This window comes from Jaculus jaculus, chromosome 3 (assembly GCF_020740685.1).
Source record: "Jaculus jaculus isolate mJacJac1 chromosome 3, mJacJac1.mat.Y.cur, whole genome shotgun sequence".
Lineage (NCBI taxonomy): Eukaryota > Metazoa > Chordata > Mammalia > Rodentia > Dipodidae > Jaculus > Jaculus jaculus.
The window spans coordinates 66,217,258-66,337,434 of NC_059104.1; the positions used below are offsets into that span (position 1 = coordinate 66,217,258).

Consider the following 120,177-nt stretch of genomic DNA (forward strand, 5'->3'; position numbering starts at 1 on the left):
AATTAACTATTTTTATGTAAATAAGATTTTATTAGGTGCAAAATCTTAAATATTTTCAAAAATTGAATTAAAATTCTCCCTTTTCACCAAGAGTATCATATCTCAAGCTTATATCTCTAAGAAAATATATGCATGAGGGTCAATGACTAAAATGTGACAATACCCTTGAATCTTACTTTATCTTTTTATGACAACTTCTGTACATACAGACAATATATTATGATCATAATCCCCTCCCATTGCCCTCCCTTTTCCCTCTCCAAATCCTCCTCCCCTGAATCCCTCTTCTTTCCAACTACTTACTCTTCTGTTTTGATGTCATCATTCAATTAAGTGTTTCCTGCTGTTTTTTGGTTGTGCACTTTGCATAGATGGACACTGGGTGCTTGTTAACCAGAAGAGGGATGGATGCCTTTCTCTAAGTGAGGTACATGAACAAGTGGTCACACATTTTGACTCCAGTGGCTCAGTGGTTCCTGTGATCACTACAGAAGGTATTGTCAGGGGGTCTATACAGCAGAAGGTTCAGCCATAAAGACTTCTTACTCTGTTATAAACTCTAGACAATGGCATCATGGGAAGGGTAAGGATTCTTATCACCTCATCTCTCTTCATCAATCTTTCCTGTCTAAATCAATAGTGGACAAATGAGTGAAAAAATATATAAATAAATATGGAGACAAAGAGAGAGAAATACACTTATTATGTAGCCCAGGAAAGTCTTAAACTTGTGAAAGTCTTGTCTCAGACTCCCAAGTGTTGGGATTATAGACCATCATGCATTTCTCTTCAAAATGCATTTTTTTTTAAATTTAGAAAAGCACCAGAATGAAAGGAATATGGACATTCCCAACTGATTTTGGTGGATTTATTGAGCCTGTTGAACGTTCAAATTTTCCAGAATGCAGTGTTTCAGAGTAAGTGTGGTGACTCTGTCTCTCCATTTGCACTGTTAGTATTTTCACCATTAAGTCATTTCCCTGATCGCGGCATGAGACAATATTGGATACCTTCAGAGGGAAATCAGGTAGCTAAGCTGAATAATATGGGTACAGATTAAGTGTCGGGGGCTGCCATATCCTGGATAAGGTATTATTTGTCTAAAAGTAAGCAACAGAAAGAATACACACTTGTTCATAAGAAACCCAAAATCTGGAGCTTTATGTAAAATAACTATCTGATTTTTTTTTAAATATTGGCAAATATTTTTTAAATTAACTGTCATGTTGGTTCATCTGTAATTGATTCATCCAGAGGCCACTAATTTATATCTTCTGGCCTATAGAAACTTTGTTATGTTTGTACTAAAATCTGAAAGTCAGTGTGGTTTACAGGTAGTATCAACCTTAGATTGTACACTAAGTGCAAAAGATCTGAAAATGTTGAAAGAACCTAAAGGAAGAGGAATACAGTTATGGGAATGAAAAGAGAGAGCACTTAAAACCTAAGTGGTTGGAAGTCAATACACCAAGAAAACAGAAGCCAAGAACAAGCCAGCAGAGCTGTTCTTATATCTGACAAAGTATACTTCAAGCCCAAACTAGTCAGGAGAGATAAAGAAGGCCTTCACACATTATTCAAAGGAACAATCCATCAAGAAGACATAACAATTGTAAATATATAGCTTTTGTAAATTGGGACTCTCCATTTCATAAAACAAACACTAATGAATATGAGAGGATAAATGGGTCCTAATATTACATGAATGACTTTAATACCCAACTACCTTCCATAGCTAAGTTGCCCAGAAAAAAACTGACAAAGAAACTTCAGAGTGAAACTGCATCATAGATTAAATGGACTTAACAGACATCTATAGAACACTCCACCCAACAGATATATAATACATATTCTTCTCAGCAACCCATGGAACTTTCTCAATAAAAGACCATATTTCAGTTCATAAAGCAAGTCTTTTTTAAATTTTTTTTTGTTCATTTTTATTTATTTATTTGAGAGGGACATAGAGAGAAAGAGGCAGATAGAGATAGAGAGAGAGAGAGAATGGGCATGCCAGGGTTTCCAGCCACTGCAAACGAACTCCAGACGCATGTGCCCCCTTGTGTATCTGGCTAACGTGGGTCCTGGAGAATCGAACCTTAAACCAGGGTCCTTAGGCTTCACAGGCAAGCGCCTAACTGCTAAGCCATCTCTTTAGCTCGCAAGTCTTTTTTTAATCAAAATAAGTTATCATATCTTATCAGACCATACTCTAATAAAGTTAGAAGACAATAGCAAGAACACTACCAAAACTATTCAAATGCAAAGAGATTAAGCTAGTACACTCTTTTTAAAATTTTTTATTTTAAATTTTTATTTTTTTTATTGACAACTTCCAGAAGTATAAACAATATCTCATGGTAATTCCCTGTCTCCCCCCACTTTTCCCTTTGAAACTCTACTCTCCATCATATCCCCTCCACCTCTCAATCAGTCTCTCTTTTATTTGTTTGTTTTTGGTTTTTCAAGGTAGGGTTTCACTCTAGTCTAGGCTGACCTGGAATTCACTCTGTATTCTCAGGGTGGCCTCAAACTCACAGCGATCCTCCTACCTCTGCCTCCTGAGTGTTGGGATTAGAGGTGTGTGCCACACCCGATTCTCTCTTTTATTTTGATATCATGATCTTTTCTTCCTATTATGTTGGTCTTGTGTATCAGGCACTGTGAGGTCATGGATATCCAGGCCATTTTGTGTCTGGAAGAGCATGTTATAAGGAGTCCTACCCTTCCTTTGGCTCTTACATTCTTTCCACCACCTCTTCCCCAATGGACCATGAGCCATGGAAGGTGTGATTGAGATATTTCAGTGCTGAGGACTTCTCTGTCACTTCTTCTCAGCACCATGGTGCCTTCTGAGTCATCCCAAGGTCACTGCCATCTGATAAGAGAAGGTCCTCTATCAAAAGTGAGAGTAGCATTAATATATGGGTATGAACATTAAGAGAAGTGCTTACTGGGTAGTTTGGTAGCCAGAGAGCAGCAGATGTTACACTTTTCGGGCTTATGACTACCCCTGTTGTAGGTTTTCAGGATCAGGGATATATTTCCTCCCAAGAGGCAGGCCTCCAGTCAAATTAGAGGGCACTTGGTTTCCCCTATAACAGACATGCCACTATTGCACCTGTTGGCTCATTTAGCCTGGCTGGCCAAATATGTTGGGTATCTTCACTGGTGATTTCTCTCTCTCCCATTGAACTGCATGCAGCATGGCTTTTTCCAGCTTTCTGTCAGCTGGTCTACATGGAGGAGGTTTTAAGCTCAGCTCCAGCAGGGTTTCTCAGTGTCCTTGCAGCCAAAGTATGTGGAGTCTTCAGCAATAGAGTCTTACCATCTATTCCTGGTGGGAAACCAAGGGCCTCGGCAATGGCCTATAATGTTTGGGGGCATCAGGGACCACCCTCATCAACAACTTACTGGAAGGTATCCCATCCCTGGCACTGAAAATTTTCTAACAACGATCTATGGCTCCTGTGTTATATTGTTCAAAAAAATAGGTTTCCATATGATGTATTTATATCCTTTTAGATGTTGATTAGCCCTCCTTCCATCTTTCCTTACTCAATCTCTTCCCTTGACCTCACTGAGGCCTTTTCACCCCCATTAATCTGTTCTTCTACTTATATGTACAATACCATCCTATTAAGCCCCCCTCCCTTCCTTTATATCTCCTAGCAGTACACTCTTAAATGAACACTGGGGTAATTGAAGGAAAGAGGGAGGAAATTAAAGTTTCCTAGAGTCAGAAGTTGTGGAAATGGCTCAATGGTTAAAAGTTCTTACTTGCAAAGTCTGATAGCCTGGGTTTGTTTCACCCGTGCCCATGTAAGTCCAAATGCATAAAGTGGCGCATGTGTCTAGCTTGTTTACAGTGGCACTAGGCTCTGACATGCCAAGTCTCATTCTCTCTCTCTCCTTGCAAATAAATAAATATATACATTTTTAAGTTTTATTTACTTACTTATGAGAAAGAGAGAAAAAGAATGAATATTGGCATAGCAGGGCTTGTAGCTACTGTAAATGAACTCCAGACATATGTGCCACCATGTGCATCTGGCTTACGTGGGTACTAGGGAATAGAACATGGGTCCTTAGCCTTCACAAGCAAGCACACAAATTACTAAGCCATCTTTCCAGCCCATAAAAATATTTTTTAAAAAGTCTGATATGATAATCCTGGACATCAGGCAAGAGATCCAAATAAATAAAATGACAGCACAACCATGAGTGCTTATATTAGCAATCAGAGCAATTTCAAACAAAGAACCTCAATGTCTGAGAAGAGTAATAGCAGCCAGACACAAAAGCAGTAGCTGAAAGAAATAATGAAGATTGAACAGAAATTAATGAAATGGAGACTATAAAGAATCAATACAACAAAAATGTTGGTTCTTTGAAAAATAATAAACAACAAATCCTTAGCCAAACTAACCAAAAGAATACTCATTCAACAATTTTTAAGTACTTACTATGTCTCAGGTGCTATCAGAGGCAGTGAAGATATAACTGCATAAGTTAGACAGAAGCTCCTGATCTTAGAGAATCTACACTCCACTTAGGAGAGACAGATTACCCATCAGGTAACTAGTATATATTAGTGATATGCTTTTTGGAGAAAAAGAAATCAATCAGGGAAGGGAAATTTGCATGTATGTTATGTGTATGGTGTATGTGCATGGGTGCAGGGACAAAAGGTGATGTGGAATTGAAATTCTAAATAGAATTACCAGGCAAAGCCTTTCTGAGAAAGTAACATTGAGAAGGAACATAAGGGAAAAGAAGTCTGCTAGGAGGGAGAAGTAGAGCAAAGCTTGCTGCTATGGGGCCTATGTGAATTATAGACAAAGGCTCTGGGGGAAAAAAAAGAAGAGTGCCTTTCATTTTCAAGCCTGATGTGGCATAAGGAGTAGTAGTGGATGATTAAAGAGAGGCCCAGTCGAACAGGGTGTAGGTTCTTATAGTACAGGACATAGGAAGCTATGACAGGACTAAACAAAAGGAGAGGAGTGCCAGAAGCAGTGAGATTAATTAGATGGCTATTGCAATAATCTAGGTGAGAGATGATGATGGTCTGGACCAAAGTTTTAGAAGAGGGAAATAAGATGTCAACAGACATCTTGATAGTAGAGCTGGTAGTATTGGCTGGCAAATTCATTTTGGCATGTGAGAAAGTGAAGAGTCAGGTCTGGAGCCTGAGTCACTGGAAGGATAGAGTTGCTGGGAACTATTATGGAGAAGACTGACAGAGAGCAGGGCTGGGGAACAGAACAACCGGGACTCCATTTTAAACCTGCTGACTCTCTCAGGGTCCACTGAGGAAATGTTAAATAGGAAGTTGGAATAAGATGGCCACACTGTAGGTAAAATTTGAAGTCATCACATATAAATAACCACAAAGACACTGAGCAGGAGCTGCCAGAGGCAGAAGATAAATCAGGTCAGGTCTCAAGAAAGGGAGGGGGACCAGCCTCTGAAAAGCTGCTGACTGGTCAGATAAAGGAAGGCCAGGTCACCAACTGACCACTGGATACACAAACATGAAGGCTACTAGCAATCATATGACTGCAAGTCCTTCAAAAGGATTTCTCAAACAAAGGAGAAGAGAGAGATTAAAGACAGCAACTGTAAACACATTTTAGACTTATTGTAAGAGAATAAACAAAATGCTATAGAAGGTGGCTCAAGGGGGAAGTGGCCTCAAGACTGTTTTGGTTTGAAGGTAGAAGAGATATCAGTTTATTTACATAATTTCAGGGATTATAGGAGGGGAGGAAGGAAAGAGAAAAGAAGAGAGAGAGGAAATGATAGAGGAAGGAGAAGGGGGAAAGAATGATTTGATAGCCAAAAACAGAGGGACAATTTGCTGAAAGAATTTTCTTGAATAGACAAGAAATGAAGGAATATAGTTCGCAAGTAATATACTCAGTATGGTGTCCAGGAACAGCAATATAGGGACAGGAGAAGCAGAGTGACAGTCACAGAAGGTGGACCCATGGACATGCTTCTGGTCACCTCCACTTTCTCAGTCAATGACATCAGGAAAAGAGCTGGAGAGAAAGAAGAGAATGAAACAACTTGTCTCAGCATTTGTAACAATGATTGATTTTTGGGAATATGTTATAATTCCTGAGCAATGTTCAAGGCTAGTTATTTATAGATTAAAATATTTTTAAATTTTAGTTTTGAAATACTCTCAAAATGATAAAATGGTGTAAAAGAACCCCCATATAATCTTCACCTAGTTTCTCCAAACTTTAATATATTAGCATGAAACTGTTGTCAATATCAGGAAATTATCTTTGACCCACCATTAACCTCTGATTTTTCAACATCAGTGGGTTATCCTATTAACATTTTCCCCCCAGATAAGGATCCAAGTCAGAATCCCACACTACATTTGGCTGTGGTATTAATATTGATCTTTAATATGGGATAGTTCTTCAATCCTTCCTTCCTCACCTTGCCACTTTTGAAAAGCCTATCATAGAACATCCCGCATTTTGGTCTTATGTAGTCCCTTTGTTTAATTCATTATATATTTATCAGGACTACTACAAAGAGATAAGAGCATCACAACATGGGATATATGGTATCTTCAGAAGCCCCCAAATGTAAAGTTGTTATTTTTTCTCTACAATTAAGTAGGTGACCATGGATTTGTAATAAAGTTCCACATAGGGCTTCTCCTGCTCTGCTACAGTACAGAGTAGGTAGAGTAGACTTAATATTGGGGCATACCAAGTAAAGATGAAAGTTTCAGATTCATCTCAAAGGGGAGTTATGTCTCAATTCTCATTGGAGACCAAAAATTCAGTAATAGAATGGATGTTGGATAGATTTCAAATGACCTTAAAGGAGAAAAGCAGATATGATTTTAAAGTTTCATAGGATGTATTTGTACCCATCTTTAGTGGAAATGCTTCTGGGCACTTCTAAGAAATACTTCTTAGATCCATTTTAGTCACTGTGGACTTATGGACAAATTTACTTGAAAACAGCATTCTGAAGTTCAATCTGCTTATAAGGGGAATGATGTTCTAGATTTTCATTCACTAACCCAAAAAATATGTGGGACAAATATCTGTCCCCAAACTTGAACACCTGTTGTGTACTCCATGTGACAAAGAACAAAAAGGAGTGACAAGTATCTAACTAAGCTATCCCAAGAATTCTACAAAAGTAGAAATGATTAAATATTCTGAACTTTCTAACATAGATGTGTCTGATTCAACACATTTTTATTTCAATGTGATCTTAAACTGCTCTTCAGCTACATACTTTTTTGTATGCATGTGTAGTATGTGTAGTGCACTGTATGTATGTGCAGGGTATGGATGTGTGTAGGTGCAGATATGGAGGGCGGAGGAGAAGTAAGGTGTCCTCTCTATCACTCTTCCGGATGTCAGGCATTGTTTTCAGTCAGACTGGCTGAGCAGTGAGCCCCACCACAGGAGTGGGGTAATAGGCAGGGGTGAATACACCTTGCTTTTTATGTGGATGCTGGGGATCCAACTTGGGTGGTCTCAGGCTCCCATGCTCCCACAATAAGTGCCCTTACGCACTAAGCCACTTCCTCAGCCCCAGCTGTACACTTTTGTAAGAGAAAGAAGAACTGAGATGAGGTGGGAACTATAGTAGACCATGAGTGAAGAGGACGTGAATCTAAACTTGGCTAGGCTGCAATGTGCGTGGCCAAGGCAATCTGGTCTAGAAAGTGGCTAAGAATTCATTCTTTGGACCGACAGTTCCAAACTGGTGTCTAGGTTAATTTATAGTTTTAGTGACCTTGGAAAAGGGTCATTCTCCTCCTCCTCTAGTTTTGAGACAGGGTCTTCTATGCAACCCTAGCTTCCCTCAAATTCTGCAATCCTCCTGTCTCAGCCTCCTGAGTGCTAGGATTACAGGTGAATGCCACCATGTCTGCCTGGAACAGCTTCTTTAAGTCTTAGTTTCCTTATCTGCAAAAGAGGAAATGTATGTGGTGCTTACATCATAGCACAGATGTAAGACAAAAATGAGGAAACACAGGGAGAGTGCTCAGCATGTGATCTTGAAGTGCCAGTATCCGTCCTTAGGATTTATTATAACTCTTATTATAACCTTATTATTCCTCTTATTATAATTATATATAATTTGTAATAATTTCTTATTATTCATCATCCACTGTGCTTCATTTTCATAGGTCTAGTGGGAAGAGAATCAACTACATTAGAATTTCTCTAACATTAGTTAATATATAGAAACAATCATCTCAGACTTCCAGAGTTGTTCCCTACTTCTGCTACAAACACAAACATAAGCTTTTTTTTTAATTTGTGGTTTTTTTTATTTTTAAATTTTTATTAACATTTTCCATGATTATAAAAAAAATCTCATGGTAATTCCCTCCCTCCCCCCCCACTTTCCCCTTTGAAATTCCATTCTCCATCATATTACCTCCCCAACTCAATCATTTACTTACATATATACAATATCAACCTATTAAGTACCCTCCTCCCTTCCTTTCTCTTCCCTTTATATCTCCTTTTTAACTTACTGGCTTCTGCGATTGAGTTTTTTCCTTCTCACATAGAAGCCCAATCATCTGTAGCTAGGATCCATATATGAGGGAGAACATGTGGCGCTTGGCTTTCTGGGCCTGGGTTACCTCACTTAGTATAATCCTTTCCAGATCCATCCATTTTTCTGCAAATTTCATAACTTCATTTTTCTTTACCGCTGAGTAGAACTCCATTGTATAACAAACATAAGCATTGATATGACCTAATGCAGCTAAGTCGTAACTATATGTACAAAATAAGCTTAAACTTAAATTCAAAGGTAAACTATGCACACCCACTGAGGGGGAAAACTAGGTGTTTAATGAGGGTAGTGGTAAATTTTTGGAATTAAGTCAAACTGATGCATGAACCTGATGCTGACCTGAGGTCCAGTTTCTGTATCTCCCTTTTCTGTGCTACCTGCTCCCTACCCTCCAGCTACCTACTCTGCCATCTATGTTAGTTTTACTCTTCCTCGTTGCAGCCTTTGGACTATGACAACTTCCAGTGATGTCACTGGGCCTTCACTTTGCACCGTCATTGTTTAGGTAGAGCTGATTCTTTTCTCCCTAGCCCTTTACAGTTATGGATTTAACTTGGCCTCAAGTCCTGATTCATCTCAATACAGAGCACAGGGTCACCCTGCTTGCCAGTATCCGAATAGTCTAGCTATCCCTACCCAACCCCTTCCCCTGGTAAACTGGGATATCTGCTGAAAAACCTTTGGAATTTGTAGAGATTACGTTTGTGGCTGGTACTCATCCTTCTTGGTAAATACTCCATGTGTATTAAAGAAAATGTATGCTCTCTACTTGTGGACACAGATGCCAATGTATACCACTTAAATCAAGTTTAACTGAGTAATCAAAAACTATAGCCTTAGTAGTCTGCTGTACATGTGATCTTTTATCTTCCAAAATCATATGTAACAAAGCATTTTCTTTTAGAGATGGATTTATCAATCTCTCCTGTTAATTTTTTCAGGTTTTTGTACACTGAGAAGTTATGTTGTTAGATGCAGACAGTCTCATATAGGCATATCATCTCCATGAATCATGTTGTATCTTTTCTTAAAAACTTTTTAAAAATTTATTTATTTGAGAGTGACAGACAGAGAGAGAAAGACAGATAGAGGGAGAGAGAGAATGGGCGCACCAGGGCTTCCAGCCTCTGCAAACGAACTCCAGACGCGTGCGCCCCCTTGTGCATCTGGCTAACATGGGACCTGGGGAACCAAGCCTCGAACCGGGGTCCTTAGGCTTCACAGGCAAGCACTTAACCACTAAGCCATCTCTCCAGCCCTCATGTTGTATCTTTAAAGGGAGTCCCTGAATTAATTTTGTCTAGTGTTGGTATACTGTTTGCCTGGCCCTGTAGGCAGCTTCCTTTGCAATTTGCTGGCTAACGTGTGTATTCTCATCCTTGTTACAAAGAGAAGGCGTTCATTTCAAGGCTCTCAACATTATACAGGTATTTCCTTTGCAGTTTTTTACATGTTATAGACTACAGAGCTCATATTCACTTTCCATGGGAATGGAACAATCCAAGTACCACCTCCCAAATGCCTACATTCAAGTCAGACTACCCTGAGGACCACTACAACTCCAGCTCCAGCTCCTCTCATGCCACTGCCATCGAAATCTTTCTGTTTCCAACACTCAGGATTCTCTTTTCTGTTCATATCTGCTACCTTTTTGATCTCATTTATGCATGTTTGAGGCAGGCAGGAGGTCATCCACATCGGCACCAGTGTCCACATACACTGAAAGTCCTAGCATCAATTTATAAGTAAACAAATGACACATGATCAGATGTAATAACTTGATTGTTCAAAGGGGCACACATGCAATTTTCATGTGATTTTTAGAACACAGATGTAGTTAAATGGCCAGATGTTACTCTGGTTTCTAGAGGGAAGCAAGCCCAGTCCTCTGTTGCTAGGGGTTCTGAGGCCACCTGACTCCCTATCTGCCTCAATCCAGTGCTTCCATGGCTCCTAGCACATGGGTTGGATCACATAGCATGAAATTTTTCTCTCTCCTGAAAACTTACAAGAAAAGATACCTCACTTTGTTCCTCAGAACAGAAGCCTCTCCCTTTGTTTTTTGGGACCCTGTTGTGCTCTTTCATGATATATTAATACCTCATAAACATCTCCTCTGAAAGAAATCTGAGTACCTCTCTCTTGATCCTGAACAGAAAATCTCTTAAAATCTGACAAGGGGCTGGAGCAAGGGCCCAGAAGTAAGGGTGCTTCCTGTGCAAGCATGAGGATCTGAGGGGATCCCAGTAAACAGCTGGGCATGGCCATGCACACCTATGACCACAGTCCAGCAGACAGCAGAGACTGAAGAATCTCTGGAGCCCCACAAGCTTCAGAATCAGTAAAGAGACTCCTGCTCAAAACAAAACCTGGCAGAAGAGTAATGGAGGGGGCCACCCAGTGTTCAGCTCTCTTGTAGCTAGCACCATCTGCCCCATGAGAGAATATGGAGCACCACACTGTACACACAAGCATTAATAAAGAAAATATAACATGGTTTATCAAATATCAGCTATATAAAGTAATCATGATGTTAAAATATGGCACTTCTGGCCATGCATGGTGGTGCATGCCTTTAATCCCAGCACTTGGGGCAGATGTAGGAGGATCACTGTGAATTCAAGGCCTAGGACTACAAAGTGAATTCCATGTCAGCCTGGGCTAGATGAGACCTTACCCCGAAAAAAACTAAAAAAACCAAAAAAAAAAAAAAAAATACACACACACACACAGCACTTCCTTTTGAAAAACAAATGTGTGTGTGTGTGTGTGTGTGTGTGTATACACACATATATGTCATATACATATATATGGCACTTCGTTTTGAATTATTGAGAAAAAAATAATATTCAACATTTATTGAGTATTTTTAATGTTCCAGGCACTGTAATAATGTACTTTGAAGATGCATATTTAATTTTCACAAGTCTATATGGAGTAGTGCCATTAGTATACAAATTTTACATGTACAGAAGTTAAGGACTGCAACGTTCAGTAACTTTACCAAATCATATAATCAGGACACATATACATAACCATATTATATTTCATCTTAAATCACAGAGGAATTTTTTCAGGTAGGCAAATGGGCCAAGTTAGGTATTCATAATATATCTGTAAGGTACTTGGGAACACAATACATACTACAATGTAAAAAATGGGCAAGGCACTGAGACAAGCTGTTGACAACAGAACACATCCAGTCATGAGGGTACTGAAAATGTTCAAACACATAATGGTTAATTATAGTAAGATGCTTTGACAGTCTCCTCTGTGGAAAGGCTCACACAGGCTTTTCTCACACAGTGAGCACAAGTTCAAAAGCACTAAAAAGCATACATATGAAACAGGATGTTTCGATGTGGAACAACAGTTGTATCACACATTAAATTCTCACATGGAGTGGAAGAAAACATTGTCAGGCTTCTTACATTCTCCTTTATGCAAAAGCTCAAACAGTGTTATAAGCACTCAAGAAAGTGTGTTTATAAAACAGAATGTGGGGTTAGAGAGATGGCTTAGCAGTTAAGACACTTGGCTGCAAAGCCTAAGAATTCATGTTCAAATCTCCAGGTCCCATGTAGCCAGACACTGACACAAGTGTGGAGTGTTGCAATGTGCACAAGGGGGCACATGCATCTGTAATTTGTTTGCAGCAGGCTGAACGGCATGCCCATTCTCTCTCAAAAATAATAGAAAAATATTTTTAAGAAACAGAATGTGTTGATATTTGCCAGAGGATGAATAACAAACTTGTTCTCTTCTGGAGTGGAAGGAAAGAGAGTCAACCTCTTTAGTTCATATTGCTTTTTTAAAGGCTCTTGTAGGCTTCTTCTTATAAATACAATGTTAACAGGTACTAAAGGTTGTATGCTTATAGAACAGAGTGTGCTACCCTGTGAATGGAAGATTCATCACAGTTCTTTCTTGGAGTGGAAGGGGAAGACACATTCTCAGGCTTCTGAGTGTTTCTCTTCTTTATATCAGAGTAATGAATATTAAAATATTAGTAGTTTCCAGGATTACTTAGACTAAGGTGAAGTGAGCACAGCTAATGAGGGTAGAGGTCATTTGAGAAGTCCCTGGTGGTCACATAGTAGAAAGGGGGCAAAAAGGGCATCTCTTCCATTTCTGCTACAGCCCTTCTCTTAATGTGGCTCCTTATTGCTTTAGCCAAAGCCTGTCAACAAACCACTTAAAAACCAGCACCTCCAGCATCATAGGAAGCTCTTCAAGCTTTTACAAATTAGACAAGAATTGGAAACAATTCTTTTCTCTTGAAAACAGGTATGAAAAAGAGAACTATACTTTCTGAGAAACATGCTGAACCAAATCTAGTCCTTAGGTATGACTCTAAAAATCACTGCTGCTCCGATTCACTACAGCTCATGTTACAGTTCACAGTACAGGATTAGTAAAACCAGTCCTTCTTGTTCCTAACTAAATAATTTCTACTAGCAAGCAGTGCCAAACAGGATTTGTTCGATCACTGTTTCTATTTTCATCGCTGGTCTATAGCTTTAGCTCTTTTCAGAATGCCAGTATTAGTTCTATTAGTTCTCTTTTCTTTCTTTTTTTTTAACCTTCACTGAAGACATCAAAAATCTCACCAGCATGTACTGCAAGGTTGAGCAAGTGTGTAGGATGGGAGCCAATTTTTTCTTCACAGAAGGAACACCTGAGTAAAGTCATGCACCAAGTTATAAATCCTCTGTAAGCAATCCTTTAATGTGGTGAATCTGGGTAGGGAAATAGGGCCTAGATAAGAAGCAGGTCTCTTTGTTCCTATTGAGTGCAGTGGTCCCTTACAGGTGTCTCTTATGATCTGGTTCTAGCAGGGCTGAAAGGATGGTGTGTGTGGAGTTTCTGGGCACAGGGAGGTCAAAGTTTCCATGGCTCAGGTAAAAGAACTATCTAATGAGAAGCAGGGTCACAGACTAACTCTCAAGGTTGAAAACACTTGAAGCAATCTGGTTTGGTGGCTTGCGAGTAAATCTACTATAATCATAGGACATACTCTTCAAAGCATGTCTTTAACAGAGCCTGTTATGTTACATGTATAAAAGTGGAGAGCTATGCTCAGAATTGAGGGAAGATTAAAGCTGCCAAACTCTCTTTAAGGTTCTGGGTAGAGCTGAGTACTGTGTCTCTCTTCCTTTGCTGTTCATTGTTCCACCTGCAATGCTCAGCAGAGGAAAGGAAGGGGCTTCTCCATACTTGCCAGGCAGGGGACCATGTGGGGCGTGTGGGGACAGAGGTAGCGTCCAACAAGTTTCATTCATGTCAATCCTGATAAAAATATATGACATTAAACATTCCGAAGGTGGAAACGCAGCAGAGCTGTCAAAGCATTCTAAACTACGTGTAAGTGGACCACATGCCAGAACTCCAGTTCTCCAGCTGCGCTTGATGAAATGCAAGGTTGTGTGACAGCAACTACCATGCACTGTTGGAGGCCCCGCACCATCTCTGCTCATTGTCACCCCCATGCCCCTCACATCACCTGCAGTCTCATTGCACTTACATAGGAAACATACGCTGAGTTCAAACAGTGAGTGTAAAGCAGGAGGCCAGATCTGAAAAGCAGATTATCATGCCATTGAGGGCATGAATTGCTATTGGCATCATAATGAAGAATAAGTCATTACAAAGATTTCTAAATGCTAGAGGTGCTTGTTGAGGGGCTGAGCAGAGGTCAAGCAGCTCCAGCACCCAGGGGCATGCAGATTATCTATTTAAATTTTCACACGTCTCCCCAGTTTTACAAGTGAGAAGCCACATGTGCTTAGAGATGTCAGGGAGCAGCCCCAGAGCACAGAGCTAACAAGCAGGGGCAAGAGTTGAATCCAAAGAGCAGAGCTGTGCCATGCCACTTTCAAGTGAAATTTAATGGAGACATTAGAATTCTCAACCAATGAGAGCACTGTAGAGAGAAACAAAACATGAAGTTAGCATTGCAGTATCCTCCACACAGTAACAAATACTATTCATGCTGAAAGACACAACATTCCAGAGCACTGAGGACATTGTCACTTAGTCAACTAATATGAAGGAGAGAAATATTTACTAGCTCACTGTGTTGGTATGAGATGTCTAAGGTAAGCTAGTTGCAGAAATAGTCTACACTGAAATATGAACACTGCATCAAGAAACCACAAATGTTTCCTGAGTTTGGGGAACAGTATAAATAAATAACGCTACTCTATTCATGCAACATAATAAAAATATATGGAGAAAATCCTCAGGTGCTTACATATAAGTGAGGCTTCAGGAACAACTTAAACTTTAATTTTGATGTGTTTTTAAACATTATAAAGTCTCAAACTAATCATTAATTATTTTAATAAAGCTTAGTGCTTAGAAAAGTGACTTGTATATGATGTCCAGTATATCACCTTGAAATGGATGACTAAATTCATAATAACCTACTAAGTACAAGTAGACCTTCTCCCTTGTCCTTCCATTACGCTTGAAAGGTTCTTAAATTCCATAATGCAGATTGCATCACACTTGTTGGCAATGCTTTTTCATTTGGGTTCCCAAGATTTTTTAATTTTTTTTTGTTTATATTTATTTATTTGAGAGTGACAGACAGAGAGAGAAAGAGGGAGTGGGGGAGATCGAGAGAGAGAGAGAATGGGCATGCCAGGTCCTTTAGCCACTACAAATGAACTCCAGACGTGTGTGCCCCTTTGTGCATCTGGCTAATGATTCCTGGGGAATCAAGCCTCAAACCAGGGTCCTTAGGCTTCATAGGCAAGCACTTAACCACTAAGACATCTCTCCAGCTCAGTTCCCAGGATCTTTAATTCAAAGAAAAAATACTCTGATTTCTTTTCAAATTGTTTAAATCTTTCGCCTTTTAATTAAAAGAAAGGCAGAGGAAGCATCATTTTGATAGATAAAAAGAAGTAACTGTCTTACAGGCATGAAGATCAAAAGGGAAGCTTTGGTCTTGGCTGGAGACACAAGGGGTGAAAAGAATAACAACCTCTGTTAAATATATTAATATTTGAGAAAATATAAAATCCTTCTCTAAATAAAGCATAAATAAATGTATATGTCTAAATAAATGTATATGTTTAAGCCATAATGAGAGATAAAGATTAAAAATATTTGTGTGTGTGTATCTGTGTGTTTGTATGTGTAACTAATATACTCAGGTCAACTCAGACCAAGAAAAACACCTCCTTTTTTTTTTAAATATATATATTTTTAATTAATTAATTAATTTATTTGAGAGCGACAGACACAGAGAGAAAGACAGATAGAGGGAAAGAGAGAGAATGGGCACGCCAGGGCTTCCAGCCTCTGCAAACGAACTCTAGACGCATGCGCCCCCTTGTGCATCTGGCTAACGTGGGACCTGGGGAACCGAGCCTCGAACCAGGGTCCTTAGGCTTCCCAGGCAAGCGCTTAACCGCTAAGCCATCTCTCCAGCCCAAAACACCTCCTTTTTAAAAACATTTTCGTGTCCTGGGGATTGAATGCTGAGTCACTATGCAAAGAATATTTATTCTTTAAGGGAATTTTTAAAAATTTAAAGACTTAACATGAGCTACCAGGAGAAAGTGGCCAAAATCTGTCCAAGCAACTTAAAATCTAAGAGACTCAGAAGCAAATAACTTGATGTGATGCTCACACAAGTGCAATAGTGGCACACAGTCATTGTAAGTATTCAACTGCTCTTGGATTGGCTAACAGATCTGCTCAATGGAAAGGAAATCATATCTGAAACTGGGAAACAAGTCAGAATCATATTCAGATAATGATTCTGCTTTCCATTATCAAGCTCCCACTAATCTTGGGCTATATGAGTGCCTACACCCTTTAAATTCTCTCAAAATTAATAATGTTTATACCATTTAACCACTGCTGACTTTACTCTCCACTGGAGATTCTGTTTTTCTTTTTTTTTTTAATTAATTATTTATTTATTTGAGAGTGACAGATGCAGAGAGAAAGACAGGTAGAAGGAGAGAGAGAGAGAATGGGCGCGCCAGGGCTTCCAGCCTCTGCAAAGGAACCCCAGATGCGTGCGCCCCCTTGTGCATCTGGCTAACATGGGACCTGGGGAACCGAGCCTCGAACGGGGTCCTTAGGCTTCACAGGCAAGTGCTTAACCGCTAAGCCATCTCTCCAGCCCCTGTTTTTCTTTTTCAGATGGGAGCTGGACCTGAGGAGACAACCGACCCAGCACACTCCACCCTGGCCCCAGCTGAAACCACAGAGCAGTTAAAGAAATGAACAAGAGTGCTGCTTTCTTAGTGAATCTGATATCAGCATAAGGGTGAAGGAGACAGACACCGAGGACACTCAACACCTACTAATGCAGAGATCCAGAGGCCCCTAAGTGCCCACCACTGAAGTAGACTTAAAATGCTCCCAGCATGGTTCAGGGAATTTTGCAGAAGAGGTGGTAAAAAGAATGTTAGAGCCACAAGTTGTGACATTTTGCAGAGACGTTGCCTCCCCCCATAATGCATGACCCACAATCCCCATGGGATTGATGTGCATCCCCAACAAGGAAGACCTCTTCAGAAAAGGGGCAGGGAGGAGGGTAAGGATGGTACCAACATGTGTTGTTTACATACAAAATATGCCCATTTCTAATAAAAAAAATTGAACCTGAGTATGGGAACACAAATTGCTCCAATTATTTTCACATAAGAAAATGTTAGATTACATCTACACTGACCAAACTGTGTAGCAAACTGCTGCCCTATTTACAAGGAATATAAACAAACAAACAATAAATGGTCCATGCACCAAAATGATTTCTTGCACAAGGTCATGAACCACAGATTTGTCGTTTCAGCTACAGCAAATCTGAGGCTCCCTGACCATGCCCCATCCTTAGGGAAATCTATAGTATTACCTGTGGGGTGCTCAAGACTGCTTTTCACATAAGGCTTTCATCTCATTTTAGCAACATAAAAACACGATACAGGATGTCTATAGCCCTGCTGCTCACCATTAACTTAGCCACCTAATACAACCTGCTAACAGGAAAAGCACTGTGGTTCCTTCTGACAAGTGGTTCTGCCAAATTGCAAAGTGGCAGGACAAATAAATAGGCTGTTCATTCTGGATCAGTAAAGTGGACCCGTACCATCCAAGAGAGGGGCCTCCTCACTTCAAACAGATGAAATGGCATTTTAAAACAGGAGAAAGGAGAGAGAGTAGCACTTCCAATAATAACATAAATTAAAAAGTAGTAAAATAATGTGAATTGAGCGAACTGTGTGCTTTCAAATATCCAGTCTACATTTGCATATCATTGCATAGGAAAGGCATAGAAGATGTGTTAGAATAACTGATGTGCTCACACAGCACCTAACAAGCTGTGGATTTAATTTTCATAGAAATTCTCTCATCTCCCTGAGTGGCTGGTGCCAGGTGGTAGTAATAGTTGTAGAGAATAAATACTTGCACCTGAGGAAGTTACCCCACGGTTATGGTCTGAGTCTTGCTAGAACTCTGCAAAGAATGATAAAGCAGGTTTTTTTTTTTTTTTAAATCAAGATATGGATTGCCTTGATTTAGACTATGTAAAATAAAGCATGAATGTTTAAAGCCAAGCATAGATAAGGAAAACTGAACTCCAACTTTCAGAGTTAAAACCACTTTTAAGAATATAGAACTTGAAGCGGGGTGTTAGGAAGATTGCCGAGAGTTCGAGGCCACCCTGAGACTACATAGTGCATTCCAGGTCAGCCTAAACTAGCGTGAGACCCCACCTTGGAAGACCAAATACATATATATTTACAGATTGGCACACGCACATTTTATGCAAGAATAAAAAAATGTTTTTCCACATTTACAAAGTATGCCTAATGCACTTGAGACAAAACCCAACATCAGATCTTCAGATCTGCCTTTGGCTGGCTGTCTGCTTTCTTGCCTTTCTGACAAATTACTCAATGTATAATATTGGCAAAGGCAAAAGTGATTTAAATGCAAGGTTTAGGACAGCCACCCAATCGAGGACCAACCAATCTAAATAAGACACCACATGTTAATTCTCCAAAGGACACTTTTCAGGATATTAACCAGACTCTTATTATTTTCTCCACTTTTTAACATTTCAAAATATAGGCTTGCTCCTAAGTAGAAAAAGGAAGGCTTAGTTAGGAAATGAAGCTTGAAAATCCCCAGAGCTAGACAGGTATTTTTATGGGGACCTCTCTCATTTCCAGCATGCCACTAACATTCCTGCATCGGTACTTAAGACATGAAAAGCCAGACAAGGCGCGACGCCTGGAAGGAAGCGAAGCAGCACTTCTCTGAGTTTGCCCCTCTTTCTGAGAGTGCCAAGACAGCCCAGCGCACCTGGATGCGCAATGAACGCGCGACAACCCCTGAGCCAGAGCCAAGCAGACCGGACGGTGACAGGCGCGCCCCTCTAATACTAAGAGCAGGTCTTCAACCAGGGGCTTTAGGGACCAGAAAGACAACACGATTTGCAGCGAAAGAAAGAAAAGAAATCCGTGAGCTCTGGGGGGGCAGACACTGAAAACTGAGCAGTGGTACCCCATGCTGCCCGCCCTGGCCTGAGACATCCCAGTGGAGCGTCCGCCACAGAGTTAGGTAAGTATACAGCAGCGGTCATGTCACCAGCATAAGAAGAGTAACAGCAATTATCACCACAACCTTCCTCACAGCAGCTGCACGTGGAGCGGCTTCTCCTGCTCCACGCAGCGCCCAGCGCGTCAGGGGGCGGCGGCCTTGGGGCGGGCGGGCCGGGTGGGGCTCCGCGGGCGCTCGCTGCGCCCCGCCCCTCTCCCCCTCGCGCCCCGCCCCTCTCCTCCCCTGCGGGCCCCCTCCCGCCCCGGCCCCCTTCCTGCCCTCTTCTCCCCTCCAGCCCCTTCCCTCTCCTCCTCTCTTCCCTCCCCTCCGCCCCTTTCCTCCCTTCCACCCCTCTCTTCTTTCCCCCTCACGCCCCGCCCCTCTTCCCCTCACGGGGCCCCTCTCCTCCCGCCCTCCCCTCTCTTTCCCTCCAGCCAGCCCTACTTCTCCCCCTCCGGTCCTCTTCTCCCCTCCTGCCTCTCCTCGCCCCTTTCCTCCCTCCCCGCCCCTCTCTTCCTCTCCAGCCCCGCCCCGCCCCGCCCCCCTCTGCTCTGCGCGCGCCTGGCGGGCCTACCCGCCGGGTTTGGCGGGTGCTGGGGTCTGTTTTGGCCGTGGGCCCGCGCTGTGCCTGCGGGTCTGGATGACGCTTTCGGAGCAGCGTCCTGCGGGAAGACCTGCCTAGACTCAGGAGAGGAACTGGGGGAGCTGGTGGGTTAGGATGAAGTGGATAGTGGGCGTCCACTCGGCCGCTGGGACCGCCTACCCTGCCCTGCCCTGCCCTGCCCAGAGCTGCAGCCTTGCGAGCGTGCGGGCCTCCGGGGGTAAACGCGCCTGTCCTGGCTGCGAGATGCCCCAAGCTGTGGGATAATGAGATCGCCCGCGCTTCTCCTGTTCTCCCCTAAATTGCGCCTTTTGGGATACACCTTCCCCTCTTAGTTTTAAAAGTAATGAAATCCACAACGATCCTGGGAAATTTCGTTGTATTAAAACCTGTCTTATTTTTGGATTATATAAATTATATTTCAACTATACTGGTTGAAATTTAAAATAAGCATATTAAAGAAAGCAATTTATTTCAAGTGGTTAGCTATTGTGGGGATTCACAGAAAGGATCGTCCACATTTTGGGGGGACTAAAACCCTTTCTAAATTTAAAGTGATAATATTAGAGAAGTAGTGGAAGTAATGTCCTACCTACAACTTGGAAAACTTACTGGCTGAAATACCATTAGTAGATTAGACTTTGGGCTCACACAAAAAAATGTTATGATGATCTTGATCGATAATAGTGTATGTATTTTAATATTTTATATAATATATTAATTACAGAGCAAAGAATTTCAGGTAGGGTGCCCCTATGTAGCCCAGGCTGGCCTCAGAGTGGTGATCCTCCTGCCTCAGTTTTTCAAGTACTGGGAATGCAGGTCTCTGCTACCCCTCGGTTTATAAACCTAAAATTTTAAATAATTCATTTCTTACCCCCTTTGTTTCTTATAAAAAAATTCTGCTTGAACTTAGAATATTAACGCAGAACAAATTTCATTAAAATGTTTTCTAAATTTTAACCAATTACTTTTCAGCAACAATTAAATTCTTATATAATGAATAGTTATGAAAAACAATGATAATCATTCCTTAAAAATGAAACAGCACCTGATACTTCTTCGGAGACCCTTACCTCCAAAATTCCCTAAGCTGCCATTACATACAAGGAAAATCCACACAGGTATGTGCATCAGTCAGATAGATGTATTAGTGTTTGTGTATTTTCCATGCAAATTCTTTGCCTTATGTAATTCCGAATCAGTAGTTAAAAAAAGAACAATCATTAATAACCATAACTTATATATGTATTGTAAAATGATAACAGTCAGTTATCCATTCTATACATGCACTCATTGATTGATTCTCATTTGTGGTTTTGTTAAATGTGGATTTACTGAATGATAAAAATTTACTTGTCTTCCAGCCAGTACTTGTAGCTGTATCCAGATTATGCATGGATAAGTGTAGGCCAATGAAATATGAGTTCCCCAACACACATGTGCCCAAGCTGGATGGAATAAGGCTAACTTTGCTCTCTTTTTCAGCTCCCGTGCTGTGAACAAGTGCCTTTTTCCTTGTCTGTTTAATGTATGGTTCATGAAATTTGTGCTTTGTTTGTTGGTGACTTCCCTGAGCCCAGTGCTGAAGTTTATCTAATGTTCCCAAGCACAAGAATGCTATGATGTACATACAGTGTTTGGCAAGAGATTAATGTTCATGAGTCAGTTACATATATGGATGTATTTATACTTAAATATGGGTTTATTAAATACAAAAGTACAATCACAAGATTATGTATTAATTGGTTGATGATAATGTTGAGTGACTTATATTTTCTTTAGGAGCTCAATGTTAGGTAAGTCAATGTTAACTGAGAATAAAACTCTCACAGGTTCTCAGGTTTGATTTATTTATTGCTTTATGGAGGTAAAACAGTGAGAAAAAAAAAAAAAAAAAAAAAAACAGGCCCGTTGATGTCCTTCCTGTTTCCCTCTAAAGGGATAGAGATATTGGTAAATGTCAAATCACTTTGTGATAAGCACCATAACAATGGGCCACTTTTATGATTATAATAGTGTTGGGTAGTGCCTCACTCCTCTACTCTGTATTTCTCTATCAGCATTGATGTTTCTTCACCTTCTCCTTTACCACTTAACTTACCTGATTGTGTTACTTTGCTGTGAACATACATCTTGTGGACTTGATTTACAGTGTTAAATTTAAATATGTGCTAAGCAACATACCTGTGTTACATCCAACTTCCTCTCCCACTTTCCTTCAGAACCATTATTGGCACTTTTGGTTTAAGAATGACAGGGCCTCAAAAGTAAAATGGAATATCCTTGAGCCTGCCTTTGCAGTCCCTACTTTGCTAGAGGTGAGAGGTGGATACAACTTCTCTTTGTCTCTTATTGCATGAAGGAGTTCTCTAGATTTGTTTTCCCATTAACTCAACCTAAGTCCTTCCCTAGAAAGGAGTTCCCCTTTCCTAAAGTTAGGATTTCTGGAAGTATTAAACCTGAACCTGGCATTATGGCTGATTAGCTTAGTCCGCATTCAGAACATAACCCCAATTTGGGCCTCTAGGTGGGCTTTGGTCCTCCTGCCTTTTCACAGGCAAAGTCTCTTTATATTCCTTCCCTGTTTCTTCTCTTAAACTGATAAAGTGTGTCTAAACTTTATCCTCTGGTCGGTGGATTTCAATTCTTTGAATTCGTAAGACAAGAATCTGGGGAAACCCCAAAATTATCATCATGTATCATATCATATGATGTGTCATATCAGTGTGTTGACATATACTGGTGCATTGGCCAAGGAATCTCAATTTCTTTATCACCTGTAACAGTCATACCCCAGTCATGCAGTTTTATTGCTCACTACCTGTTTTAGTTTTCCATTTGTCTTGGTTAAACTATCTACTCTGATGCAGAATTTATCTTATATTTTATTTGTTCATTCATTTATTTAAGAGAGTGTTCAAAAATCTAGAAATACCAGCAAACATCGTGGCATAATGGCATATATGACATCCATGTCTTTCATGACCTTTTCAAGATCTTTCAGTTAAACACTAGTATTATTCTTTACATAAAATGAAAATGTTAACTAACAGGACACAGAAGCATTCCCTGTGCTATATGGTCAATTAATGGTACAGACAGAAGTTGTTTGGAGACATGGAAAAGTATTGGGGTAGAAACAGCGTTTGACCCAAGATTTGAGGAGTTTAAGAGGGCTAAAATTTGTTTAATTATAAAGGAGACTATACAGTTTTTGGTGGTAGAGGAAAGTCCTAGAAAAGTAGAGATATAATAGGAAAAATAAGATTATGGTAAAATATGTCCAAGAACCAAGGTAGTATAAAGCTTAGGAGGTAGTTGTCATCTGAAGTAGAAACATGTCCTTAGCACCTCTTCTCTCTTCACTAAAGAGAGTGCCTTCCACTCTCTCCCTCTGTTTTTTTTTTTTTTTTTCCGAGGTAGGGTCTCACTCCTCACTCTAGCTCAGGCTGATCTGGAATTCACTTTGTAGTCTCAGGATGGCCTTGAACTCATGGTGATCCTCCTACCTCTGCCTCCCAAGTGCTGGGATTAAAGGCATGCACCACCACTCCTGGCTGTGCCTTCCTCTCTTTTCCCATAGCATCTATAGTATTTGCTCCAAGACATGTATCATTTCTGATTACCCTTGCTTGCTTGCCTGTTTTCATATTAAATTGTGAGGTCTTTGATGGTAGTAAGGGTTATGCTATACTATTGTATCCTTATTGTGTGTATAGCTACCACATGAACGGTATTAACCATTTCTTGAGTGAATTACTGAGAAAACTGTTTAAATTGGTTTGTAAGAGAAGGCATTACAAAAAGTATGATGAATGTGAGTTATAAATGATCAGTATATGCTTGGTTATCAGTGATGAGTACTGTAACTGAGGATTCTCACAAAATAACAAGTTACCACAAAGTGAACGTAGGTGAAATGGGACAGTCACATAGCACATAGATTCTTTTTTTTTTTTTTTTGGCAGGGGGCCGGCGTTGAGGTTGGTTCTTGCTCTAGCCCAAGCTGACCTGGAATTCACTCAAACTCAAACTCACAGTGATCCTCGGACCTCTGCCTCCCAAGTGCTGGGATTAAAGGTGTGTGTCACCACCCCCGGTGGATAGAGTCTTATGTTTCATGATTGCTAAGGAGGTTCTGATAATTCAGTGAAAGAAAAATAAGGAAATGCCAGAAAACCAAGGGGCAAGCTAGTCCAGTGTACACTAAAGATGATGGCAGGAAAGTTGGGAGTGAGGAGGTATGTGTGTGTGTGTGTTTTGTTTACTTATTAGAGATGAAGTTTCAAATGCTTGTGAAAGCATTTAAACCACAAAACCATTGTGTAATTGTAAGCTGCAATAACACTTGTAATGCTTCTCACCTGTCCACAGTTGTTTTTTTTGTGACAACCTGGAGCAGCAGGGTCCCTAGAATGGGAGTCTAGGGCTGTGAGTCCTGGTCTCAGTTCCAACACAAATGTGACCAGTGACTATAGCAAGTGATTTAGTCATTTAATCAGTGAGGCTTTCTATTATGAAACCGCAGAATGGAATTTCCAATCTTTTTCTTCATGCTAAGCCAAACACAGAGAGGATGCAACTCCATTAGGAAAATAGTTCACATCTTCAGGGATTCTCATACTGGAAGAGAGTATATGTCCTCACAAGTGTGTGTGATGTTGGTAGGGGCACTGAGAGATAGAAAGAGATGGGCAATTAGCAACTCTAGAATTGACATATATTATTAGAATAAAGCCTCAAGGGTATGTCAAATTTCAGGGATGGCAGATGTGGGCAGGCTGTCGAATAGCCAAGCCCAAGCAAAGATAGAGATATCTATATCCTTGGAACTTGTAAGAATGGCCTAGGGTTTAAGAATTAGTTGTGTGCAGTTTCAGCTACAACTAAGTCCAGGATTTTGAAATGGAGAAATCATTCATGGACCCCATGGTAGTTTGAATGTATGACCCCACAGACTCAGGTGTTTTGTTAAAATTGAGCTTGCAACCTGAGCTCTCTGCTGCAGAGGGTGTATCACTGCAGGCAGATCTTGTATTCCAGCCCTAAGGTGTGTTTGGGTGTGGATGTTAAGTCCAGCCCTAAGGTGTGTGGAGACCATTTTGAGCTTTGGCTGTTTATGGTGCTGGGTTTTGGTGATGTCTCTCACTTGGATATATGGAAATGAGCCAGCTTCTTTTTCCCCCATTGATGGTGTTCCCCTGGGGTTTGTAAATCTGAAATAAACCTTTTACTCCTATAAGCTGTTGCTCATTTGTTTGTCCAGCAACATGAGGCTGACTTCAACAGACCCTAAATGCAATCACATTCATCTTTATAAGAAGAAGGCACAGCCTGGTGTGGTGGCATGTGCCTTTGTTCCCAGAACCCAAGGAGGTAGTATGAGGCCACCCTGGGGTTACAGAATGAGTTCCAGATTTGTCTAGGCTAGCATGGAACCCTGCTTTGAAAATAAAACAAAATAAGGAGGCAGAGGAGACTACACACACTTTCTCTCTCTCTCCCTCATGGAGGTGATGTGAATATAGACCAATCAAAGATTTGAAGACAACAACCTTAAGGATTGGAATGGTGTGGTGATAGCCACAAAATGCATGCTGTAGCAGACAGATTCAGGTTCACTGAGATGAACTTTCAGACCAGGCACAGTTATGGAGGAAGGGATATTTACTGAAGCTTACAGATCCAGGGGAAGTTCCATAATGGCAGAAGAAGCTGGCCTGCCTTCACAGGCCCAAACAGAGAGAGTGAAGTGCAAGCCTAAAGGTCAAAAGCCACAGCACACTTCAGGAATTCCAGCTAGGCACACTTTACATATCTTTAGATTGAAATCTGAAACCCACCACCACACCTTAAGATCACCCAGTGACATTGCCTCCAGCCAGGTAGCCAGCAGATGCAAACTACAAACAATAAAGAACTGAATCTATTGGGGGCTATCTATTCAAACCACCACACATGCACTCACCTGAAGTCCAGAAGAGGCAAGGAACAACTCCAGAAAAGATTCCAGAAGGATTATGACCTTTTTGACATCTCGGTTTTGCCTCTATGATATTTATTTTTGGATTTTTGGATTCCAATACTGTAAGAGAATAAATTTCTGTTGCTTTAAGCCACCAAGTTCATGGTAAAATTTTACAGTAGTAATAGGAAATAAGTGTGGAAGTTATGAATCTAGTTTGGGGGTTTTCTGACTAGATAGCTGATTCTTTCTGAGATAAATGAGAACAGAAGTTACTAGAAAGTGTGGCTTGGACATGTTAAGTTTCAGGTACCAGGGCTTCTAGATGCAGATTTTAAAATTATGATAGAAATAAGAGTTTGAGAAAGAATAATAATACAACCCTTAGAAAAATTAAGTTCTAAATTGGGAAAGAGAAAGATTTACCTGGAAAGGACAGATTAAGTTACCAGGCTGGTAAAATGGGAAAATGATAGTTCAGTGAATGGACTTCATAGAGAAGAAAGGGGGTTAAAATGTCAAATGCTAGGGCTGGGGAGATGGATAAATGGGTAAGAGCACTTGCTGCACATGCATGAGGGGCTGATTTGCCGTAGGTTCAATTACCTAACACCTGTGTTGATAACTAGGCATGGTCATACTCACCTGCAACCCCAGTCCTATGTTGGGGTGGAGACCAGGAAACTGCTGGGGCTTGTCAATCAGGCAGTGTGACCCAAAGTAGCAGCTCCAGGTTCAGTGACTGTTTCAAGGAAGTGCATGGACGAGCAGTGGAAGAGAACATCCGGTGCCCTCCTATGACTGCTGCATGTTCACACATCTACACCTACACATGCACACACCACATCATACATACTACATGTGCACATACACAAATAAAATGCTAAGAGGACAAAATAAATTACAATGTTTAATCATAGAATTTAGCCACAGATTATCATATATACTTGGGTAATGGTTTTGATAGTAGAGGTTGCAAATTATGAGTTATGGTTTGAAAAGTAAATGTGAGGAGACTGGTAATTTCTGCTTTAGAAAATAAAGAGATTAGAAGCGATAATTCCTATCCAAAGAACCCGACAATTAGTGCCTTTTGAAAGAACTGCCAGAGAATTCAGGTGGTAGGGAAAACCATCCTCCCACAGTTGGAACAGAAAGGCAAATACAGAGGCTCACAGCAGTGGTCAGCTTGAAGGGAGCAGAAGCTGCTGAGCTGATAATCCACAGGAATACTAAGTATGCTTAATTGCTCAAGGTTGGGTATGAGCTAGTTTGGAAATTAAAAGTTCCTGATAGCCCAGCCTTAGAGAGATATGTACAATGCCATGAGTTATAGTTGTAGATTTCTACATTCCTTTATCAGTGGATAGCATATCTGGCAGGTAGAAAATCAACAAGGATATAATTGAAGTAAATAACACCATAGGTAAGCAGGATCTCACAGACCTTTATAAAATATTTTCTCCACCACCAGCACCCAGCACAATATGTATTCTTCTCCAACATCATAGGACATTCACAAGTAGGCTACATTCTGCAACATAGCACAATCATTTGTTTTATGTCTTTTCTCCCATCCAAATGCTAACCAGGCCCAACCCTGATTAGCTTTTGACATCAGATGAGATTGGCCATAAATAGTACAAACATGGGCAAATTTAAAAGAACAGAAATAAAACCAAGTACGTTCTCAGAACACAGTGAAATGAAACTAAAAATCAAAATAGAAGTATAGATGGAATCTTAGAATATTTAGAAATTAAACAACATCTTTAATAACACATTTATCAAAGAAGGGGGTACAGGGCAAATGTGGTGACACTTACCTGGAATTCCAGCTATTCAAGATGACCAGGAATTTAAGGTCAGTCTGAGCTACATGGCTAAAGGCCAGCCTGGACAACCTAGTGAAACTGTCTCAAAATAAGTAAAATAAAATACAAAACAGGAGGAGAGCTGGGGATGTAGCTTCATGGTAGAATGTTTTCCTGATATGTGCAAGGGCCTGGGTTTAGTTGTTAGTATCAAAAAGAGGAGGACATGGATAAGGAGGAAGAGTTGTCCCAAGAAATACTAATAGAAAATGAAAATACAAGTTATCAAGATTTGTGACAAACAGCAACACTAGGACTAACAGGGTATGTATAACATTAAATGCATATGCTAGGAAAGAAAGAATGATCTAAAATAAATAATCTAAAATTTTAACCATAGGAAACTAGAAAAAGAAGACTGGTATAAGTCTTAAAGTAACCAGAAGGAAAGAGGGAATAAAAATTCGAAGCTAGTACAGCTTAATAGTAATCAACTGAGAAAAATCAATGAAATAAAAAGCTGGTTCTCTGAAAATGTAAGTGAAATTGTTAAGATTCTAGCCAAGGGAAAAAAGAAACATCAGAAATGGAAAAGGGACCCATTACTTCTGATTCCCATGGATGCTAAAAAGAGAAAAGGTATTATGAACAACTCTAGGTCCATACAAGATTTTTCTTTTTTGTTTTCTTTTTTTTTTTAAATTTTTATTTATTTATTTATTTATTTGAGAGCGACAGACACAGAGAGAAAGACAGGTAGAGGGAGAGAGAGAGAATGGGTGCGCCAGGGCTTCCAGCCTCTGCAAACGAACTCCAGATGCGTGTGCTCCCTTGTGCATCTGGCTAACGTGGGACCTGGGGAACCGAGCCTCGAACCGGGGTCCTTAGGCTTCACAGGCAAGTGCTTAACCGCTAAGTCATCTCTCCAGCCCTCTTTTTTGTTTTCTTGAGGTAGAGTCTCACTCTAGTTCAGGCTGACCTAGAATTCACTATGTAGTCTGAAGGTGGTCTTGAACTGTTGGTAATCCTTCTACCTCTGCCTTCTGAGTGCTGGGATTAAAGGCATATGCCACCACACCCAGCTCACACAGATATTTAAGGAGAAATTTTGCAAGTCTTCTAGAAGACAGAAACAGAGTGAGCACTTGCTAAACCATTCCTTGAGGATAACATCTTAATACCATAATCAAAGATACTGACATAAGAGCCACAGGGTAAGTAGAAGTATGCTGAGGTATAGCCCACCCTCCAAATTAACAGAGGCACTAGTTACCCGCAGTGAACACCAAGGATGCTACTGAAGAGGGCCTTCAGGGACATGGGCATAAGGGAGTACAAGACTATAACCCAGGTAAATAAAAAAACACATATACATATATATGCATATACACATGAAAGAATACTGTAAAAGCAGAAAGCTGCAGACCAACATCTCATGAACATAAGTGCAAACTTCCTAAATAATATATTTCATTAAATATAACAATGTATAAAAGTAACCATTCACTGCATCTAAGTGAGATTTATTTTAGATATGCAAAATTCCACATTTAGAAAGGAATTAGGGCTGTAGAGATGACTTTGCAGTTAAGGTACTTGCCTACAAAGTCAAAGGACGCAGGTTTGATTCTCTAGGGCCTACATAAGTGACACATGTGTCTGGAGTTTATTTGCAGTGCCTGGAGGCCCTGGCACACCCTTTCTCTATATATATCTGCCTCTATTTCTCTCTCAAATAAATAAAATTTTTAAAAAAGAAAATAAAAAACGCATTAACCTGGGGCTGGAGAAATGGCTCAGTGGTTAAGGTGCTTCCCGGCAAAGCCTAATGTCCTGGGTTTGATTCCTCAGTTCCCTCATAAAGTCAGATGCACAAATGGGTGCATGCATCTGGAGTTTGTTTGCAGTGGCACTCTGTCTTGGTGTACCCATTCTCTCTGTTTGTATTTCTTCTCTCTATCTCTTTCTCTGCTTGCAAATAAAAAAATATTTAAAAAAATGATTTAGCCAAGCCTATCTCATTAATAAGCTGCAGGAGAAAAATTGTACAATCATATAAGACACAGATCATAAAAGGTACAGAAAAGCAGCTATTAAAATCCAGCCACTAAGAAGTGGAGCAAACTAGGAGTTGAGGGAAACTTCCTTATTAAAGAATGTCTATATTTTAAAAACTCTACAGCTAGCATCATCTTCAGTGCTGAGAAAGTAGACATTTCTCCACTGTGGCTAGTCAGTATTGGACTGAAACCTACATAACGAAAATGAAATAAACACTGTACCAACTGAGAGGATGTAAACTGCCATTGTTCTAAAATGGCAAGAATGTGAATGAGAACAAGTCCAAAAAATCAAGAAAACAACTCCTGGATAGAATGAGAAATTATAGCAAAGTTATAGAAATCTAGAGGATTAATATGTAAAAGTCAATTGTTCTTCAGCAGCAATTAGAATTTGAACTCTAAAATGTTACAATTTATATTATTTCCAAATTTGACATAAATCCAATAATGTATATACAAGATCTATGAGGAAAACTATTAAATTGTGAAGAAATCATTAGAAAAGTAATATTTTAAAAAATATTTTCATATATTCTATTTTTATTTACTTGACAGAGAAAGAGGGGGAAGAGAGAGAGAATGGGTACAGAGAAAGTGGGGGAGAGAGAGAGAGAATGGGTGCCCCAGGGCCTCCGGCCACTGCAAACAAACTCCAGATGCATGAACCCCCTTGTGCATCTGGCTAACATGAGTCGTGGGGACTTGAACCAGGGTCCTTTGGCTTTTCAGGCAAATGCCTTAACTGTTAAGCCATCCCTCCAGCCTAGAAAAGTAATATTTTTATAAGGTGATTTTTCTAACTTGATCTGTAGACTTAATACAGTTTCAGTCAAAATCATTTTATATATATTACAAAATGATCCTTTATATATCAAGGCAAACAATTTAGAATGGCCCATACAATACTGGACAATGAGAAAGAAGTGGGAAAGAATCTTATCCAACTTCAAAACTCTGCTGCAATTAGCCTACAGTAATTAAGATGATATTGTATTCACAAAAGAACAGTCAAGGGCTGGAGAGATGGCTTAGCGGTTAAGCGCTTGACTGTGAAGCCTAAGGACCCCGGTTCGAGGCTCGGTTCCCCAGGTCCCACGTTAGCCAGATGCACAAGGGGGCGCACGCGTCTGGAGTTCGTTTGCAGAGGCTGGAAGCCCTGGCGCGCCCATTCTCTCTCTCTCTCCCTCTATCTGTCTTTCTCTGTCGCTCTCAAATAAATAAATAATAAAATTTAAAAATAAAAAAAAAAAGAACAGTCAAATAGGGATGTAGCTTAGTGGTAGCAGGCATAGTGTCCTGGGTTTGATCCTCAGCTAACAAAAGAAAGACAGCATAATAGATGAGACTAGAGAGCTCAGAAGTAGACTCAGCTGACCTGTGACAGAAGAGCAAAGGGGAGTCAATGATTATAACGGTCTTTTCAACAAATGGTGATGAGACAAATAGGCATCCACATACAAAAAGGGGCACAATAGTGTGTACCTGTAGTCTCATCTACTCAAGAAATTGTGGCAGGAAGATCACTGGAGACCAAGAGTTCAAGGCAAGCCAGAACAAAATAATGAGAACCTGGCAAAAACAAAACAAAAAAACTACACCAGGGCTGGAGAGATAGCCTGGTGGTTAAGGCACTTGCCTACAAAGCCAAAGGACCCAGGTTTGATTCCCCAGGACCCACATAAGCCAGATGCACAAGGTGGTGCATGCATCTGGAATCTGTTTACAGTTTCTGAAGTCCCTGGTGTGCCCATTCTCTCTCCCTCAATCTCTATCTGCCTCTCTTTTCTCAAATAAATAAATCGGAAACTACAACAGACCTTATTACTTAAAAAAAAACAAACATGAAACTGGGGCTACAGAGATGTCTTGGTAACTAAAGGTGCTTGATTATAAAGCCTGACAACTCAGGTTTGATTCTCTAGTACCCCTGTAAAGCCAGCTGCAGAAAATTGTGCATGTGTCTGGTGTTTGCAATGTCAACAGGACTTGGCATATCCCTTCTCTTTCCCTTTCACCCTGCCTCTCTTGCTCTCTTTCAAATAAATAAATAGACAAACAAACATGAAATGCATCATAGATGTAAACAAATACAAAGTTACAAACACTCTAGTAAATAACATAGCAGAAGATTTAAGTGACCTCAGGTTTGGTGATAACTGAGATACAGTACTGTTGCGGTCAGCTCCATGTTGCTGGGATGAATTTCCAAAAAGACACAGTTTATGGGAGAAAGATGTTTATTTCAGGTTTACAGATCCAGGGGAAGTTCTGTCAATGGCAAAGGAAACCACTTACTTCCATACACACAAGCAGCAAAAGACAACTGCAGCAAGGCGGCCACAAACCAGCAGCCAGCATGACCTGCCAGTGCTCAAACTGCTTTTTCCTCACACTTTTGGGCTGGAATCAGATACACCACCCCCCTCCCTAGTGATACACCTTGTCCAGCAGGCTGATGGAGGTTTAAGCAGGAATCCTAAATACCTGAGATATTTATGGGGGGGCATACATAAACATTCAAAATATCACACATACTAAAACAACAATTTAAGAAAATAAATTGTTAAGTTGAACTGCATGAAATTAAAACTTCTGCTATGTGAGAGACATAGTTAAAACAGTGAGAAGCTAAGGCATTATTGGCTAAAATGTTTTCAAATTACATGTCTGATAAAAGATTTGTATCTGTAGTGGTTTGGATCAGATGTCACCCACAAACTCGTGTGTTCTAAATGTCTGGTCCCCAGCTAGTGGCAATTTAGGAGTAGAACCTTGCTGAAAAGGTGTGTTGTTAGGGGTGGGCTTTCGGGTGTTACAGCCAGCTTCTCCTTACTAGAATTCAGCTGTCACTCTCCTTCAGCTATTTTGCAACTGCTGTGGCAGAGATGATGCCAATTTCTGCTCATGCCACGTTTTTCCTGCTATCATGAAGCTTTCTCTCAAGATTGTAAGCAAAATAAATCCTTTCTTCCCATGCTTTTGGTCAGGTGTTTTATCCAGCAATATGAAAATAACTATAACAGGAAAATTAGTACCAGAAGAGTGGGATTGTTGATGCTAGAAACCTGACTGTGTGGCTTCTGGCCTTTTAGAAGTGATTTGCAGGAGAAATTTGGAAAGATTTGAAACCTTGGACTAAGTGATGCCTTGCAGTGCTGTTAAGTAGCGTTTGATGGGCCATTCTGCTGAGAGTTGAAAGATCTAGAAGTGGGCTGGAGAGATGGCTTAGCTGTTAAGCGCTTGCCTGTGAAGCCTAAGGACCCCGGTTCGAGGCTCAGTTCCCCAGGTCCCACGTTAGCCAGATGCACAAGGGGGTGCACGCGTCTGGAGTTCGTTTGCAGTGGCTGGAAGCCCTGGCGCGCCCATTCTCTCTCTTTCCCTCTATGTGTCTTTCTCTCTCTGTCTGTCGCTCTCAAATAAATAAATACAAAATGAACCAAAAAAATTTAAAAAAGAAAGATCTAGATGCAAAAAGAACTATGGACTGTGAGGTTTGGCTTATGAGGAGAAGAAAGAGTTTTATCTGGACTAGGCTAGAAGCAGTTTGTTCGAGAGACTAGCTATGCTCTTCCCATGTTATGAGTACATGTGCATGTTTGCATTTAGAAGAAATGGACAAGTGTGAGCAGATGGATATGACACAGAAATAAATGAAAATTCTGAGCTGGAGACAGTGCCTGTTTAGCTGCAATTATTTGGGAGATTACTACCATTGAGATTGGCACTGTAGCAGTAGGTGCCAGCTGTTGGAATTGGGACAGCAGGACTCTTCAAAGTAGGGGGGCTGAGTGCTGAAGGAGTTCCCTGCTTTTCAAAGTCACCCTTATTCCTACCTGGATTAATAATTTGATAGCCTACCTGGCACTATGGAAATACAGCAGATGCAGGAAAGTGAGGATTATTGGATGTAAAGTGCAGTTTGATATAGCCACCAGGCAATGTGAGGCAGAGTTTTTGAAGTCCCTGCATGAAAACCTAGAGGATCCCTGAGGATGAACCATGGGTTGCAGCAAAGATCCCAAGATCTAAGGAAAGCTGCCTGCTCAGGATGGACTGTTCCCCAGGATGTGAGCAGTCCAGCTGGAGAGGCAGAATTGCGACCCCAAAGACTTGGTTATTGATTATAGATGGCAGACTTGGAGCTACAGGCTTTGATGTTTTCCCTGTTTTTAAAATTTTTTTCTTTGTTTTGCAAGGTAGGGTCTCATTCTAGCCCAGGCTGACCTGGAATTCACTCTGTATTCTCAGGGTGGCCTCCAACTTATGGCGATCCTCCTACCTCTGCCTCCCGAGTGCTGGGATTAAAGGCATGCACCACCATGCCCGGCTTTCCCTGTTTTTTATTTTTATTTTTAAATTTTTGTTTATTTATTCATTTGGGAGAGGGAAAGAGGTAGAGAGAGAGAGTGAGAGAATGGGTGTTCCAGGACTTCCAGTGACTGCAAACAAACTCCAGATGCATGCGCCACCTTGTGCATCTGGCTTACATGGGTCCTGGGGAATTGAACCGAGGTCCTTTGGCTTTGCAGGCAAGTGCCTTAACTACTAAGCCATCTCTCCAGCCCCCCTGTTTATTTTAAATGATGAAACCATTTCAATGTTTCTTTGGAATCATCTTTTGCAGAATGAATGTTTAATCTCTGACACTATGTGTTTTTGGCTTTATATGCTTATAGGTAAGAAACTTTATACTATGGGAAATTTTTTTAAATTTTTATTTTTTTCACAAGTTTCATAATTATACACAATAAAACATGGTAATTCCCTCCCCCCACATTCCCCTTCTTAACTCCACTAACCATCATATGCCCTCTCCTTCTCAATTAGTCTCTCTTTTATTTTGGTGTCATCATCTTTTCCTATTATGATGGTCTTGTGTAAGTAGTGTCAGGCACTGTGAGGTCATGGATAGTATGGGGATTTTTGAACAGTGTTGGGATTGATTTAAAAAAAATCTATGGGGACTTAAAATTGGGCTGGATGTAATTTACACCAAGATGATCATGAGTTTATGGAGGCCAGGGATTGTGGACTTTTGAATCAGATATCCCCCATAAACTCATGTGTTCTGAATGCTTGGTCCCAGATGATAGCAATTTGGGGGGTGGAGTCTTACTGGAGGAAGTGTATTGTTAGAGATAGGCTTTGGGTTGTGATAGTCAGCTTCCCATTGCCAGAGTCCAACTCACTCCCTGCTGCTGTTTTCCACCAGCTTCAGCAGAAATGATATCCAGCCTCTTCTCATGCCATGCTTTCCTCTGCCATCATGGAGCTTCCCCTTGAGAGTGTAAACTAAAATTAAAATCTTCCCTCTTGGGCTGGATTAATGGAATAGTGGTTAAGGTACTTGCCTACAAAACCAAAGGACGTAGGTTCAATTCCCCAGGATCCATGTAAGCCAGATGCACAAGGTGGTACATGCTTTTGGAGTTTGGAACAGCTGAAGGCCTTGGCATGCCCATTCTCTCCCTCTCTCATAAACAAAATTAAAAAAAAAAAAATTCCTCTTTTTAGCTGCTCTTCTGGTAGGTAACAACAACAATATTGAAAATAAAGAACTCTCTTGCTGGGCATGGTGGCGCAGGCCTTTAATTCCAGCACTCAGGAGGCAGAAGTAGGAGGATCGCTATGAGTTCGAGGCCACCCTGAGACTCCATAGTGAATTCCAGGTCAGCCTAGGCTAGAGTGAGACCCTACCTCGAAAAACCAAAAGAAAATAAAGAACTCTCAACCTCAATAAAAGTTAACAACCCAGCTTAAAAAAATAAGCAAAGCCAAGCATGGTGGTGCATGCCTTTAATCCCAGCACTTGGGAGGCAGAGGTGGGAGGATCGCCATGAGTTTGAGTCTTCCCTGAGACGACATAGTGAATTCTAGGTCAGCCTGGACTAGAGTGGAACCCTACCTTGAAAAACACCACAAAAAAAAAAAAAGCAAAAGACCTGAATAGATATCTTACCACAGATGATACTGAGACAATTAAAAGGCATAAGATGGTCAATATCACATGTCATTTAGAAAAGTGCAAGTTAAACTAACAATGAGTTGCTGTTTTCAAAATTATTGTATGGCTAAAATTCAAAACACCAACAGGAACTCTCATTTTCTGCTGTTGGGAATGCAAAGTGATGCAAAGCCTCCTTGAAAGATGGTTTGGCAGTTTTGAGAAAACCAAAACTCACTCTTATCAATAATAAATTAGTTATACCCCTAGGTATTTATCCAATTTTGATAAAAAATATAGGTCCACACAAAATCTTCATATTCATGTTTCTATCCATTTTATTTATAATTTCCCCAAACTGAAGTACTTTAATAGGTGTATGGATAATCAGTGCTACAACCAGACAATGGAATGTTATATAGCATTAAAAGAAAAAGAACTGTCAAACTATGGAAAGACATAGAAAAATATAGCTTTATTTTCCTAAGCGAAGAAGCCAGTCTAAAAAGACTGAATTTTTAATAATTTGAATGATATAAAATTTTGGAAAAAGTAAAGCTATAGAACCATGCAAAAAACTGATCAGAGGTATCCAGATTTTTGTGGAGGTGGGAAGGATGTTGCTAGATAAAGCAGAGGTGATATTGCTATATGGTACTGTAACACTAGGTGCACACATTATACATTTGGCAAAATCCATGGAACCATGCAACATGAATACTGAGCCCTAATGATAAGTATGGAACTTAATAATATATCAATATTGGTTCCTTAATTGCAATGAATATACAATATTAGCAGGTAAAACAGGTGTTAACAGGGAGAACAATAACTGTATTATCTTGTCTAATTTTTATACATATATAAAACTGTTTAAAATAATATCTATTAATTTTATTTTTAGAAATTGCAAAATAAGGCAAAGCAGAAACCAAATCAGAGAGAAGAGGGAGTCATACTAATAGTGTAGATTGCTTCAGTTATGGTGTCTATCAGTGTTTACTATACTCATGTAAACATTTTGTTTTAATATGAAGGAAGGAGACATCAAGGTGAAGGTATTGATGTAATCATTTTTTTCTTTCTTTTGGGAGGAGTTGTAACCATTTTATTAATGAGTAATTTTGCTGAAGTTTTTATTAGCAAGAAAGAAGTGTTTTTCCTATTTTACTGTTAGCCTTGAAAACCACATAGAACCCATTTTCCAAGAGACTTTCTGGTCATTCTCATTCGTTACCCCTGCTTCATTTTCAGACATTGTAATCTGGTCTAATTTAGATCAACACTTCCATGTGACATATAATCAGATGGTGTCCTATCTCCCATCCCAATCTAGGACTGCTCATTTCTTTGCAAGATAAAAAAAAAAGATCACCACGATCAGCTCTTTCACCTTATTCTGTTGCTTCTCTTTCCCATCTCATCTGACAGACTCTGGCAGGACTAAGAGTAGAGAAGTTATATTGCTCAAGAGTTAAGAGGTAAAGTGAGAATATAACATCAATCTTGTACGTCCTCAAATGGCAAGGTCAAGTTGATTCAAGCACTCTCTTTACCCACTCCAGTTAATAGCAAAGGGTATGCCAGTACATTTTCTTTGCTCTGTATCAGTGGAGGAAGTGTTTAGGGACAGAGAGATTTTATTTGTACCTTCCTCATGAATTTCTGTTCTCCATAAATGGTTCTGTGCAAATCTCCCTCACTGGGTTTGAAGTGAGAAAATTCATCCTGGCTCTAACCAAGAGGAAAGGGAGACTGGGAGAAACAAGGAGGACTTACCATTTAAAGTTCCTATTTCTGAATCCACTTCTTCCCTACATGCTACAGGTAGGTGAGAAGTTAGGGGTGAAGGATGCTGTGGTAGTTTGGATGTATGTCCCCCATAGACTTAGCTCCTCAAGCTTATAACTTGGGTCTCCAGCTCCCTGGCTGGAGGAGGTGTCACTGGGGGTGGATCCTGGGGTCGGTTCCAAAGGTGTGTTGGGGATGGATCTGAATTCTAGCCCAAAGGTATACAGAATACTCTGAGCTCTGGGGGTCCTGCTTGCTGCTGCTTTTTTCTTTCTGCTTGGATTTGTGAAAGGGACCAGCTGTTTCTGCCATCAATGGAACTTCCCCTGGATTCTGTAAGTGTGAAATGAACACCTTCCTCTCATAAACTGTGTCTTGTTTGGATGTTCTTCCCAGCAACGTGGAACTGTCTACTACTAATGTAATATAATACATTGACCATATCTTTGCGAGGTTTTCCCTAATAAATCCATTATCGCCTCATTAGAATGTAGACGTCATCACTGTTTATTGCATTAAGCTGAGACAATGTAAAATGTCAACATTTTGTAACAAGCAAAGCAAAGACATATGTTATCTAGTGAGGTGTGCAAGAGTGCAAGCTTGGTGGATATCTGAACCTATGGAAGAAAGAATTCTTGTTGGAAAAATAAGTTTATGGCATCTTGAAGCCAATATCATAATGTTCTTCTATCAAAAGATAATTTTTTAAAATTTGGGATTGAAAAACATGCCAATCTTGGCTTAAAAACATTCATATGGGGAAAAGCTAATGATGAAAGAACCAAAGCTCATCAAAATCATTTCATCTATTTATTTATTTATTTATTTTGTTTATTTATAAAATACAGCACCCCTTTAAAAACATGAAAAATATTCCTTTGTTTCCAATTCTACATTTTTTATTTTTTTGAATTTTTATTAGCATTTTCCATTATTATAAAAAAAACCCATGTGAATTCCCCCCCCCTTTCTCCTTTGAAAATCCATTTTCCATCATATTACCTCCCCATTACAATCATTGTAATTACATATATACAATATCAACCTATTAAGTATCCTCCCCTCTTCCTTTCTCTACCCTTTATGTCTCCTTTTTAACTTACTGGCCTCTGCTACTAAGTATTTTCATTCTCACGCAGAAGCCCAGTCATCTGTAGCTAGGATCCACATATGAGAGAGAACATGTGGTGCTTGGCTTTCTGGGTCTGGGTTACCTCACTTAGTATAATACTTTCCAGGTCCATCCATTTTTCTGCAAATTTCATAAATTCATTTTTCTTTACCGCTGAGTAGAACTCCATTGTATAAATGTGCCACATCTTCATTATCCACTCATCTGTTGATGGACATCTAGGCTGGTTCCATTTCCCAGCTATTATAAATTGAGCAGCAATAAACATGGTTGAGCACGTACTTCTAAGGAAATGTGATGAGTCTTTTGGATATATGCCTAGGAGTGCTATAGCTGGGTCATATGGTAGGTCAATCTCTAGCTGTTTTAGGAACCTCCACACTGTTTTCCACAATGGCTGGACCAGATTGCATTCCCACCAGCAGTGCAGAAGGGTTCCTTTTTTTCCACATCCCCGCCAACATTTATGATCATTTGTTTTCATGATGGTGGCCAATCTGACAGGAGTGAGATGGAATCTCAATGTAGTTTTAATCTGCATTTCCCTGATGACTAGTGACGTAGAACATTTTTTTAGATGCTCATATGCCATTCGTATTTCTTCCTTTGAGAACTCTCTATTTAGCTCCATAGCCCATTTTTTGATTGGCTTGTTTGATTCCTTATTATTTAACTTTTTGAGTTCTTTGTATATCCCGGATATTAATCCTCTATCTGATATATAGCTGGCGAAGACTTTTTTTCCCCATTCTGTAGGTTGCCTCTTTGCTTTTTTCACTGTGTCCTTTGCAGTGCAAGATCTTTGTAATTTCATGAGGTCCCAGTGATTAATCTGTGGTTTTATTGCCTGAGCAATTGGGTTGTATTCAGAAAGTCTTTGTCAAGACCAATATGTTGAAGGGTTTCCCCTACTTTTTCCTCCAGCATTTTTAGAGTTTCCGGTCTGGTGTTAAGGTCTTTAATCCATTTGGACTGAATTCTTGTGCATGTAGAGACAGAAGGATCTATTTTCATCCATCTATGGATACATATCCAGTTTTCCCAACACCATTTGCTGAAGAGGCTGTCTTTTCTCCAATGAGTATTTTTGGCATTTTTATTGAATATCAGGTGGCTACAGCTACCTGGACTTATATCTGGGTCCTCTATTCTGTTCCACTGATCTACATGTCTGTTTTTGTGCCAGTACCATGCTGTTTTTGTTACTATGGCTCTGTAGTATAGGTTAAAATCAGGTATGGTGATACCACCAGCCTTATTTTTGTTGCTCAATATTATTTTAGATATTCGAGGTTTTTGTGATTCCAAATGAATTTTTGGATTTTTTTTTTCTATTTCCATGAAGAATGCTTTTGGAATTTTGATAGGGATTGCATTAAATGTGTAGATTGCTTTAGGTAAGATTGCCATTTTCACAATATTGATTCTTCCAATCCAGGAACAGGTTATGTTTCTCCACTTTTTAGTGTCTTCTGCAATTTCTCACTTGAGTGTTTTAAAGTTCTCATTGTAGAGATTCTTTACTTCCTTGGTTAGGCTTATTCCAAGGTACTTTATTTTTTTTTGGTGCAATTGTGAATGGGAGCGATTCTCTGATTTCATCCTCTGTGTGTGTGTTGTTAACATATATGAAGGCTACTGATTTCTGTGTATTTATTTTGTATCCTGCTACATGGCTGTAGGTTTTGATCAGCTCTAACAGTTTGCTAGTAGAGTTTTTAGGGTTCTTTATGTATAGAATCATGTCATCTGCAAATAATGATAACTTGATTTCTTCCTTTCCAATTTGTATCCCTTTTATGTGTGTCTCTTGCATTATTGCTATGGCTAAGACTTCCAAAACTATACTAAATAAAAGTGGGGACAGTGGACACCCTTGTCTTGTTCCTGATTTTAGTGGAAAAGCTTCCAGATTTTCCCCATTTAGTAATATGTTGGCTGTAGGCTTGTCATAAATAGCTTTTATTATGTTGAGATATGTTTCTTCTATTTCCAGTCTCTGTAGTACTTTTAACATGAAGGGATGTTGGATTTTGTCAAATGCTTTCTCTGTGTCCAATGAGATGATAATGTGATTTTTGTCCTTCAACCCATTTATATAATGTATTACTTTATAGATTTGCATATGTTGAACCATCCCTGTATCTCTGGGATAAAGCCTACTTGGTCAGGGTGAATGATCTTTTTGATATATTCTTGTATTCTGTTTGCCAATATTTTGTTGAGAATTTTTGCATCTACATTCATGAGGGAGATTGGTCTGTAATTTACTTTTTTTGTTCTATGTTTGCCTGGTTTTGGTATCAGGGTGATGCTGGCCTCATAGAAGGAGTTTGGTAGAATTCCTTCTTTTTCTATTTCCTGGAAAAGCTTAAGAAGCAATGGTGTTAGCTCTTCCTCAAAAGTCTGGTAAAATGGGCTGGAGAGATGGCTTAGTGGTTCAGCGCTTGCCTGTGAACCCTAAGGACCCCGGTTCGAGGCTCAGTTCCCCAGGTCCCATGTTAGCCAGATGCACAAGGGAGCGCACGTGTCTGGAGTTCGTTTGCAGAAGCTGGAGCCCTGCCGCGTCCATTCTCTCTCTCTCCCTCTATCTGTCTTTCTCTCTGTGTCTGTCGCTCTCAAATAAATAAAAAAAAATATTAAAAAAAAGTCTGGTAAAATTCAGCAGTGAATCCATCTGGGCCTGGCTTTTTTTAGCTGGGAGATTATTAATAACTGTTTGGATCTCCATGTTGGTTATAGGTCTACTTAAGTGATTAATCTCATTTTGATTTAATTTAGGTAGGTCATATAGATCAAGGAAAGCATCCATTTCTTTCAGATTTTCATACTTTGTGGAGTATATGCTTTTATAGGATGTCCCTATGATTTTTTGAATTTCTCTGGAATCTGTTGTGATGTTACCTTGTTCTTCTCTGATTTTATTAATATGTGTCTCTTTTCTCTTTCTTTTGGTCAGATTTGCTAAGGGTTTATCAATCTTGTTTATCCTTTCAAAGAACCAACTCTTTGTTTCATTAATTTTGGGGTTTTTTTTGTTGTTTCTATTTCATTAATTTCTGCCCTAATTTTTATTATTTCTTCCCACCTACTGATTTTTGGTTTGCCCTGTTCTTCTTTTTCCAAGCCTTTAAGGTGAAGCATTAGGTCATTTACTTGCGACCTTTCTAATTTCTTTTCTTTTTTTTTTTTTTTTATTTATTTGAGAGTGACAGACACAGGGAGAAAGAGAGAGGGAGAGAGAGAGAGAATGGGCACACCAGGGCCTCCAGGCACTGCAAACAAACTCCAGACTCATGCGCCCCTTGTGCATCTGGCTAATGTGAGACCTGGGGAACCGAGCCTTGAACTGGGGTCCTTAGACTTCACAGGCAAGTGCTTATCTGCTAAGCAATCTCTCCAGCCCCTAATTTCTTAATATAGGCACTTAAAGCTATAAATTTACCTCTTAGAACTGCCTTCATTGTGTCCTAGAGATTTTGATATGTTGTATTCTCATTATCGTTTGACTCTATAAATTTTGTGATTTCCTTCTTGATTTGTTCATTGACCCATTCATCATTTAGTAGTGTATTGTTTAGTTTCCATGACTTTGTGTATGCTGTATAGCCTTTCTTGCTACTGATTTGTAGTTTAATTCCATTGTGGTCAGATAGAATGCAAGGAAATATTTCAATTTTCCTGAATTTGTTAAGATTTGCTTTGTGTCCTAATATATGGTCTATTTTAGAGAATGTTCCATGTGCTGCTATAAGGAAGGTATATTCTGCAGCCTTTGGATGAAATGTCCTATATATATCTGTTAGATCCATTCCTTCTAACCTCATTTAGTCCAGATCCCTCTCTGTTTATTTTTTCCCGGGATGACCTGTCAATTGATGAGAGTGGGGTTTTAAAGTCACCCACCACCACTGTGTTTGGTGTTATCTGTGACCTTAGTTCTAACAGTGTCTGTTTGATGAATTTGGGAGCCCCCATGTTAGGTGCATGTTTAGGGTTGTAATGTCCTCCTGTTGGAGTGTGCCCTTAATCAGTATAAAGTGACCGTCTTTATCTTTCTTGATTAACGTTGGACTAAAGTCTACCTTGTCAGATATTAGGATAGCAACCCCTGCTTGTTTTCTAGGCCCATTTTCTTGAAACACCATCTTCCAACCTTTCACCCTAAGATAATGTCTATCCTTTGTAGAAAGGTGAGTTTCTTGGAGACAACAAATTGTAGGATCCTGCTTTTTAACTCAGTCTGCAAACCTATGTCTTTTCATTGGTGCATTGAGTCCGTTGATATTAAGAGATATTATTGAAAGGTGTGTATTAATGTTTGCCATTTGTTTTTGTGGTTCCGGTTCTACCTGTGCTCTCTTATGTTAACTTGCATTTGAGTATTACTTGTATTTTCTAGGTTCCTTATATGTGTGCTTTTCCTTTTCTTCTGCATGGAGGATTCTATCAAGTATTTTCTGTAAAGCTGGTTTTGTCTTCAAATTCTCCTTTAACCTGCTTTTGTTGTGGAATATCCTTATTTCTCCATCTATTTGAATGGATAACTTTGCAGGATAAAGTAACCTTGGTTGACAGTTGTTATCTTTCAGAACTTGGAATATATCACTCCAAGCCCTTCTGGCTTTAAAAGTTTGTGTTGAATAATCTGCTGTAATCCTGATGGGCTTGCTTTTGTAGGTAACTTGATTTTTCTCTCTAACTGCTTTCAATATTTTTTCTTTGGTGTGTGTGTTTGGAAGTTTGATTATAATATAGTGAGGAGAGGTTCTTTCTGGGTTTTGTCTGGCTGGGGTTCTAAAGGCTTCCTGTATTTGCATTGTCACCTCTTTTCCAATTTGGGGGAAATGTCTTCTATGATTTGTTGAAGATGCCTACTATGCCTTTGGAGTAGAATTCTTCTCCTTCTACTTTGCCCTGAATTCTTATATTTGATCTTTTTATAGTGTCCCGAATATCTTGAAATTCCCACTCATACTTTTCTATAAGTTTGTCTTTCTCTTTGTTGGACTGTATTAGATCTGCCACCTGGTCTTCTAGCTTAGATATTCTGTCCTCTCTTTCATCCATTCTACTGGTGAGATTTTCTACAGAGTTCTTTTTATTTCATCATCTGTATTCTTCATTGCTAGTAATTCTGACTGGTTTTTCTTTATTATTTCTATTTCCTTATTTGTCTTGTATTGCCGTCTTTAGTTCATGAAATTGGTGTCCTGCATCTTCTTTGATACCTTTGATTTCCTCTTTAAGTTCCTCTTTGACTCCTTTGATTTGTTCTCTGACTTCTTTGAACGCATTTACAATCCTTCTTTTGAAATCTTTCTCAGGCATTTCCTCTAACTCGTTCTCACTGGAGGTCATTTCTGATGCATTAATACTTTTAGGTGGATTTATATTGTCTTGCTTTTTAGTGTTTCTTGTCTTATAATGTATATATTTTTGCATCTTGGATTAAGTTAATGCTTGGATTTTCTAGCTAGCTGGGTATTCTTAGCTGTATCAATTGATTTGATGTTATATATTTTCAGGGTAGGAGCTTAAATTGTTAGGTGTGGCTCTTACGACTCTCAGAGTATCTACAAAGGTGCTCCTAGGGGTTGAGTTTCCCTGCTATGGGAGTATTCAAGTAGTCTGAGTGGATTAAAATACAGGTAGATTCTAAAAGTTAACTAAACACTGTACCCATTCAATCAAAAACAGCCCCAGGTATGTATGCCAGAGTAGTTATTATAACAACCAGATCCTCTATCAACATAGAGGTTAAGATTTCTGGTCTGTTTAGGGATCCTAGTCAGCTTGTGACTAAGTGAGACCCTTCCCTTGTGCAATCCCAGTTACCTTGGATGATTTTGGTCTCAGTCAAGTTGCTGCCTGGTCGTCGGGCTGCTGTTCTTATTTCTGGAGCTGGGCACTGGCTTTTCCTGCAGGGCAAACCGAGCCTGGCAACTGTGGTCCTGCAGATTAGCACTCCCACTGCTGGAACTGCTGCTGCTTAAGCTGCCTCTGCTGGGTCTGTCAGTAGCTGAAGCTGGTGCTGCTGGGCCTACCGCTGCTGCTGCCTCTGTTATTGCTGCTGCTGCTGTAGCTGCCACTTCTGGAGCCACTGCTGCTGCTAAAGCTGCTGCTGAAGCTGCTGCGGCTGGGTTCACTGCCAGTGCTGCCACTGAAGCTGCTGCTGCTGGGTCTGCCATTTTTGGGGCCTCTGTTACCAGTGCCGGAGCTGGTGATGTTGCTGCCGAACTCTGCTCCTGCTTGGTCCCGCTGTTGGCCCAAGTTGGCGTGGCCGGGTCCCAGAACAGCTGCTCTGTTAGCTGGAGCTGGGCTCAGGCGGTGGGGGAGGGGAGGGAGCCGCAGCTCCTCTGGTTCTCTCGCTGCTCCACGTGTTCTTCTACCTCGTGGTCTGCTCCTTTGCTGCTCACTGCCGCTCTCCCTTCACGTTTCCTGAGTTGTGGAGAGCGCGGTGTGAGGTGAAGCTCCCGTACCTGGCTTTTCTTGCGGCCGAAGCCGAGTCTGGCGGCTTTCTGGTGCACCGCCGCCATGGTTGGCAGAGCTGCGGGGGCCGCTTTTGCCAGCCTGTGTGGGCTCTGGATGCTCTGGATCTCTTCTACTTCTCTGCTGCTGCTTCAATTTCATATACACCTCACCTTTTAGTAAAAGTGTGTATTTTGCTGAGTTTTTTTTTGGTCTTTTTCCCCCCCCAGGCTGCTTTGGCATGGTACCTACTCCAGTATCTTAACCAGACATCCATTTCATCTATTTATATTGCTAGAGTTTTACTGGCAACTGTTTTAAAAAAAAAAATGCCCAATTCCCTTTTCCCTGGGTTTGCCCTTCCAAGAGTCGCTCCATCCCTTCTGAGTCTAGATTTAACTTTTCATTTCTCCAGTTGTTTGTTCAGTTCTTTTCCCATTAGCTTGTCAATTCTTGTTAGCTGAGCAAGTATAAACATAATTTTAGAAGGGAGCAAGGTGAGAGTAGAGAATGAAAAATTACCGATGTTAAGTTATTGGTAGTTTTGTCTGATCACTTTAATAAGGTGATGTTTTTCTTATTCTCTTATGTAGCTACGACTGAGGAAACCACCTCAGTGAAAAGCAAGAAAAGTATTTTTCTTGATGTTGCTTCAAAAGATCAATACCAAAGGCCTATCAGTATCCAAAACATCTGTTTTGACTCTCAGGTCCAAGGAAGTGTGTCTTCTACTTCTCCATTCCCCAGAGCTGCCAGCAATATCCCCTGGAGCATCTCCCATTTTGCTGGTGGTTCCTTGTTTTTTCCAAGTTGTCCTTCAGCTTCTCTTCGTCTTTTTAGAAAAGAAAAATGGAAAAGAAAAAAAAAGTCCAAGAAAAAACAACGCAAAAAAGAAAAGATGAGTGGTGACATGCAAATGAGTAATATGTTAGTTGTTTCCACAACGAGGTTCAGACCTTCGATTCCTTCTCATTCACACACTACTTCTAAATTCACGATAGGAATCCCTGAATATCATCATTTACAAGAGATTCCAAACTATACTCAGGAGCTTCCTCCCATCTTGAAAGACTTAAGTGTAACCTCGCTAAGCCCTGGATCCAATAGGCTACCTACAGTACCAGAAGTACAGAGGACTAGACGTTTTCCACTCAAGTCTTCAGCTGTTAGTAAAGTGACACTGAAAGTGGCTAAACTTCCACCTGCCAGTTCCCTACCAACACCACTGTTACCAAGAAAACCTCAAAGACAGGCTGCCATAGGTAAATATAATCAGAACCTGATCTATAATAGTGGGGTTAAACAGATTGGGGGGGGGGGCGAGAAATGCAAGCAGATGGGAGGCCCATGGGCATTTAGGATGGAAAGGTAGAATCCCCATTTAAGTTTACCATTCACACCTGGGCTTGAGGGCAATGACAAGAATCCTGACCTTCCAGATGTACCAAGGCCAAACTGGGTACACTATAAAGATGATCTTACAGATGGGAGGCAGTAGGGAAATTGAAAGGCATCGATAGCTAATCTAAAGGGAGTCGTGAGAAGGCACCTCCTACATGCAGTAGGCAGGTCCCCAGCAGTGCTAATGAGGAATGATGTCAAAAGTGGTCTAGATGCATTCCCAAAGCAGGAAGTCAATGATGATAGACATCTTTCTGGACATATTTCCATAGATCACACCAGTTCATTAAAGGATGAAAATAATAATGAAGTCCCCACCACTCTCAAACTAGTTGATTGTCTAAACATTGTTCCATTTTTTCTTTTTATCTAGAAAGTATGATAGAAATTAGAAAGGCAGAAATTAGCCCAGTACAACCTGAAGGTAAATACTAGGTGTATACCATTCTTCTAGAAACTGTAAGTATTGGTGAGTGTGTGTTGGTGTGTAAACATATGTATATCTCATCTTATTTTCAATTTCTTAAGCCATTTGCTCAGCAGTTATTTGTTAAATATTGACAGTAAGCCAGATGTTTTTCTGATGTTCAGAATATAGAAGCTGGTATCTTAATTTGGATAGAGAAGATAGACATGTAGTAATGAACATAAACTATTTGCCATCCCAAGTGCTTTGAACTTAGTTATCTAGCAAAAACAAGGAACCATCTTCAAGGAAAGATTACATCATTCTCCTTCCAAGGTGGTGGCACACACCAGTAATCCCTGCACCAGGAGGTAGAAACAGGGGGACTGAAAATTCAAGGCCATCCTGGGCTATGAGATTCTGTCTCAAAAAAGAAGAAAGGAAGGAAGGAAGAAAGAAAGAAAGGGAGAGAAGGAAAGGACTGAGGAGGTGGCTAAGTCTGTGAACTGCTTGCTTCACAGCTTGAGAACTCAGGTTAAACCCACAGCATCCATGTAAATGCCAGGAGGGCATGGTAGGCTTCCCATAGGATCACTAGGAAGGTAGACTAGCTGAATCAGTGAATTCTGGGATTAAGTGAGAGACCTTGTCTCAATAAGTAAGGTGGAGAGTGATTAAAGAAGACACTTAATGCCAACATCTAGCCTCCACACGTACCCACTTACATGTGCCTACACACTTGTATACATGTGCACCTATTAATGTGAACACAAGCACACAGGCACACACAATGCATATACATCTCAAAATAATCATATCCTGGGCATCACATTTACTTCTATTTACAATCTTATAAACACAGTGGGTGGCAATTTATAATTAGCAGATACACAAAGAAAAAAATGAAGGTGAAGGAGACAGATGCTGAGGATAGTCAATACATACCAAAGCAATAAATCAGAGGCTCCTGAGAACTCATCCTTGAAGTATATTTACAACAGCCATCACAACTCAGGGATTTTTGCAGAAGAAGGGGCAGAAAAGTTTAATAGTCAAAGGTAGGGATGGCATACCTAGAAGCATCTTCCCTCAAGAACTGGCTACTGCTCTCAAAATGCATAACGCACAACCCATGGGGATACCAGCAACCCTAGTGAGGAGGGCCCTTAGTGCAATGGGGGTAGGGAGGAGGGAAAATATGGTACCAACACATCATGTATCCATACAAAGTATGATCTTAGTATTTTCCCGGGTGGGGTGGCATCCATTTTTAATCCCAGCACTTGGGAGGCAGAGATAGGAGGATTGCCATGAGTTCGAGGCCACCTTGAGACTACGTAGTGAATTCCAGGTCAGCCTGAGCTAGAGTGAGACCCTCCCTTGGAAAACCTATAAATATATATAAATATTTAATTATTAATATTTAATTAATTAATTATTAATATTTAATATTTTAATATATATAGATATATATAAATATTTATTTTATTATATATATATATATATATATATATATATATATATATATATATATGTGTGTAAGCTGTTAAGAAGCAGAAACATACCTCAAAAGTTAGATATTAGTATAATCATTCAAAGAGCTCTGGTTTTATCCATGATTAACTTCTATTGGACTAATGTTCTTATTGAAATCAATTGTTAGAGCTTCCAAAACATATATAACATGCATGTGTGGTGTCAGACAGAGCCCAAGTAGGAAGGAGTAATTTAAGTGCATCATAGCCCTAGCACTTCAGAGATGCTGAAGAATTGAGACTCAGGAAATAAAATATTGGAGAGGATAGAAATGAAAGAAAGTGAATTGAAAAAAATCTGTCTTATCAATTCCCTTAACAGTATTGGCTGATTTCTAAAATGCATTTACAGGATGAAACTATGATGAACAGAGAAAACATTAGAGAAGTTAAGGATACAGACATAGATTTTTGCGGCTGCATAAGACATACACAGTGGAGTTCAGTTTCTGCCAAAGTATAGCTTAACAAGCTATTACCTTAACAAGCATACTAGGCTTTCAGCTAAAGTTCCAGGGGTCATGGAAGCTCAGCTATGTAAAAACATGTACTTTATATTTCATCAACCAAAATGATGTTTGTGTGATATGTAGTAAAAAAGTTGAAGAAAAAAAAAGATGTACTTTATATTTCATCAACCAAAAAGTTGTTTGTGTAATTTGTAGTAGAAAATTTGGAAAGTGTTTTTATATATAGTATCAAAAGACTAAAATTGATGGAGTCTTAGTTGTTCAGGCAGAGGTCTATGAGTAAGTGTATCATTTTATTTTTAAAAGACAGTTATCCATCTAATAGATTGTTGTTTGATGTAGGGTCTCACTTTAGTCCAGGCTGGCCTAGAATTCACTATGTAGTCTCAGGGTGGCCTCAAACTTTGGCGATCCTCCCACCTCTGCCTCCAGAGGGCTGGGATCAAAGCTGTGTACCACCACACCCAGCTCAGTAATGTTTTTTTAAAGGCAAGGCAATACTCTTTGGCAAACAGAGACAATTTGGATTGGGTGGATTGAAGGGTGTGGGGAGTTCATTCCAGAGGTTGTATATAACTAATCCCTTTGCTAATTCATTCATGATAGCACAAATGGAAATGTCTTTTAGCTTTTCTTTTAAGTTATAGCACATTTAAGCTTCATGTTTTGTTTTACTTTATTTAGGTGTACTTAGGCCTAGACGATTACTAGACCCAGATGCACATGTTCTACGTGGTGAACGTTTTAACACTGTTGCAGCAACACGCCAAGAAACAATAGTAGCGATGTCCAACTTGGCCATAATAAACTGCCAAGTACATGGACGAAATGCACTTAATCTTATGGTATGCTCAGTCATTCCTCTGTGCCCCAGTGTAGGTTAGCTCCCATGGACTAGAGGGAGTCTTTCCTGTTGCCTCAGAGCTTTCTCAGGAACACACTAAAATTGCATCTCTAGACCCATCTGTTCTAGTTGGTATTTAGTTCACTAGCAAAGTTTAAAAAGATGCTCAAGTCCAAACAATTATGCTCTTTTTTCACTATTTAGCGTGACAAGAGGTGGGATTCTGATTTTTTGTAGTTTTAATTAATTAATAAATATATTTTAGGGGGTGTGGAATGGGTACACCAGGGTCTCCTGCCAACATACAACTCCAGATGCATGTATCACTTGTGCATCTGACTTTATGTGAGTACTGTGGAATCAAACCTGGGTCATTAGGCTTTGCAGGCAAACACTTTAACACAGAGAAATCTCTGTAGCTCCATAGTTTTAATTTATCAGCAGTCTTTGGACCTTGTGTCAAGTGTAGTGTTCATCTGACTTTTCAGTGATCACAAGCCCATCATGAAGAATCACAATAAACAGTTACCATGTATCAAAGAAATACTGTTTCAAGGTAGTGCTACTCCTACAACTTCTAATTCTGTAAAGGAGACATAATAATCTTCATTTCACACATGAAAATACTGAGACATAACTTGTGAAGACCTCAGGGTAAACAAGTGGAAGAGCTTGAAATTTGAGACCTAGAATTCTTGGTCTGAAAAATCTATATATATTATTTAAAATTAAAGGAAGGAAGGGACAGAGGGAAGGAGGGAAAAGTAGATGGAGGGAAAGAGGGAACAGAGAGAGAACAATTTTGAGTGTCACTCATTAGGCATAGTGAGGTAGGCAGTATTTTTATCTGTTAGACTTAGTAGCAAATAAAAGAATGTACTGTCTTCAACAGTCAAATTCCTATGCAAAAACAGTTAGTTGGCCAGTCATTCTTTGTAGCCCTGGAGGTAGTCTTTATCAGTAAAGCATCGTGAGTCCAGAAGTTCACTGAACTTGTCACATTCTTTTTATTCTTGGATAAAGAAAATTTCTTGACCTCAAGCATGACACTGTGATGAGGTGGAAGTAGTAACTGAAAATCTGGTAACTACCCAGCATACTCCAGAACATACATTAATCCCTTCCAAGGTTTTGGTTTTCTGAAAATACCCCTCATGCAGTGCCCCACCCCCTCCATCCCAATGGGTATTATTAGTTTGGGAGATTCCAACTCTCAGAGTTTCAATAGTGATACAGGGTCCCGGGGTTTAGCAGGGGTTGCACAGTGTATGAACTCCAAGTTTCTGGGCTCTGTCCTACCCTTAACAAATAATAAATGAAGATGGACTCAAGAAGGATGTTATGAATTATTAAGTTTATTTAGGGAGAAATCACAAATTGTGGTGTTTAGGAAACACGCTGTCATGTGGAAACACTGCATACTTTATAAGGTTAATTTAACAGAAATTGAGGTTTGGGGGAAGACTGGAGTAGAGCTGCAAGCACGTGGAGGGGAGTTAAACTGAGGCTTTCAAGGTAAGACTGACATAGGGCTGCAAACACATGAAAAATAGAACTTAGGTGTATGTGTAGGGAAACTTAGAAGGAGTACACATGGCAGCTGCCGTGTGTTTTCCTATGGAGGAAAGTTAAGAGGACAAATGATGAGGCTAAGGAAGAATAAGAGGGGAAAATATCAAAGCAGAGACCAAGAAATTCAGAGGAGAAATGAGCAGTGAAGAAAGTTATACTCACGGTTACCCCAAGTTTAAATAACTTACACAAGTAGCAGACCTAGAGTTAGTGAGAGCAGCCACATAATAGTTGTAGAGTGTAAGGGAAATAAGCGAGTTGCAGATTCAAGACTAGAGGAAAATCATACATGTAATCAATGCGAGAAGTTACCCCAAAGTATAAAGCAGAGGCAAGCAGAAAAGTTGCTCCAGACCAAGAAACAGTCTTATGCTTTCTCCCTAATCCTGGGTGAGGGGGAAGCCAAATTCATGTGTATCTCTGTGGCCCAAGCAAAGAGAAAAAGGCTGAGTTGAACAGAGCCAGAAAAGCAGAGTGGAGCTGAATGGAGCAGGGTGAAGCTAGCAACAAGAAGACAGTAGTGTTTACAGACAAGGGGAAGACCCAGTTGGTTTGTAGATTTGGAGGGTGGATTCTAGAGCCACCTCATCTGGACCAGCCCATCTAGCTAGCATGCTAGAGCGTGGACAGTAGGTGGCACTGTAGATTACTCTTGATCAGATATGAGTTCCACTTCTGCCAAGAGTTCTGTTCTTGTGTTAGGGTGGGGTAGTGGCATATAGGGTGGCGTCTCCTGGCTCTCTCTGGGCCTCAATCTTTAACTGAAACTGCCTGAAAGAAGCTAGCTTTTACCTATACTCCTTCACTAGGACTTTAATGTTTTGGGATTGTGATTCAGAGAATTTGGGTCTTTTGGGATTTCAACATTTGGAATCATAGCTTTTGAAATTATGATCAGAGCTAGTAAGCTAATTCAGTAAAGTTGCAATCAGATATTATCAACATACAAAAATTTATATGTTTGTGTACATAAGCAAAATAAATTATGAAGATAGTTCTATTTAATATCATGTCCAAAGGCTGGAGAGATTGCCTAGTGGTTAAGGCACTTGCCTGTGAATCCTAAGGACCCCTGTCCAGGTCCCATGTAATCTAGATGCACATTGACACAAGCATGCAATGTTGTACATGCACACAAGGGAGTATACACGTCTGGAATTTGATTACAGTGGCTGGAGGCCCTGGCGTGCCAATTCTCTCATGCATTATATATATACGTGTGTGTGTGTATATATATATATATATGTGTTTGTGTGTATATATATATATACATATATATATATATATATATGTATATGTATGTATGTATGTATATGAAATCATGTCCAGCAGAAAAAAAATGGTCAAAATACATGAAACAGTTCAGTGAAACAAATCACTCTTAGATATGTGAAAATGTTTGACTTTCTTCAAAACAAGAGTAAGACAATTTAAAACTACATAGAGCCATAACTACTCCTTTGAAAGAGTGGGAAAGTTGGACAACATTGTCGAGGCTGTAGCATTGCTATTAGCAAGTTAAGCATTGAACCCCATAAAGGGAATTTATTGTTAACAATATTTTACCTCTCATTACTTTTCTTTAGGGATTCTTTCTTCTGCAGTGTCCAGACTTAACAACTGTGGCTTTCCAATTGATATATCTTAATTTATCATTTAATCTTCTCAGCCAGTTTCCCACAGAAGTGAGTCCACTTTATCATTCTATATTGTCTCTGATCTTACAACATTCCATCTCTCTGTGGTCACAGGAGTCCATTCAACCTTGTTAGAAGTACAGCAGATCCAGTGTTTTTGGGGAACTTTGGTCCACAGATGTCCTCTATTAACTGATGTGTTTTGAATGTTTGGTTTCCAGATAATGGTAATTTGGGAGGTAGGACCTTGCTAGAGGAGGTCTGTTGTTGGGGGGAAGCCTTAGGAGTGTTATAGCCAGATCCTTCTTGTCAGAACTTAGCTTACTCTCCTGCTACTGTTGTCTACCTGATGTTGGCAAGGAGATGATGTCCTGTCTATACTCTACCATCTCTTCCATGCCACTATGAAGCTTCCCCTCAAGACTTATAAGCCAAAATAAACCCTTTCACCCTATAAGCTACTTTTGGTCAGGTGCTTTGTGCCAGCAATGAGAAGGTAAATACAATATATACCAAGTTCAAAAACCTTGAGTTGAAAAAAATATAGAAAGTCATGAACAGGAAATAAAAGCATACCTTTAGTCCTGGCACTAGGGAGGCAGAGGTAGGAGGATTTCTTTCAGCCACCCTGCAAGTAAAGAGTAAGTTCCAAGTCATCCTGGGCTAGAATGAGACTTCCTTGAAAAAAAAAAAAAATAACACAAAACGTAAAAGCATGAGAAAAGATATATCATGGAAATAGCACACACAAGAAAATTGAGTATGTAAAATAGTACAAGTGAAATACATTTTATGTATAAAATGTTACTAGAGACAAGTGGGATATTTTGTCAGTCTGTCAGGATGATATAGCCAATGAATAGCAGCACACTGCATGATTCTCAATTTTACTGGAACATTTCCCAGGATAGACCATATATTAGGCCCCAAAACAAGTGTCAACAATTGAAAAGGATTGAAGCTGGACATGGAGGTGCACAAATATACTCCCAGCACTTGGAAGCTAAAGCAGGTAGACAATGAGCTCGAGGCCACATTGGACTACATAGCAAGAGTCAAAGAAAGGGGAGGAGTGCTTGCAATACTGTCCTCCAGACATAAAGGGGCCTTGATGTTCATGGCCTTATGTGCCTGATGCTACCTACACAAGATTGAAAAATAGGAGGAAATGATGATATTAAAATAGAAGAGAGACTAATTAGAAAGAAGAATGGGTTCAATGGAGGGGGATTTGGGAGGGAGAAAAAGGGAAGGTCAGGCAGAAGGGGATTATGATCATGGTATATTGTTTATACTTATGGAAGTTGCCAATACAACAGTTGAAAAAAATTTTAAAATAAAATTTCCAAGTCTACTTCATAAAAAAAGTTTAATAAGATAAAGAATTGAAAATTCACAGCCTATTCTTGTTTCAATGTAATGAAATTGGAAAGGAAGAACTGAGGGAGATTTGACACCTTACTAATTTGTAGCAATTGTACAGTTCACCTTTAACCAATAAGTCAAAGAAATCAAAAGGGGAATTAAAGAATTTTTAATATTAATGAAAATGAAACAACATCAAAATTCATATTATTCATCTGTAACAGTACTTAGGATGGAACTATGTAACTGTAAATTCCTGTTTTATAAAAGGAGAAGTCTCCCTTGTCAATAAAATAACCTTCCAACTTAAGACACTAGAAAGATGCAAAATAAACTTCAAAAATGAATAAGGAAGGAAATAATAAAAATTAGCAAAGTAATGAATAAAAAGCAATAGAGACAAAACCAACAGACTCAAAGGCTATTACTTTAAAAAGATAACAAATTCACAAACCTTATTATACACTGAGCAAGAAGAAAATACAGAAGACTCAAGCTACTGAAATCAAGAATTAAAGGTCATCACTGAACTTTCAGAAATTAAAAGGAAGATTTTTTTTAAAGATTTTTTAAATTTTGAGAACATTATTAAAAACTATACTACCCAGCTTACTTAGATGAAATGAATTTACTTTTACAAATTCATAAAATGATCTAAGATGGAAAACATGGATGTCTCATACCAAGTAAAGAGGTCCAACAGTAATTTTAGAACCTCCTTGAAAGAAATGTTGAGATCTGCATGGCTTATGGATGAAGTCCACCAAACATATGAAGAAGACTTAAACCACTCTTTTATAAGCTTTTTCCAAAGAATAGATGAGAAGAGAACATTACCTGTTTTAAACAATTAACACAATAATTCCCTAACACTGAAAGGAGATCACAGGGCTAGGGAGATGGCTCACCAGTTAAAGGTACTTGTTTGCAAAGGCTGACAGCCCAGGTTCAATTCTCCAGTACCCATGTAAAGCCAGATACACAAAGTTGTACACATGTTTGGAGTTCATTTACAGTGGCAGGAGATCCTGGTGCACCCATACTCTCTGTGCCTGACTTTCTCTCTGTTTCAAATAAATAAATAAATAATATTTTTTCAAAAACAAAGATCATAGGTTGTAGAGACGACTCGGTGGTTAAGGCACTTGCCTGAAAAGCCTAACAACCAGAGTTCAATTGCCCAGTACCCACATAAAACCATATGCACAATGTGGCACATGCATCTGGAGTTCATTTTCAGTAGCTAGAGACCTTGGAACACCCATTCTCTCTCTTTATTCCTTTCTCTATATTCTGTCTCCCTCTGCTTGAAAATAATAAAGAAATACTTTTTAAAAGGAGATCATAAGAAAAATAACTACAGTACATTACTTCTTATGAGTGTAGACAACAAAAAAGTGGCACAGGCATCTGGCCTTTGTTTGTAGTGTTAAGAGGTCCTGGTGACTCTCTTCTTCCTCAACACATGCAAAAAGACATAACTATTTAAAAATAAGCATTTTTTGAAAGTTAAATAAAATACTCTTCTGAATGGCTGCAGAAAAATCAATTGCATTTCTTTCTTTCTTTTTTAATTTTATTTTTGAGGTAAAGTCTCACTCTAGCACAGGCTGAAATTCACTATGTAGTCTCAGGGTGGCCTTGAACTCACAGTGATCCTCTACCTCTGCCTCCCAAGTGCTGGGATTAAAGGCATGCACCACTCTGCATGGTGATCAGTTGCATTTCTATATATTGTCATTAGTTATTTTTTAATTTTTGAATATTTTTTATTTATTTGAAAGAGAAAGATAGGGAGGGGGAAAGGAATGGAAAGTATAATTGTGCCAGGGCCTCTTTCCACTGCAAATGAACTCCAGATGCTTGTACCACTTTGTACATCTGGCTACACATGATCACCAGCGAATCAAACCCAGGTCAGCAAGCTTTGCAAGCAAGAGTTTTACTGTTGAGCCTTCTCCCCAATCCTGTTATCAATAGTCTTCATAGGAAAATATGAAAGCAACTCTAATTAAAATAACATGCATAGAGCTGGAGAGATGGCTTAGCATTTAAGGCACTTGCCTGCAAAGCCAAAGGACCTAGGTTCAATTCCCCAGTACCTACATAAAGTCAGATGTACAAGGTGGCACATGCATCTGGTTTGAAGTGGCTAGAGACCCTTGCATGCCCATTTATCTCTCTTTCTCTCCCTGTCTCTAGCAAATAAATATAAATAAAATTCAAATAAAATAACATGAATAAAAATGTTCAGAAATCTAACAAAAGTGCAAAACTTATATTGTAAAATTTCAACATTGAAGGAAAAAATTAAAAGGTGACACATGTAGATAGAAAAACATCTATGTTCATGGACTTGGGGACTTAGTATTGGTCAGATGGTAATACTCTCAAGTTGATCTATGTATCATCACATTTTAAATTTCCATGTGAAAAATCAATGGACATGAAATTACTATGATATCACAGTGAAATACCCTGGCACATCCCTGATAAACCAAGGTTAATTCCACATATTCTCTTGTTCTTCAGATACTTTCTACTTTCTTCATCTTTATATGATTGTCTTACATGAAAGTATAAAAAGTGTGAGTTTTCCCAAATAGAAAATGACTATTCCTTTTTAAAAATTTATTTATTTTTTTTTTGAGGTAGGGTTTCCCTGTAGCCCAGGCTGACCTAGAATTCACTATGGAGTCTCAGGGTGGCCTCAAACTCACAGTGATTCTCCTACCTCTGCCTCTTGAGTGCTGGGATTAAAAGCATGAGCCACCATGCCCAGCAGAAAATGACTATTCTTGAGTCAAAGACATATGAATACAGTAATTACACTATCTCAGCAAATCATAAATGTCAACCCCAGTCCCTCATTTTGAAGGTTTACTAGAAGCATTTATTGAAGTACATGACATGAACCAGCATGTTTTTCTGTGCTGATTTTACTACAGTTAGTTCAAATCAATGATGAAGAGTAACATGTAAGAGTTTTTGTACTTTTTCATTCAACTCATGTCTGTATCTCTTCTCTGTCCTACAGATATTTTGTCTTACAAATTTACAAATACTGAAACTGAGAAATAACCCAATCACAGAAATTCCTACTGAAATTCAACAGCTGAAGTACCTTAGAAGTTTCACCATTGCCTTTAATAAGATTAGGAATCTTCCACTTGGGTAAGGCTGATTGCTGGGAATTATAAACACAGAAAATAAAATGTTTTTAAGTTAGTAAGGAATTAATTACCTTTTTTTTTGTTTCATTTTGTTTTTGGATTTTTGTTTTTTCGAGGTCAGGTCTCACTCTAGCTTAGGCTAACCTGGAATTCACTATGTAGTCTCAGGGTGGCCTTGAACTCAAGATGTTCCTCCTACTTCTGTCTCCAAAGTGCTGGGATAATTTTCTTCTTAAAAATTTTTTTATAGGATATGGACACATTGAGTATGTGAACAACACATGCTGGTACCATCCTTTCCCTCCTCCCTGGCCCTTTTCTGAAGAGGCCTTCCTTATTGGGGATGCAGGTCAACCCCATGGGAAATGTGGGTCATGCATTATGGAGAGGGAAAGAGAGAGGCAATGTCTCTATGATAAATGCCCCAACTTGTGGTTCTAACATTCTTTCCACCCAACTTCTGCAAAATTCCCTGCGCCATGCTGGGAACATTTTAAGTGTACTTCAGTGATGGGCACTTAGGAATCTCTGGCTCTCTGGTTTGGTAGGTGTTGGGTGTCCTCATTGTCTATCTCCTTTACCCTTGTGCTGATATCAGATTCACTAACTCTTTCTCATTTCCTCAATTCCTCTGTGGTTTCAGCTGGGGCTGGGGTAGAGTGCTCTCAGTCATTTATCTCCTCAGGTCCATCTCACATCTGGAAGAGGGAAGCAGATTCTCCAATGGAGAGTGACGTCAGCACCAGTTAAATGGGATAAACATTATTAATTTAGAGAGAATTTAAAGGGTGTAGACCCTTTTATAGCCCAAGATTAGTGGGAGCTTGATAACGGAAAGCAGAATCATTATCTGAATATGATTTTGACTTGTTTCCCAGTTCCAGATATGGCTTCCTTTCCACTGAGCAGATCTGTTAACCAATCCAAGAGCAGCTGGTTACCCACCATGGCTGTGTGCCACTATTGCACTTGTGTGAACATCACATCAAGTTTTTTACTTCTGAGTCTCTTAGATTTTGAGTTGTTTGGGGGTTGAAGAGATGGCTTAGTGGTTAAGGCATTTGCTTGCAAAGCCAAAGGACCCAGGTTCAATTCCCCAGATAAGCCAGATGCACAAGGGCACGTGCATCTGGAGTTCATTTCATTTACAGTGGCTGAAAGCCCTGGCATGCCCATTCTCTCTCTGCCTGTCTCTCTTCTCTGTATCTCTCACTCTCTGCTTGCAAATAAATTTAAAAAAAATAGAATAATAAAAAGATTTTGAGTTGTTTGGACAGATTTTGGTGACTTCCCTCTGTAGCTTGTATACTGCCTTCCAGCACTAGATGGGCTAATTATCGGGGACTGGCTCTCTTCTGGATTCCAACCAGGTCTCTCCATGGTCCATGCTGATAGCATATGATATCTTCAGCAGTAGGGTCTTACCATTAACCTCTGGTGGGTAATCAAGTTCTTTGACAGAAGTTTATCTTGTTTTCTTTTTGGGGGGTGGGGGGAGATCTAGTAGGTCTCTCTGATAAACAGCTCATTGTGGGTGTTGACCACATCCTGGTACAAGGAATTACAGGCCAGTGCCAAGGAAAAATAAAATTTAAAAAAAAGACAAAGAAGAAGAGAAACAGGAGAAATTTAAGGTTAGGTTTCATCTCACCCTCTACAGGGTCCTTTGATCCAGGTGCTCCCTCTAAGATCCTCTTGAAGGTTCCATCTTTTAGTCTAACTTTCAGAATATAGGATGCTATGGTTCCAGTTCAATTTGGGTTCAGTTTTATGCCCCCCACTCTTCCTCTTCCCCCAAGCCCTGCCCTATCTGTTGTCCAAGCCTCAAGATGCTATTCAGGTATGTCAGCAACTTGGGTTGATTCAGGTTAGAAACTGCAGATGAGTGAGTCCATGTGATGGTTATCTTTCTGTGATTGTGTGAGTTTACTTAGAATGATCTGTTACAAATTTCATTGTGTCATTTTTTTTCTTACTGCTGAGTAGAATTCCATTGTGTAGATATAATGTTGAAGTCATGTTTGCATTGCTGGTAGAAATCACCCAACCAAGAGCAGCTTGTGGGAAAAAACGAGGTTTATTTTGGCTTACAGACTTGAAGGGAAGCTCCACCATGGCAGGGGGAAACAATAGCATGAGCAGAAGATGGACATCACCCCCTGGCCTACATAAGGTGGACAATAGGAACAGGAGGTGTGCCCAACACTGGCAAGGGGACACTGGCTATAATACCCATAAGTTCGACCCCTACAATACACTGCCTCCATGAGGCATTAATTCCCAAATCCCCATTAGCTGGGAACCTAGCATTCAGAACACCAAAGTTTATAGGGACACTTGAATCAAGCCACCACATTCCACCCCTGGCCCCCATAAACTGACAACTGCCTATGATTTAAAATGCAAGGTATTCAGTCCAACTTTCAAAGTCCCAACATTTTTACCAACGCTAATGATGTTCAAACATCCCCACAATTCAGGGTCTTTTAGCTGAGCCATAATACCAAAAATGCCCCCCAAAAAACATAATGGCACAGTTAAACATTCACACTGCAAAGTATGGCACTGAGCATGGCAAAGAAATACTCAAGCAATACATGATTTAAACAGGGCAAACAATAAACTCTGTATCTCCAAGTCCAACAATTCTAGCCAGTGACAAGTCTCCAAATCCAATAATTCTAACCAGCAACAGGTCTCTGGAGTTCCAATTCCAGCCCTCCAGCTAGGCTACTCACAGTCCTGGAAAACTTTATCCAGGGCTGGCAGCTTTCCTTAGCAGCCATCTCATGGTCCTGGGCATCTCCACTGGGTCTTCACTGAAACCCATGGTTCATTGTCATGGCTCCATCAGGTCTCCATGAAGGCATCCAGCAAACCTGCTTCACACTTTCCATGGCCATTTCCAAAACACAGGACCATGTTGCAAACTCAATGACTCTCTCTTTCCTGCATTTCTTATACTCTACAATACCAGGTAGGGTGCCAATTTGTTAATCCAGGGGGTAATAAAGCAGACGCTGAAAAACAGGACACTCCTTGAGCACTCAGCCCTTTCAAGAAAATCTACATTCTTTTGTTGCCCCAGTGCAGGTCAGCTGGCCCAATCTCAAAGGTTGTAATCTCTCAATTGCAGCTTAACAGGCAGCAGTTCACCCAAAGATTTTTTTCCCTTCTATTCCATTTCCCTCTCTCATTCCAGTTTGTTTCTATACACTGCAACCCTGCACAACTTCTCAGGACACAGGCATAACAGCGAGCTTCTCACACAAACTGCTAGCCCAGTTTAGCAAGCTCTTTCTCACCCTCATAAGCCAAACCTCATAGTCCATAGTTATTATTGTACTCAGGTCTTTCAACTCTGACCAGAATAGTCCATCAAGCTGTACTTACTGTACTGCAAGGCATCTCTTAGACCAAGGTTTCAACTCCTTTCATATCCCTCTTGATAATCAGCTCCAACAGACCAAAGGCACACAGTCAGGTATTGAGCAGCAAATTATACCACTCCATGGTGCCAAAATTACTGTTGCAATCAGGTTAGCATTGCTGGTAGAAATCACCCAACTAAGAGCAGCTTGTGGGAAAAAGAAGCTTATTTTGGCTTACAGGCTCAAGGGAAAGCTCTGTGATGGCAGGAGAAAATGATGGCATGAGCAGAGGGTGGAAGTCATCCCCTGTCCCACATAAAGTAGACAACAATAACAGGAGAGTGTGCCAAACACTGGCAAGGGGACACTGGCTACAATACTCATAAGCCAACAATACACTGCCTCCAGGAAGCATTAATTCCTGAATCTCCATCAGCTGGGAACCTAGCATTCAGAACACATAAGTTTATGAGGGAATACCTGAATCAAACCACCATAGTAACTCTATATTCATCCTTTTCAGGAGTCTCCATAATGATTTTCATAGTGGTTGTACCAGCTTGCATTCCCAACAGTGAATGAGGGTTCCTATTTCTCCACATCATAGCCAACATTTGTTTTCATTTGACTTTTTTTAAAAAAATTATTTTTATTTATTTATTTGAGAGTGACAGAGAGAGAAAGAAGCAGAGAGATAGAGAGGCGAGTGGGCACGCCAGGGCTTCCAGCCACTGCAAACGAACTCCAGACACATGCGCCCCCTTGTGCATCTGGCTACCGTGGGTCCTGGGGAATCAAGCCTTGAACCGGGGTCCTTAGGCTTCACAGGCAAGCGCTTAACTGCTAAGCCATCTCTCCAGCCCCTCATTTGACTTTTTAATGTTTGCTATCCTTTCCAGGGTAAGGTGTAATCTCAAAGTTGTTTTATTATGCATTTTCCTAATGGTTAGGGATGTTGAACATTTTCTTAAGTGTGTGTTAGCCATTTGTAATTCTTCCTCTGAGAACTCCCTATTTAGTACTCTGCCCCACTTTTGAAGTGGGCTGTTTGATATTCTTTATTGTTAAGTTTTATGATTCTTTGTAGATTCTAAATATTAGGCTTCTGTCAGTGGTATAACTGGAAAAGATTTTCTCCCATTCAGTATAGGCTCTGCTTATGGTATGTTTGTCTGTGCGAAAGCTTTTTAGTGTTAGCCGGGTGTGGTGGCGCTTGCCTTTAATCCCAGCACTCGGGAGGCAGAGGTAGGAGAATTGCCATGAGTTCGAGTCCACCCTGAAACTCCATAGTGAGTTCCAGGTCAGCCTGGGGTAGAGTGAGACGCTACCTTGAAAAACCATTAAAAAAAAAAAAAAAAAAAAAAAAAAGCTTTTTAGCTTCATGAGATCACATTGGTTGAGTGCTTGTTTAATATCCTGTGCTACTGGGATTTTGTTCAGGAAGGTTTTTCCAGTCCTTTATCATGGAAAGTGCCTTACATTTCTTTCTTCCAATAAAATGGAACAGTTTCACGTCTTATATTGATGTCTTTAATCCATTTAGACTTGATTTTTGTGTATGACAAAATGAGTGGGTCTAATTTCATTTTTCTACATATGGTCATCCAATTTGTCCAACACCATTTGTTGAAGATACTATCTTTTCTCCAGCCTACATTATTGGCATCTTTGTCAAAGATTAAGAAGCTGTAGTTACTTGTCCTAAAGTCTGGGTCTTCAATTCTGTTCCATTGGTCTATGTTTCTGTTTATATTCCAGGACCATGCTGTTTCTGTCACTATGGCTTTGTAATATAGTTTTAGATTGGGTATGGTGATACTGCAAGAGGTATCCCCCCGCCTCACAAAGATATGTTTAGATACCTGAGCCCTTCTTCCATTCCACATGAATTTGGAGATCATTTTTTCAATCTCTGTGAAGAATGATACTGGTATCTTTATATTCTTTTTGGCTCTTGAGATTGGTTGTTTGACTGTTCTGTTTGGAGTATTCCCTCAAGTATTCTCTGTAGGTTTGGATTTGTGTTCATATAATCATGGTGTTGACTTTTTTCATGGAAAGTTTCTCTTTCACCGTCTATCAGGAATGACGCTTTTGCTGGGTAGAGTAGCTTGGGTTGGAAGCCATAGTTTTTCAGACTTTGAAGTGTTCCGTCCCAGGCCCTTCAGGCTTTCAGGGTTTCCACTGAGAAATCTGATGTAATTCTGATGGAATTGCCTTTGTTTGTTGTGAATTGTTTCTCTCTGGCTGCTCTTAACACTCTCTTTGTTTTCACTGTTAATAGTTTTAACTGTGATGTGTCTTGGAGAGTTATTGTTTGGTCCTATGTATTTGGTGTTCTGTGGGCTTCTTGTATCTGATTGGGCTTCTCTTTTGAGAGATTCAGAAATTTTTCTTCAATAATTTTGTTGAATATGGTTTCTCTACCTCTGGTCTGGATTTACTGTAATTCTGGTATACCCATTGTAAGGTTCAAGAGTGACCAAGACCACAGAGACCACTCTGAGGCAAAGATGGAAGCTTTTATTTGGGAAAACCATGAGCTGTCAGGACTGACTCTCAAGAGTGAAGCAGTCAACTTGGGATTACAGCTAGTGGGTTTTATAGAGCTCTTCAGTTGGGGGAAGGTAAGGAAGTGGGAAGTAAAGACAAGGTTTTTTTTTTAGGGGAGATCTAAGATAGCCAGGGTGTGACACCAGAATAGTAACCTGGTGTCCTGAGAGATAAGGGGGCAGGAAACCTAGACCTGAGGCATTGTTAGGCAAGGAAAGGATGATGGCTAGGTGGTTCCTTGAGGAATGTGGATGACCCACTTCCTTGTGTCTCTGCTGCCCTCTTGCTGTCCTTGGTGACTCCATTTTATCTTGACCTGACATTCCAGCCTTTTGTTAATGATAAAAGATAAATGTTAATTTTTCATGTTGACCATAAGGCTGATGAGTTCTTATGGTGGAGGGGAGGCTGGATAATGTGGTTGATGGGTGTCTTTTCAGGGCAGGTGATGAGGAGGCAGTTTCATGGTGGCTAGAGGTGGCAAAGTGGTGAGATCAATAGCACTAGTGTAGCATGTTGTTATGACTTGGTCCTGAGTGAAGCAGAGACTTCTCTCATACTATGCTTGTACTGAGCTGGCTTCATGTAAGTCTCTGAAAGACCCCTGTTATAGAGAAGGTGAGGGAGATGGGCTCTGTGCACCCCATGAGAATGCAGAAGGGAGAATAAAGGAGCTTGTTACTCTTGTCAAAACTCCAGGTGTAAAGGGAGGATGAACATCCATAAGTGAGAAATAGAGGGCTTGGGGCAAGAGGAGGCAGAGGGGCATTTTGGGTTCAGAGGAAGGGTAGAAACATGAAAGTTTAAGTTTGAGAGTGTCTGTTGGGGTGGGCAGTGTACTTATCCTTGGATGAGATAGGGTAAGGGCTAAGCAGGAGGGGGGTCCCAAGGAATAACTCTGATTCTGACTAAGGCACATTAGAGGAGCTAGGGTCAGGGTAGGTGAAGTTAATCAGGGACAGGCAGAGGGAGAAGGCATGAGTTACTGTCAGAGTCTAGTATTGTAAGTCAGCATTAGACAGGGGAGCCTATTCGTCCAAATTATTGTTTATACTGTAGTTATATTTTTCTCATTGGGTGATTAAGACCATGTGGGCTGCCAGAATTAACTGTATATTTGGGGATGTCAATAATGACACTCTAGGAGAGACTTTTAGGGACCTGTGAGGAGTTCTATGACTCTCAGCATTGTCATCTGCTAGGATAAGTTAAGGCTGTGCTGACCAAGTAGCCCTCCCTATTTTGGGAAGCCTGGAGGACTGATTTTCCTCCAATGTGACTCTCCTTTTTCAGATACATTGATTTGGAATTCATTTATGGGTCTCCACATCCTCTCTGATCAAGAAGACAAGTAACTTACCAGAGGCTAAAAGTTCAAGTGTCCCATCATCTCCTGTGGCCTTTTGAACCAGGAGCAGGAACCAAAATATTGGTTATCCTTTTAACTCCAATGTTTCCAATTGATTTTGGCTTCTCCATATGGTTATTACTCACTCAGAGAGACTGTACATCTCTGATTAGCAAAACAGATTAGTAAAAAGGGTGCAGAACATATCTGGTTAGCAAAGCAGATCCAGTTAGAGAACAACACAATAGTTTAATTTTTTTTTTTTTTTGAGGTAGTGTCTCACTCTGATCCAGGCTGACCTGGAATTAACTCTGTCATCTCAGAGTGGCCTTGAACTCATGGTGATCCTCCTACCTCTGCCTCCCGAGTGCTGGGATTAAAGGTGTGTGCCACCATGCCCTGCTTATTTTTGATTAATATTTAAGTTTAGTTGTTATGTGACAGTGTAAGCTATATCTGGGACATAGAAAACATACACATTTTATCTTTTAAGTATATGTCAGTTATAAGTATAGGCAGAAAATTTTAGTAGCTCTGAAAACAATATTTTATCAATAACTTTAAGGCAATTGATTTAATCTAGAAATTTTATGCCAGGAAGAAGACAAGACAGTATAAAAACTTAGTATCTGTGTTTGAAAACAACTTTGGCTAGTGTATATATCACTGTAAGTACCAACTACTCATAAAACTAGAAAGACCAGAAATTTAAGATTTTTTTTTTTAGGGTTGGAAACATGTCTTAAGTATAAATATTTCTATAAACAATGAACTTAAGATGCCAGAAACTAGATATTTAATTAAGTGAAACTTTGGCTGAGACTGATTAGACATAGCTTAAGAATATAAAATAAAACTTGGTCATTGTTGAGTTAAGCAAGCCTGATTTTAACATGCATTAGAGACAATGTGGCAGACACAAAGCAAGTTCTTTTTTTCTTTTTTTTTTTTTTTTTTTTTTTTGAGGTAAGGTCTCACTCTGGTCCAGGCTGACCTGGAATTAACTCTGTAGTCTCAGGGTGGCCTTGAACTCATGGCGATCCTCCTACCTCTGCCTCCCAAGTGCTGGGATTAAAGACGTGTGCCACCATGCCCGGCTAATTTCTTAAATAAGTACCTTTTACCATTGAAAAATTTAAGGCTTTACTAAAGAAATATTTATGACTGTTACACGAAGCTTAGACAAACTGTATTAACAATGTTTATATTTCCATGTTTTAATTATCAATATCTCTATAAGCAGTAAACTTAAGATATCAGAAATGAGACAATTAATTAAGTGAAAGCTTGACTGAGCCTGATTATACATAGCTCAAGAATAAAAGAACACTTGCTGATTGTTGAGTTAAGCAAGCCTGCATTAGAGACAATATGACAAACACAAAGGAATTTCTTTTTTTTTATTTATTTATTTATTTTTTTTTTTTAAATTTATTTATTTGAGAGCGACAGACACAGAGAGAAAGACAGATAGAGGGAGAGAGAGAGAATGGGCGCGCCAGGGCTTCCAGCCTCTGCAAACAAACTCCAGACGTGTGCGCCCTCTTGTGCATCTGGCTAACGTGGGACCTGGGGAACCGAACCTTGAACCGGGGTCCTTAGGCTTCACAGGCAAGCGCTTAACCGCTAAGCCATCTCTTCAGAAGGAATTTCTTAAATAAGAACTTTTAACCACCAGATAAAGGTTCCAAAGTGGCCAAGACCATGGAGACCACTCTGAGGCAAAGATGGAGGCTTTTATTCAGGAAAAACACAAGCTACCAGGACTGACTCTCAAGAGTGGAGCAGTCAATTTGGGATTACAGATAGTGGGCTTTAAAGAGTTCTTCATCATTAGAAACCTTAGTGGCGTCAAAATCAAGATGACTGTTCTGTATAGCTAGAATTTCTGAATGTAAATTAACCAAATCTAACAAAATGTTATCATGGTGCCAAATTCCTTCTAAGTGCATTTTGACCTTTAACCAATCTTCATAACTAGCATTGTAAGTTTTAGAGGTGATGTAGATCCATTGGTAATCTGCATGGCATTCTAATCGAACTCTAATCTTCATTCCTTGAATTTGCTCTCCTAAGTAGGTCACTACATCAAGGCATCTATCTTTTCTTCTAACTTCTTATCTATGGCTACTTGAGTTCCCAAAGCAACAGAAGCATTTTTAACTAGATTATTAGCAAAGTGTGCAGTATGAACTTCTTGTGTAAGAGCAACAGCAGCAGTAGTAATGGAAGGTAACAATGTAATAAATGCAGCAATTCCAGCAATAATTAAGCCTACAAGTCTCTTTTGTTTACTTAAACTGTTTTTAACCTCCTCTAGAATTTGAATACCCTTGTCAGAATACCAAGGTTTTGAAAGATTAACAGGAATCATAACAAATGCAGGTTGTTTAACAATCATTACAGTTTCAGAATCATGAGAAACACAATTGGACAGACTACAGTTATCACAGGTAACATTAAACATTCCTTCAGACCCATGATACCAAGTAATATTTCTATTTCCTAACATCAGGGCATAAGGTGGTGTTACATAGGCCATAGCAGTTCCCTTTGGAAGACTATTTGAATTATTGCTGGCAGATGTAGCCTTGATACCTCCCATAGCAGCAGCAGTTTTCCACACGTAAGTTTTCTAATGTCCATTGTCTGACCACCACAATCCTGAGGACAGTCCAGTAACCCAATCATTAACCCATACAGTTTTACTCCCGATAGAACCAGGATCAGGAACATAGGTCCATTAAACTTCACTGTAAGCAAGATGTAGATGACACCATATCATCAGGATCAGCAGTGTCCTCTCATGGCCTGCATACCGGCCAAACGTTCTGGCAACCATCTGGCTCCATTTTCTTTCTGTGAAAAAATACAAACAGATCCTTGTCCCCATATTAATACAGGGTCAGGTCCACTTCATTTGTTAGTCAATGGATCTTTCCATATTACTTTAGCATAATTAGTCTTGGTTTGTGCATTCCAAAAACAGTCAGCGGCAGAAAACCCTTTTGCATCCAAAAGTAAAAAATTTAAAATAAATTAAGTATGATTTAACCATTTTGTTACTGATCCTTGTGTCATTTAACCATTTTTAGTTTTTTGTAACCAGATTTTTAATGTTCCATTTTCTCCTTCAATGATACCTTGCCCTTGGGGGTTATAAGGAATTCCAGGACCATGCTCAATATTAAAAGAACAAAAGTGCTTAAATCCTGCACTTGTATATCCTGGACCATTATCTGTTTTAAGTTGTTTGAGTACTCCTAAAATATTAAAAGAATGAAGACAATGAGCAATAACATGTTTAGTAGCTTCTCCCATTTGAGCAGAAGCAGAAATGAAACCAGAATAAGTGTCAATAGAAACATGTACAAATTTCATTTTTCCAAACTCAGGAACATGAGTTCATTTGCCATAAATGCCCAGGAGTCAAACCTCGAGGATTGGCACTATGGTGTGGCACAGGTAAAAATGTGACATTGTTGACAATTTTTAACTATATGTCGTGCTTGTTCACGTGTAATTTTATATTTAAGATGTAGAGTATTAGCATTAAGATGATGAAGCTTATGAGCATTACTAGCTTCTTCCACAGAAAAAATTCTAGTAGCCTCATCTGTAATAGCATTTCCCAGGGGTAAGTGTCTGGGGAGGCCAGAATGAGCACGAAGGTGTCCTACATAGAAAGGTGCTGAGTGCTGGAGAATCAAAAGTTGAACCTGTGCAAACAAATTGTAAACAGTAGAAGAAGGACGTATTTTACTACAGGTTTCTAAATAAGGAACTGAGAGGGCAATATATTGGCTATCAGTGTAAGTATTAACAGATATAATAGCAGTATATTGCAATAAAGCTTTAAAGGCTTCCAGTTCTACAAATTGTGCAGATTTATAAGGATTATTAAAAGTGCATGTTTGTCCATTTAAAGAATAAGCAGCTAGACCAGAAGATACATCTGTAAAGGCCAATATAACATCCTTGATAGGAGAAAATTGTGTATTGCAAGGAAAAATGACTTGATGTTGCATGAAGAACTGAATTAATTTATGTTTAGGGTAATGATTATCAATGTTTCCTGTAAAACCTGCCAGGGATAATGCCCAAGTATCTGAAAAAGCAAAAAACCAAAAAACCTGTTTTGAATTATAAGGCTGACAGATAACCTGTGGTTCTATACCAAAATATTTAATAGATTTACCCATTCCTTCCATCACTACTTTAGCAATATAGTCATAATAAGGAGTGACAGTTCTTAGAGAAGATGCAAGATGTACCCATAGTGTAGGAGCTCCTTGCCACAGCAATCCTGTTGGAGTATATGGGGTAGGAAATACAAGTAACCACAATGCTTTACTATAGTCAATATAAGTGGTAAATTGTTCTTCTATAGCCTTTTGTACTATAATTAATGCTTTAGAAGCTTCAGGTGTAAGAGAATGAAAAGGAGAAGTATTAGAGTCCCCCTGTAGTATATTAAATAAAGGTTTAAATTCATGAGTAGTAAGTTTTAAATAAGGCGTAATCCAATTAATATCTCCTAACAATCTCTGAAAATCATTTAAAGTGGTAAGGTTCTGTGTTTTAAGAGTAACTTTCTGTGGTTTAATTTGTTTTGGATATAAATAAAACCCAAGATAAGAAAAAGAGGAATCTTGCTCTACCTTTTCAGGTGCAATTTTTAATCCCCACATAGTGAGCTGTTGTTCCATGTAAGAAAAACAAGCCAAAACATCTGTCTTTCCCTTTCCAGCTAATAAAATATCATCCATATAATGAATAAGATATATTTGAGGAAATTTGCTTCTTGTAGAAGCTAAAGCTTTAGCCACAAATTTTTGACATAAAGTTGGACTATTAGCCATGCCTTGAGGGAGAACTTTCCATTGATATCTTTTCATAGGCTCCTTAGAATTACTAGAAGGAACACTAAAGGAAAATGGCAACAATCTCGTGGATGTAAAGGTATAGTAAAAAAGCAATCTTTCAAGTCAATAATCACTTTAGAAAAGTCAGCTGAAATAGGTACAAGACTAGGCAGTCCAGGTTGCAATCCTCCCATTAAATGCATAGTAACATTCACAGCTCTCAGATCTTGTAGTAACCACCATTTTCCTGATTTCTTTTTAATGACAAAAATTGGAGTATTCCAGGGTGAAGATAATTCCTCTATATGCCCTGCCTCTAATTGCTCCTGAACTACTGTTTGAGCAGCTATCAGTTTTTCCCATGTCAAAGGTCATTTGAAAAAGAATTCCTTGTAATGCTGCAGCCATGACTATTCCCTGCGTATAGCTAGGGCCAATATCAGCACATAATCTAATAATATCCTTGTAGATCAACTTTCTTTCTATAAGGCTGTATAGCTGCTTTGCAAGCACTATTTGCATTTTCATAAGCAAACTGTTTTACAAAGTCCATACCTGCGCCAGCATCTCCAGATACTCTCCCTGCCGTTTTTCTCGAATCTATCTACAAAATCAGCATAATTCTCATCAGGACCCTGTATAATCTTTGTTAAATTCTTCCCCGCAGCTATTTGTTGATAAACAACAGAGGGATATACAATTTGATTGTCATTCCCAGCATAATCTCCCTCCCCAGTAAGCATATCAACATTCCAATTACCATTCCCTGCCTGCTGATTCAACATTGCAGTCTTTTGCATAAGTCATAGAATTCTACTTTCCAAATTAAATATTCTCCCCCTGATAAACAAGCTTTGCCTATAGATTTCTAATCATCTGCTGTTAGAATTTTCCCTGCCAACGCTTCTATAATTGACATAGTATATGGTGACATAGGTCCATACTGTGCACAAGTTGTTTTTAATTCTTTTATGTCTTTAAAATTAAAGGAAGCATATTGCCTCATCATTTGATTACCCTGTTGAAATTCAGTTTCTGGATAAGCCAATGGGAAAGCTTGTGCTTCCTCATCACCTTCTTCCATGGCTTTCTGTATCACCCTTTCTAAGGGGAAGTGTGGCGGTTTGATTCAGGTGTCCCCCATAAACTTAGGTGTTCTGAATGCTAGCTCCCCAGCTGATGGATATTTGGGAATTAATGCCTCCTGGAGGGAGTGTATTGTTGGGGGCGGGCTTATGGGCTTTATAGCCAGTTTCCCCGTGCCAGTGTTTGGCACACCCTCCTGTTGCTGTGGTTCACCTTCTGTTGGCCAGGGGGTGATGTCCATCCTCTGCTTATGCCATCGTTTTCCCCTGCCATCATGGAGCTTCCCCTCGAGCCTGTAAGCCAAAATAAATCTCTTTTTCCCAGAAGCTGCTCTTGGTTGGGTGATTTCTACCAGCAACGCGGACCAGACTGCAACAGGGAGCAATTAAAAACAGGCTAAATAGGATGCAATGAAGATATGTGGACAATTTCAGAAGGCTTCTTAATAATATTATTTAACTCATCCTTTCTTCTTTTTTTTTTTTTCCTAGGTTTATTCTCTACTTTAAAGCTGCCACCTCAATTTTTAATTCTGCTACATATACTTGCGTGGGGGGCATGGGGGCAGAGGGACAGGGTGGGTCCCAATCTGCATGATAATTATTGGCCTCTTTCTCTAATTCTGCCACTTCTTCTAGTTCCTCCTCTTCCTTGTCACTATTTTCCTTAGAAATTTGTAAAGATTGCAATGTTTTATTCAATTCTTTGTGTGTTACAGGTGTCCCTTTTTCAGGACTTTTATTTCTAATTCCTTCAGTAACATCTAGAGTGTGATCTAACATTTGCCTCACTAAACTATCTTTTGTACCTGAATCCAAGGCATCCTTTATCAAGGAAAATAGGGAAAAAGCAATTACCGGAACCTTACTAGGACCATGAGTTTGTAAAAAGTCATTTAATTCTTTCTCTGCTTTATCCCAAACATCTGAATCAAAATTTCCCTGCTCTATAAACCAAGGACTCGTTTTATTAACGAAATCAAAAAATTGGCTTAAAGAATTTGATGTAATCCCAATTCCTTGTGCTTTTAAAATATCTTTTACTACAGCAATTAGCTCCTTTTTACTCTTTGCTTGTCCCATAATTGTGTCAACTTACCTTATTCCAGAAGACTGAGCAGGTGACAACAGTCCTCTTTTAAATTTCACTTTCTTCCGCGGATCCTGAGTTGATGTTGGCATTCCTCACTGAAGCCCCTCGTATTCAAGTCCCTGTTCCAGGCACCTTTATGTGCCAGCCTGAAGCACAAAGATTGAAACGGGCCTCAAGGGAGGGAGTGGGAATGAATCTGAGACAAGAACACAAGGAATGGAGCCAAGACAAGTTCTAATCAAGGCTAAGGTTTATTCAGGCAGACACTTGTTCTCCATAATCCCTACGTGCCTAACGTCAGCTTCACCAGGATATTATGTTAATGCCTCTCTATCTGATGCCCACTCCACCTAGGCTGTATACTAAACAATGCCTTAGGTGTCATCGATAAGGCCTTTGTATTAAGAGGTTAGAGATTAGAGACCATGCTTAGCTCCCAAGGTCAAAGAGCAGCTGCAGCTTCTGACAAAGGGGTGATATCCACCCTATGCTCATGTCATCATTTTCCCTGAGCTTACCCTCTTGAGCCTGTAAGCCAAAATAAACCTCTTTTTTCCCACAATCTGCTCTTGGTTGGGTGATTTCTACCAGCAATGTGAACCTGACTGCAACACCTGGTGTTCTAAGAGATAAGGGGGCAGGAAAACTAGTCCCAGGGCATTGTTAGGCAAGGAAGGGATGATGGCTGGGTTGTTCCCTGAGGAATGTGGATGACCCACTTCCTTGTATCTCTGTTGCCATCCTGCTGTCCTTGGTGACTCTATTTTGTCTTGACCTAACACCCATGATCCAAATGTTTGGTTGTTTTAGTGTATCCCACAGTTTCCTAGTATCCTCTTCACTTGATTTTTTGAAAGTTTTTGACCTCCCTATCAATTTCTTCTGTTTTGTCTTCCAGGTCAGAGGTTCTGTCTTCCACATGAGTAACTGTTGGTGAATGGTTCTGGAGAGGTTTTTATAATTTCTACTTGATTTTTGTTTTCTGTTGTGTTATTTTGTATCACATCCATCTCTTTTTATTTATTTATTTTTATTTTATTTTAAATTTATTTATTTGAGAGTGACAGACACAGAGAGAAAGACAGATAGAGGGAGAGAGAGAGAATGGGCGCGCCAGGGCTTCCAGCCTCTGCAAATGAACTCCAGACGTGTGCGCCCCCTTGTGCATCTGGCTAACGTGGGACCTGGGGCACTGAGCCTCGAACCAGGGTCCTTAGGCTTCACAGGCAAGCGCTTAACCGCTAAGCCATCTCTCCAGCCCAGCATCCATCTCTTTTCTGAGGTACAATTTCAGTTTGAATGCTGATTTTCTTGATGCTTCTTGTAATTCATTCTTTTTTTAATCTTATTTTTTTCTCAATTTTTAAAAACATTTTCCATGATTATAAAAAATATCCCATGGTAATACCCTCACTCCCCCCCATCCCCCTTTGAAATTCCATTTTCCACCATATCCCCACCCCATCTAAATAAGTCTCTCTTTTATTTTGATGACGTGATCTTTGCCTCCTCTTATGATAGTCGTGTGTAGGTAGTATCAGGCACTATGAGGTCATGGATATGGAGGCCATTTTATGTCTACTGGGAGCACATTGTAAGGCTCTTTGGTTCTTAGATTCTTTCCACCACTTCTTCCACATTAGACCCTGAGTCTTGGAAGGTGTGACCAAGATGTTACTCAGTATTCTAGTCACTTCTTTCCAGCACCATGATACCTTCTGAGTCATCCCAAGGTCACTGCCATCCGAAAAGAGAAGATTCTCTACCCAAAGTGAGAGTAGCATTAATATAAAGGTATGAATACTAAGAGAAGTCCTTACTGGGAAGTTTGATAAGCATAGTATATACACTTATCCAGACATTAGCAGATGTTACACCCCTAGGGCTCATGACAACCCCTGTTTTAAATTTTCAGTATCAGGGATGTATTCCCTCCCTTGGAGTGGGCTTCCAGTCCAATTGGAGGGCGGTTGGTTTCCACCATGACAGACATGCCACTATTGCACCCATTGGCTCATTTGGCCTGGCTGGCCAAATATAAGGCTTGCAGTGTCCACTGTTGAATATCTTCACTGGTGGTATCTCTTTCTCCCATTGAAGTGCATGTAGAATGGCTTTTTCCAGCTTTCTGTCAGCTGGTCTACATGGAGGAGGTTATCAGCTCAGTTCCAGCAGGATTTCTCAGTGGCCTTGCAGTGCAAGTGTGAGGAGTCTTCAGCAATAGGGTCTTACCATCAATTCCTGGTGGGAAAACAAGGGCCTCGCCAATGGCCTATAATGTTTTGGGGGCATCAGGGATCTCCCTGGCAAACAACTCACTGGAAGGTATCCCATCCCGGGCACTGAAAATTTTCTTTTTTCTTTTTTTCTTTTTTAATTTTTATTAACATTTTCCATGATTATAAAATATATCCCATGGTAATTCCCTCCTTCCCCACCCCCACACTTTCCCATTTGAAATTCCATTCTCCATCATATTACCTACCCATTACAATCATTGTAATTACATATATACAATATCAACCTATTAAGTATCCTCCTCCCCTCCTTTCTCTACCCTTTATGTCTCCTTTTCAACTTACTGGCCTCTGCTACTAAGTATTTTCATTCTCACGCAGAAGCCCAGTCATCTGTAGCTAGGACCACATATGAGAGAGAACATGTGGCGCTTGGCTTTCTGGGCCTATGTTACCTCACTTAGTATAATCCTTTCCAGGTCCATCCATTGTTCTGCAAATTTCATAACTTCATTTTTCATTACCGCTGAGTAGAACTCCATTGTATAAATGTGCCACATCTTCATTATCCACTCATCTGTTGAGGGACATCTAGGCTGGTTCCATTTCCCAGCTATTATAAATTGAGCAGCAATAAACATGGCTGAGCATGTAGTTCTAAGGAAATGAGATGAGTCCTTTGGATATATGCCTAGGAGTGTTATAGCTGGGTCATATGGTAGATCAATCTTTAGCTGTTTTAGGAACCTCCACACTGTTTTCCACAATGGTTGGACCAGATTGCATTCCCACCAGCAGTGCAGAAGGGTTCCTTTTATTCCACATCCCCGCCAACATTTATGAACATTTGTTTTCATGATGGTGGCCAATCTGACAGGAGTGAGATGGAATCTCAATGTAGTTTTAATCTGAATTTCCCTGATGACAAGGGATGTAGAACATTTTTTTAGATGCTTATATGCCATTCGTATTTCTTCCTTTAAGAACTCTCTATTTAGCTCCATAGCCCATTTTTTGATTGGCTTGTTTGATTCCTTATTATTTAACTTTCTGAGTTCTTTGTATATCCTAGATATTAATCCTCTATCAGATATATTGCTGGCGAAGATTTTTTTCCCATTCTGTAGGTTGCCTCTTTGCTTTTTTCACTGTGTCCTTTGCAGTGCAAAATCTTTGTAATTTCATTAGGTCCCAGTGGTTAATCTGTGGTTTTACTGCCTGAGCAATTGGGGTTGTATTCAGAAAGTCTTTGCCAAGACCAATATGTTGAGGGGTTTCCCCTACTTTTTCCTCTAGCAGTTTCAGAGTTTCCGGTCTGATGTTAAGGTCTTTAATCCATTTGGACTTAATTCTTGTGCATGGCGAGAGAAAAGAATCTATTTTCATCCTTCTGCAGATATATATTCAGTTTTCAAAACACCATTTGCTGAAGAGGCTTTCTCTTCTCCAATGAGCATTTTTGGCATTTTTATTGAATATCAGGTGGCTATAGCTACTTGGGCTCATATCTGGGTCCTCTATTCTGTTCCACTGATATACATGTCTGTTTTTGTGCCAGTATCATGCTGTTTTTGTTACTATGGCTCTGTAGTATAGGTTAAAATCAGGTATGGTGAAACCATCAGCCTCTTTTTTGTTGCTCAGTATTATTTTAGATATTCGAGGTTTTTTGTGATTCCAAATGAATTTTTGGATTGTTTTTTCTATTTCCATGAAGAAAGCCTTTGGAATTTTGATAGGGATTGCATTAAATGTGTAGATTGCTTTAGGTAATATTGCCATTTTCACAATATTGATTCTTCCAATCCAGGAACAAGGGACGTTTCTCCACTTTCTAGTGTCTTCTGCAATTTCTCTCTTGAGTGTTTTAAAGTTCTCATTGTATAGATTCTTCACTTCCTTGGTTAGGTTTATTCCAAGGTACTTTATTTTTTTTGATGCAATTGTGAATGGAAGTGATTCTCTGATTTCATCCTTTGTGTGTTTGTTGTTAGCATATATGAAGTCTACTGATTTCTGTGTATTTATTTTGTATCCTGCTACATTGCTGTAGGTTTTGATCAGCTCTAACACCTTGCTACTAGAGTCTTTATGGTCCTTTATGTATAGAATCATGTCATCTGCAAATAATGATAACTTGATTTCTTCCTTTCCAATTTGTATCCCTTTTATGTGTGTCTCTTGCCTTATTGCTATGGCTAAGACTTCCAAAACTATATTAAATAAAAGTGGGGGGCTGGAGAGATGGCTTAGCGGTTAAGTGCTTGCCTGTGAAGCCTAAGGACCCCGGTTCAAGGCTCAGTTCCCCAGGTCCCACGTTAGCCAGATGCACAAGGAGGCGCACACGTCTGGAGTTCGTTTGCAGAGGCTGGAAGCCCTGGCACGCCCATTCTCTCTCTCTCCCTCTCTCTGTCTTTCTCTCTGTGTCTGTCGCTCTCAAATAAATAAATAAATAATTTAAAAAATAAATAAATAAAAGTGGGGACAGTGGACACCCTTGTCTTGTTCCTGATTTTAGTGGAAAAGCTTCCAGTTTTTCCCCATTTAGTAATATGTTGGCTGTAGGCTTGTCATAAATAGCCTTTATTATATTGAGATATGTTCCTTCTATTCCCAGTCTCTGTAGGACTTTTATCATGAAGGGATATAGGATTTTGTCAAATGGTTTCTCTGCGTCCAAGGAGATGATCATGTGATTTTTGTCCTTCAACCCGTTTATATAATGTATTACATTTATAGATTTGTGTATATTGAACCATCCCTGCATCTCTGGGATAATGCCTACTTGGTCAGGTTGAATGATCTTTTTGATATACTCTTGTAGTCTGTTTGTCAATATTTTGTTGAGAATATTTGCATCTATATTCATGAGGGAGATTGGTCTGTAATTTTCTTTTTTTGTTCTATCTTTGCCTGGTTTTGGTATCAGGGTGATGCTGGCCTCATAGAAGGAGTTTGGTAGAATTCCTTCTTTTTCTATTTCCTGGAAAAGCTTAAGAAGCAATGGTGTTAGCTCTTCCTTTAAAGTCTGGTAAAATTCAGCAGTGAAACCATCCGGGCCTGGGCTTTTTTTAGTTGGGAGATTATTGATAACTGTTCGGATCTCCATGTTTGTTATAGGTCTATTTAAGTGGTTAATCTCATTTTGATTTAATTTAGGTAGGTCATATAGATCAAGAAAATCATCCATTTCTTTCAGATTTTCATACTTTGTGGAGTATATGTTTTTATAGTATATCCCTATGATTTTTTGAATTTCTCTGGAATCTGTTGTGATGTTACCTTGTTCTTCTCTGATTTTATTAATTTGTGTCTCTTCTCTCTTTCTTTTGGTCAGATTTGCTAAGGGTTTATCAATCTTGTTTAACCTTTCAAAGAACCAACTCTTTGTTTCATTAATTCTTTGGATTGTTCTTTTTGTTTCTATTTCATTAATTTCTGCCCTAATCTTTATTATTTCTTCCCGTCCACTGACTTTTGGTTTGCCTTGTTCTTCTTTATCCAAGGCTTTAAGGTGAAGCATTAGGTCGTTTACTTGCAACCTTTCTAATTTCTTAATATAGGCACTTAAGGCTATAAATTTACCTCTTAGAACTGCCTTCATTGTGTCCCAGAGATTTTGGTATGTTGTATTCTCATTATCATTTGACTCTAAAAATTTTTTTATTTCCTTCTTGATTTCTTCATTGACCCATTCATCATTTAGTAGTGTATTGTTTAGTTTCCATGATTTTGTGTATGCTCTATAGCCTTTCTTGCTACTGATTTGTAGTTGAATTCAATTGTGGTCAGATAGAATGCAAGGAATTATTTCAATTTTCCTGAATTTGTTAAGATTTGCTTTGTGTCCTAATATATGATCTATTTTAGAGAATGTTCCATGTGCTCCTGAAAAGAATGTATATTCTGCAGCCTTTGGATGAAATGTCCTGTATATATCTGTTAAGTCCATTCCTTCCATAACCTCATTTAGTCCAGATGCCTCTCTGTTTATTCTTTCCCGGGATGACCTGTCAATTGATGAGAGTGGGGTGTTAAAGTCACCCACCACCACTGTGATGGTATTATCTGTGACCTTAGTTCTAATAGTGTTTGTTTGATGAATTTGGGAGCCCCCATGTTAGGTGCATATATGTTTAGGATTGTAATGTCCTCCTGTTGGAATGTGCCCTTAATCAATATAAAGTGACCTTCCTTATCTTTCTTGAGTAACGTTGAACTAAAGTCTACCCTTTCTGATATTAGGATGGCAACCCCTGCTTGTTTTATAGGCCCATTTGCTTGAAATACCGTCTTCCAACCTTTCACCCTAAGATAATGTCTATCCTTTGTAGAAAGGTGAGTTTCTTGGAGACAACAAATTGTAGGATCCTGCTTTTTAACCCAGTCTGCAAATCTATGTCTTTTCGTTGGGGCATTGAGGCCGTTGATATTAAGAGATATTATTGAAATGTGTGTATTTATGTTTGCCATTTTTGTGTGTGTGTGTGTGTGTGTTTCTGGTTCTACCTGCGCTCTCTTCTGTTAACTAGTTTTTGAGTATTGCTTGTTTTTTCTAGGTTCCTTATATGTGTGCTTTTCCTTCTGCATGGAGGATTCTATCAAGTATTTTCTGTAGAGCTGGTTTTGTCTTCAAATACTCCTTTAACCTACGTTTGTCATGGAATGTCTTTATTTCTCCATCTATTTGAATGGATTACTTTGCAGGATAAAGTAACCTTGGTTGACAGTTGTTATCTTTCAGAACTTAGAATATATCACTCCAAGCCCTTCTGGCTTTAAAAGTTTGTGTTGAATAATCTGCTGCAATCCTGATGGGCTTGCTTTTGTAGGTAACCTGATTTTTCTCTCTAACTGCTTTCAATATTTTTTCTTTGGTGTGTGTGTTTGGAAGTTTGATTATAATATGGCGAGGAGAGGTTCTTTCTGGGTTTTGTCTGGCTGGGGTTCTAAAGGCTTTCTGTATCTGCATTGGCACCTCTTTCCCAATATGGGGGAAATTTTCTTCTATGATTTTGTTGAAGATGCCTACTATGCCTCTGGAGTGGAGTTCTTCTCCTTCTACTATGCCCTGTATTCTTATATTGGATCTTTTCATAGTATCCTGAATATCTTGAAATTCCCACTCATACTTATCTATAAGTTTGTCATTCTCTTTGTTGGACTGCATTAGGTCTGCCATCTGGTCTTCTAGCTTAGATATTCTGTCCTCTCCCTCATCCATCCTACTGGTGAGATTTTTACAGAGTTTTTTATTTCATTAACTTTGTTCTTCATTGCTAGTAATTCTGACTGGTTTTTCTTTATTATTTCTATTTCCTTATTTATGTCTTGTATTGCCTTTTTTATTTCAGTAAATTGGTGTCCTGCATCTTCTTTGATTCCTTTGATTTCCACTTTGATTTCCTCTTTGATTTCTTCTTTGATTGTTTTCATGTGTTCTTTGACCTCTTTGAACATATTTATAATCATTCTTTTGAACTCTTTCTCAGGCATTTCCTCTAACTCTTTCTCACTGGAGGACATTTCTGATGCATTAATACTTTTAGGTGGATTTATATCGTCTTGCTTTTTAGTGTTTCTTGTGTTATAATGTATATATTTTTGCATCTTGGATTAAATTAAGGCTTGGATTTTCTAACTACCTGTGTATTCTTAGCTGTATCAATTGATTTGATGTAATATATTTTCAGTGTGGGACCTTAAGGTGTTAGGTGTGGCTCTTAAGACTCTCAGAGTATCTACAAAGATGTTCTTAGGGGTTGAGTTTCCCTGCTATAGGAGTATTCAAGCAGGCTGAGTGGAATAAAATAAAGGTAGATTCTAAAATTTAACTAAACACTGTACACATTCAATCAAAAAACAGCCCTGAGTATGTATGCAAGAGTAGTTATTATAATGACCAGATCCTCTATCAACAAAGAGGTTAAGATTTCTGGTCTCTTGAGGGATGCAAGTCAGCTTGCGACAAAGTGAGACCCTTCCTTGGTGCAATCCCAGTTACCTTGGATGATTTTGGTCTCAGTCAAGTTGCTGCCTGGGTCGTCGGGCTGATGTTCTGCTTTCTGGAGCTGGGCACTTGCTTTTTCTGCGGGGCAAACTGAGCCTGGCAAGTGTGGCCCTGCAGATCTGCACCCCTGCTGCTGGAACTGCTGCTGCTCAAGCTGCCCCTGCTGGGTCTGTAGCCACTGCTGCTGAAGGTGTTGCTGCTGGACCCACCGCTGCTGCTGCCTCAACTGCTGCTGTAGCTGCCACTGCTGGAGCCACCACTGCTGCTGAAGCTGCTGCTGCTGTGTCCACTGCCGCTGTTCCCCCTGAAGCTGTTGCTGCCGAGTCTGCTGCTGCTGCCACTCCTGGGTCTGCTGCTGTTGGGGTCGCTGTTACCGGTGCTGGAGCCACTGATGTTGCTGCCGAACGCTGCTCCTTCTTGGGTCCTGCTGTTGGCCCAAGTTGGCATGGCCGGGTCCCGGGCCGCTGCTCTGTTTGCCGGAGCTGGGCTCAGGCGGTGGGGGAGGGGAGGGAGCCGCAGCTGCTCTGGTTCTCTCGCTGCTCCAAGCGTTCTTCTACCTCGTGGTCTGCTCCTCCGTTGCTCGCTGCCGCTCTCCCCTCACATTTCCCAAGTTGCGGAGAGCGTGGTGTGAGGGGAAGCTCCCGCACCTGGCTTTTCCTTTGGCTGGAGCCGAGCCTGGCGGCTTTCTCGTGTGCCGCGGCCGCAGCGGTTGGCCAAGGTTCCGGAGCTGCTTTTCCCGCCTGTGCAGGATCTGGATGCTCTGGAACTCTTCTACTTCTCCGCTGCCACCTCAATTTCCTATACACCTCACTTTTTAGTAAAAGTATGTATTTTGCTGATTTTTTTTGGTCTTTTTCCCCCCTAGGCTGCTTTGGCGTGGTACCTACGCCACCATCTTAACCAGAAGTCCTGAAAATTTTCTAGCAATGATCTACGGCTGCTGAGTATTCCAATGTCCAAAACTGAATGATTCCATTTGATTTATTTATATCCTTTTAGATTTTGATTAGCCCTTCCTCCACCTTTCCTTTACTCGGTCTCCTCCCCTGACCTCACTTTGGGCCTTTTCACCCCTGTTAAAATGTTCTTCTACTTACATATATACAATACCAACCTATTAAGTACCCTCCTCCCTTCCTTTCTCTTCTCTTTATATCTCTTTTCTAGCTTACTGGCCTCTGCTACTGAGTTTTTTCCTTCTCACACAGAAGCCCAATCATCTGTATCTAGGATCCACATATGAGAGAGAACATGCGCTGCTTGGCTTTCTCAGCCTATGTTACCTCACTTAGTATAATCCTTTCCAGATCCATCCATTTTTCTGCAAATTTCATAACTTCATTTTTCTTTACCGCTGAGTAGAACTCCATTGTATAAATGTGCCATATCTTCATTATCCATTCATCAGTTGAGGGACATCTAGGCTGGTTCCATTTCCCAGCTATTATAAATTGAGCAGCAATAAACATGTTTGAACACGTACTTCTAAGGAAATGAGATGAGTCCTTAGGATATATGCCTAGGAGTGCTATAGCTGGGTCATATGGTAGATCAATCTCTAGCTGTTTTAGGAACCTCCACACTGATTTCCACAATGGCTGGATCAGATTGCATTCCCACCAGCAGTGTAGAAGGGTTCCATTTTTTCCACAATGCCACCAGTATTTATGATCATTTGTTTTCATGATGGTGGCCAATCTGACAGGAGTGAGATGGAATCTCAATGTAGTTTTAATCTGCATTTCCCTGATGACTAGGGATGTAGAACATTTTTTTAGATGTTTATATGCCATCTATATTTCTTCCCTTGAGAACTCTCTATTTAGCTCCATAGCCCATTTTTTGATTGGCTTGTTTGATTTCTTATTTAACTTTTTGAGTCTTTGTATATACTACATATTAATCCCCTATCAGATATATAGCTGGTGACGATTTTTTCCCATTCTATAGGTTGCCTCTTTACTTTATTCATAGTGTCCTTTGCAGTACAAAAATCTTTGTAATTTCATGAGGTCCCAGTGGTTAATCTGTGGTTTTATAGCCTGAGCAATTGAGGTTGTATTCAGAAAGTCTTTGCCAAGACCAATATGTAGAAGGGTTTCCCCTAGTTTTCCTGTAGCAGTTTTAGACTTTCTGGTCTGATGTTAAGGTCTTTAATCCATTTGGACTTAATTCTCGTGCATGCTGAGAGAGAAGAATCTATTTTCATCCTTCTGCAGATATATATCCAGTTTTCAAAACACCATTTGCTGAAGAGGCTGTCTCTTCTCCAATGAGTATTTTTGGAATTTTTACCAAATACCAGGTGGCTATAGCTACCTGGACTTACATCTGGGTCCTCTATTCTGTTACATTGATCTGCAAGTCTGCTTTTGTGCCTGAACCATGCTGTTTTTGTTACTATGGCTCTGTAATATAGGTTAAAATCAGGTATGGAGATACCACCAGCCTTATTTTTGTTGCTCAGTATTATTTTAGATATTCGAGGTTTTTTTATGATTCCAAATGAATTTTTGGATTGTTTTTTTCTATTTCCATGAAGAATGCCTGTGGAATTTTGATGGGGATTGCATTAAATGTGTAGATTGCTTTTGGTAAGATTGCCATTTTCACAAAATTGATTCTTCCAATCCAGGAACAAGGAATGTTTTTCCAGTGTCTTTTGCAATTTCTCGCTTGAGTGTTTTATTAAAGTTTTCATTGTAGAGATCGTTTACTTCCTTGGTTAGGTTTATTCCAAAGTACTTTGTTTACTTTTAAGCAATTGTGAATGGGAGTGATTCTCCGATTTTATCCTCTGTGTGTTTGTTGTTAGCATATATTAAGGCTACTGATTTCTGTGTATTTATTTTGTATCCTGCTACATGGCTGTAGGTTTTTATCACCTCTAACAGTTTGCTAGTAGAGTCTTTAGGGTCATTTATATATAGAATCATGTCATCTGCAATAATGATAACTTGATCTCTTCCTTTCCAATTTGTATCCCTTTTTTTTTTTTTTTTTTTTTTGGCTTTTCTAGGTAGGGTCTCACTCTGGCTCAGGCTGACCTGGAATTCTGTATGTAGTCTCAGGGTGGCCTCAAATTCTCGGAGATCCTCCTACCTCTGCCTCCCGAGTGGTGGGATTAAAGGCATGCGCCACCACGCCCAGCTCTTGTATCCCTTTTATGTGTGTCTCTTGCCTTATTGCTATGGGTAAGACTTCCAGTACCATATTAAATAACAGTGGGGACAGTGGATACCCTTGTCTTGTTCCTGATTTTAGTGGAAAAGCTTCCAGTTTTCCCCCATTTAGTAATATGTTGGCTGTAGGCTTATCATAAATAGCCTTTATTATATTGAGATATGTTCCTTCTCTTCCCAGTCTCTGTAGGACTTTTATCATGAAGGGATGTTGGATTTTGTCAAATGCTTTCTCTATGTCTCATGAGATGATCCTGTGATTTTTGTCCTTCAATCCATTTATATAATGTATTATATTTGTCGATTTGCATATGTTGAACCATTTGGGTATCTCTGGAGTAAAGTCTACTTGGTCAGGCTGAATGACCTTTCTGATATATTCTTGTATTCTATTTGCCAATATTTTATTGAGAATTTTTGCATCTATGTTCATGAGGAAGATTGGTCTGTAATTTTCTTTTTTTGTTCTGTCTTTGCCTGGTTTTGGTATCAGGGTGATGCTGGCATCATAAAGATTTTGGTAGAATCCCTTCTTTTTCTATTTTATGGAAAAGCTTAAGAAACATGTTAGCTCTTCCCCAAAGGTCTGGTAAAATTCATCAGGGAATCCATCTGGGCCTGGGATATTCTTACTTAGGAGTTTTTTGATAACTGTTCAGATCTCCATGTTTGTTATAGGTCTGCTTAAGTGATTAATCTCATCTTGATTTAATTTAGGTAGGTCATATAAGTCAAGGAAATCATCCATTTCTTTCAGATTTTCATACTTTGTGGAGTATATATTTTATAGTATGTCCCTATGAGTTTTTGGATTTCTCTGGAATCTGTTGTGATGTTACCTTTTTCATCTCTAATTTTATTAATTTTTGTCTCTTCTCTCTTTCTTTTGGTCAGATTAGCTAAGGGTTTATCAATATTGTTTATCCTTTCAAAAAACTAACTCTTTGTTTCATTAATTCTTTGGATTTTTTTTTTTTTTTAGTTTCTATTTCATTAATTTCTTCCCTAATCTTTATTATTTTTTCCCATATGCTGATTTTTGGTTTGCCTTGTTCTTCTTTTTCTAAGGCTTTAAGGTGAAGCATTAGGTCATTTACTTGAAACCTTCTAATTTCTTAATATAGGCACTTAAAGTTATAAATTTACCTCTCAGGACTCCCTTCATTGTGTCCCAGAGATTTTGGTATGTTGTGTTCTCATTATCACTTGACTCTCTGAATTTTTTGATTTCTTCATTGCCTCATGGATCATTTAGTAGTGTATTGTTTAGTTTCCATGATTTTTTGTATGATCTATAGCTTTTCTTGCTATTGATTTGTAGTTTGATTCCATTGTGGTCAGATAGAATGCAAGGAATTATTTCAATTTTCCTGTATTTGTTAAGATTTGCTTTGTGTCCTAATATATGGTCTATTTTAGAGAATGTTCCATGTGCTGCTGAAATGAATGTATATTCTGCAGCATCTGGATGAAATGTCCTGTATATATCTGTTAGGTCCATTTCTTCTATGATCTCATTTAGTCCATATGCCTCTCTGTTTATTTTTTCTTGGGATGACCTGTCAATTGATGAAAGTGTGGTGTTGAAATCCCCCACTATCACTCTGATTTTGTTAACTGTGACCTTAGTTTTAATAGCATTTTTTTGATGAAGTTGGGAGCCCCCATGTTAGTGGCATATATGTTTAAGATTGTAATGTCCTCCTGTTGGAGTGTGCCCTTAATCACAATAAAGTGACCTTTCTTATCTTTCTTGACTAATGTTGGACTGAAGTCTACCTTGTTAGATATTAGGTTAGCAACCCCTACTTGTTTTCTAGGCCAATTTGCTTGAAACACCATTTTCCAACCTTTCACCCTAAGATAATGTCCATCCTTTCTAGAAAGGTGAGTTTCTTGGAGACAACAAATTGTAGGATCCTGCTTTTGTAACCCAGTCTATAAACCTATGTCTTGTGGTTGGGGCATTGAGGCCGTTAATATTAAGAGACATTATTGAAAGGTGTGTGTTTATGTTTATATATTTTTTTTTTGTAGTTCTAGTTCTACATTTGCTGTCTTGTGTTAACTAGTATTTGAGCATTGTTTGTTTTTTCCAGGTTCCTTATATGTGTGCTTGTCCTTCTCTTCAGCATGGAGGGTTCTTTCATGTATTTTCTGTAGAACTGGTTTTGTCTTCAAATAGCCCTTTAGTCTTCTTTTGTTGTGGAATGTCCTTATTTCTCCGTGTATTTGAATGGATAACTTTGCAGGATGAAGTAACCTTGGTTGACAGTTGTTATCTTTCAGAACTTGGAATACATCATTCCAAGCCTTTTTGGCTTTTAAAGTTTGTGTCGAGTAATCTGCTATAATCATGATGGGCTTGCTTTTGTAGGTAACTTGATTTTTCTTTCTAACTGCTTTTGATATTTTTTCTTTGGATTGTGTGTTTGTTAGTTTGATTATAATAAGGCGAGGAGAGGTTCTTTCCATGTTTTGTCTGGCTGGGGTTCTAAAGGCTTCCTGTATCTGCATTGGCACCTCTTTCCCAATTTGGGGGAAGTTTTTTTCTATGATTTTGTTGAAGATGCCTACTATGCCTTTGGAGTAAAATTCTTCTCTTTCTACTATGCCCTGAATACTTATGTTTGATCTTTTTATAGTGTCCCAAATATCTTGAAATCCCCATTCATACTTTTCTATTAGTTCATCTTTCTCTTTGTTGGACTGTATTAGATCTGCCACCTGGTCTTCTACTTAGATAGTCTGTTCTCTCCTTCATCCATTCTACTGGTGAGATTTTCTACAGAGCTTTTTATTTCAGTACCTGTGTTCTTCATTGCTAGTAATTCTGACTGGTTTTTCTTTATTATTTCTATTTCCTTATTTATGTCTTGTATTGACTTCCTTATTTCATTAAATTGGTGTCCTGCAGTGAAAAAAGCAAAGAGGCAACCTACAGAATGAGAAAAAATCTTTGCCAGCTACATATCTGATAGAGGATTAATATCTAGGATATACAAAGAGCTCAAAAAGTTAAATAATAAGGAATCAAACAAGCCAATCAAAAATGGGCTATGGACCTAAATAGAGCATTCTTAAAGGAAGAAATACAAATGGCATATAAGCATCTAAAAAAATGTTCCACGTCACTAGCCATCAGGGAAATGCAGATTAAAACTACATTGAGATACCATCTCACTCCTGTCAGATTGGCCACCATCAGGAATACAAATGATCATAAATGTTGGTGGGGATGTGGAAAAACAGGAACCATTCTACACTGCTAGTGGGAATGCAATCTGGTCCAGCCATTGTGGAAATCAGTGTGGAGGTTCTTAAAACAGCTAAAGATTGATCTACCATATGACCCAGCTTTAGCACTCCTAGGCATACATCCAAAGGACTCATCTCATCTCCTTAGAAATACGTGCTCAACCATGTTTATTGCTGCTCAATTTATAATAGCTGGGAAATGGAAGCAGCCTAAATGTCCCTCAACTGATGAGTGGATAATGAAGATGTGGCACATTTATACAATGGAGTTCTACTCAGCAGTAAAGAAAAATGAAGTTATGAAATTTGCAGAAAAATGGATGGACCTGTAAGGGATTATACTAAGTGAGGTAACCCAGGCCCAGAAAGCCAAGCACCACATGTTCTCTTTCATATGTGGATCCTAGCTACAGATGACTGGGCTTCTGCATGAGAATGAAAATACTTAGTAGCAGAGGCCAGTAAGTTAAAAAAGAGACATAAATGGAAGAGAAAGGAAGGGAGGAGGGTACTTAATAGGTTGATATTGTATATATGTAAGTACAATGATTGTGATGGGGAGGTAATATGATGGAGAATGGAATTTCAAAGGGGAAAGTGTGGGGGGTGGGGAGGGAGGGAATTACCATGGGATTTTTTTTAATAATCATGGAAAATGCTAATAAAAACTTATAAAAATAAAAAATAAGAAAAATAAATTGGTGTCCTGTATCTTCTTTGATTCCTTTGACTTCCTCTTTGATTTGTTCTTTGACTTCTTTGAACATATTTACAATCATTCTTTTGAAATCTTTCTCAGGCATTTCCTCTAACTTGTTCTCACTGGAGGTCATTTCTGATGCATTAATACTTTTTTGTGGATTTATATTGTCTTGATTTTCAGTGTTTCTTGTGTTATAATGTATATATTTTTACATCTTGGATTACGTTAATGCTTGGATTTTCTAGCTAGTTGGGTATTCTTAGCTGTATCAATTGATCTGATGTTATATATCTTCAGGGTAGGAGCTTAAGGTGTTAGGTGTGGCTCTTAAGACTCTCAGAGTATCTACAAAGTTGTTCCTAGGGGTTGGGGTTGCCTGTTGTGGGAGTAACCAAGTAGGCTGAATGGAACAAAATACAGATAGAGTCTTAAGTATAACTAAACAGTGTGCACATTCAATGAAAGTCAGCAGCAAGTATTTATGCAAGAGTAGGTATTATAACAAGCAGATCCTCTATCAACAAAGAGGTTAAGATTTCTGGTCTGCTGATGGTTCCAAGTCAGCTTGTGACCAAGTGAGACCCTTCCCTGGTGCAATCCCAGTTACCTTTTTGGATGATTTTGGTCTCAGTTATGTGTCCCTTTTTGGCGTCCTGTGGGCTCAAGTAAGCAGGCTGGGTCGCTGGACTGCTGTTCTGTTTTCTGGAGCTGGGCATGCCTTTTACTGTGGGGTAAGCCAAGCCTGGCAGCTCTGGCCCCACAGACCTGGCACCGCTGCTGCTGGTGCTGCCGCTGCCACTTCCACTGCTGAAGCTGCCTCTGCTGGAGCCACTGCTGCTGGAGCAACCACTACGGCTGCTGGATCTGCCACTGCTGGAGGTGCCAGACCTGGACCCGGAGCCACTGCTTCCACTGCTGCTGCTGGAGCAGCCACTGCTGGATCCAAAGCCGCCGCTGCTAGAGCTGGAGCCGGAGCTGGAACCACTGCTCCTGGAGCTGCTTAGGCCTGCCTGTGTGGGCTCTGGATTCCCTGGATCTCTCCTACTTCTCTGCTGATGTTTTAATTTCTTATACACCTCACTTTTTAGTTAAGGTGTGTATTTTGCTGGGTATTCTTTGGCTTTTTCTCCCATAGGCTGCTTTGGTGTGCTTCCTGAGCCGCCATCTTAACTGGAAGTCTTTTAATTCATTCTTGTATTTGATCAAGTCTTCATTAAGCTTAATCAACCAGTTGTTGATATCTTCCATTTCTTGACTCATCTTCAATTTATTAATATCTCTTTGGAGGCTCTAACATTTTATTCAATCAAGTTAAGCCTATTGTCAAAATCTGAATGCTCTAGGAGATGATTCTGTTCAATTTCATGGATATGATTATTGGTTCTTTGATGGTTTGCTTCCAGTCCAGTGATTTTTTTTTTTTTTTTTTTTGGATCAGGGCCTTATTAGTTGTTGTGTTTTCATTTTGGGAATGAATTTCTGTTGATTTCTCTATGATTTCATTGGAGGCTTCCGTTGTAGGCCTACGCATCCTTGGTGGAGATCACTCATTTTTCTGACTTCCATTGGCTTTTTTGCATTGTTGTCTACCCATTTTAAGAAGACTTTTATTGAGGAGGAAGCAAGTTTTTGTCCTTTGACCCATGCACCTTCTGACTCAGGTGAACAAGGATGTTGGTACTCAGTGGCCAGTCAGGATAATGGAACAAAAGGCCTGATTCCACAGCTCATACAGGGACCAGGCCTCCCCAGGCAAGACACAATAGGACCTAGTAGGACTAAAGGACTAGGAGGAGCCAGGGAACAGGGATCTGGCCTACTTACTTTAATCATCATGCCCTCCAGCACATAGAATGGCTCAGGGAACTGGGAGGAGCCAGGAAGGAGGGATCTGGCTTACTCGTTCCACATTGCTGTGCCTGCCACCCCACACACTGTCCACTGTCTAAGCAGGGAATGCAGACCAGGGAGGTGGGAGGAGCCAAGAAACAGGAGTCTGGCCTACTCCGCACCACTGCACCCGCCTATGCACTATCTTCACAGGAAACCCAGACCAGGCTTAATTTCCTTTTTGAAAGCAACTAGAAGTGTTTTGGTTATTTAAGAATTGTCATTCTGTTATAATTAGCTGATTTGCTTCTTACTATGGCATTAAGAATACTCCTGTCAACTACAGAAAAGTCAGTTAGTATGGATCTAGTCTGGTTGTGGGTTAAATTGACTGGAATCATCTAAAGCAATTTAGGAGAGAACCTTGTGTCCATCCATGGACATGTTTTGGACCACAGAAAGCACTGAATTTGTTATTGGGTACCCTAGCCCTTTGTCTTTAAAGTTGAGGAGTATCTGCTGCATCTATGCAGAGTAATTTGACCATTTCTAGCCTTAATTTCCTATTCTATAAATTAGGGAGGTCATTCTACATGTTATCTAAGAACTTTGAACTTTAAGAATGCTCTACTTGGGTGTATACATGGACTTCTTCCCACATACAAGTTGCAATTAATTCCTAACAGCTTTAGCCAAAAGATAAAACAAGGTACTTCTTTTAACTAGAGGTTAAAAGCTGCATATAGGTTAAGGAGATTTTATATATATATATTAATGTGGCCAAACAACTACTTATGTGGTATCTAAACATGAATTTATACTATGTAATCTATAATCATAATTATGTACTTTACATGGTCATAACTGTCACTTAAAATGAAAAATTCTCAAGGTAACTAAGGTTTGATCATAATTATAGAGTTAAAATTTTTTCATTGTTTATGTATGGGTCAAATTATACAAACTATTGGTTATAATTAAATGTTTCAAGGTATATTAAAATTTAGTAATTTAAACTAGTGTGCAACACTTTCATTAAATAATATTGGTTATGTATCATGCAAAGACAGATTAATAGTATATTACTGTCAAAAATGAAGTTCAATGGAAAAACCTTATTCATCTCAGAGAGGGCTTAGAGCAACCTCTGACATAATGGAAGCATTTTTAAGTAAAAACACACATTGAGAGCACTTATACTATAAAGAATGAGGGTTTAATTCCTTATTAAAGAATTGTCAGAACTCTAGGTTGCTGAACAGAACAGACCTGACATAGAGGGTAGGATTTAGGAAGCATTAATGGAAAGAAACTGGGGGTAATGCAGTGAGCCAAAAATACTGTGTGGTATACTTGAAGTGGTTCTGGCACAAATAAATGGTGTGCCTTAGTTGTTACTGCAATGATGGGTTTTAGATGTTATACTTTCATTCTTGTACTTAATTCAGCAGATGTTCATCTATGTGCTCCTAGGAGCTTACCACCTACCAAAAAGGGACACAATTGAATACAATTAGCAAAGTAAAATTATGGAGATGTATATTGCAAAATGTGTCAATTTCAAAGAGTGAGACATAACCCACTCAGGACGGTTAGAGATCATTCCCTGCAGATATGTGATCCGAGGTGGGGGTGAACAAGAGATAGTTGGTTCTATCAATGGGAAGTTATTTCTTCAAGGAAAACAGATATGAAGCTGCATGTATAATGTAAGTTGGGAAATACAAGTTGTTTGTCAACACTGGATGTCTATAGGGCAAAACTAATATAGGAAGTCCATAGAGCAAAGCCAATTGTAGGTTACACTAGTGGCAGAATAGATGGATAAAAGGATGTAAATAAGGTTATATCAGACTTCAAGTTTACCATTTGAGGACTATTATAGTAGTTGAGGCAAGAGATGAAGAGAACTTGGAACAAGCTGTGGTAGTGAGTACTGAGTAGAAGGAACAAACTGTTAAGAAATGGAAGTGGATTCTCTCCCCTCAAAACAATTGACTACTGCTCCCACAACACATAAATTACAACCCCATGGGGAATACCTGCAACCCCACTGAAGGAGTGTCCCAACGGAATCAGGGCACAAATGAGGGAAAAGAGGGTACCAACACATGATATATCAATACAAAACATCTTGTTAGTAATAAAAATAAACATTAAAAATGTTAAAAAATTGAAATAGAATCTGTAAGACTTGATGTTAATGAGACCTAGAAGGTATAATATGGAAGAGCCAAGGTTTATGAAAGTCAATGTGAATTCTGGGTATCTAGCCAGAATGAAATAATTGTATTATGGAAAATATGTTTAGTAAATATATTTAGTAAATGGTAGGCTTTGTACAAACAGTTGGACTTAAATTGGTAAGCAAAAGAATTCCCTCATGGGACTTCCAATCCAGGATGGCATGCAGACAATTTAATGGATACAATAGGTAGATATAAAGATAGATAATAGAAGATAGATGACAGATAGATTGATAGATAATATTCTATGGCTATGAATGAACAAAAAGCAATAAGATGTTGGGAGAAATTTAAATTAAGAAGAGTGACAAGATTAACATTGAGGAGAAATGAAGGAGTGAACATAATGAGTTTAGTCTTAGATGAACATGTTTGTTTAGCTTGTGGAGTTTTTATGGTTTGTTTGAATCTTTGTATTTTTTGTTGTTGTTGTTATTGAGACAGGGTCTTGTTTTATAGTTCAGGCTGACTCTGAACTAGTTATCTTTCTACCTCTGTCTCCAAATGCTGGGATTATAATCAAGTACCACCACACACAACTTGAGTTGTGATTTTTATCCCTAAGTTCTATCAAATTGAGTTTTGTGTTGTGGAGACAAGGATTTTTAATCGTTAGAACATGCTAAGTGAAGTGAGGTGAGGGGGAATGTGTTGCACAATCTTCTTATGGACATATATCTATAAAAGCATCAACACACCAGTTGCAGACAAATGAGAGGAAGTTATAGAGACCCATGTGAGAGTATGTTTTGTTCACATGAAGACAGCCAAGGAAATGAATTGTATCATAATACAGTGATGGTCAACAGAGTTAGCGCAATTAGATGAAGGCTAAGCACACAGTTTTGGTGGAATGATTGGAACAAAGGCCAGTTTGTAATGGATGAGAGGATAGAGACAAGGGAAACAGGTGATGAACATAGACCACTCTGGAGAAATGTGGGTACAATGAGAGGTTAAACAAAAGCCAAAGGGAATGTGGGGACCTTATGAACATTTTTGCTAGTATTAGTTTGTAAAGACTTGGGCATAATCTCAGAGGAAGTCATAGAAAGAAGAAGGTTGAATGCATGAAAAATGACTTATGATGAACTGTGAGGGACAAACGTCAGTGGGCACAGGTGGAGACTTTGGTCCTGTGTAGGAATAATGACCCTGACCTTCTAAAATGGGAGTTTTGAGGTTTCTCACCAGTACACCAACACACCAAGAAATTTGGGATATTCCCAGATTCTTGTCTTATGAATTTAAAGAATTAAAGTCCACAGATCAGAGGGTAAGGTTTAGAGAGACTTTATTAGATTAAGAGAAGGAAAGAGGTGGACATACAGAGAGCTCCCTCCACTGGAAGTTTGGAGGGGGTAAAGGCCCATGTGGGAAAGAAACACATCTACACACCCACCTGGGAAGTAGAACAAAAGGATATAAGACATTTGCCTTCACATCAGGAGAAAAAGCTAAAAGGTCAGATAGTGAGGGTCTCTTCCCTGCTCTGGGGAAGGCTTACCAAAGCAGGGACCTGGAGGTTCAGGAGTCAGGAGAGATGAACAGCCAAGGAGATGGGTGACTACTGGGTTGAAAAGACTTATCTTCTGTTTTCCTAATCTGTCTTATCAGTTTCTCAAAGCAAATGATTTTAGATTGACTGAGGTTATTTCAATTGTGATTTACTCAGTGCTATAGATAAAACTACATGAGAGAAGAATCCCTGGCTTCCAGCACCTCATAAATGAATGACGTGACAAGTTCCAGAGCAGAGAAAAGCAGAAACACAGGAGAATAGCTCACCCATTTGGAAAGAGTTTTGTGCAAGAGGCAAAATCTGTGTTAAGATTTAAAATATGAGAAGAAAATGAAGAGTCAAGTTGGGGTAGGGTGTATGGTATTTGAAGACCTGAAAATTGGTTAGCCCAAGGCATGTTAGCAATAATGTTGGATCACAGGAGAATCTAGATGGGAGCATGGGAGGTAAGCCAGGCAAGTAGTCAGGAATGAGATCACAAAGACCTGTATATGTCATGCTGAAGTACTATGCCCATGGTTTCTTAGTTAATGAACATGCTAGTAATGGCTTACATTTTGTTTATATGGAGACGGCATTTAGGAATAATGCACATACAGAGTTAGTAAGCATTAAGGGTTATTATACTTAGTATCATACTTGGCTGTTCAATTCCAGGCTTCAAGAAATAATTGATACTTGCAGCCCCAAGAGATGGGTTTTGCAGCTGTGTAATTCTGTGTTATAGAGCCATTGTATTATTTGGATTTTAGTTTGGTACCTTTCTTTTAAAATTTTTTTTAATTAGTTATGTATATAGTGAGTATACAGCCACAATGGTACCATCGTTAGCCTTCTCCCTGTTGTCCCCCCTACAGAGTGTGGGTGTTGCATTGTGGGGGTGGCCATCAGTTGTGGGGGTGAGGCAATGTCTCTCTGTGCATAATGACCCAACTTATGGCTCTAACAATCTTTCTGTCCCCTCTTCCATGAATTTCCTTGAGCCATGTTGGGTTCATTTTAGGTCTATTTCAATGACAGAATGTCTTGGGAGTCTCTCCATCACTGGATATCTGATTTGGTAGGAGTTGAATGTTCTCTGTGTCTGTCTCCTTCACCCTTGTGCTGATACCAGGTTCAATGGGAAAATATCTCTTGCTCATTACCCCACTAACTATATGGCTGCAGCTGGTGCCCAGGTGGGGTGCGATGGGCTGATTCTCTCAGGTTCTGCATCCATATGAAAAAGAGAAACAATTTCTTCAACTGAGAGTAAGGTCAGTGAAAAATACATGGATTCCCATTATTAGTTTAGAGAAAATTCAATAGGTGTAGCCCTCTTGTAGCCCACTATTGGTAGGAGCTTGATGTTGGAGAGCTCCTTTTTGGATATAATTCTGACTTGCTTCCCCATTCCAGGTATGGGTTCCGTTCCATTGAACGGATCCATTGGCCAAATCAAGAGCAGCTGTTAATCCACCATGTCTGTGGCAAGTATTGCACTTATGTGAGGATCACATCAGGTTGATTGTTGTTGAGTATCTTAGACCATGAGTTGCTTAGATAGATGTTGGTCATTTTCCCCCAGTTGCTCATGTAACACCTTCTGGCACTAGACGAGCTAACTGTCTGGGGATTGACTCTCTTCCAACTTCCAGCCAGGTCACTCCATATTCAATCCCAAAATCATATGGTGTCTTCAGCAGTAGGATCTTTCCATTAACCTTTGGTGGGTCATCAAGTACTCTGACAGAATTCTGTCTTCTTTTGGGAAACCTGTAGGTCTCTCTGATCAACAGGTCATTGTGAATGTTACCCACATGCTGGTACTGGGAGTTACAGGTCAGTGCCAAGGGAGAAGAAGGAAGAAAAATATAGGTAATATAAAAGAGAAAGAGAGAAAAGAGAGCAAGAGAGAAACAAGAGAAGATTGAAGATAATATTTGTCATACCCTCTCCAGGCCCCTGTGAATCAGGTATTCTCTCTGAGCACCTGATAAAGGTTTGACTTTTTAGTATGTCTTTCAGGATGCAGGAATATATGGTACCATTCCCATTTGGGTCCGGTTTTTGCACCCCACCCCCACATTTACCTTCCCCTCCTGCCCAGCCATCCCTATAGATGTTTATTAGGTATGTTAGCATTATGGGCAGATTCAGATTACGAGTCACAGATGAGTGAGACCATGCAATGATTATCTTTCTGTGATTGGGTGAATTCTCTGAAAATGATCCGTCCCAAGTTTGACCATTTTTCTTCAAATTTAATTGTGTCATTTGTCTTTACTGCTGTGTAGAATTCCATTGTATAGATATACCACATCTTAGTTATCCATTCATCTAATGATGGATAGCTGGGTTGATTCCAGCTCTTAGATATTACGAATTGAGCAGCTATAAACATGGTTGAGCAAATGTCTCTGAGCTGAGGTTTGGAACTTTTGGGGTAAATGCTCAGTAAGGGGATAACTGGGTCTGTTGGTACCTCTATAGTCATCCTTTTTAGGAGTCTCCATATTTCTTTGCATAGTTGTTGTACCAGCTTATGTTCCCACCAACAGTGAATGAGGGTTCCTATTTCTCCACAACCTCACCAGTATTTGTTGTCATTAGATATTTTAATATTTGCTATCCTTATTGGGGTAAGGTGGAATCTCAGTTGTTTTAATTTGCATTTCCTTGATGATTAGAGATGTTGAACATTTTCTTAAGTGTGTGGTTACCATTTGTATTTCTTCCTCTGGACCTCCTTGTGCAGTTCTCTGCCCCATTTTGTGAGTGGGTTTTTGACTTTTTTTTTTTTTTTCAAGGTAGGGTTTCACTCTAGTCCAGGCTGACCTGGAATTCACTATGTACTCTCAGGGTGGCCTCGGACTCATGATGATCCTCCTACCTCTGCCTCCCAAGTGCTTGGATTAAAGGCTTGTGCCACTACGCTGGGCTTGTTTGACTTTTTATTGTTTAAAAGGTTTTTGAGTTATTTGTAGATTCTAGAAATTAGGCCTCTGTCTTTTTGTCACATTCTGTGGGAAATCTATTGGCACTGCTTGTTGTTTGTCTGTGAAAAAGAATTTCAGCTTCCTGAGATCCTAATGGTTGAGTGATTGTTTAATTTCCTGAGCTACTTAGGGTTTTGTTCAGGTACTGTTTTCCCACTCCTATGTCATGGAAGTTCCTCCTATTTTTTCTTCCAGTAGTAGGAGAGTTTCCAGTCTTATATTGAGGTCTTTGATCCATTTGGACTTGTTTTTGCATGTGGTGAAATGTGTGGATTGAGTTTCATTTTTATGCATATGGTTATCCAGTTTGCCCAGCACCATTTGTTGAAGATACTGTCTTTTTTTCCAGTCTACATTGTTCGGGTCTTTGTCAAATATTAAGTAACTATGGTTATTTGACCCAAAGTCTGGGTCCTTGATTATGTTCCACTGGTCTACGTTTCTGTTTTTATGCCAGTGCCATGTTGTTTTTATTACTATGGCTTAGTAGTATAGCTTTAGATCAGGTATGGTGATGCCTCCAGAGGTGTTTCTTTTGCTGAGGATATGCTTGGATATCCAAGGCCTTCTGCCATTCCATATGAATTTTGAGGTCATTTTTTCTATCTCTGTGAAGGAAGATGTTGGAATTTTTATTGGTATTGCATTACATCTATATATTGCTTTGGTAAGATTGCCATTTTCACAATGTTAATTCTGCCTATCCAGGAGCATGGGTGGTCTTTCCATTTTCTCAAGTCCTCCTCGATTTCTTCCTTGAGAGATTTTATGTTTTTATTGTGTAGGTTTTTTCCTTGGTTAATGTTATTCCAAGGTATTTTAATTTTTTTTTTTGATGCTACTGAAAATGGGACCATGTCACTTATTTCTTTCTCTGTATTTTTGTATTTTGCATATAGAAAGGCTACTGATTTTTGTGCATTGATTTTTGTATCCTGCTACTTTACTGAAGGAGTTAATCATTTTTAAGAGTTTTGACTTGAAGGTTCTTGGGTCACTTATGAATAGAATCATGTTGTCTGCAAATAGGGCTAACTTAACTTTTTCCTTTCCAATTTGTATACCTTTTATTTCTTTCTCCTGTCTTATTCCCTGAGCTAGTACTTCCAGTACAATGTTGAAGAGCAGAGATGAGAGTGGACATCCCTGTGTTGTTCCAGATCTCAATGGGAATTCCTTCTGTTTCTCCCCATTAACTATTATTTGGGCTTTAGGATCTTAATATATAGCCTTTATTATGTTGATAAATAGACCATCCATACCTATTCTCTCCAATGTTTTGATCATGAAGTGATGTTGTATTTTGTCAAAGACCTTTTCTGCATCTATCGAGATGATCATGTAGTTTTTGTATTTAACCTTATTTATGTGGTGTATTACATTGACAGATTTTCGTATGTTGAACCATCCCTATGTTCCTGGGATGAAGCCTACTTAATCCAGGTAATTATGCTTTTGATGTACTGTTGAATTTGGTTTGTGTAGATTTTGTTCAGGATCTTTTCATCTAAGTTCATCAGGGAAATAGGCCTGTAGTTTTCTTTTCTTGTGGCATCTCTGCCTGGTTTTGGAATTAGGGTGATAGTAGCTTCATAGAAGGAGTTGGGTAGCTTTCCTTATTCTCGGATTGTGTGGCATAATTTGAGAAAAATTGGTTTCAGTTCTTCTATGAAGATTTGATAGAATTCAGCTGAGAAGCCATCTGGTCCTGGACTCTCCTTTTTAGTGAAGTTATTGGTTACCCTTTCAATCTTAGTCTTTGTGATAGGTTTGTTTAGGAGATTAATCTGCTTGAGTTTAGCTTTGGTAGGTGGTATATGTCCAGGAATTCATCCAATTCATCCATATTATCCAAATTTGTGGAGTAGAGGTTTTTGAAGTAAGTCTTGATGATTCTCCCAATTTCACTTATGTCTGTTGTGATCTCTCCTATTTCATTTATAGTTTTGTTAGTTTAAAACATTTCTTTTTTTTTCTCTTGATTAGAATGGCCAGGAGTTTATCAATCTTGTTTAATTTTTTCAAAGAACCAGCTTTTTGTTTCATCAATTTTATGAATTGTTTTCTTAGTTTCCAATTCATTAATTTCTGTTCTGATCTTAATTATTTCTTTCCATCTGGAGCTTTTCAGGTTGGATTGTTCTTGTTTATCCAGTGCCTGTAAGTGGATGGTTAGCTTATTGGCTTGGGATATTTCTGTCTTTGTTATGAAGGCATTTAGCACAATGAATTTTCCCTGAAGACTGCCTTCATTGTGTCCTATAACATTTGGCACACTGTATTCTTATTGCTATTCTTTTCTATAAATTTTGAAATTTCATTTTTTATTTTATGCACTACCCACTTATTGTTTAAAAGTGTGTTGTTCAGCCAGGTGTAGTGGCTCATGCCTTTAATCCCAGCACTTGGGAAACAGGGGTAGAGGATCATGGTGAGTTCAAGGCCACCCTGAGACTACATAGTGAATTTCAGGTCAGTCTGGACTAGAATGAAACCCTACCTTGAAAAAAAAAAAAAAAGTGTGTTGTTCAGTTTCCAGGAGTTGGTTGGGTTCCTGGTGCATCCTTGATTTCTAACAATACAGCATTGTGATCTTATATTAAGCATGAAATTATGTCAATACTCCTAAATATATTGAGGCAGGATTTATGACTCAGTATATGATGTATTTTAGAGGTTACATAGGCTGCTGAGAAAGAATGAGTAATCTGTGGATTGGGGGTCATATGTTCTGTAGATGTCCATTAGGTCTAATTGATCTATGGTGGTGTGAGCTCTCTTACTTCCCTGTTAATTTTCTGTTTGGATGATCTATTCATTGCTGATAGTGGAGTATCAAAGTCTGCAATTATGATGGTGTTGGTGGTTATTTCTGTTTCATTGTCAAGTAGATTTTGTTCTATGAATTGTGGTTCACCTGTATTTGGTGCATAAAGATTAATGATTGTGATATACTCTTCTTGGATCATTCCCTTGATAAGTATAAAGTGACCTTCTTTGTCTTTGTTGATTACTTTTGATTTTAATCTATTTTATCCAATATAAGTTTATCTACATCTTCTTGTTTCTTATTTCCATATGCTTGGAATAACATTTTCCACCCTTTCACCCTGAGGAGGTGTCTGGTCTGTCTTTACTGGTGAAGTGAGTTTCTTGAAGACAGCAGACTGAGGCATATCATTTTCTGCTCCACCCTGTTAGCTTATGTCTTTTGATGGTTTAATTAAGGCTATTAATATTTAGGGTAACAACTGTGAGGTTTGACTTAATACCTGCCATATTGTGGTGGTTTATGTTGTTTAGTGTTTTCTTGGCCTTTGTAATTTGTATGCCTTCTTGAAGTTTGGTTATTGTGATCTGCTTCTTGTACACTTAAGGTTGGTTATTTGAATTTCCTGTGTGGAATATTCCCTGAAGTACTCTCTGTAGGTTTGGCTTTGTGTTCATATAGTTGTAAAGCTGAGTTTTATCATGGAAAATTTTTCTTTCACCATCTATTATGAGGGACACTTTTGCTGGGTAGAGTAGTTTGGGTTGTAAGCCATAATTTCTTAGAGTTTGCAGTGTTCAATTCCAGGTCTTTCTGGATTTTAGGGTTTCCATTGAGAAGTCTGAAGTAATTCTGATGTGTTTTCCTTTATATGTAATGTGTTGTCTCTCCCTAGCTGCCTTTAGGACTTTTCTTTGTGATTGATGTTTAGAGTCTTAATGACATTATGTCTTGGAGGATTTCTGCTTTGGTCTAGTCTGTTTGGAGTTCTGCTAGCTTCTTATAACTTGATGGGTCTTTCTTTTGAGAGAGTGAGAAAGTTTGCTTTGATAATTTTGTTGAATAAGTTTTCCCTGCCTTTGTTCTGTACTTCTTCCCCTTCTGGTATTCCCATGATCCGAATGTTGGGATGCTTAAGGATATCCCACATTTCCCTCATGTTCTGTCCACAGAAAATTTTGAACTTGTTGGAACTTTTGAACTCATGAACTGTTTCTTCTGTTTTGTGTTCCAGCTCTAAGTTTCTATCCCTCACATGGCTGGCTCTATTCTTGAGTGCTTCTATAGAGTTTGGGGCTTGTTCAATTTGGTTCATATTTTCTATTGCTTTTTTATGTATAGTTTCCAACCCTTTGTCAAGTTCCCTTTTCACATCATTTTCTGATTTTCTTAATGCTTCTTGGAGTTCATCCTTATTTTTTTTATGTCTTCATTGAGCTTAGCCAGCTGATTATTAAGGTTCTCTTTTTACCCTCTCCTTCAGATCATTTAACTGTCTTAGGAACCCTTCCTGGTCCTTTTTGTAGGTCTAATCTAGTGAGCATACCATTCATACAATTATTGGTCCTTTGTTGAGTTTCTGCAAGTTCTGGTATTTACTTGACCAGGGTTGCATACTTTGTTTCTTAATTTTGGGGTTCTGATCCCATTGTCTCTTCTATGTTTTGATTAGAGACATCCCTTGTGGGACTGGGTAATCTAGCTAGATTTACTTGTATCTGATTTTTCATGCTATTCCTTTTTAGCTGTGGTTTGCCCATCACAATGTTTCAGAAAGCCTACAGTGTGGGAAGCTAGCCTGCTGGTCAGGGGTGGCCCTCACCCTGCTGTGAGTGGGATGGAAATCACCCATGGAGTTCAATAAGGCTACAGCAGACACTAGCCTGGGTCCATGTTCGGGTGTGGGAGGTGACAGTGACAAGTGGGATGGCAATTGCACATGGGGCTCAGAGGGGCTGGGTGGATTGGTGACTATACTGGCAATCGCCCGCAGGGTCAGCAAGGCCGGGCAGGAGGTGACCGGGATGCCGATTTCACCCATGGAGCACTGCCCAGTGGCTGGGAAGCCAAAGGTGGATGACCCAGCCTGGTAGCTTGGGTCTACTTGTCCTGCAGCTAGTTGCAGGAGGGGCCTTCTACTGAGAATGCAGCTAGGATGGCTACTTGAGGGGACTGGGGGACTGGTGAGCTACCTGAGAGTGTGGGAATCAGTGCATTCCCTATTTTGTTCCTTCACACCCTCTCCTTGGAAGCCTGCTAGAATCAGCAAACCCCTAAACAAAAAATGCCACCTTCCCCCCGCAAACCTTAAGGGTCTTCCCTTTTCTTCCCCATGAGTTGGGGTGAGGTGGATGCCATCTTGACTGGAAGTCAGTTTGGTACCTTTCTTGATAGAAAGACAAATGAAAGATATTTCTCCATGGAAGTTGTTGAATAGTGTCCTCAAAAGCCTATGTTGGGCTGGGGAGATTGCTTAGTGGTTAAGGTGCTTGCCTGAAAAGCTTAAGGACTCAGGTTCAATTTTCCATATGATGCCAGATACCCAAAGTGATGTATGGATCTGAAGTACGTTTCCAGTGGCTGGAGGGCCTGGCATGCCCATTCTTCTTTCTCTTCTCTCTGTCTGTGTGCAAATAAATAAATAAAAAATATTTTTTTAAGTCCACATAGAGTCTCAGAATGTGACTTTATCTGAAAACAGAAATTGAAAGTGTACTTAGTCAAATTAAAGCAAACTGAATTAGGGTGATCCCCAAACAAACAAATGGTGTCCTTGTAAGAAGACCTTTTGAAGACAAAGGTAGTGGTGGTAGTGGTGATAGATGTGCTGCTACAAGACAAAGAAAGCCTAGGATTGCAGGCAACCCTCAGAAGCTAGGAGAGACATGAAAGATTCTACTCGAAGCTACCAGAAGGATGCAACCCTGCCATTTCTTGATTTTAGAGTTCTAGCCTTCTGGCCTTATGAAAGGATAAATTTCTGTTATTTTCAGTCACGCAGAATGTGGTAATTGGCTATGGTTTCCCTGGAGAAGAAATTTCTCAGGTGTCTTATAAAATCAGGGTTTCTCCACTCCAAATACCTCAAACCAGTCATAATGGACAGAGGAATATTTTTAGAGACTTTCATAAGGTTCCTATAATGGAGCCTATACTGATGTTAAGGTTTTAGAAAAGTATAATTTACCTATAGTACTGCCTATTTACTTATTTCTTTTCCATTACCAGTGAAAACAAATATTTTTGTAACTAGTTTTCTTTCTATTTAAGGTTATTTTATCTGCCTCATCTTGAGGAACTTGATATTTCCTACAATGAAATTACTGAGATTCCAAATGAAATCCAGAAACTCAGGTAACTTGGAAGTAGTCAGTGCACACAAAAAAGCATTTTTACTCTTAAGGATATTTGGTGATGACAGAGATAAAGAATGTCGAGTCCTGTCATTTCATAAAATATAACATATTAAGCATGAAGTTCAACAAAAATGCAACTGGAGTGGCTGGTATACTCTTGTGTTTCTGCTTTCCTTCTGAATTCACCTACCCCTTATCTACCCCTAGATTGTGCTGAGATGGGTTAGAAACGTTTGACAGAGGTTCACATTAGTATTTTTCTTTGCATCTTGTCTCTTTAATAATGATATTTATTTTTCATTTAAGTCATACAAGCAGTTTCAATCACCAGCATTTACATATTTCAGAACCCACTGCTTATGGCTGCTATCTCCTCTATCTTCCCATTCCCCTCTCTTCTCCTCTCTTCTTGAATTTCTATTGACATCTCTTCTGATTCACTGGCTCTTAAGAGATTTTCCTGAAGTTCTCCTTCAATGTACATGGGTAATTTTTTCTCTGAATCTTTTTTTTTTTCTTTTGGTTTTTCAAGGTAGGGTCTCACTCTGTCCCAGGCTGACCTGGAATTCACTATGTAGTCTCAGGGTGGCCTCGAACTCATGGTGATCCTCCTACCTCTGCCCCTGAGTGCTGGGATTAAAGGTGTGTGACCATGCCCGGATGTTTCTCTGAATCTTAAATTCTAACAGAAGTGTTGTTTTGAATGGTCTACAACCTTGCTTTGTCGCACCTTCAACAGGCAGCTCCATAGCACCTCCTCTCCAGCTTCCAATCTGCAGGAGAGGCAAGTGATACCAGTCTGATTTTTTTGGGGGGGGTTTTGAGGTAGGGTCTCACTGTAGCTCAGGCTGACCTAGAACTCTGCAGTACCAGGCTGGCCTTGAATTCATGGCAATCCTCTTACCTCTGCTTCCAGAGTGCTGGGATTAAAAGCATGTACCACCATGCCTGGCCAGTCTTACTTTTTTGTTTGCTAGTGGCTCTTATTATTAGTAGTATTTTGTATCTGAGAAGACTTTAAATCTCCTAAAAGTCTTTGAGCTTTGGGAATATTATCAGATCACGTTTAAGAGTATGTTTCTGTACTTAAACCTGCCTTTCTAACTTTTTTTTGTAAGTTAAGGAAATATGACTGGGGAAATAGCTCATTTGATAAAGTACTTGCCTCACAAGCATGAGGACCTGAGTTCAATCCCTCAGTACCTGTATAAATGCTGGGCGTGGTAGTATATGTTTGTTTTTCTAGCACTGGGGAGTTGGTGGCAGGATGCTGGCTGGGGTTTGCAGGTCAGTTAGTCTAACCTGACTGGTGAGCAGGCAGACAAGAGACTCTGTCTCAAAGGAGATTGATAATGTTCCTGGGGAGGACACCTGAAGCTATCCTCTGGAAATATGTTTCATTTTTTATTCTCCTCTGTTTCATCTTCTTTTTCGGAAATGCCTATAGCTTCTTAGATCTCCCAGATCTGTCTTCCATATGGTACCTATATTTTCCTCATGATTTTTCTTCAGATTTTTGCTCTGTTTTGAGCTCAGTGGTGGAGCACTAGCCTAGCAAGTGTAAAGTTCAATCACCAGTACCAACAAAAAGAGCAATAAAACCTACTCAGAGGCCAACAATGTCAACAGTGCACCAAAGGAAAGTTTTTCTGCTCCCAGAATGCCCAGCTGCAAATTGATGACTGAAATATGAGCTTCTTCCACCTTTGAAGATTGTTTAGCTTCCCCAGAATCCACTGGAACCATTCACTAGCACTTTCTTCATGTATGTATTACTTGTTCCCATTGTCCAGGGCTGGTCCAGACAGCTTGGCTTACTATAATAACACATCATAGGTTGGGTACCTTATAAACAACACAGACTTGTTTCTCATAATCCTGAAGGCTGTGAAGTCCAAGGAAGATTACATGTCTAGCTAGGGCTCCTTTCTTCACCTCCTTGTGACCCATCAGCTGGCTGGGATTTCATTTACTCTGGGTAGGCAGGAGAAGCCCTTTAGGTGCTGGTTCTGGGCAGCTTCCTTCCCACAGTACTTGACAACAGCAAGTGTCAGCAGTGGACAAGTGGGAGCTGCAGCTAGTGGTTCCCTCAAGCCTCCCAGTGCTCGTGTAGGCCACATTCCTGCAGGTGTTACTGCTCTTATGTGGGCCAAGGAGGATGGATTCCTACAGGCCTAAGTATCCAGATTCCTCAGCCCTGCCCAGCAGCTGTGTTATGGCCTGCAGCATGGGGTCTGAGACCAGTGGCCGTGAAGACTTGACAGCTCTTGAGAACTCATTTGGACGCCAGGACTTCGGGATCTCTTCTCTGGCTCCTCATGGCCTTTCTGCCTGCTTTTGTCTTAGCTCTCTGTCCCATCTCTCTCTACTTCCACTGCCCCTCTTCCTACTTGTCACCTTCTAGCTGTCAGACAGTGCTATTCCTCTTTTGTCTCTCTACATCCTTCTCCTGGTTACCAGCTCCCCCATACTGAAGGAGACAAGGAACAAAACAGCACTAAAAGCTTTATTGGGCCTACTGCTGCCACACATAGGAGGCTCTACAAAAGGGTGTCTTCCAGCCCACTGGCTGATGAGCAGCCTGAGCAGGGAAATTTGCATCAATCATAGCCATATTTGTTTTCAACTAATAACAGCCTTGCCTCTTAGCACCCATCACAGTCTGCTTTTTAAAATTAATTTGTTTACACATATGAGCATGTGTGTGCTTGATGATTGAATCTGAACTGGCAGGTTTCGGAAGCAAGCACTTTTAACTACCAAACCATCGTCTCAGCCCCAAAGGTTTGTGTTTTAGAACAATCACAGCTTTTTCTCTTAGCCCCAGTCACAACAGTCCCTCTCTTAGACCACCCCAGGGAAGTGCTCTCCTTCTGGAATAAGTGGAAATGGGCAGAATCATCTCAGCTTATGGGAAGAAAAATATCTGGTACAAATGGTTTAAAATAGACCTGGTAGAGTCTATACCTTCAGGGACTAGGTCACCTGAACTCCTTCCCCAGTTTTCTGTGTCAGAGTATTCAAGATGGCTGCTGTTGGCATAATAAGAGCAGTGCACCTGGCTATTCCCTGATAGCCCTTTTGCTCAAGGCAGCAGGGAGAGTTAACAGCTGCTACTTAAGGTGTTAACTTGCCCCATTCCCAGCCCTGTACCTTTATTTATAGGAAAGTAAATGTCAGAAGGAATGCTTATAATATAAACTTAAAAGAATTTATCAATAATACTGAGAGTGATTTTAACAGAGTTTTTATTTCTTTTAAAAAGTAGAACCTTTGGACACATCATGTATTGGTACCATCATTTCCCTCCTCCCTGCCCCCATTCCACTAAGGGCCCTCCTCAGTGAGATTTCTAGTATTGACTGTAGGGTTGTAGGTTATGAGTTTTAAGAGCAGCAGTCTTTGGGAGAGGGGCAATGCCTCTTGATATTCTCTGAGCCATGATGGATGTGCTTTAAGTCTACTGTAATGTTGAGCTCTCAGCAGCTTCTGGATTTCTGCTTTGGTACGCTTTGAGTGTCCTCAATGTCTGTCTCCTTCTCCCTGACCCAGGTTGTCAGGCTCGCCATGGAAGCAGCACTCTTTCTCATCATGCCAATTCCTCTGTGGTTTTACTTGGGCTCTGGCTGCTTTGTAAGAGGTCTTTCATCTCCTGCCAGGTCCTCAACTATCTTTTCTTGTCTTGCTGATAGATTTTTGTTGCCTTTATTCTCACTGTCTTCTGAAAAAGACAAACAGGTTCTTCAATAGAGAGTGCGATCAGCATAGATTAAAGAGGGGGCTGGAGAGATGGCTTAGCAGTTAAGCACTTGCCTGTGAAGCCTAAGGACCCCGGTTCAAGGCTCGATTCTCCAGGACCCATGTTAGCCAGATGCACAAGGGGGCACACACATCTGGAGTTCGTTTACAGTGGCTGGAGGCCCTGGCACGCCCATTCTCTCTCCCTCCCTCTCTCTCTCTCTCTCTCTCTCTCTCTCTCTCTCTCTCTCTCTCTTCTCCTCCTCCTCTCTGTCATTCTCAAATAAATAAATAAAAATAAACAAAAAAATTAAAAAAAACATAACATAACAGTATGTTTGATTATGTACAATTCCACTGTTTTTATTAAGCTTCAGTGAAATAATAATTTTGGTGTTCAATTTATCTGTGAAACATATTTTTTGTATATCATACTGTATTTATACATAATGAATTATATAATATATATTCATATATATAACATATATATTCATTAGCCTTCCTGTATTTGTGGATATTTCTTCTTCCATAGTGATAACAGTTTCTAAAAGGTCTCAAATACACTCATTAGCTGTGCTACTGACACAAATGGATTTATTTGCATAATATATTGGTTCAGTTATTTTATAAGTAAATTTTCTTGATTCTAAGGAAATTTCGAAACAGAGGGTGTCAATTTTCAAGAACACTGGGCAAAATTGTAATTTAATACTATGAGTTATATGTGTATCTTTTAAAGTCTGATTTTCCTTATGTATAGATCACTTGACAAACTCATTGTTGATGGGAATTACTTGACTTCATTCCCACCTGGAATTCTGGAGCTTAACCTGACAAAAATCCAATATGAGAATACGTTCACTAGTCATCATTTTTGGGCAGAGAATTCTCTGAATAGCCCTCAATGCCTTATTCACATTACTGCTTTGTTCATTGCCCAAAATAATTTATTTCAACTTTACCCTAAAATTCAAAGATTGCTTACAAGGTGAGTCAATTCTAAACTGTCTTTGGACCAAATCACACTTTTGAGTGCATTTAAATGTTCTTCTTTATGGGGTAACGTGACAATTTGTACATACATATACACACACACCTCTTCAAATTGCTGTTCAAGCTTTTCAGGTATAATAATGTAGTTTACATCAGTTCCATTTTCAAGCATTCTTTGTTATTGCTTAAATACAATCAAGAAGGCTGATTTCTGGGTTATAGTTGGTAATGTCTATACAGCTCTTAGATGAGTCTTTTCTATAAGTTACTAAATGCATAGAGCTGTTTTATTTAAAAATATTGTTTAGTCTTAGGGGAAATGGTCTGCTCTGAGAGATAACAGAAATAGAGCAGATACACACAGAATGATTTTTTCACAACAGGACTAATGAGCAGTTTGGGAATCATTACCTGATCTCGGAGCTAGGGTTCTTAAAGTTTATTTAGGCTTGTTTCTTCTTTCCTTCAAATGTTATGAAATCATTTTTACTTAAATAATCATCATTGGTGCCAAGATTATTGATTTAACAAATGTTTATTTTATGCCTAAGAAAAATGGTCTCCCAGGAAAAAAACAAAAAGACCAATATTGATTCAATAAAAGACACATGATATAGCATAGTTTTGATTTGAATGTCCTTAGAAGCCCATGCTCTTCAGGGGGTGGTGTTGGGAGGTTGTAGACCTTTCAGAGATGGGGCCTAATAAAAGATCTTCATTTCATTGGAGGGCATATCCTAGAATGGGGATTGTAGGACTCCAGTCCCTTCTTATTTTTATTTTGCTTCTTGGTCATAGCTAAGTAGCTCACCCCTCCCAATAATATACTGTGCTAGCACAAACCCAAAGCATTAGAACTAATGGATCATGGGCTCATATCTCCAAAATTATGCACCAAAATAAGGCTTCTCTTTTTATAAGTTGTTTGTCTCGGGTATCTTATATAAATATAGAAAGATGACTAACACAGCAGATAACCTGAAAACAAAACAGCAACCATCGGAAAACTGGTGAAAATAAGAGGTATAAGATAGTATCTGTTTTAAAAACAAAGGCTCAGAAAACAGACATTTTTGATATTAATATATTGAGAAGATAATGATCATTTAATGTTATTATGCATGAAAATGTAAAAAAAATATCATTAAGAGCAAAAATTTTTAAGGTTTAAGTGGTATAAACTTAAGAATTAATTGAGTGGAAAACAGAGATGACCATGGAAAAAGGTGGATTCATCACAAGATAGCAAGGTGAAGCTGAGCCTTTCAAATTCAGTGTGGACTCCAAACCAGGCTGTGTCACAGAGCAGTGAGATATCTCTCTCCTAGAAGAACAAATATTTTGATATAAATAACCTCAACTTAGTAAATATTTCTAAAAATTGTATTCAAATGAGTATTTTCCCATAATTTAAAATCTTCCCAAATATAAGAAAATAAGCCACCAAGAAGAAAAGCAAAAATAATCAACATATACTAATCTCCAAAGTGCTATTATTACTTACAGAACATAAAATAATTTAAGACTTTTAAGAAATAAAATATAAGTTTAAAAATAGCCAAGGAATAAGATATTATTAAATATGACCAGGAAAATGTGAAAAATTAAATATAACTCTAGAGACTAATTAAAAATTTCATTGTTAAAATTAACTTGGTGCATGGGTTTAATATTAAGCAAGCAGTATACTCTTCAAGAGGGAGCTGGAGAAATGGTAGTAAATGTGGGGGCAGAATGGATACAGGAGATGACTTAACATATGCTTAGAGAACCAGAAAGTGAAAGCATAGAGGATGGTGTGAGTCCTTGTTCAGTGAGGTGGGCCTGTTTCCTCAGAAATAATGAAAGATATCGATTCACAGATACTAAAAGCTCCACACAGGCTCAGTGAACTCCCTTGTGGTGAGACTAAAAACATCTAAGACATGCTATTTATATTTTAAAACATTTTTTTTCTATTTTTGAGATAGGATCTCTTATTGTGAAGCCCAAGCTGGCCCTGAACTTGTGATCCTTCTATCTCTGCCTTTCTCCAAACATCCAACCCAGAGAAGGTTATGGAAGGAAAGGGTTTATCTCAGCTTACAGTTTTGAGGGGAAGTTTCATCATGATGGAAAAAGCATAGCAGCTGGCTCACATCATGCGTCATCTGCTGAGAGAGTACAGCAAAAACATCAACCTAGTTCTGAACACCCCGTGGACTGGACTACTAAACTTAAAGGCCCACTCCTACTCCTCCCGCGAGGCACCATCTCCCAAAGGCTGTTGCAGCCGAGAACCAAGTAGAAGACTGAACCACCGACACTAGAGACTATGAGGGAAATTTTACATTCAAACCACCCACCGTACTGCCCTTATATACTTCTGCTTTAGAATACAAGGGTTGCATTAGACAAACACTAGTATGTTGTTTAGCTCTGTTAGCACGTAATTCTTCACTTGATGGTAAATGCTTCATCTAGATGGAAAGTTACATGAATATCCATTTAGATAGCACAGAATAATTTCATGTATGGCATGTTTTTATATGCAATTAGCTTAAATCTAAAATATTGTGAATTAATTTTTTTTTTTTTGGTTTTCTGAGGTAGGGTCTCACTGTATCTAGGCTGACCTGGAATTCACTATGTAGTCTCAGGGTGGCCTCGAACTCACAGCAATCCTCCTACCTCTGCCTCCCGAGTGCTGGGATTAAAGGCGTGCGCCACCACGCCCAGCGTGAATTAAATTTTTAAAAGTCATTTATTCATTCCTTATCTTGCAAGGAGTGAGAGAGAGAAAGAATGAGAGAAAACAAGAATAGCTCCACCAGGGCCTTCTATTCCTGCAAATAAACCTCATATGCATGCACCGCTTTGTGCATCTGGCTTTACATGGGTACTGGGGAATTGAACCCAGGCTGCCAAGCTTTTAAGCAAGCACCTATGATTCCGGAACCATTGCTAATTAAATTTACTGAAACAAAATTCTTTAAATTTGCACAGCTTTCTTATCATTAGACAATGTCATAAAATATAGCATCAGTGTTGTTACTGTAGTGGACAGTCATCAGTATTGACTTGCTGTTTCCTCATTTCAGCACATGCAGGTGTGATTGGTGTCATGGTCCCAGATTTGGTAAAGGTTTGCATATCATTCGATCCTGTGATATTTTTGGAGCAACACAGCTTCCTATTATGTTTGTTGTCTGCTCTCCTGCCTGCCATATGGATATAAGGGAAAGCGGTTTTGTTTTGGCAGGCTTGCCTAGTCAAAGAATACCTCTAAACATGGACTGGGTAAGATATAGAAAAGCCAGTGATATATCATGCTAAATGAAACTTATGCATTAGTACTTCATCTCTTTGAATACAGATTTTGCATGAAAAACTTAAGTGTCTTCTGTGAATTTCTCTTTGGAAGCCTACTTTGTATGAAAGTTTGTGACTCAGGCAATTGTTGCAGAATGTCAGTTAAGATCTGGAGAATTCTTTCAGAACATGTTTACAATAAAAAATAATGTCTAATTTCAGCTGGGCGTGATGGCGCATGCCTTTAATCCCAGCACTCGGGAGGCAGAGGTAGGAGGATCGCCGTGAGTTAGAGGCCACTCTGAGACTACAGAGTTAATTCCAGGTCAGCCTGGACCAGAGTGAGACCCTACCTTGAAAAACCAAAAAAAAGTCTAATTTCTTTGATTAAATTATTGTATCTTCTATGTTGTCTTTTTATGCTTTGATATTAAATGACAAGACAGAATTCTGAAGTCATCACTGGAGATTATGCTGCATATGGCCTCAAAGTTATGTGTTTAGGTATTTATGCAGATCTGTGGCAATTTCTCCACTGTCAGCCATCTCAATTGGCTATTTTTAAATTTTTTATTATTTTTATTTATTTACTTCAGAGTGAGACACACATGCAGAGAAAGAGAGAGAGATGCTACTTTGTGCATCTACCTTTATGTGGATACTGGGGAATCGAACCCAGGCCATTAGGCTTTGCAATAAAGTGCCTTTAACCACCAAGCCATCTCTCTAGCCCCTCAACTGGATTTCTTTCTTTCTTTTTTTTTTTTTCTAATTCAGTATTTTTGTTTTTTTATTTTTTCTCAATTTTGTAAAACATTTTCCATGATTATAAAAAATATCCCATGGTAACACCCTCCCTACCCCCTTTTCCCCTTTGAAATTCCATTCTCCATTATATCCCCTCCTTATCTCAATAAGTCTCTCTTTTATTTTGATGTCATGATCTTTGCCTCCTCAGCTGGATTCTTTTTGGAATAAAAGATTAATTCTAACTAGATTTCATTCGTTTGAGTTCACTCCCCAGGCTCAGTTTGGCCTTTACGTGGTAAAGCTGAGATGCTTAATGCCATGGGCTAGCACCACACCAAGGCCTTCGGTGACAGCCAGAAAAGAGAACAGAACGGAACTCACAAATTTATACAGCAAAGTAATACACACCTAGAATAGCTCTGGGTGCTCGGAAAAGCAAGTTAATAGACGAGCTTTAGATGGCACAGAATAATTTTATGTATGGTATTTCTCATGTGTAGTTAATTTAAAATTAAAATAGAGCTAATGAAACAGTGAAATGCCGTGATAAATTTTCACAGCTACTTTACTATTAGAAAAGGTATGTTGGGTTTGTATGTATCATTTAAGAATATTTAAATTAAATAGTGGGCCACATGGTGCTGCACCACAGTTCTGCCTCCGTCAGCGACTCGTGGAAGACTGCGTTCAGCCATCCCTAACCCACAGCGTTTGGTAGTCCACCTCAGACACCCTTTTGTCCCCCGGCCCCTCTCTGGCTGTCTCTTCCCAGCCCTTTGCCACAGTCTCCAGTCTCGTTGGTTCTACGCTGTGGGACAGGCTCCTCATGGAGCATTGTACTTTGCTGGGATGTCGGCATACTAGGCCGCTCACAGCTGAACTGTAAACCATCAGTTAAATGGAGAGGCCGGGCTTTGAAACGCATGTGTACTCATTTTTGTAGAGCAACAGCTAACATTTGGCTGTTGCACTCAAGTCTTTTGGCCTGCCTTATCTCCCAGGGTGTCTTTGACCGCAGCCAGGAAATTTCATATTCTTAGACCCCTGAATTTCACTTACAACCCAGTCTTGGTGCCTGGGGACAGAGTTCTGTGTTAGAACTCCTACTGAGCATGGTCCATGTTTCCTTGTATTTGTTTACAGAATGTAAAGCTACCATATTGTGTGAATGTTACTGTAATAGCACAAATGCTTGAGTAGTCTAGGATAAAATTTCCAAGTAAAACTAATATAAAACAAGGTGGCAAATCAACTCAAAGATTAAAGCACAGTTTGAGCCGGGTGTGGTGGCACACACCTTTGAGCCCAGCACTGGGAAGGCAGAGGTAGGAGGATCACCATAAATCCAGGCCAGCTTGGGACTACAGACTGAGTTCCAGGTCAGCCTGGGCTAGAGTGAGGCACTATCTCAAAACCAACACACACGCACACACACACACACACACACACACACACACACACGAATAGTTTAAGGGCTGAGAGAATAAAAAGAGGGATAAATTAAATAGTGATGCAAAATAAATTTCTGACTATTGAAGTTAATAGAGATGTCTACTTTCTTTTCCTTGAGATTCAGCTTAGTTGTAAGTAGAAATAGGCAAAGTTTGCCTGAGTAGCATATGCTCTGTTCTGTAGGTAAATAAATTTATTTGTAATAGAAGAACTAACTGTCATATTTAACATGTAATCCAGAACAGGATATTTATAGTATGGTAACAAGTTAATTTCATTCAAAATGTAATATGCCTATAGTTATAAAATAAGATTAAGCCCTAGTGGTATGTAAGCTATTCATGATCACATTTGCCCTAAAACATTTTGGGGGTAAGAAACATGGTTTTTTTTTGTTGTTGTTGTTTACTTGTCATGCTGAAGATTAAACCTAGGGCTTTATGCATGCTAAGCAAACACCCCACTCTTAAGCCATATCCTTAACTCTGTCTTTACCTTTACTTTGGAGACAGGATCACACTAGGTTACCCAGATAGGCTTGAACTTGCTTCTCCTGACTCAACCTTTGCAGTACTGGGTTATAGGCCCTATTGCTACCAGATGAATATTGAATTTAGCTTGAGTCCTGGGATGCTGTCACAGTGGAATAGAATATACAAGAAAATGGACTTCAAAGGAAACAAAAGTGTCACAGTGGCATTTCAGAAGATATACACCTAGACATAAAGGCAAACATAAAAAGTATTTGTAGTCTCATATCATTGTAGTTAGTTAATATAAACCTTGTTGGAGAGGTCTATTATTATCTTCAAGTAAAGCATGGTTTCTTAAACATATTTATTATATGAATATTAAAATGCACAACTAGGCCTTAGAAATAAATTCTGCTTGTGATGCCACTTCCCAGTGAAATCCAGAAGCAATCAGAAACGTGTATAATCAATGACATAATGGATTGCTACTGTTCTTAAAGATGGGATTATCTACTTCATAATTAATCATTAATTAATTTAATTTAAGAATTAATTTAGAATTTTAAACTTAAAGTTTTAAAACATTATAAATTTAGAGAAATAAATAGGTACTTTAAAAACTAAGAATAAATTTTTCCGGTCATGGTGGTACATACCTTTCACCCCAGCACTTAGGAAGCAAAGGCAGGGGAATCTCTATGGCTTCAAGACCACTCTGAATCTACATAGTGAACTCCAGGTCAGCCTGAGCTAGAGTGAATGAGACTCTACCTTGAAAAACCAATAAAAAAAATAAATAAACACAACAAAAAGAATCTTTTAAAGGAAATGGGACTTCAAATAAAAATACATAGATCTATAATGAAAACTTTATTTAATTGTCAGCATTAAGTAGACCTTACAACTGTAATCCTAGCTATGGGGGAGGCTGAGGCAAGGGTCCATAAATTATAAGCCTGCCTGGGTAACAAAGTGAGTTTAAGCCTTTCCTTGGCAGCATAGTGAGACCCTGTTGCAAAATGAAAAATTGAAAAAGGACTGGAGAAATAGTTCTGTAGTAGAGTACTTGCCTAGTGTGCATGATGCCCTAGGTTCACTCCCCAGTACTATAAGAATAGAAAACTATCTGTACAGCCAAAACCAATAATATTACATAAAGTTACAAGACAAAATGCAAATGATAGTGTGGTGGTTTGAATAGATGACCCCCCAATATATTCAGTTTTTTTATTGTTTGCAGTTTGCATCTGCAGCCACCTGGCTGGAGGCAGTGTCACTGGGTGGATCTTAAGGTGTGGTGGTGGGTTTCAGATTGCAATCTAAAGATATGCAAAGTGTGCCTACCTGGAATTCCTGAAGTGTACTGTGCTATGTGGCTTTTGTCTTTTTGGCTTGTGCTTCTTTCTCTGCTTGGTCCTGTGAAGGCAGGCCAGTTTCTTCTGCCATTATGGAACTTCCCCTGGATCTATAAGCTTCAATAAATATCCATTCCTCCATAACTGTGTCTGGTCTGAAAGTTCATCTCAGTGAACCTGAAGCTGTCTACTACAGACAGAAACCCATTTGAACTACTGAAGTATCAGAGGGAAGTATATTGGTTTGTGCACAGTCTATAGGGACAGGTGATTCAGGAGCTCAGATTGTGTCATCAAGGCATAATCTATTTTTCTGTCTGCCTATACCATCAACTGTCTATCTTTTAGAAATACTTTAAAAAAAATACTGACAATTTCCATAAGTGCAGACAATAACCCATGGTAATTTCCTCCATCCCCTCACTTGCCCCCTTGAAACTCCACTCCCCATCATATCCCTTCCCCTGTCAATCAGTCTGTCTTGCATTTTGATGTCATGATCTTTTCCTCCTCTTATGATGGTCTTGTGTGGGTAGTATCAGGAATTGTGAGGTCATGGATATCCAGGTCATTTTATGTCTGGAGGAGCACTTTGTAAGGAGTATCACACTTCATTGGGCTCTTACATCCTTTTCACCACCATTTATACAATGGACCTGGGCTTTGGAAGATATGATAGATATATTTCAGTGCTGAGCACTCCTCTGTCACTTCTTAGCATCATAGTGCCTTCTGAGTCATCCCAAGGTCAATGCCATCTGAAAAGAGAAGGTCCTCTACCAAAAGTGAGAGTTGCATTAATATATGGGTATGAACATTAAGAGAAGCGTTTACTGGGCAGTTTTGTGAGCACAATGTATGCATTTAGCCAGACAGCAGCAGATGTTACACCTATAGGGCTCATGACTAACCCTGTTGTAGGTTTTCAATATCAGTGATGTATTCCTTCCCATGGAGTTTGCCCCCAGTCCAGTTAGAGAGAAGTTGGTTTCCCCCATAACAGACATGCCACTATTGCACCCATTGGCTCATTTGGCCTGGCTGGCCAAATGTAAGGCTTGCAGCATCCAATGCTGAGTATCATCACTGGTGATTTCTCTCTCTCCCTTTGAACTGCATGCATTAGCAACACTTTTAAGTTTACCTTACACTCTGGTAACAAGAATGCGCATTGACAGGAAATTAGCTATTCCCTGCTACATAAAGATATCTATCAAGCAATTTTTAAAAATATTTTTTGTTTTATTTTTATTTATTTATTTGAGAGTGATTGACAGAGAGAGAAAGAGGTGGACAGAGAGAGAGAGAGAGAATGGGCATGCCAGGGCCTCCAGCCACTGCAAATGAATTCCAGACACGTGCGGCCCTTTGCGCATCTGGCTAACATGGGTCCTGGGGAATCGAACCTCGAACCGGAGTCCTTAGGCTTCACAGGCAAGCACTTAACCACCAAGCCATCTCTCCAGCCCATTTTTGAAAAATATTTACCAGGTGAAGCAGGTGTGGTGGTGCATACCTTTAATTCCAGTGTTCGGGAGGTTGAGGTAGGAGGATTGCTATAAGTTCAAGGCCAGCCTGAGACTACATACTGAATTCCAGGTCAGCCTGGGCAAGACCCTATAACACACAAAAATATTTACTAGGTGATAAAATCACTAATTCAAAATACAAAAAGGTATATGATAATATTTCTTTCTTTAATCCCAACAGTCACCAACAATCTCAATTCTTCTGTCATCTTCCCAGATAGTTCATGCATATGTAAGCTAATATATAAATATATTTCTATCTTACTTCTCTAATATTAGTATAATGTATATTTCTTGCTACATCTTCTCATTCAATCTCATGTTCTTGAGACAGTTCCTTATTAGTAAGTTAACATTCGTTTCTATAATGACATTACTCCTTTGAGCCACAGATATGGGTTATTTCACTGGATCATAACTAATAAACTTTTACCTTTTATAGTCTCTTACTAATAAAATATTTGTATTGATTAATCTGTCCTTTATATATGTGAACTATATCTGTGGCATAAACTTCTAGAAGTGAAGTTGCTGGGGCAGAGGGTATGTGCATGTATATTTAATTGGGAGTTGGGAGAGAGAATACATATTCACTTGTTGAACAGATAATGCTAGCACACAGTCCTAGCTCACAACATATTTTGGGAAGAGTGAAAAGTAAATTGGCCTTATATTCATTTCCTTCAGTGTTTGCTTCCCAGTGGTGAATGATGAAACCCAGCATCTTACATTTGCCTGAGTACCCAGTACACATAAGCCTGAGACCATGTATGAAGACTCTCACTTACTCCTGTAAGGATTGGGAATCTGCAGGAGGTTTGGCTTTAGAGGTGATGATGATGATGATGATTTTATTTATTTATTTATTTGACAAAGGGAGGCAGATAGAGAAAGGGAGAGAGAAAGAATAGTTGCACCAAGACCTCTAGCCATTGCAAATGAACTCCAGACACATGCTCCACCTTGTGCATCTGGTTTACATGGGTCCTGGGGAATTGAACCTGGTTTCTTTGGTTTTGCAGGCAAATGCCTTAATCTGTAAGCCATCCCTCCAGCCCTGTTTTTTTTTTTTTTTTTTTTTTTTTTTTTTGGTTTTTCGAGGTAGGGTCTTACTCCAGCCCAGGCTGACCTGGAATTCACTATGGAGTCTCAGGGTGGCCTCGAACTCACAGCAATCCTCCTACCTCTGCCTCCCAAGTGCTGGGATTAAAGGTGTGTGCCACCACGCCCGGCCTGATTTTGGTTTTTTAAAGTAGGGTCTTGCTCTAGCCCAGGCTGATCTGGAATTCACTATGTAGTCTCAGAATGGCCTCAAACTCATGGTGATCCTCCTTACCTCTGCCTCCCAAGTGCTGGGATTAAAAGCATGTGCCATCATGCCTGGCTGGAGGTTCTTTTTTTCAACATTTTATTAATTTATTTAGTTAGTGTGGTGGTTTGATTCAGGTGTCCCCCATAAACTTAGGTGTTCTGAATGCTAGCTCCCCAGCTGATGGAGATTTGGGAATTAATGCGTCCTGGAGGGAGTGTATTGTTGGGGGCGGGCTTAAGGGCTTTATAGCCAGTTTCCCCATGCCAGTGTTTGGCACACCCTCCTGTTGCTGTGGTCCATCTTCTGTTGGCCAGGGGGTGATGTCCACCCTCTGCTCATGCCATCGTTTTCCCCCTGCCATCGTGGAGCTTCCCCTCGAGCCTGTAAGCCAAATAAACCTCTTTTTCCCAGAAGCTGCTCTTGGTTGGGTGATTTCTACCAGCAATGCGACCCAGACTGCAACAGTTAGTTAGTTAGTTTAGTTAGTTATTTGAAAGAGAGGGAGGTAGAAAGAGAATAGCATGCCAGGGCCTCTAGCCACTGGAAACAAACTACAGATGCATGTGCCACCTTATGCATTTGGCTTACATGGGTCCTGGGGAATCAAACCTGGCTTCTTAGGAAAGCACCTTAACTGCTAAACCATCTGTGCAGCCTTGAAGATTCTTTTTCTTTTTTGCAGTGTATAATTTGGAGCAACATTAACATAGTTTGTAATCTTGTTGGCAATGCAGGTTCTCAAACCACCCTAAATCTACTAAATCACAATCCCTGGGGATTCACTCCAGGAATCTCTGCAACTGTTAGTTGATTCTCAGGTCAAGAACTGAAAGGTGTAGGTGTTGGTATAACAGACTTGATTATCTTCTTATTAGGTTGCCATCATTGAGGCACTTAAAAAATCATCTGCAAAAATTAGCCCATGAAGGCAGAATTGGTCTCACTTTCACTGTAAGCTGACAGGAATCTGTTGTAAGTATCACACGCACTGTCAGTCCCAAAGCTTCAGGCATATCAAACATGACAGAATGGAGATGAGTGATTGTCACCATGCCAAGGTTTTCAGGGTCCTTGTCCAAAGCATTTCAGGAGCCAGGTTCTTTTTATCATTTCCTTCCTTGACTTGCCTTGCTTTCTTCTTTCCGCCCTCCATCTCACCCTCCTTTCATTTCTTTCTTTCATCTTTTCTTAATGCCTTTCTTTCATTCCTGTGCAAACTGCTTAAATCAATAAAAACATGTAGAGTTTCTGGGAATAAATAGTCTGGGAAATACTCAGTGTATTCACACATTGTGCCATGAGTGTGTATGGGTATTTGTGTAAGCTATTAAAAGGCTCAAAGAAGCCATCTGACTGATAAATAATGAATTCATACTTAACTCTGGGAAGTGAAATGCAAGGCTAAGACTCCATTTTGAATACATGCTTCTGAATGTTTAAGCTGTAATGTAATTATATATCACTTTTGTTAAAGTAAAAATAAGATTTTAACTTTTACTGAGAACATTCAACCATCTATCACAAATATTGCTATTATTGTACTTCAATACTCATATGTCATTATAGAAATGCTCCAAGTTACTTACATAATTGTCTTATCAAATATATTATCTTTTTCAGTCATATTTAAATTTTTAAGGGTTAAATCCTTGTCAAAATCCACATTTGTTTTTCTTTCATTTCAAAATAAATTTCTAACATTAAGAATGTCAGGCACTGCACACAAGAACAACACTTTAATTCTTGGGATAAAATTGTTCTTCTTCACATTGGTTTACCCTTTCACCAGCAGCGTATGAAATATTATTTTCCCTAACTCAAAATAACATTGATTTTAGCTAACTAGCATGTTCATTGCCAATTGATAGATAAAAGCATATATGATTGATTTTTATTACTCATCAAGCTGATTTAGTTCCATATTAAATAAACATGATTCTATCAGTTTTTGGTTTTTTCCTTTACATCTTCTTCTAGGGTTTCTTTTTATTTTATTTTATTTTTCAGAGATAATGACAGACACTGAGTCAAACAGACAGACAGAGAGAGGGTGAGAATTGGCATGCCAGGGCCTTAGCCACTGCAATCAATCTCTGGACACTTGCACCACCTAGCAGACATGTGCAACCTTGTGCTTGCCTCACCTTTGTGTGTCTGGCTTATGTGGGATCTGGAGAGAGATTGAACATGGGTCCTTAGGCTTTGCAGGCAAGAACCTTAACTACCAAGCAATCTCTTCAGTTCTTCTTCTAGTGTTTCTTTAATTTTGTTTTGTTTTGTTTTTCAAAGTAGAGTCTCCCTCTAGCTCGGGCTGACCTGGAATTCACTATGTAGTTTTAGTCTCAAACTCATGGTGATCCTCCTACCTCTGCCTCCCAAGTGCTGGGATTAAAGGCATACGTTACCATGTCTGGCATCTTCTAGTGTTTCTATGGTGTGATCATTCATTTTATTGATTTGGATGTATATGTATATGTATATTGAGAGCTAGAATATCAACCTTCTGTCATGTATGATAAAAACATATTCCTCAGTTTAGGACTTACATTTTATTTTTACTTTTTATTTGATGTGAAGAATTAAATTTTTATGCTATAAAATCTATCATGCTATTCTTGTAAGTTTTGGGCCTTTTTCACTTCCCAAATTATGTAAATATTGACCTATATTTACTTTACTTACTTTATACTTTAATCATTGAATAACTTAGAATTTCTTCAGTATGGTATAAATGACATTTAGCTCCAACATTCAAGTCTTCCTAGAATGCTGGGAAGTTGTACCCTCAGTCATTGTCTACTTACTCTCCACTCATCTATCTGGAAAATCTTTATGATACAGTAAATTCCAGCATGGTTAGCACCTCCCACACACATTCTCTTCTGCTCTATTAAGTTGTTTATTTAATACCAGTACCACACTATTTTAGTTATTTTGACAGAAACCACATCTGTATTGTTAGTCCTCACTCTTTCACACAAAACTTTTTTTGCTCTATCACGTGTTTGAGGATCAAACCAGGCTGTGTACATGTGAGGCTAATGATCTACCACTGAGCTACATCTCTAGCCCTTTACTTTTATTTATAGGAATCACTATAACCTTTGGAATTACTTTATTCCCTACCCTCAAAGAACACTGGAATTTTGGATAAGATTATCCTGACTTGAAAAGAACCAACACCACATCACTGTAAAATCTCTCCATCTAGGAACACATTATACTGCTGCATTTATTCAGTGATGTGGGTAGTGATCATAGTAGCAATCCACCCACCAGGCCAGTTCTGTCTGATCAATTCATCTATGCAAACACAGCATGGGCTGCATCTGATTATAGAAATAACTGCTTTTACAGCAATGCAACAAGTATCGTGCTCAAACTCAGAGATTTGCCCAATGCAGCTCCATGGGACATAATGCCTTGCTCTGAAAACTGTAAGCTACCTCTGCTTACTGTCTGTTTTGTTCTGTCACCACCAACAGGGTTTTGTGGGACATCAGTATTCTCAGCCAACTGTGCTGGAAGCCAGGGATAG

General features: G+C 39.4%; 1 protein-coding gene across 1 annotated transcript; it reads left to right on the forward strand.

Annotated features, from left to right (window-relative positions):
* Nucleotides 1–45,504: 45,504 nt before the first annotated feature.
* Nucleotides 45,505–109,792, forward strand: Lrrc63 (leucine rich repeat containing 63). Its single transcript, XM_045146043.1, has 8 exons — nucleotides 45,505–46,198; nucleotides 46,711–46,761; nucleotides 49,433–49,593; nucleotides 52,751–52,849; nucleotides 57,204–57,340; nucleotides 101,661–101,744; nucleotides 106,245–106,472; nucleotides 109,558–109,792. The coding sequence occupies exons 1-8, from the start codon at nucleotides 45,505–45,507 to the stop codon at nucleotides 109,790–109,792; spliced, it is 1,689 nt and encodes a 562-aa protein (XP_045001978.1).
* The last annotated feature ends 10,385 nt before the right edge of the window (nucleotides 109,793–120,177 follow it).

Coding starts and splice junctions, on each gene's coding strand:
- Lrrc63 (XM_045146043.1), top strand. CDS start 45,505: ATGTTTTTCTTATTCTCTTATGTAGCTACGACTGAGGAAACCACCTCA. Junction 52,850..57,203: donor TCAGCCAGTTTCCCACAGAA/GTGAGTCCACTT, acceptor TCTGTCCTACAG/ATATTTTGTCTTACAAATTT. Junction 101,745..106,244: donor AATGAAATCCAGAAACTCAG/GTAACTTGGAAG, acceptor CCTTATGTATAG/ATCACTTGACAAACTCATTG.